The sequence below is a fragment of the Cibotium barometz genome, chromosome 42 (genome assembly GCF_041138505.1).
Source record: "Cibotium barometz isolate CiBa-2024 chromosome 42, ASM4113850v1, whole genome shotgun sequence".
Taxonomy (NCBI): Eukaryota; Viridiplantae; Streptophyta; class Polypodiopsida; order Cyatheales; family Cibotiaceae; genus Cibotium; species Cibotium barometz.
This window is the reverse complement of record NC_141087.1, coordinates 12,967,488-13,111,666: the sequence shown is the minus strand read 5'-3', so window position 1 is coordinate 13,111,666 and position 144,179 is coordinate 12,967,488. Positions and strand designations below refer to the sequence as shown.

The 144,179-nt window shown below is 41.9% G+C and overlaps 3 protein-coding genes across 6 annotated transcripts; 1 reads left to right on the top strand and 2 right to left on the bottom strand.

The window, feature by feature from the left end:
* Positions 1–42,162: 42,162 nt before the first annotated feature.
* LOC147614181 (uncharacterized) lies at positions 42,163–46,393 on the bottom strand. 3 transcript variants are annotated; one of them, XM_086780718.1, is made up of 5 exons: positions 45,731–46,393; positions 45,327–45,574; positions 44,316–44,663; positions 44,023–44,099; positions 42,163–43,329 (listed from the first exon to the last, which is right to left on the bottom strand). In XM_086780718.1, exons 2-5 carry the CDS (start codon positions 45,391–45,393, stop codon positions 42,445–42,447), a joined length of 1,377 nt encoding a protein of 458 aa, XP_086636844.1. In that variant the 5' UTR covers positions 45,394–45,574; positions 45,731–46,393; the 3' UTR covers positions 42,163–42,444. The 3 variants fall into 3 exon arrangements, with proteins under 3 accessions (XP_086636844.1, XP_086636843.1, XP_086636845.1); XM_086780717.1 differs by having other exon boundaries at positions 45,327–45,479; positions 45,731–46,368; XM_086780719.1 differs by lacking the exon at positions 45,327–45,574 and having other exon boundaries at positions 45,731–46,368.
* A 27,144-nt stretch (positions 46,394–73,537) lies between these two features.
* Positions 73,538–134,467, top strand: LOC147614179 (glycoprotein 3-alpha-L-fucosyltransferase FUT11-like). 2 transcript variants are annotated; one of them, XM_086780716.1, is made up of 7 exons: positions 73,538–74,222; positions 131,226–131,398; positions 131,490–131,731; positions 132,898–133,002; positions 133,091–133,247; positions 133,357–133,575; positions 133,692–134,467. In XM_086780716.1, exons 1-7 carry the CDS (start codon positions 73,926–73,928, stop codon positions 133,945–133,947), a joined length of 1,449 nt encoding a protein of 482 aa, XP_086636842.1. In that variant the 5' UTR covers positions 73,538–73,925; the 3' UTR covers positions 133,948–134,467. The 2 variants fall into 2 exon arrangements, with proteins under 2 accessions (XP_086636842.1, XP_086636841.1); XM_086780715.1 differs by having other exon boundaries at positions 73,702–74,222; positions 132,895–133,002.
* On the bottom strand, positions 105,545–110,057 carry LOC147614180 (uncharacterized). The gene is made up of 2 exons (XM_086780337.1): positions 108,955–110,057; positions 105,545–105,677 (listed from the first exon to the last, which is right to left on the bottom strand). The coding sequence occupies exons 1-2, from the start codon at positions 109,551–109,553 to the stop codon at positions 105,545–105,547; spliced, it is 732 nt and encodes a 243-aa protein (XP_086636463.1). The 5' UTR covers positions 109,554–110,057.
* Positions 134,468–144,179: the final 9,712 nt, after the last annotated feature.

The following is a 144,179-nucleotide window of genomic DNA, read 5'->3' as shown; positions in this document are numbered from 1 at the left end:
CCGTAAGCTTCTTTAATGAAGAAATTTTAATCAAAAAAAATTGTTTTTATAGATGGAAGTTCCCCATTTATCTGGTATTCCCGACCTCACCCAGTCTCAAGATATGATTGCATTTGCCTTCGAGCATCTCATCTCTTCCGCTTCAACTCGAATAAGCCGAAGAAGACTCGCACGCCATTTCGAGGATTTATATTTTCCTAACCCAACGGAGAGAATTCAGCATAAGTGGTTTGCAGGGCAATATGTCCACGCCTCTTGCGACCGCCGTGCAATGCTGTTGGAGAACCTCTCATTGGCTATGATTTTGTTAAAGCTGAAAATCGTACGTGGCGTCATTTTATATCATTCAACGCCTCGAAATTTCAGGCTTGCATGCCAAGTCTACAGACTTCTTAGTTGTTTTATTCCTAAATGGAATATAATAGCTCCCTTGTCAGTAAGTGGACGTTTGTATCAGGGCATGGCTATGGCCCAATACCGTCGTCTCATAGGCGTTTCCCAAGGAGATTTTGAGTTCTGGAACCGAACTGCTCCATGTACATAATGCAACTTTTATATAAATAAAAAAATGTTTTCCGGAGAAAAATTTTCTGTTGTATAAATGATTGTTTACGGCGGACGATCTGCTGATAAAGAAAAATCTATTTATCAGACTTAAGTCATAGATCTCTAATAAGATCAACTGAGGAGCAAATTATGTCAAAAGTTTATCAAGACGCACAAAAAGGTTGTAATTGTTTGATATAATTCATACAAATTGTTAATTCAAATTGGAATTCGTAAATTAGTAATTGGGTCTTCAATTGGAAGTACCACAATTGTATGGAACCCTAACTTGCTTGAGACCTAGACATGATGGTATTTACCTTATAGTTTCGAGTATCATGACTATCCGTATATACCGAGGGTATAACTGCAGCTCTTTACCGACAGTATATACGAGTAAATCTAAGACTTGAAATTATAAGCGTTAATGCTATCCAGATGATGATTTTGAATGTGGTTGATATGATTTTTAATTCTGTTTGGGAACTGATGAATTGAATTGGATTCCGATTGAAAAATGATGATCTTTGAAAATGGGTTGAAATGTAATAAGCTGAGCGAAACCACAATGTGGATGATTGGGACGAGTCCCTGTAATGATAAATGATGAAAATGATTCAGCAAATCACTATGAGATTAGTGGATTATGTTGTCAAATAGCTACTGCTAATACTTGAGACGGTAGATCAAGTTAAGGGATGACAAATTGAGAACTTGCTTAACTTAAATTCCGTCGAGGAATGTTCAGAAGGAAATTTTCAGTCTAATGGACCATTATCGTGTTAAAGATATGAATGATATGATTTGAATGAATTGTTATTTAATGATGAATTCTATATAAGGGATATTTATCCCCATATTCTGTTGGGTTGACCGGAATATAAGGAACCCCAGAATAAATTGGATCTTAAGCAAAAAAGTTGTCCTCTACTTGCGAGATGAGGACATCTTGCACCTTTTAAGTGGGGTAGAATGTAAGATTCCTCCCCCAACCTTAGAGGTATACAGGAGTAAGAATCTCCCTTTCTGATCTTATAATTATTCTCTCTCTAAAATAAAAGAAAGATTCTGTCTAAAAAAGGAAGAACCTTTTTCCTGAATACTTCTCAAGAGTCCCACCTGTTTTAAGGATTCAGAACAACGAGTTCAAAAGTGAGAATCGATGTTTTGGATATCAAGGTTTTGGTCTCGAGTACGGCCCAAAAGAAGTTCTTTATCTCTTGGGAAGTATAAGAAGTTATCTCCCAGATATTGTGGACCAAAGAAAGTAGGTGATTTAGCTTACGAACTTCTTTTATCTCCTCATCTCAAAGTTCTGAATATCTTCTATAGAAAAATGTGCCAAACCCAAATCATGGAAAGACGGTAAAACTTCAGTGGCAAGTTACCGTTGGCTTCTAAGTTACGCCAGCTCCTTCCTTTATATAAGTCGTAACTTTTACTTGTCGTTCACAGTAATCTTACTTCCATCGATCTTCTTTCTTTCTTAATCTCCTTCATGGCTTGGCAACAAGAATTAGTTTTATCCATGATGATTTCTCACCTTCAAGATGCAAGGGACTCTGTGAAGAAAGATTTTATAGAGCAGTATGAGCGCTCACTTTTCCCTCACTTGGGAACTTCTGTAGCGCAGACAAAATGGCGGACCTATCAAGACATAACTAGGGTAACACCCTGGGGTCAGCAGCACTTTCGTAACAATGTCCGCTTGGCCATGGTTATTGAAGCTTTGGGTTTGGGTCCCCGATACTACTGCATCATGAGATCAAGGCATCCTGGGTTTTCTGAGCGGGTCTTCTTACTGGCGTGTTTTCTTCCTCATGAGAAGATATGTCTTTACTCCGTTTTTGGCTTGCCTCTCAGAGGTCCTTTTGTTAGATCACCTCATACCACTGAGATAGGTGTGGCAATAACCAACAGAATTATTCCCATAGATGAGTTATCTTATACTTGTGCAGCTTGTGAGTGCTGCTTTTGTGATCATATGATGGACGGGCTTATGGAAGTGTAAAGAGTTCTTCTATCTTTACTGTATAAGTTCTGAGAATGAATAAAGTTTAAATCTTGTTCTTATCTTGAATCTTGCTCTCTTGAGACTTTTTTTTAATTGGTGGTTAATCTTAATTAAAAAATTTTCTCTCAGTCTCATACTTGTACATCTTGCCAAATTACCCCCAGTTTGCGAGATGAGGGCATCTCGCGTTTTTCAAGTGGGAGAGAATGTAAGATTCCTCCCCAGCCTCTCAAAATGTCCAGCATCTTCCCCTGTAATCAATCCCTCTTCAGAAATATAAAAGACTTGTTTCTAACTGTTTTAACCTAGAGAGAGAAAATATTCTAGAGAGAGAATATTCAGATTTTGAATATTTTTGGATAGAAAAATATCTCTTATAATTCAGATGAGTTCCCCTGAAATAGAAATTCAAAAAGAATTTTCCAATGTGCAATTGGAATTAATTGGAAATAGGTATAAAGAACCTTAGTCTAAGGGTCTAGATTTTCAGAAATCTTTAGACTATGGTCCAATTAAGGTTCCTATGGGCCAATAGCATCAATCCATGTGTAGGGAAGAGATAAATCCAAATTTGTAAAAAGAAGATATCAAAAAATGAGTAAATGCTCACATAAGGTGAAGAGTTGAAAATGTACAAGGTTTATTAGTAAAAAACTATGAGCAATATTAAAAATATGAGATATTTTGGGTATCCAAAAATGAGTAAATGCTCACATAAGATGAAGAGTTGAAAATGTACAAGGTTTATTAGTAAAAAACTATGAGCAATATTAAAATGATTCCATTATGACACATATGTAAGGAAGGGGAATTCTTTAAAGGAGGTGCATATTTCACATAAGATGAAGAGTTGAAAATGTACAAGGTTTATTAGTAAAAAACTATGAGCAATATTAAAATGATTCCATTATGACACATATGTAAGGAAGGGGAATTCTTTAAAGGAGGTGCATATTTCACATAAGATGAAGAGTTGAAAATGTACAAGGTTTATTAGTAAAAAAACTATGAGCAATATTAAAATGATTCCATTATGACACATATGTAAGGAAGGGGAGTTCTTTAAAGGAGGTGCATATTTCACATGCTTGAATGAGTTTTAAACTCATAAAAATTGAGATATTTCATCTCTCCTCTCTCCTCATTCAAGTCTAGTTCCAAAAAGTTAGCTTAACTGACCTAAAAATGATCAAATATTGACCAAACTGATTTAGAAAATTCTAGAATCAGTTTGTTTGGTTAGGAGCTCAATTTTTCCTATAAATAGAAGCCTCCCCCTTGTTGAAAAATAGATAGTGTTTATGCATCGTTACTCTACTCCACCTAAGCCAAGAACTGTGAATTCATTTAATAATTCACTAGTTTTTGGAGCTTCCCTCTTTCTTCAATCCCCATTAGTGGCTCCATCAACATACTTAACCAATTGATTGGTTGGGATCCTCTACCGTGAACAAAGAATCAAGCAAGTTGTAAGGTAATTAGTGAATATTGATCTTTCTATAATTTCTCAATGTTTCTCTCTTCTCAACCCCTCTCAAGCTTGAGAAGTTTAATTGGTATGGTTTTTTAAATGCTATTGAAGTTTGAATAGTAGTGAAGAGTTACATAATTTAATAAATGCTATTGAAGTTAATTTTCATTTATGTTTAAATTCTAATGATTTTTATGTAAATTCTCTCTCTCACTCAAGAAATGGTCATACTCATGACCCGTTCTCAATCCAAATCAAGCTTTTCATAAAGCTGTTCCTTAACCCAAGATTAAGCTATGCTTGAGGCCAAATTAATGGCTTTTTTCTATGCTTTTAGTTTATGTATATTGATGATTCAATCCATTATGGATTAATAATCCAATTAGAGATCATTTTAATTATTTCCTTAATGATAAGCATTATCCCTTAGAAAAATTGAGATTTATCAGTCATAGCAGCGGAGCTATGGCAAAATTTTTATAAAAATTATGCATAAAATAATCTCATTCAAAGCATAAAAAGAGGACTTCCTACCATATTCTAGGAATTATCATCCTAGATTAATTGAAAGAATTTCATTACAATCATGGAGAAATTGAATTTTAATATCATGCATAAAGGATAAGTTTTTATATCAAAAGTGTTATTTTTACCATTTTTATTTCATGCATAGAAGTATGCATAATGGGTAAACTTTTATATCGAAAGTGTTATTTTTACCATTTTTATTTCATGCATAGAAGTATGCATAATGGGTAAATTTTTATATTAAAAGTGTTATTTTACCATTTTTATTTCATGCATAGAAGTATGCATAATGGATAAATTTTTATATCAAAAGTGTTATTTTTACCATTTTTATTTCATGCATAGAAGTATGCATAGTGGATAAATTTTTATATCAAAAGTGTTATTTTTATCATTTTTAATTTTCATGCATAGAAGTATGCAAAAAGGAAATTTTTTTTATATCAAGAGTGTTACTTTTATCATTTTTAATTTTCATGCATAGAAGTATGCATAAAGGAAAAAATTTTATATCAAAAGTGTTACTTTTATCATTTTTAATTTTCATGCATAGAAGTATGCATAAAGGAAAAATTTTTATATCAAAAGTGTTACTTTTATCATTTTTAATTTTCATGCATAGAAGTATGCATAAAAGAAAATTTTTATATCAAAAGTGTTACTTTTATCATTTTTAATTTTCATGCATAGAAGTATGCATAAAAGAAAATTTTTATATCAAAAGTGTTACTTTTATCATTTTTAATTTTCATGCATAGAAGTATGCATAAAAGAAAATTTTTATATCAAAAGTGTTACTTTTATCATTTTTAATTTTCATGCATAGAAGTATGCATAAAAGAAAATTTGTTTATATCAAAAGTGTTACTTTTATCATTTTTAATTTTCATGCATAAAAGTATGCATAAAAGAAAATTTTTATATCAAAAGTGTTACTTTTATCATTTTTGATTTTCATGCATAGAAGTATGCATAAAGGAAAATTTTTTATATCAAAAGTGTTACTTTTATCATTTTTAATTTTCATGCATAGAAGTATGCATAAAGAAAAAAATTTTATATTAAAAGTGTTACTTTTATCCTATTGGATTTCATGCGTATAGGTATGCATAAAAGATATTCTTTTTATACTAAAAGTGTGATTTTCCTCATAAATGGATTTTATGCTTAACTTAGATGCATAAGAGAAATTCTTTTATTCTAAAAGTGTAATTCCCTACCAAATTGAAATTATGCATAAGAAGATGCATAAAAGATTGATTTTAATTTCGAAAGTGTTAGTCTCCTTAAATGGAATTTATGTATAAATAAATATGTAGAGAAATCTTATATCAAATATAAGAATTCTCTTTTTAAAAAAAAGATATGAAATGTGATAAGATGTGATAAGAGGTGTATGAGATGTGATAAGAATTGATAAGATGCGTATGGAAAGTGATAGGATGTGATAAGAGGTGTATGAGATGTGATAAGAATTGATAAGATGCGTATGGAAAGTGATAGGATGTGATAAGAGGTGTATGAGATGTGATAAGAATTGATAAGATGCGTATGGAAAGTGATAGGATGTGATAAGAGGTGTATGAGATGTAAAAAGATGTGATAAGATGTGTATGAGATGTGATAAGATTTTATAAGATGCGTATGGAAAGTGATAGGATGTGATAAGAGGTGTATGAGATGTAAAAAGATGTGATAAGATGTGTATGAGATGTGATAGAATGTGTTAAGATGAGTTAGGATGTGTTAAGATGTATATGGGATGTGTTAGGACGAGAATGGATGTAATATGGTTGTATGAATGTGATGTGGATGTATACATGTAGATGTATATGTATGAATGTGAATGTTGATGTGGATGTGGATGTATGGATGTAGATACGGATGTGTATGTATGTATGTGGATGTGTATGTATGAATGAGGATGTAAAAATGGACGTATGTATATAGATGTGGATGTATGGATGTATGTATGTAGATGTGGATGTATGTATGTAGATGTGGATGTATGGATGTGATTGTGAATGAAGAGGTGGATGTGAATGTATGGATGTAGATACAGATGTGGATGTATGTATGTAGATGTGGATGTATGGATGTGATTGTGAATGAAGAGGTGGATGTGAATGTATGGATGTAGATACGGATGTGGATGTATGTATGTGAATGTGGATGTATGAATGAGGATGTGAAAATGGATGTATGCATGTGAATGTGGATGTATGAATATGAATGTGGATGTGTGGATGTGGAAATGGAGGTATGGATGTATGAATGTAGATGTGGATGTATGCATGTAGATGCGTATGTATGAATGTGAAATTGGATGTATGATGTGGACGTACGAACATGGATATGTATGTAGAATAATGAATATGAAGATGTATGTGAGATAATGTAGTCTATATGAGTGAATGGATGAGAACGAGTACACACTAAATGGAATGTGGAATAAGTAATGTGGTCCGAGAGTGGATAATATGGAAAGACAAGAGTTCGTTATAGAAACTTTATTTGTGACTCTTTGTAAATGACTGTTTTATGTCAAGAATGCTGGAGAAGCATTTTGACCGTCTTGAGGATTAAGGTCATGAAGACTGAACTGATAAAGTTGCAACTGCTGACGGAGAGTCAATGGAGGATGTCTCGCGTAGCAAGGTCAATCGAGGTCTTGACCAGCCTCGGATCGATTTAAATGGTGAGCTTCCGGTACGGTGGATGAGGGACCAAGGAAGCGGCCTATGAGTGAAGCGCTAGGTCACCTGCGAAGGATCCTAGAGGGTGCTGACCATACGGTGCTCGGGCTCTGGGTCGCCGAAGATACCCACATGTGCGTCATGGAAGATATTGGAACAAGGAGTAAGAGTTGTTTTCTGAAACCGGGCATGGATCTGGTTGATTGACCTTGCTGGTCCTCAACAGATGAGTCCATGGCTCTTTTATATGGATCTGTGGGTTGATCTTGCTGATCTTCCACGGAGATTCCATTCTATTATATGAATATATTGCCGGTTACTATGAGCTAGGAACTATGGAAAAGGCCCCTGAGAGAACAGGTGGTGAGCGTTCTGGTTGCCAATGATGCCATAAGTATACCGATGAAAGAATGACTGGAAATAAGGATTCAACTAGAGACTTTGAGGATTGTCATCAGTGACATAATGGTTTTATTAAAGGATTGTTTTAAAGCTAGTTGATGCTAAGAAAAAGGCAATTTCATATTGGGTGTGTAAGTGGTATGACTAGTTTTATGTTTGCATGAACTTCCGGCTAGGGGGCCTTGGAACTCTTTTCCTTGGTACCCGGGACAAAACCTAACCAAATTCCAAATTGGATCCCATCACTACAGTGGTTGGGCGGTTGGCTAACCCATGGGATCGGATGGGGTTAGGCTGGACTGATGGATCCGTAAATCGAGATTTAATTTCTATTATTACGATAGATGAAGTAAATCCCGGATAGAAATTGTTCTATGGATAGGAATCAACGGCTGTGCCTCTTGATGGGGAAAAAAGCATTGATCCCAATGATCCAAGTGCAAGTTCTTCCTTGATTTGACCAAGTACCGTTAAAGGTGCAGTCAGATCAGTTTGATCAGTAATGATCTTGACTACGTTAGAGTAAAGAGTTATCCTGGTGGAATCGCCCGTGCTTTCCGGGTAAAGGAAGTTTTTTCGATTTCGGTTTTGGACAAACCGACGGATTAGTCTCTTGTCCGGATATCCGTGGGCGAGGCCCCAAGTGTGGGACCCCTGTCCCGCGCGAGAAGTGCTACTTCCGCTGCTAGTACCCCGAATCCGTTGCTCGGTGGGAACAGGGACCTCACATTAGTTTTGATTTTCTTTTGAATACAATGAGTATATCTTAATTCCATATCCCAAGACTTCTAGATCACAGGTCTGGATTCCCAAGCAGAAATCCTTGAATTCTGTAATCTTGATCCTCATATCAAAATCAAAGGTCTCAATTTAATTTCAGATTCGGTGGGTGATTTGATTGAATTTTCTTGAACTGGTCACATCGTCTTTTCTTGAAACTGACGAAGGAGATTAAGTCGTGGTCATAGTCTGATTCAGGGTTCGAGTCTGGAAAGGTTCTCCCTAAACTATCTTTCTCGAAGGGTAATATTTCAATTACTACTTTACTGAGTTTCATTCATTGAGTATTTTGCTTAACTGAATTCAAAACTAAACACGTATTCCTATGAGGAATAAATTAATTATTTATCTAAAATTTCGACTTCGATAGATCTTTTGAATTTTCTCATTACCATCCTAGAGAATATGAAACTTTAGAATTTTCTTTCATAGAGTATTTACTTATTCATTTACCAATACTCATGGGATTTAAACAATGATTAAAGAGAACTCTCATTTTGATATTAAAAAAATTTTGTATGCATCTATTTATGCATAAAATCCAACTTCTATGGAAATAAAACTTTTATATAAAAAAATTCTTTTATGCATCTATCTATACATAAAAATCAATTTTGATGAAACTAACACTTTTATAATAAAAAAATTCTTTTATGCATCTATTTATGCATAAAAAACCATTTTTATGAAAGTAAAACTTTTATAATTAAAAAATTTCTTTTATGCATAAAAAACAATATTGATGAAAGTAACACTTTTATAATAATAAAGATTCTTTTATGCATCTATTTATGCATAAAAATCAATATTGATGAAAGTAACACTTTTATAATTAAAAAAAATTCTTTTATGCATCTATTTATGAATAAAAATCAATATTGATGAAAATAACACTTTTATAATTAAAAAAATTCTTTTATGCATCTATTTATGCATAAAAATCAATATTGGTGAAAGTAACACTTTTATATTTAAAAAAAATATCCAATATGCATCTTTCTATACATAGAATTTAAATCTAATGAATTTAAATCTAATGAAAATCACTCTTTTATAATAATAAAAAATAACCAATATGCATCTTTCTATGCATAGAATTTAATTTTAATGAAAATAACACTTTTATAATAAAAATATTTCTACTATGCATTTTTCTATGCCTAGAATGAAAATAACACTTTTAGAATACACAAACGGTGGGGATTACTTTTTTTGAATAATAAAAGATAAAACTTATTTCAAAAATTTAAGAAAATTTTGCCATAACCTCCTTTGTATGGCTGACCACCATCCAAAAATATCTAAAATCTTAATAACCTCTCTCTAGAACATTTTCTCTCTCTAGGCAAAAACAGGTAGAAACAAGATCTTTTATATTTTTGAAGAAAGATTTGATTATAGGGGAAGATACTGGACATCTTTAGGGGATGGGAGGAATCTTACATTCTCTCTCACTTGAAAAACGCGAGATGTCCTCATCTCGCAAAACTGGGGGTAATCCCGCAATAGGTTGGCTTCTTTCTCCTAGGTGGCATCTTCAAAAGGATAGAACTTCCATTTGACCAACAATTCTCTTAGAATTCTGTTCCTAAGAACCTTTTCTCGAACATCAAGGATTTCAGGTTGGAGTTCCATCTGTTCTTGGGTTGAAGAAGTTAAGATTTCATCCATCAAGCACATGATTCGGGCTTGGTATATACTTTTTAAGAAGGTTGACATGAAATACATTATGTACTTTGAGATGAGGAGGCAGAAGAAGCTCGTAGGCTAAGTCACCTACTTTCTTTGTGATCAGATATGGTCCACAATATCTGGGGGATAACTTCTTGTACTTCTCAAGAGATAGAGAACTTCTTTTGGGGCATACTCGAATGAAGACCATATCTGCTTCTTTGAATTTTCTATCTGTCCTCTTCTTATCTGTATACTGCTTCTGTCTATCCTGGGTAACTTTTATATCTTTGCGAATTGACTACATCTGCTGCTCCATGTCCTCAAGCATCTGTCTGGACATCTTGACCCTAATCAATGGGTCGGACCAAGTTAATGGAGTTAAGCAATCTTGTCCATATAGAGCTTTGAAAGGGCTCATCCTAATACTTCGGTGTGATAAGAAGCATTGTAGGCGAATTCGACTAGGTGCAGATAGCTTAGCCACTTCTTGGGTTTCCCACAGCATGACCGAAGTATATCTTCAATTACTTGGTTCACCCTTTCAGTTTTACCATTGGTCTCGGGGTGGTAAGCTATGCTGAGATCCAAGAAGGTTCCTACTGCTTTGAAAAATGCAGTATCTTGATGTGAACTTGGAATCTTGATCACTTACTATTCTCCTGGGTAGGCCATATAATCTGAAGATTTCCTTAAGGAACACTCTGGCCACATCCACTGCAATGTAGGTTTCTTTTACTGAAATCAGATGGGCAACTTTAGTTAGTCTATAAACTACCATGAAGATGGAGTTGTAACCTGATTGCACTGAAGGTAATCCAGTAATAAAATCCATACTGATACATTCCCACTTCATCTGGGGAATGTCTAATGGATGTAACTTCCCACGCATTTTTACTCTCTCGGCCTTGACTTTCTGACAGGTCAGACATTGACGTACATGATTAAGTACATCCTTTTTAGACCAAGCCAAAAGAAGCTTTTCTTCACCACAGACATGTAGGTTTTGATGAAACCTAGATGTCCTCTGCAATAAGGCTGTCATGGGCTTCATTCAGAATTTGACCCTTAGTTCCCTCATCATTGGGAATGCATAGCCTGCAATTATAATACATAATTCCATCATCCAGGCTGCTGTACCCTTGAACTCAATTCAACTCCTGGAGTTTTGCTTTCTTGCATAAGTAGGGTAGCAATAGGGCCAAAGAATCTATCCTGCATGATCTTCTCTCTTGATTCAATAATCAAGGGATTTGACACTACAGTAATTGCAAGCAAGGAGGCTTTTCTGCTGAGGGCATCTGCTACCACATTTTCTTTGCCTGGGCAGTACTTGATTTCAAAATCAAATTCCTGCAGGGTCTTCTTTGGCGCATGTTGAGATCCTTCTGAGTGAAGATCCACTTTTAGCTCTGATGATCTGTCATCAAAGTGAATCTTTGACCCAATAGGTAATGTCTCCACAACTTCAGGGCATATACTACTGAAAGTAGTTCCAGGTCGTGGGATAGCATAATTTCTCTCATGCGTTCTGAGTTTTCGGGATTCATAGGCCACTGCATGAGTGCACCTCCCAGGGCAAAACCACTGGCATCAGTTTACTACCTCAAAGGGTAGAGAGAAATCTGGCAACTTCAAAACGGGATTGGTTACCAAGGCGGTCTTCAGCTTATCAAAAGCACTCTGGCACCTAGCAGACCATTGAAACGGGATATTCTTCTTAAGAGGATTAGTCAGGGGGGGAAGCTATGAGAGCATACTTTGGTATAAAAATTCTATACCAACCAGTCAATCCCAAGAATCCTCTGACTTCTTTCACTGACTTTGGTTCAGGCCAATCTATGACTGCTTGGACTTTTGCCAAATTTGAAGAAATTCCATCTTTGGATACCAAAAAGCCCAAGTATTCAACATGGTCAGCAAAGAAAGTGTATTTGCTCTTTTTTGCAAAGAGTTGGTGCTTCCTTAGAATCTCAAGAACTTTTCTGACATGAGCTTCATGGTCAGCTGCATTCTTTGAGTAAATCAGAATATCATCAAAGAAAACAAGAACAAAATCATCCAAGTATTCTCTGAGAATGTCTTGCATTAAGCGATTGAATGTAGCTAGGGCATTCAGGCTGATCTATGACTGCTTGGACTTTTGCAGAATCTAGAGAAATTCCATCTTTGGATACCAGAAAGCCCAAGTATTCAACATGGTCGGCAGAGAAAGTGCATTTTCTCTTTTTTGCAAAGAGTTGGTGCTTCCTTAGAATCTCAAGAACTTTTCTGGCATGAGCTTCATGGTCAGCTGCATTCTTTGAGTAAATCAGAATATCATCAAAGAAAATAAGAACAAAATCATCCAAGTATTCTATGAGAATGTCATGCATTAAGCGATTGAATGTAGCTAGGGCATTGAGGCCAATCTATGATTGCTTGGACTTTTGCGGAATCTAGAGAAATTCCATCTTTGGATACCAGAAAGCCCAAGTATTCAACATGGTCAGCAGAGAAAGTTCATTTTCTCTTTTTTACAAAGAGTTGGTGCTTCCTTAGAATCTCAAGAAATTTTCTGACATGAGCTTCATGGTCAGCTGTATTCTTTGAGTAAATCAGAATATCATCAAAGAAAACAAGAACAAAATCATCCAAGTATTCTCTGAGAATGTCCTACATTAAGCGATTGAATGTAGCTAGGGCATTAGTCAATCCAAACGGCATGACAGTGAATTCATAATTCCCATACCGAGTATTGATGCTGTCTTTGAGATATCTTTCTCATTAATATCCTGATCTGATAATACCCTGATTTGAGATCTATCTTTGTGAAGATCTAGGCTCCACTTAGCCTGTCCAGAAGCTCATCAATTCTGGGGATAGGATACCTATTCTTAACTGTCGCTAATTGAGACCTCTGTATTCCACACAGAGTCTTAGCGTTCCATCTTTCTTTTTTTGAAAGAGAAGTGGCGCACCCCAAGGTGAAACACTGGGTCTTACAAACCCTAGCTGTCTAAGCTGTTCCTTGAGTTTGATGGCTTCAGGAAGTGGAATTTTGTACGTGCGCAGGGCTACTAGGGCTGAGCGCCGAGGATCAATTCTATCACATGATCTACTTCTTCCTGAATTGGAGGCATCTCTGATAATTTTGCTTGGAATAAATCATCATATTCATTTAACCATTCAGGTTCTTTAGCTTTTAACTTTGTGTCTACTGGATTCATTTTGACAACATAAATGAGCTGCTTCTTTCTAAGTCCTTTTAGTAACTTAGAAGCCTTTACTAATTGCAAACTTAGGGATCTTGAAATTTCGGTTCCTTGAACTTTATTTCCGTGAAGGTCACGGAAGAAAATGGTTCCATTATGACACTGAATGCCAGCTTCATTTTTGTGGAGCCAATCCATTCCAAGGATCCCATCGAAAACTCCCAAAGGTATAACTCTGAATTGACAGTCAGCTAAATTCCCATCTAGATTGAAATGAATACAATATGTCTCAAGGTGAGTGAAAAGAATCTTTCCACTAGCCAATTCAACTTGCATAGGGGTCCCTGATTTCTGTTCTAAGACTAGCTTATGCAAGCATCCTAGGAAAATGAAAGAATGTGTACTGCCTGAATCAATCAAAAGCTTAAAAGGCTTATCCTGATACTCAGCTGGAGTATGGATGACGGAGAATTGGCAATTTGGCCCTTGGTTTTCAATTACTGCATAAATCTGTCCTCTTTCCTCTTCCACTACTTCTGCTATTGTGACTGCTCTGGCTGTTGCAGTCTGAGGCGGAACTCTTTCTCTTTGGTTGTCCCAGTTCTGGGAAGGAGTTCTAAGGCTGTTGAGAAAACGTGGTGCTCATGCTAGATCAAGTGTGGAGGAAAAGAGCTCACAAAATACAAGAACAATCTCTTGCTTATTAAGTTGTTTATGAATACAACTAGGCCTTGCTCAATATAAAATGCCTCATAGCTCCACCTTTAAATAGGTGAGCAAGTGGACCTTAAGTCCATTCACACTCACACCCTTCTCTCACCCTTCTACATAACCTTAGTCCCTTAATACCCCCCCTCAATACCAACTATGAAAGGATGGAATAGGTGGTACTGGACATAGGATGCCTTTATAACATTAGGCGTACAAGGTTGGGAATATAGGTGTGATTACATCATTGAGAATTAAAACAATTTCTCATCCATTCTCGCATTCACTGATGCAAGTTGAGCCATAAGACCCTTCAAGTGAGAGATGAAAGCTCCAATGCCATCTCCCTCTTTAAGTTCCAAGCTGAAAAATTCAATTTTGAGTGAGATCTTGGAATTCTTAACACGAGCTTCATACAGCTTATCAAGCTCATCCCATTTCTCCTTTGCAGTCGGAAGCTGGTCCACATGGTGGATGAGTGCCTCCAGATGAAGCATGATGCTGGCTTGTGCCCTCTCATCATCTTCAATATCTTCAGCCTTTGTTCGATCCATAACCTTGGTGCCAGAGATGAATGGCCAAAAGCCTTTGGACATCATCTTATACTTGACAAGGACTTGCCAAGTGTGGAAGCCCTCTCCCGAGAACTTGATTTGAGTGTCCTTTGACATTGGGTATTGAAAGAGATTATGAGAGAGTAATGGGCTGATTGAAAAAACCAGAAATTTATGATATTTAGGTTTAATTAGTAAGAGAGAGGCTTATGAGAGTGCAACAACCCTAATCAAGTTGAGAATGTTGCATAAATAGGAGATTAAAATAGTAATTTTTATGGTTTAACACTTAGGGTTTGTGCTTAATTACTAATTTTGATGAGGATTGGCTTCATTAGTGTTAAAGAACACTTTGGTTGGTGATTAAGATCACCATTAGTGTGTATAAAACATAATTAGTGCTAAAAAGCACATTTTTAGTGTCAAATGACACTTATTTTGGTGATTAGTTCACCATTAGTGTTTAATAACACTATTAGTGTTTAAGAACACTTTCCCTTTGCTGGATTAATAGCTTAATTAGTGTTAAATAACACAATTAGTGCTTAAAAGCACACTTTGAAGGCTTGAAAGTTGATGTTGATGATGAAGCTTGATGGGAATGAGGTTTATGGATACCTCATGTGGATGGCCACTCTTCAAAATCAAGAGAAAGCTTAGCAACAAACATTCACAACACCACTTGAGTGATTACAGCAAGGGAGGAGATGATTTGAGCAAGAAAAAACACCAAGTTGAAGCTTTAATGGAAAGCTTGAAGGAGAAGAAAAGGGGCGCCTGGTTTTTTGTCTGCTGTGTAGCCGGCGCGTCCGTGGATGGAATGAGCTCAAAACTGAGCTGTAGACTCCTCATTGAGTGGGCTACCAAAGCCCTCAAGCCTCATCCCTTATGGTGGCCTACAGCCAGTGTATGGCTGTATGGCCAGCGTTGCAGCAGAAAATGGTGCCTTTTTTACTCAGTGAGCAATGCCACCGCGTGGAAGAGAGAAATCAACTAGTTAGCCATACGTTTGCATTCACCCCGTCCTGCTCTTCATCTCCCATGAAGAAAGCTTTGAGAGATATGCCCTCTACAAGCTGCTGGAAGGCCTCCAATGGCTGGGGGTTGAGCTCCACACAAGGGAAGATAAGAAAAAGTGAAGATTTTTGACCTATTCTACACCACAAGGGGTTCTAATCAACCAAGCTCTAGATACCATGTTGAGAAAACGTGGTGCTCATGCTAGATCAAGTGTGTGGAGGAAAAGAGCTCACAAAATACAAGAATAATCTCTTGCTTATTAAGTTGTTTATGAATACAACTAGGCCTTGCTCAATACAAAATGCCTCATAGCTCCACCTTTAAATAGGTGAGCAAGTGGACCTTAAGTCCATTCACACTCACACCCTTCTCTCACCCTTCTACGTAACCTTAGTCCCTTAATAGAGGCTACTTTGGATAGAGGCAAATGGCTGAGCTGGAGTTCTCCTGGGATTGCCCTGATTTTGACGAGATTTGACTGATAGGAAGGGGCTGGTCTCTACACTCTCGGTCCTTGACTTCCCTGTCCCCTTGACATGGCAGGAGTTGGGCAATCTTTTAGCTGGTGACCAAAACCCTGACATCCAAAACACCGATTCTCACTTCTGAGCTCATCCCTCTGAATCCTTGAAAGAGGTGGGGCTCCTGAGAAAGTGTTCTATGGGAAGGGTGTTTCTTCACTTTTGAATCTCCCAGTATCCTGATTCTGATTTGGGCCTTGCTATCTCTTTGGGGAGGAAAGTTTGAAGTACTTCCTGGGGTTTGGAATCTTTTAAAATTAGATGGTGCAGGCTTCGGCGGGACCTTAACTACAAAGGATTTGGCAAAGTCCTTTGCCATACTTACTACTTTGGCCATTGAGACAGGTTTGGCATTCTTCACTAAGGTGTCCAATGGCTCGTTCATTCCTCGAATGAATCTGGCCACCATCAGCTGCTCTTCATCCAATTGCGGGGAATATTTAAGGAGAAGGGCAAAAGCCTAATGGTACTCTTCAATTGTCCGGCTATCCTGCTTGAGTTCCAAGAACTCATTCATTTTAGTTTCTAGGAAGCCCGGAGGACAAAACCTCTTTCTGAGTTAAGCTTTAAGATCGGTCCAGGCCCGGGCACTCCGGTCGAGACAGTTAGTCTCGCAGTGATTCCTCCAAGCAACCCTAGCCGTTTCCACAATCTTTAGCCTGGTGAGAGCCATCTTGCTTCTCTCATTGTAGCCAGTTACATCAAAGTATTCTTCCATAGCCTCAATCCACTTCTCCACTACTTCACCTAATTGCTCCCCTTCACCCTTGAAGGGACCAGGTTGGGATCTGCGCAGGGCTTTTCGAACATCCGGATCTAACTCTTCGTCATCGATTAGAGGATCTGGTTGCCTTGCACGGGCCGCGTGCCTCATGACTCTGACAAAACGAGATTTTTGTCAACTTAACTTTGATAACAGATTTATGATTATTTAATTTTTATAATTTATTCTTTAAACAGATAATTATTTCATTATACTTTATGAAACAAGACTTACTCTGATAATTTTATTGTTGAAATTTGAGCAAAATGATGAGCTATGGTGGATCAAACACTAGAATCAACATAATTAACAAAGTGATTAGCAAGTGATTAAGACGTAATTAGTGAATAATTAGTACATAGATTAATGTAGGCATGGATACTCAAAAACCAGCAAATTCTCATTAGGGCTATGCCTCAATTTATAGAGTTTACATCAAGCATCAAATCCCATTAATTTCTCCATGATTCACTCCCAGAATATCTCCACCTTTTGCCTGATTCTCTCCACCTCTTCTCTTTTCCCTGAATATCTCCCAGAATATCTCCACACTCCTAAATTCCCTCATGCTACCCATTATTCTCTCCCAGTAGATTCTTCTAACCTTTTCACAGGTTCTTTCACAATTACATCTTCTCTTTTACAGCCTCTATCCAAGAGCTTGTTCCCACACACACCCTATTCACTTGTATTTTTCAACACCTCCCCTCAAGTGAATAATCCTAGCACACCTAGACCCTATACCAAGTTTGCCTCCCCTTCCTTGATAGTCCGCGACCAGTGTCTACTCCTCCCCTCAAGTTATCTCAGCACACCTGGACCCTGTATCAAGTTTCTTTCTTACTTGACAGTCCGCGACCAGTGCCTCAAGTCCCTAAACTCCATAGTCCTTGACACTCTCTCTCTCTCTCTCTCTCTGTCCAAGGCTACTATAAGTGCCCGCGACCTTGACTAAAGTGCTCACACATACATCTACCACTTGGCCTACATCATCGGTGGCTCAGAGGTGGTTTTACTTTATTGGGGTAGGTTACATTGGGTTGTGGGGTCTCTCTCTCTCTCTCTCTCTCTCTCTCTCTTAGAGATTTTCACATGGCTCCTCACTCTTTGGAGCCTCACATCTTCTCTTGTCTTCAGTCTTCTTCTCGTGGCAGCATCTCTCCACGCGTCCGTCTCTTCTTTCAGTCTTCTTGGGGCAGCTTCTCTTCTCGGGGCAGCTTCTCTTCTTGTGGCAGCTTCTCTTCTCGTGTCCATGTCTTCCTTCAGATCTTCTTCTCAGTGTGGATCCTCTTCTTGGGAAGAGATATTCTTCTTCTTTCATGGCTGGGGCCATGAGCTCGTCCGTCAGGTCATTTTGCTCCATGTGAGCAACATGTTTCAATGTTTTGCTGACAGTTTCTTTGGGCTTTTTATGTTTATCTTGTATCATTATGCAATGCAAACCCAAATTTATGCGGGAGGTCTTACCTCTTGCCTTAATCTGGACAAGGGCAGTGTCTGTTCCCATTTTTACACTGATGCAATGTGCCCAATACATAATGCGTATAGCATTCATTCTCATGCACATTCCAAATGCAATTCTGGCTGTGAATAATCTTGTATTTGAGTGAGATTTACAGGCATTAACCAAGGGTTAAATGCAAAATGATGATTTTCACAAATTTATCAGCACAATTTTACCAGAAATTACATTAAATCAAGGGTAACCAATTTGTACGGGATGGTTGGAGTATCAAACCAACTCCGATTTGCAATTTGAAGTTATAGGGATCTGTATCAGATACCTAATGGTTAATTTGAACCCTCAATTGCACCAAAATACAGTGATTAGCACTGATTAATCACTGATTAGCAAATTAATGCTCTGGTTTGTGTGCTGAAAATAGAGTATGCAGGGAGTCCAGATCTGGTGCCTTCCACTTCAAATGAGCTCAAATTCTTTCAAAGGCATCAATAGCAATGAGTGTAGTAGAGGATTAAGCCAAGAAACACAAGATTTGACCAAATAATGAAAGCTTAATCTCTGTTTTACCAAAGTCACCTGCATATTTGATGAAGAGCTTTGATCTCAATGTAGACTTGATGAACTTGATTTCTGTCTTCACCAACTTGTAGAGCATGCTTGATTACCCCTTGGGCTAGGAGGAATTGAAGCAATTTGACTTGATGAAGTAGCAATGGCAAAATCTGCAGAGAAAAAAGGCGCCGGCGAAAAACGCGAAATCTCCTGAATCCTTCGGCGGTTTGCTGCGCCGTTTCGATGGGCTTGAAGCTAGATGTGTAGGCTAGCTTGTGTTAAAAGGGCAAGACCTAATGTTGACTGTGCATGGAGAATGGAGTCCTCCACTGGCTGGGGGTGAAGGGGAAGATGAAAAACTCACTAAAAAACTTGATTTTTTTGCTAATTACCTACTAATCTTGATTAATCAACTAATGGGGTCATAAACCTGGTTGATTCTAGGCATGGCTCTGATACCATGTTGAAATTTGAGCAAAATGATGAGCTATGGTGGATCAAACACTAGAATCAACATAATTAACAAAGTGATTAGCAAGTAATTAAGACGTAATTAGTGAATAATTAGTACATAGATTAATGTAGGCATGGATACTCAAAAACTAGCAAATTCTCATTAGGGCTATGCCTCAATTTATAGAGTTTACATCAAGCATCAAATCCCATTGATTTCTCCATGATTCACTCCCAGAATATCTCCACCTTTTGCCTGATTCTCTCCACCTCTTCTCTTTTCCCTGAATATCTCCCAGAATATCTCCACACTCCTAAATTCCCTCATGCTACCCATTATTCTCTCCCAGTAGATTCTTCTAACCTTTTCATAGGTTCTTTCACAATTACATCTTCTCTTTTACAGCCTCTATCCAAGAGCTTGTTCCCACACACACCCTATTCACTTGTATTTTTCAACATTTATTAACCATTCACAATCATGAAAATAATTTGGAATGTTTTTGTAAAACATCGTTTATTATCAAAAGTTTTCGATATATACATAGAGCATCACGGCTCCCAAAATCACTGCCTCAATCGTATATGCATAAAGAAGCGAAACTGCGAAGAAGACATGCCATGGTATGCATGATTCATTACAGAAAGAGGTGCAGTAAATCTACTTCTAGGGATAAAGCGGCTAAGAAGCCTAAAAATTTGGCATGAAATTTTGAAGTTCCTAGGTGAATGATCAAAGAGTTGCACATGCTGAACAAGCCCTAGCCTTATCAGAATCATGGCTAAGGAAATATTTTGCCTGAGCCTTTGACGCTGATTAGTACTGACATTAATACATCGTCCTCCACAGAACCACATATACCAACGTTGCTCAAGAGGATCAGGAAAGTAAAGACTCTCAAAATGACATGCAAGTCTCACTCTACTTACTCGGATCATAGTAGAGTTGATGAGGTGCTCGAATGCAAAGGCTATCATATCCTGACTCTGGGAGAGGTCAGGAATGCCAGATAGATTTGGGGTATCCATCTATAAATTTCCAATTCAATTTAAGTGTTTTTAATTTTTGAAGTTCATTCAACATAATATTAACAAGTGAAAACATTATTTTCCAGATTTACTTTAAAAATTTAAGCAATTTCTGCGGCTGTTACGTAAATTTACAACAGGGCTCTAATACCAACTGTGAGATCCCACTGCCCCCTCTGCGCACGGATTCCCAGATGGTAGCAGCGGAAGTAGCTTCCTCTTGCGCGGGGCAGCAGGGTTTCTCACTCGGGGCCTCGCCCTTGAATGTCTGGGCACGAGACTAAGCTGGTGGTCATTCCCGAAAATCGAAACCGAGAAAATTTCCCCTGCCCGAAAAACGGGGACGATTCCACTATTTTTATTTTCTTAACAAATATCTCTAACGAGGTTAAGATACTGAACTAACCTTCTATCTGATTAAATCAAATAGAAGGGAAACTATTACAGACTTAACTTGAAGGAATCAACGCTTTTTTCCTAATTGATTCAGGCACAGCCTTTGATCTATTCATCAGAGAAGTCTTCAGGCTTTTAATTAACTACTCGAGTTCTAAGAGTATTCCTATTGATCAATTTTATTATTAAAACTCTACTCATTCTAGCCTAACCCCATCTGGCCCATGGGTTAGCCACCGCCCAACCACTGGAATTGGTAGAACCAGACAAGTACTCACCCACCCATAATTGAATGCCTTTCTTAGCTTTTGCTTTAGAATACAGATACGCACACACTCCTCTTTAAACTTTAACTTTTAAAACAATCCATTGATGACAAACAATTATTGGTTACAGATATCATAACTCAAAAATCCATTCAATCCTTGTTTCTCACAAAATAGTATCACTCTGGACTCTCCGTTGAGACCAGCACGTCAGCAACGAGATCCAGTAATAGATTACAATAATTTTCTTGTCATCATACATATATATATCTTCCATGGCATACGCATGGGTGTCCTAAGCACCGTGAGCTTGTGCATCGCCTAGTCAGAACCCTCTAGGATCCTCCTTAGGTGTCCTAGCACTTCACTCAAGGACCGCTCGTTGACCCTCGCCCATCGTACCAGAAGCACACCATTTTTCACCATAGTCAAGACCTGGGCAGGTTTTTGCCACGTGAGCCGTCCTTTGAACACTCCCCACCGCCAGCTCTTCCAACCGAACTTCCCTTAGAAAAACACATATACCAAATGCTTCCTCCAGCATTCTGGCGTAAGACAGTCCTTTAAGAAAATAGGGTTTCTATGCAAGTTTTCAGTTTTGATTTTCTTTTGAATACAATGAGTATATCTTAATTTTGTATCCCAAGACTTCTAGATCACAGGTCTGGATTCCCAAGCAGAATTCCTCGAATTCTGTAATCTTGATCCTCAGATCAAAATCAAAGGTCTCAATTTAATTTCAGATTCGGTGGGTGATTTGATTGAATTTTCCTGAACTGGTCACATCGTCTTTTCTTGAAACTGACGAAGGAGATTAAGTCGTGGTCATAGTCTGATTCAAGGTTCGAGTCTGGAGGAAAGGTTCTTCTTGAACTATCTTTCTCAAAGGGTAATATTTCAATTACTACTTTACTGAACTTCATTCATTGAGTATTTTGCTTAACTGAATTCAAAACTACACATATTCGTATAAGGAATAAATTAATCATTTATCTAAAATTTTGACTTCGATAGATCTTCTGAATTTTCTCATTTTACCATCCTAGAGAATATGAAACAGTAGAATTTTCTTTCACAGAGTATTTACCTATTCATTTACCAATATTCATGGGATTTAAACAATGATTAAAGAGAACTCACATTTTGATATATAAAAAAATTGGTATGCATCTATTTATGCATAAAATTTATGAAAATAACACTTTTATATAAAAGAAAATCCTTTTATGCATCTATTTACGCATAAAAATCCATTTTGATGAAACTAACACTTTTATAATAAAAAAAATCTTTTATGCATAAAAATCCATTTTGATGAAAGTAACACTTTTATAATAATAAAAATTCTTTTATGCATAAAAATCAATATTGATGAAAGTAATACTTTTATAATAATAAAAATTCTTTTATGCATCTATTTATGCATAAAAATCAATATTGATGAAAGTAACACTTTTATAATTAAAAAAAATCTTTTGTGCATCTATTTGTGCATAAAAATCAATATTGGTGAAAGTAACACTTTTATAATTAAAAAAAAATATCCAATATGCATCTTTCTATGCATAGAATTTAAAGCTAATGAAAATCACTCTTTTATAATAATAAAAAATAACCAATATGCATCTTTCTATGCATAGAATTTAATTTTAATGAAAATAATACTTTTATAATAAAAATATTTCTACTATGCATTTTTCTATGCCTAGAATGAAAATAACACTTTTAGAATACACAAACGGTGGGGATTACTCTTTTTGAATAATAAAAGATAAAACTTATCTCACAAAATTTAAGAAAATTTTGCCATAACCTCCCTTTGTATGGCTGACCATTTTTCAAATTTTCCTATCCTTAAGTCACTTAGAAATTATCTCCAAATGGTTTAAAGCATTCTAAACTAATCAAATTTCCCTTTTAAAAGAGAAATAATATGAAAACTTTAATTCCAACAATTAGATTACTTATCTAGGATAAAGAAAGGTTGAATTTAAGAATGAGAGAGGGGGAAAGCCTTTCCAACAAGGCATAGCATCATTTTACATTTCAAGAAAACAAAAATTAGGAAACCAAAAAAAAAAAGAATAAAGAAAAAGTAGGATTTCTAGCTTACATGAATTTCTAAGAGCTTTCCTTTGGCTTGATGGTTTGAGGGATCTACTCTTGTTTGCAACAAGAGTGGCCACCAATTCTTTAGAAGAGGGAATGGTCAAAAACTAATGAATTATTAAGAAATTCACAGTTTTTGGCTCTAGGGAGGAGTAGAGTAACAGTGCATAAAACACTATTAAGTTTCTACAAAGGGGGAGGCTTCTATTTATAGGAAAAAGTGAGCTTCTAACCAAGCAAATTGATTCTAGAATTTTCCAGATCAGTTTGGTCAATTTTTTACCATTTTTGGGTCAGTTTAGCTTACTTTTTGAAACTAGACTTGAATTAAGAGAAAGGAAAGATGAAATATCTCAATATTTGAGAATTTAAAATTCTACCACACATGTGAAAATAGGCGCCTCCTTCATGAGGGGGAATCCTCACTCTGAGGTGTCAAAAATTTATTTTTTTAGTATTTTCTTTGGTCCTTAGTCCACTCTTCATCTTATGTGAGTATTTACTCATTTTTGGAGAGATTTTCTTTATTTCTTCTATTTATCTCCTCCCTACATTTGGATGAATCTGATTGGCCCCTCAGAACCTTAATTTAAATTTTTTTAAAAATCTTGACCTTTTGAACAGATTATAATTGATTTCTAATGCACCTTCTAAAAATCTTTTTGAACTTCTGTTTCGGGGGAATTTATTTTAATAAGAAGAGATATTTTTTCATCCAAAAATATCTAAAATTTGAATAATCTCTCTCTAAAATATTTTCTCTCTCTAGGTAAAAACAGGTAGAAACAAGATCTTTTATATTTCTGAAGAGAGATTTGATTACAGGGGAAGATACTGGACATCTTGAGGGGCTGGGGAGGAATCTTACACTTCTGCTGCTAGCACCCGTGAATTTGTTGCACGGTGTTGACAGGGATCTTTCAGCTGGTATCAAAGCGAATTTGGCTAATGTGGATCAACCGAGAAGCCAAAAATGTCAAAATTTATGAAGTATCAGTAAAAGGTTGTAATTGTGTGATGAAATTCATATAAATTGATATTCAGACTGAAATTCATAAATTAGTAATTGGGTCTTCAGATGGAAGTACTGCAATTGCATGGAATCCCTGACTTGCTTGAGACGTAGACATGATGGTATTTACCTTATAATTCCAAGGACTCTGACTACTTGTATATACCGAGGGTATAACTACATCTCTTTACTGACAGTATATACGAGTAAATCTAAGACTTGAAATTATAAGCAAAAATGCTATCAAGATGATGAATTCAAATGTGGTTGATATGATTTTAAAAGCTCTCATTGAGAACTGATGTGTTGATTTGGATTCTGATTGAAAAATGAAGATTCTTGAATTTTGGTTGAAATGTAATAAACTAAGCAAAACCACAATGAGGTTGAATGGGACGAGTCCTTGTGATGATGTTCGTAACTGAAATGATGATAATGACTTCAGCAAATCACTATGAGATTAGTGGATTGTGCTGATAGATTGCTATTGTTAACACGACCCAGTGGATCAAGTTAAGGGATGTCAAATTAAAAATCTGTATAATTGAAAATTCCCATGGAGGACTGTTCAGATGGAAATTTTGGTCTAATGGACCATTATTTAGATAAGGATTTGAATGATATGATCTGAGTGAATTGTTATCTGATGATGAGTTCTATATAAGGGATCTTTATCCCAGGATTCTGTTGGGTTCACTAGACTATAAGGAACCCCAAAATCAGTTGGATCTTAAGGAAAAGAGTTGTTCTCTAGTTACGAGATGAGGACATCTCGCGTTTTTTAAGTGGGGTAGAATGTAAGAATCCTCCCTCCAGTTTTTGAGGTGTGCAAGTATAAGAACCTCCCCTTCTGATCTTATAATTATTCCCCTCTCCGAAATAAAAGAAAGATCTTGTTTTACCCTGTTTTGGCCTAGAGAGAGAAAATGTCTAGAGGGAGGTAATTCAAAATTGAGATATTTTTGGATATAAAAATCCTCCTACTAGTGTCTAAAATGGTTTCCCCTAAAATAGAAATTCAAAAAGTATTTTCCAATGTGCAATCGGAATTAATTAAAAATAGGTATAAAGGACCTTAGCCTAAGGGTCCAGATTTTCAAAAAATTTTGAATTATGCTCCAATTAAGGTTCCTATGAACCAATAAGATTAATCCAAATGTAGGGAGAAGATAAATTGAAGAATAAAAGAAAATCTCCCAAAAATGAGTAAATGCTCACATAAGATGAAGAGTTGACTAAGGACAAGGTTTATTAGTTAAAAAAGAAGAGATATTTAGAGAAAATGATGCATTTTTGACACCTTAGTGTGAGGATCTCACCTCATGAAGGAGGCGCCTATTTCACATGTACGAAGGAGTTTTAAACTCAAAAATAATGAGATATTTTCATCTCTCCTCTCTCCTATTTCAACTAGATCCAAAAAGTAAGCTAAACTGACCCAAAAATGGTCAAAAATTGACCAAACTAATTTGGAAAATTCTAGAATCAGTTTGCTTGGTTAGAGGCTCACTTTTTCCTATGAATAGAAGCCTCCCTCTTTGTAAAAGGTTAATGGTGTTTATGCACTATTACTCTACTCCTACCCAGAGCCATTTACATTGAATTTTCTTGATAATTATTTTTGGCTTAATTTTCTTGATAATTCAATTGGTGGCCACTCTTGTTTCAAACAAGTGTAGAACCCTCAATCCCTCAAGCCAAAGGAAAGCTTACAACTCCATGTAAGCTAAATTTTTCTTACTTTTTATTTTAAATCTATGGTTTTCTTGATTTTCTTGTTTCATAGTTGATTGAAGAAAATTCTAATGCTATGCCTTGATGAAAAGGCCACCCCCTTCTCTTCTTTACAATTTAGCCCTTCTTTATCTTAGAATTATTAACAAAAAGATTAATTAAACTTTTCTTATTGTTTACTCTCTTGGAAATTGAAAATTGTGTAGATTAGAGTCCTTTACATCTACTTGGGGTTAATTTAAGTTGAAAATAGAATGATAAAAATGAGAAATGGTCAGCCATACAAAGGAGGTTATGGCAAAAAATTTTAGAATTTTGTGGAAAAGAAAGTTTATTTCTATGCTATTGCAAAAGAGTAATTCTCGCCATTTGTGCATTCTAAAAGAAATATTCTAAGTTACTCCATGTACATATTCACCTATGAATATGCATGGATATCACTGATATTAATTATTAAACTTAATTTCTATGCATAAAAAGATGCATAATGGAAATGTTTTTATTATAAAAGTGTTGTTTTTCATTGAATTTAATTTATATGCATAGAAAGATGCATAATGGAAATTTTTTTATTATAAAAGTGTTGTTTTCAATGAATTTAATTTCTATGCATAGAAAGATACATAATGGAAAATTTTTATTATAAAAGTGTTGTTTTCATTGAGTTAAATTTTATGCATAGAAAGATGCATAAAATTTATTTTAAAAGTGTTACTCTCATTAAAAGTGTTACTCTCATTAAAATTTATTTTTATTTTAAAAGTGTTACTCTCATTAAATTTTATTTTATGCATAGAAAGATGCATAAAGGATTTATTTTTATTTCAAAAGTGTTACTCTCATTAAAATTTATTTTAAAAGTGTTACTCTCATTAAAATTTATTTTTATTTTAAAAGTGTTACTCTCATTAAAATTTATTTTATGCATAGAAAGATGCATAAAGGATTTATTTTTATTTCAAAAGTGTTATTCTCATTAAAATTGAATTTATGAATAGAAAGAAGCATAAAGGATTTATTTTTATTTTCAAAGTGTTATTCTCATTAAAAATTATTTTATGCATAGAAAGAAACATAAAGGATTTATTTTTATTTCAAAAGTGTTATTCTCATTAAAATTGATTTTATGCTGCATAGAAAGATGCATAAAGGATTTATTTTTATTTCAAAAGTGGCATTCTCATTAAAAATTATTTTATGCATAGGAAGATGCATAAAGGATTTATTTTTATTTCAAAAGTGTTATTCTCATTAAAACTGATTTTATGCATAGAAAGAAACATAAAGGATTTATTTTTATTTCAAAAGTCTTATTCTCATTAAAATTGATTTTATGCTGCATAGAAAGATGCAGAAAGGATTTATTTTTATTTCAAAAGTGTCATTCTCATTAAAAATTATTTTATGCATAGAAAGATGCATAAAGGATTTATTTTTATTTCAAAAGTGTTTCTCTCATTAAAGCTGATTTTATGCATAGAAAGAAACATAAAGGATTTATTTTTATTTCAAAAGTCTTATTCTCATTAAAATTGATTTTATGCATAGAAAGAAGCATAAAGGATTTATTTTTATTTCAAAAGTGTTATTCTCATTAAGATTGATTTTATGCATAGAAAGATGCATAAAGGATTTATTCTTATTTCAAAAGTGTTATTCTCATTAAGATTGATTTTATACATAGAAAGATGCATAAAGGATTTATTTTTATTTCAAAAGTGTTATTCTTATTAAAAATGATTTTATGCATAGAAAGATGCATAAAGGATTTATTTTTATTTCAAAAGTGTTATTCTCATTAAAATTGATTTTAGGCATAGAAAGAAGCATAAAGGATTTATTTTTATTTCAAAAGTGTTATTCTCATTAAAATTGATTTTAGGCATAGAAATAGGCATAAAGGATTTATTTTTATTTCAAAAGTGTTATTCTTATTAAAATTGATTTTATGCATAGAAAGAAGCATAAAGGATTTATTTTTATTTCAAAAGTGTTATTCTCATTAAAATTGATTTTATGCATAGAAAGATGCATAAAGGATTTTTTTTATTTCAAAAGTGTTATTCTCATTAAAGTTGATTTTTATGCATAAATAGATGCATAAAAGGATTTTTATAAAAGTGTTATTCCCATTGAAGTTGACTTTAAAGCATAATTAGATGCGTAAAGAATCTTTATATCAAAATTAGAATTCTCTTAAATTCTATGTTTAAATTCTATGAATAGATGTGATGAGATGTGATGTGAATCAGATGGGTGTGAATGAATGGATGGATGTGATGTGAATAGAGGTGATGAGATGTGAGGTGAATAGATGTGATGAGAATCAGATGGGTGTGAATGAATGGATGGATGGATGTGATGTGAATAGTTGGTGATGAGATGTGAGGTGAATAGATGTGATGAGATGTGATAAGAATCAGATGGGTGTGAATGAATGGATGAATGGATGTGATAAGAATCAGATGGGTGTGAATGAATGGATGAATGGATGTGATGTGAATAGAGGTGATGAGATTTGAGGTGAATAGATGTGATGAGATGAAATGAGAATCAGATGGGTGTGAATGAATGGATAGATGGATGTGATGTGAATAGAGGTGATGAGATCTGAGGTGAATAGATGTGATGAGATGTAATGTGAATAGATGTGATGAGATGTGATGTGAATCAGATAGGTGTGAATGAATGGATGGATGGATGTGATGTGAATAGAGGTGATGAGATGTGAGGTGAATAGATGTGATGAGATGTTATGTGAATCAGATGGATGTGAATGAATGAATGGATGAGATGTCATGTCATGTGAATGAATGAATGGATGAGATGTGATGTGATGTCACGTGAATCAGGATTTAAATGAATGATATGGGATATGAGTGGACAATATGTGATGAAAATGGATGTGGTTATATAAGTGAAGAATGGATAATATGTGATGAAAATGGATGTGGTTATATAAGTGAAGAATGGATATGAATGTATAAGTGAAGAATGGATGTCAATGTATATGTGAAGAATGGATGTGAATGTATATGTGAAGAATAGATGCAAATGTGTATGTGAAAGAATGGATGTGGTTATGTATGTGAAGAATGGATGTGAATGTATATATGAAGAATAGATGCGAATGTGTATGTGAAAGAATGTGGTTATATATGTGAAGAATGGATGCGAATGTATATGTGAAGAATGGATGCGAATGTGTATGTGAAAGAATGGATGTGGTTATGTATGTGAAGAATGGATGTGAATGTATATGTGAAGAATGGATGCGAATGTGTATGTGAAAGAATGGATGTGGTTGTGTATGTGTATGTGAAAGAATGTGATGTGGATGTGTATGTGAAAGAAGGTGATGTTATAAAAAGAGATGGATGTGACATAAATATATGTGGGTGTGAAGTGATAGATATAGATGTATGAATAGATGTGGGTAGTCGTACATGTGAATGGTTGAATGGATGTGTATAAATGAGATATGATGTGGGTAGATGTGATGTGATAATATGTATGTGATAGGATGGTGATGAGAGTGAATGTGATAGGAATTGGGATGTGAATGGATGAGATGTGAATGAATGTGATGTGATAAGATGTGGAGATGGGTAGATGCGAGTGGATGATATCTGATAAGGATAAATGAGGAAAGATGTGATGAGATAAAAATGATGTGATTGGATGAGAATGGGAATACATATGAAAATGATGTGATTGGAAGAGAATGGGAATACATATGAAATGGATGTGATTTAAATAATGTGGATTGATGTGGAACAATGTGGAAAGACGAGAGTTCGTTATAGAAAGTGTATTTATGACCTGTTTTTAAATGACTGTTTTATGTCAAGAATGCTGGGGAAGCATTTTGGCCGTCTTGTGAATGAGGTCGTGGGAACCTAATCTGATAAGTTGCAATAGCTAACGGAGAGTCAATGGAGGACGTCTCGCGTAGCAAAGTCGGCCCAGGTCTTGACCAGCCTTGGTTTGATTAAAATGGTGAGCTTCCGGTACAGTGGATGAGGGACAGTGGAAGCAGCCTATGAGTGAAGCGCTAGGTCACCTGCAAAGGATCCTAGAGGGTGCTGACCATACGGTGCTTGGGCTCTGGGTCGTCGAAGATACCCACACGTGCGTCGTGTGGAAGATATTGGAACAAGGAGTAAGTTGTTTTCTAAATTCAGGCATGGATCTAGTTGATTGACCTTGCTGGTCCTCAACGGATTAGTCCATGGTTCTTTTATATGGATCTGTTGGTTGATCTTGCTGATCTTCAACGAAGATTCCATTTTGCTATGTGAATATATTGCCGAGTACTATGAGCTAGGAACCATCGAAAAGGCCCCTGTGAGTGGACAGGTGGTGAGCGTTCTGGTTTGTCAATGATGCCATAGGTACACCGATGAAAGAATGATTGGAAATAAGGATTCAACCGGAGATTTTGAGGATTATTATCAGTGACACTATGATTTCATTAAATGATTGTTTTAAAGACAGCTGAATCTGTGAAAAAGGCAATTTCATATTAGGTGTGTAAGTGGTGTGACTAGTTTTAAGTTTGCATGAATATCCGCCTAGGGGGCTGGGAACTCTTTTCCTTTGTACCCGGGACAAAACCTAACCAAATTCCTAATTGGATCCCATCACTACAGTGGTTGGGCGGTGGGCAGTTGGCTAACCCACGAGACTGGATGGGGTTAAGCTGGATTGATGGATCCCTAAATTGAGACTCAATTCTCTTATGGTACGATAGATGAAGTAAATCCCAGATAAAAAATGTTCTATGGAAAAGAATCAACGGCTGTGCCTCTCAATGAGGAAAAAAGCGTTGGTCTCTATGATCTAAGTACAATCTTTTCCTTGATCTGACTATGGGACTTAAGAGTTCGGTCAGATCAGTTCAGTTAGTTAAGGCTTTTGACTTCGTTAGAGTAAAATTATCCTAGAGGAATCGCCCGTGCTTTCCGAGCAAGGGAAGTTTTTTCGAGTTCGGTTTTGGAAGAACCGATGGATTAGCCTCTTGTCCGAATATCTGTGGTGGCGAGGCCCCGAGTGAGGGACCCTACCCCACGCAAGAAGTGCTACTTCCGCTCTCCTGCTAGCACCCCTGAATTCATTGCGCGGTGGAGACAGGGATCTTTCAGTGTTGTAGATTATGGATTATGGCTTTATGCATTGTGTGAGAAGGGAGATGGCTTCCCTCTATGGTTAGGGTTTGCTTAATACATTAGGGTTTGCTCATGTGTGTGTGTCTCCTCTCCCTCTACCTGTTTTTCATCATGGTATCAGAGCCTGGTGCTCTCTATTGGGGTTTATGAGTGAGTGAGAGAAGAGGGAGAAGAAGCTGTGAAGCTTGCCATTGGAGCTGTTAAGCTTGGAGCACACCGATTTTCATCAAATCTGAGAGCTTGGCCTACCGAGTAAGGACTACTAAACATCCTTGAGCAGATTGCAAGTGAAAAAACACAAACAAATGGGAATGTATTGGCAACTCATGTATTTGTCAGATATGCATCACATCTTTGTCAGATTGCAAATCTAACAAAGAATCATGTATCTGGCAAATGGGAATGTATTGGCAACTCATGTGCAAGCCCTACATTGAATTTGGAGCAAGTTTGATGCATATTAGTGAGTGGAAATTCACTATTTTGAAGCCCTCACCTGGTGGTCACTCCGAAAACCGAAACCAGGAAAATTTCCCATGCTCGGAAAGCGGGGACGATTCCACCTTTTTGAATTTTTCTTACAAGTTTTCTAACGAGATCAAAATCTAAACTATCCTTCACTTAAATAAACCAGATAGAAGGAAACTATCACTGATATAATTTGATTATCTGAGCAATTCAACACTTTTTTCCTAATCAAGATTAGGCACAGCCGTTGATCCACTCAATCGAGAAATTTATCAGGGCATTAACTATCTACTCGAAGCCTAGCGTAATCCTAAGATTTTTCAATTTGATTATTAAAACTCCATGATTCCAGCCTAACCCCATCCGGCCCATGGGTTAGCCACCACCCTACCACTGGAATCGGTGGAACCAAACAAGTACTCACCCACCCATAATTGAAATGCCTTTCTTAACTTTAGCTTTAGAAAACAGATACGCACACACTCCTCTTTAAAACTTTAATAAAAACAATCCATTAACAAACAATTTACTGGTTACACATGTCATACTTCAAAATTTCCATTGAGTCTTTGTTTCTCACAAAACAGTATCACTCTGGACTCTCTGTTGAGACCAGCGAGTCAACAACGAGATCCAGTGATAGATTACAATAACAGTGGTCTGTCATACTATATCTTCCTCGACATACGCATCGGTGTCCTCGGCACCGCGAGCCCATGCATCGCCTGGTCAGAACCCTCCAGGATCCTCCTTAGGTGTTCTGGCACTTCACTCAGGGACCGCTTTGTCGACCCTCGCCTATCGTACCGGAAGCGTACCATTTTAACCATACCGAGGCTGGTCAAGACCTCGGCAGGCTTTGCCGCGTGAGCTGTCCCTCGAACACTCCCCACCAGCTGTTGCAACCGAACTTCCCTTAGATAAACATATATACCAAATGCTCCCTCCATCATTCTGGCGTAAGACAGTCCTTTAAGAAAACAGGGTTTCTATGCAAGTTTTCAGTTTTGATTTTTGTTTGAAAACCATGAATAATCTTAAATCCGTATCTCAATACTTCTAGATCCAGGTCTAAATTCCAAACAGAATTCCTCGAATTCTGTCAACTTGATCCTCAGATCAAAATCAAAAGTCTTAACTTAGTTTCAGATTCGGTGGGTGTTTTGAGTGCATTTTTCTTGAATTGAGCACATCTCGTCATTGACGAAGGAATTAGGTCTTGGTCAATAGTCAGAATCAGAGTTTGGGTCTGGAAAGGTTCTTCCTAAACTATCTTTCTCGAAAGGTACTATTTCAATTTCTCTTTTTCTAAATTTCGTTCGACGAATATTTGGTTACAGATTTCTAAAACATGAATTTCTTATGAGGAATAAAATAATCATTTATCTCAATCTCCGACTTCGATAGTTTAAATGAATTTTCTCATTACCATCTTAGTGAATATGAAACGATACAGATTATCTACTTATTCATTTTTTCAATTTTTATGAAAATTAAATAGAGGATTAAGGAGAACCCTTATTTAATTATAAAGATTCTATATGCATCTAATTATGCATAAAATCCGATTCTGATGAAAGTCACACTTTTATCATCATAGAAAAAAATCATTTATGATGAAAATCACTCTTTTAATTTAAAAAATATCTTTTATGCACCCATTTATGCATAAAAACCATTTATGATGAAAATCACACTTTTAATATAAAAATATCTTTTATGCACCCATTTATGCATAAAAACCATTTATGATGAAAGTAATACTTTTTTAATAAAAAAATAATCTTTTATGCATACTTTTATGCATAAAAATCAAATATGATAAAAGTAACACTTTTATAATAAAAAAATAATCTTTTATACATAATTCTATGCATGAAAATCAAATATGATAAAAGTAACACTTTTATAATAATAAAAATAATCTTTTATGCATACTTTTATGCATAAAAATCAAATATGATAAAAGTAACACTTTTATAATAAAAAATAATCTTTTATGCATACTTCTATGCATAAAAATCAAATATGATAAAAGTAACACTTTTATAATAAAATAATAATAATCTTTTATGCATACTTCTATGCATGAAAATCAAATATGATAAAAGTAACACTTTTATAATAAAAAAATAATCTTTTATGCATACTTCTATGCATGAAAATCAAATATGATAAAAGTAATACTTTTATAATAAAAAATAATCTTTTATGCATACTTTTATGCATAAAAATCAAATATGATAAAAGTAACACTTTTATAATAAAAAAATAATCTTTTATGCATACTTTTATGCATAAAAATCAAAAATGATAAAAATAACACTTTTATAATTAAAAAAAATCTTTTATGCATACTTTTATGCATAAAAATCAAATATAATGAAAGTAATAATTTTATAATAATACTAATTTTCTTTTATACAAATAATCAAAATGCATCTTCTATGCATAAAAATGATACTTTAGAATATAGAAACCATAAGGATTACTCTTTTAGAATAATAAAAGATGAAATTTATTTCACTAATTTCCAAAAATTTCGCCATATAATCTCCTTTGTATGGCTGACTATTTTTCAATTTTTAAGTCTCTATAAGATTAATTAAAGAGTATTGAAATTATTCTAAAGTAAACATTTTTCTACTTATTTAAGACAAACATTATAAAAAACTTGACTTTAATCATTAATCATTCACCTAGGATAGAGAATGGTTGGATTTACTAGAGAAGAGAGGGGAATGCCTTTTGCAATGAGGCATAACATCACTTGCAATTTTTGAGAAGACAAAAAGCATAAAAAACCATAAAAACCATAAAATAAATGGAAAAGAGAAGAATCTCCAACTTACTAATGAATTTTGAGAGCTTTCCTTTGGCTTGATGGTTTGAGGGTTCAACTCTTGTTTGAGACAAGAGTGGCCACCAATCTTTTGGAAGAGGGAAGGTCAAAAACTAGTGAATTATGAGTAAAATTCACAGTCTTTGGCACTTGGGGGAGGCACGGTAACAGTGCAAAAACACTATTGAGTTTCAACAAAGGGGGAGGCTTCTATTTATAGGAAAAAGTGAGCTTCTAACCAAGCCCATTGATTCTAGAATTTTCCAGATCAGTTTGGTCAATTGTTGACCATTTTTAGGTCAGTTTTGCTCACTTTTTGGATCTAGTTGAAACAGGAGAGAGGAGAGATAAAAATATCCCATTATTTGGGAGTTTAAAACTCATTCAAGCATGTGAAATAGGCGCCTCCTTCATGAGGGGAATTCCCCCATGCAGAGGTGTTAAAAATGCATCATTTCACCTAAATATCTCTCTTTTTTAACTATTAACCTTGTCCTTAGTCAACTCTTCATCTTATGTGAGTATTTACTCATTTTTGGGAGATTTTTCTTTTATTTCTTCATTTATCTCCTCCCTACATTTGGATGAATCTTATTGGTCCATAGGAACCTTAGCGTTGTGGATGTCTTTGGCAATGGTTTAACATGTCCCCATTCTTAATGCAGATTCTATCCTCAAAAGATGATGATGAAGCTAAGCCAATGATGCTGCATGAGGAAAGCAACTTGAAGCTTGGAATTATTTACATAGGTACAAAAATAACAAGTAAGGTGTTCTTGGGGAAACAAACTGTTGAAATTCGTGGTGCTTATGCTAGATCAAGATGAGTGGAGGAGAGAGACCCAACAAATACAAGAACAAATCTTGTTTATTAAGTTGCTTATGCATACAACTTGGCCTTTGCACACTACATAATGCCTTCTAGCTTCACCTTAAATAGGTGAGCTAGCGGACCATAAGTCCATTCACACACACACCCTTCTCCTACCCTTTTACATGACCTTAGTCTTTTAATACCCTCACTCAATACCAACTATGAAAGAGTTGGAATAGGTGGTATTGGACATAGGTTGCCTTTATAACATTAGGCGTACAAGGTTAGGAATATAGGTGTTGTTACATTGAGATTTAAAACAAGTGCTCAGAGGAGTAAGAGGTTGATACAAAGTTAGCCCTCTGACTCTTTGTTAGGACATTTAGAAGTGATATGTCCCGTTTGTTTACACTTGTTATATTTCATCTTATTGGGATATTTGATCCAACAATTATTTGCAAAATGACCTACCTTTTTGCAATGGGTACACCTTACTTTGCTCACTTGATGTGACAAAGCTTGTTCGATATTCAATGGAGTGGATGCACTTGAAGATTCAGCTCCTCCCTTTGGCCTCTTTTCTTCATCAAGACAAGATTGAATGACTCCTTCAAGGGTGGGATTAGGTATGTTCTTGAGGGTGGTGACTAAGGTGGTGACTAAGGTGGGGTACACCTTCTTGATTGCTTTTAACAAAATAGCCACTGCATCATCTTCATCCATTCTCGCATTCACTGAGACAAGTTGAGCCATGAGGCCCTTCAAATGAGAGATAAAGGCTCCAATGCCGTCTACCTCTTTGAGCTCCAAGCTGAAAAATTCAATTTTAAGGGAGATCTTGGAATTCTTACCATGAGCTCCACAGAGCTTGTCAAGCTCATCCCATTTCTCCTTTGCAGTTGGAAGCTAGTTCCACATGGTGAACAAGAGCCTCATCAAGATGGAGCATGATGATGGCTTGTGCCCTCTCATCATCTTCAATATCTTCAGCCTTAGTTCGATCAATAACCTTAGTGGTGCCAGAGATGAATGGCCAAAAACCTTTGGACATCATCTTATACTTGACAAGAACTTGCCAAGTGTGGAAGCCCTCTCCTGAGAACTTCTTAATTTGGGTGTTTTCCTTTGACATTGGGTATTGAAGGGAGATTACAAGAGTGTTAATGGGCTGATTTATGAAGAAGAAAACCAAAAAATTTGTGATCTTTTGGCTTAAGTAGAAAGAGAGTGGCTTATGAGAGTGCAACAACCCTTAAGCAAGCCAAGGATGTTGCATAAAAAGAGATTAAGTTGATGAAGCTTATGGTTTAGCACTTAAGGTTTGTGGCCAACCATTAATTATGATAGAGATGAGCTTCATTAGTGTCAAAGAACACTTTCTTTGGTAATTAAGATCACCATTAGTGTTTAGCAACACTATTAGTGCTTAAGAGCACATTTTTTAGTGTCAAATGACACTTGCATTGGTGATTAGATGCACCATTAGTGTTTAATGTCAAGAGGCTTCCCTTTGCTGATGGCTGCATCCACCAATGGTGTTTAGCAATACCTTTAGTGCTTATAAGCACACTTTGGAATGTTGAACACTTGATGAAGCTTGATGACAATGAGACTTATCAACACCTCATTGTGTATGCCAACCACTTCAGAGGATTTGGAGCAAAAGCACTTTCAAGAAGCACTTAAGTGATTAAGATTAATTGATCAAAGATTAGTGTAAAAAAACACTATTTTGAAGCTTTTATTAAAGCTTCCATGGCTTCCTCACAGGGCTGCCTTAGTTTTATGCTTCTTGCGCGCGCATCGAGGAAGAATTGGAGCTCATCTCTTGACTGGAGCACCTTAAGACTATGGGCTTCAAAAGCCCTAAGCTTGTGTGGCTTAAGCTTACCCACAGAAGGCGTAATGCTGTATGAAATCAGCGTTGCAGAGAAATAGGCGCTAGCCTGTCAATGACGCGGCTCAGAGAGATGTAATCTAGCAATTGGCTGTACAAACCTGAGCACCCGGAGGTATTCTTCATCTTCCTAGTTGAAGGCACGCCAAGATATGGCCTCCACAAGCAGCTGGAAGGCCTCGTGTCTAAAAGGCACAGTGCATTTAAGAGGGGGTTCAAGTGGGATCGACGACTAAGGGGGCCCAATTTTGGGCAAGGGCGATCCGGGCCGTCAGATCCTTGAAAGTAAACTAGGGCCCCAAAGTAAACTAAGGTGCCCCGCATAACAAAAGCATATATTAATATGGGCCAGATACACTAGCTAGTAGAAATTATAGCCTAATGGTAAGACTATGGCCTCCCTAGCGGCACGTCGTGGGTTCAAATCCTTTCTTTTGCATTTTGAGACTTAGGCAAAAAAATTTCTAAGTCCAAACTCGGGAGCTGGAGTAAACTAGTCAATATGGCAAGCCCGACTTTACTACGGGTGGCCCTAGTTTACTTTGGGGCCGTAGATCTTTTGTAAACTAGAGGAGACAAAGCACGACATCTCAGAAAAAAATTGCTCTGTGAAGTAAACTAGGATCCCTAGTTTACTTCACAGGCCGAGTTTTTTTCAGCCCTAGTTTCCTTTTGGTGATCCAATGGCCCAAATCGCCCCCACCCAAAATCGGGCCCCTTAGCTGTAGATCCCATGCTGCCTGGCCCTCAAACCACTACAAACTTGAAGGGATATCACCTCATAGGCTCTCTACTGCCAATAGTTACAAGCCCACAGCTAACTCTGAATGACTTTCCTCTCGAGGATGACTAACTTTGACCTAGCTAAAGTAGAATCTCTCTTTTCTGAGTCAACTAGCACTTCTAGTTGCTCACACCACTCAAACCACACAAAATCCCATCACAATGGATACTCAACTGACAACACCTGAATCACTGCTGCCACACAGAGCACTCAGAACACAAAACCTTCCTATTGCTAATAGCTGATAGCTCTGACTGTCAGACGAGGCCTGGAAACACTTCTTACACACTCAGACAAGTCAGCTCATGATCCTCTTACTCCCAGACGATGGTTTTGACTTACACAAAACTAACTCTATATACTTTCTCTTTTAATTCTAACTCAGAATCAGTTCTGACACAAAAGACACTTGATTTGCCCTCTCAGAGATCCCTCCTCCATCATCTCACTCAACTCAACACAGATAAAGCATCAAGGCACAAAAACTACCAAACTACAAAAAACACAAGCTCAAAACACTCTACCCTTCATTTAAACCAAACAAACAATCTGGAACAAGCCTGAGACCTTGGTCTTCAAAGAAAATTGAAGAAAGCACAAGAAACTTTTAGGATCTACCACAAATATTCAAACTTCACATCATCATCATCTTCATCCTCTACTACCAGCTTTCAACTAACAAACAGGTGTAGTCAAAGAAGTTATAATCTGGATCATGTTTGTAACAGAAGTTTTGCTTAGAGAATCCAGGAAACACCTTGGCCAATCCTTCACTCACCATAGATGGTGTAGCATTTTTCACATGGGATGGGTCTTCCTTGTTTCAGTGTCCTACACTCTTGAGCCTTTACGACTATGTTTTCTCGAGGATGTAGACTATGCTGACTCAGATTCAGATGACCATGATGATGTATCATGCACACATACACATGATGATATTGATTTATCGCACAAACATACACTGATGATATTGATGTATGGTACACACATACAAATGATGATTGATACGCGTGCACATAATGCCACTGACACATATGCACATGATGATGATTCATGTGATAGTGATAGCAAGAGTGATGTGTGTGAGTTAGATCATGTGGGCATGATCTTGATGGGAGGGATGGCAATGAACATTCTGAGCATTATGATTGATGATACGCCTATGTCTACCTACTTTCCAGTCGATCATAGTGATGCATTAGACTATCATGTGGATCAGTTTTTTATTAGTGATGCATCCATTAGCATGCTTGAGATTGGGAATGATGATACTTTACATGTTGATGAGCATACGATAGTGCATGAGGAGCATAGACCTAAGTTCCTAGTGCTAGATGAGTCAAGCTACTCTTTTAGGGCTTCTATTCACGGGGATATCTATGATTCTATCTCTACTCCTAGCTCTCATAGCATACCTGGTAGCATTCACTTAGGTTTAGTGCATATGTTCGGGTAGTCAGGCACTGCACATGAGCATAGCCATGATTTTGTTGAGGTGAGACCTCGTATAGGAGAAAGGATTATGCATATGGATCTAGAGAGATTTTCATTTGATCTAGATATGTACCTAGATCCATTTTTATTGGAGATAGATCTATCTTCGGATCTAGGCCATATAGGGGCATCATGGATTGGTATATATCATTCTTATAGGGGTGACCTTAGTGATCTTGGATATTCTGAGGTTTATAAGCGTGCATTCACGGCATTAGGAACATGTGTGGTGCAGTATGATTGTGAACATGCATCCCGAGATATGAACATGTGTGGTTGGATACCTGCAAACTTATGAACATGCATTCAGTAGTGAGAACGTGCATTTCTAGTTTTGGCATGTTGTGAGGGGAAATCTGAGCCTCTCACAAACATGATGTATGTATATATAGAGTGTGTGTATGATAGTGTTGTGCGAATCCAAGGTAGCCAAAGATGTGTGGTAGGCAAAGGAAAAATGCAAATGTGCTAAACCAAAATAGAAGCAATACGGGTGATCATGGAAGCCAGGCAGCATAATCTTCTAGAAGAGAACAAAGGCAGCGACGACAGGGCAACCCCGACTTTACTACAGCGCGGCCCTAGTTTAGTTTGGGGCCCTAGATCTTTTGTAAACTAGGGGAGGCGAAGCACGATATCTCAAAAAAAACTTGGCTTGTGAAGTAAACTAGGATCCCTAGTTTACTTCACAGGCCGAGTGCGGACATCACAAAAAAAACTTGGCCTGTGAAGTAAACTAGGATCCTTAGTTTACTTTTGGCGATCCAATGGCCCAAATCGCCCCTACCCAAAATTGGGCCCCTTAGCCGTAGATCCCACGTCCTTTTCCTCTGTGTCCGTAGACTCTATCGCCTGACCCTCAAACCACTCCAAACTTGAAGGGATATCACCTCAGATGCTCTTTGCTGCCAACAGTTTTACAAGCCCACAGCTAACTCCGAATGACTTGATTTGTAATGACCAGCCGCTTAATTAGAAGCAATTTGTGATCTGTAAGGTTAGTTAATGCAGTGTGGCCTTTGGACATTAAATGCGCATGGTGAACCTCGTATCTACTAAAAGGCACAGTGCATTTAAGAGGGGGTTCCAATGGGATCGACGGTTGAGGGGGGCCCAAATTTGGGCGGGGGCGATCCGGACCATTGGATCCCCGAAAGTAAACTAGGGCCGCCCGACAGTAAACTAAGGCCCCAAAGTAAACTAGGACTGTCCCCGCATAACAAAAGCATATATTAATATGGGCCGCTTACACTAGCTAGTAGAAATTAGCCTACTGGTAAGACTATGGCCTCCATAGCGGCACGTTGTGGGTTCAAATCCTTTCTTTTGCATTTTGCTACTTAGGCAAAATAATTCTAAGTCCAAACTCGGAAGCTGGAGTAAACTATGCAATATGAAAATGGTGATAACAGTAAGGTTGAAGAGACCATCAAGAAAAAACTGCAGTTGTGTGGGCTTTTGCAAGTCTCATTGTAGCACGCTAGAGATGCCTACATGTATTTCTAGGTCTACAAAGAAGAGTCAGATGCAATGAGGGAGGAGTGTTTGGATCAAAGCACAAGGAGGTAGCCGAGTGAAGGATTGGCCAAGGTGTTTCCTAGATTCTCTAAGCAAAACCTCTATTACAAACATGATCTAGATTAGAACTTCTTTGACTATACCTGTTTTCTAGTTGAAAGCTGGTTAGTCGAGGATGAAGATGATGATGATGTGAAGTTTGAAGTTGCGGGTATCTGTGGGGCAGATCCTGAAAGTTTCTTGTACTTTCTTCAATTTTCTTTGAAGCCCAAGGTCTCACGCTTGTTCGGATTGTTTGTTTGGTTTGAATGAAGGGTAGAGTGTTTTGAGCTTGTGTTTTTTGTAGTTTGGTGAGTTTTTGTGCCTTGATGCTTTATTTGTGTTGAGTTAAATGCGATGATGGAGGGATCTCTAAGAGGGTAAATCAAGTGTCTTTTGTGTCAAAACTGATTTTGAGTTAGAATGAGAAGAGAAAGTATATAGAGTTAGTTCTGTGTAAGAAGAACATCAAAACCATTATCTGGGAGTAAGAGGATCTTGAGCTGACTTGTCTAAGTGTGTAAGAAGTGTTTCTGGGCCTCGTCTCACAATTAGAGCTGTCATCTATTAGTAATAGGAAGGTTTTGTGTTCTGACCGCTTTTTGTGTGGTGGCATCAATGATTCACGTGCTGTCAGTTGAGTATCCATTGTGATGGGATTTTGTGTGGTTTGAGTGGTGTAAGCAACTAGAAGTGCTAGTTGACTCAGAAAAGAGAGATTCTACTTCAGCTAGGTCAGAGTTAGTCATCCTCAAGAGGAAAATGATTAGCAACGACTTTAACACCCACTTGTATGGTTATTTGGTATTAAGCCATTTCAGGTTGGTACCACTACTCGGAAAAAAGGGTTTTTTTTGCAACCCTTCAAATTAAAGGCAATGGTTAGGTTTAATCCGGATTTAGACTTAAAAATCACTAAAAATCTAACAAATGTCGGGTTTATGACTAAAATATTAATCCTTATTACAAAAAGCAACTTCGGAGATTTTTAAATTTCAGCCTAGTAAATTACACTCCAAATTAGGATTTCCAAATTTCAGCCAAGAAAATTACACTACAAAACCGGGTTATGTAAGCACTAGTTGGTACAAACCTCAATAATTATTTGAGCTGCTCTTGATAATCCTACCTATTTGACCTTCCCTATTATGGTGGATAATAACATTAGCTTATTAAAAAACACTTCACAATGAAGCTAAAAACCATGTACGTGAATACCCAATCAGGAAAAAAAACACTTAAAAAAAACATAGCTGATAATAAGGCTTGAGGGCATCCCAATATTAGTAAATAATAATTTGAGCTTATTAAAAAAAACACTACAAACTGAGGCTCCCAATTGGTTTGGTTGAATACCCAATTGGGAAAAAAAACCCTCCAAATGCATACTTCCGATGGTTTTGAGGCCAACCCAACTAGGAAAAGCCTTCTAAAAATGACTGATACAGCTCTAATTAAGGCTGAGGAAAACCAAGTGGATTACTGATCAGAAGCTGGTATCATCAAGGCTACCCAATTGAGCAAAAAAACAATCTTTTAATCCAGCTGAAGATACTCATCGACATCAAGCTGCAGCTCAGAAGTGTTTTGCTGCAGCAGATGGTGATCAGCATGGGATATGATGCCCAGGTCAGGCTTGCTCCCTTCATTGGTAGCAGAAGGCGTCACCTCGTCTTTGCATTCGATTGCATCCTCAGGAAGACCTTGCATGTTAACCTGGCCTGCATCACCATGCTTAAGGTCACCGTCCTGAAAACTTGAGCTGCCACCATAGTCAAGCTTTAGTCTATGGACCTCATCATTGATGTCAGAATTGATCTTGCTGAGCTGCTTGTCACCCCTTGCATTGATGTTTGAATGTGCAATGGGACCTTCCCTAACACCTTGCCTTCTTAAATCATACATATTTTTGCCTGTCATGGTTCCAGGCATCACCATGTCATCCTCCAGCTTGACACTCCTGCTGAAATTGCATGTAGCAAGGTCATCCACTGTATCAACACACTCTACTCCATGAGAAGGAGCTTCTTCTTGCTGCTGTGCGTACAAGAGGAAACCCAAATCTAGAGAAGCCATCCTTAGCAATCCACCTCCGGAAGAGGCCATGGTACCCGCGGGGTCTCCTGGCCCAATAGCTCTCAGCACTTGAGCTCTGTTAGCAGCTTGCTTCTGCTGAAGGATCTTGTACTGGGACAGGGATTTCATGGTGCCAGCATCAACCTTTCGGGCTTTCCCAGCTCCTGATCCCAGTCCAGCTCCCAAGTTGAGCCCCTTCAAACTGGGCACTGGTCCTGATCCCTTCCTTCCTGGTTTTATGAGCATAGTACCTCCTGGTGTTCCATCATCCGAAGCCTGGAACGAAGCAACTGGACAGGGCTCAGGCATGACAACACTCAGCCGTTTCAGATATAGCCTGTATTTCTGCAAGTGACACCATGGGTTTCACAATCAGGGGACTAACTCCATGAAAATGGGGCCTTGATTATATATGCATCTTCATTACCACTCAAGATACATGAACATGCATATGAGACGTATCATGTATGCATGTACATACATACATACGTACATAATTGAAATGCAAGCATACATATATGAATGCATACAGACATGCGTGCATACCCTCATACATACATATGTGCATGAAAATGGGGGACTATCTCCATGAAAATGGGGCCTTGATTAAATATGCATCTTCATTACCACTCAAGATACATGAACATGCATATAAGAGGTACAATTATGTTACATGTATAGATGTATGTATACAAACACACATACGTACATATCTAAATCCTTACATACATGCAGGCATACATATATGCATGCATACAGACATGCACGCATACCCCCATAGATGTATGTATACAAACACACATACGTACATATCTAAATCCTTACATACATGCAGGCATACATATATGCATGCATACAGACATGCACGCATACCCCCATACATACGTATGTGCATACACACATGCATACATACATACAGACATACATGCATGCATGTATGCATACATACATGTATACTTATTTAGATATATATATGCATCCTTCCATCTAGATCTGCATCAGCTATCAATATAAATCAAAGAAGAGCTGTGGTTGCACCTGTAAATGGCTGGCAACATTCTCTCGGGTAAGACCCTGAACATTCATTAAGTCCAGTATCTTCTTAGGCACAGCTTCTGCAACGCACACATAGATAATGTCAAAGATTTTGAGGATGACCTACTCCCATAACACCAACTCGCTCTGTACATGCATCTGCTACTATGTCCCAGACCCTTGGCAAGTGAATGGTTAACTATAGAGACATTATCCTGACTTGATAGCTGGCGGACTAGAAGGATAAAGTTGTCTGCATGAGAGGAGCAAGACAGACAAGGAAGACAGTGCCTTACTCTCAACACCGAGCTGGTTCACGGCATTCACGAATTGCTGGTGTAAGTGCACAGACCAATTCACTCTTGCCTTCTTCGGACTGCTGCTGATATCTTCCACATTGAAGTCGGGCAATTCAAGCAGCTCCTTCCTTTTCCTAAGAGACTCCTCTTGAGACTCGACTGCTCTTGCACCCACATCACACTCTCCCTGCAAGTCTGACCTACGGAAATCCTTCCCCTTCCTTCGAATCACATGCTGCCAAATGTTCCTCAGCTCTTCGATTCTAGCAGGCTTGATCAAGTAATCACAAGCACCATGTATTATACCTTTCATAACTACACTAGTGTCCCCATTTGCAGAAACCACTGCACATAAAAAACAAGTTTAGCATGACTGATCATCCCAATCAGATGTCAGGAAACTTTAAGAGAAACAAGTAACCTGCTCAAGTACATCACTTGTACATAGGCTGCCCAAAAACAGTTGTATACACTCGTGCAGAAAGCTTACATAAAATGAATACTTCACTCATATAGAATGCCAATGGCATACAACCCTTGTGCACATCTTCATAGAATGCCATGTAATTCTTGAATGGTACACTTGAATAAAATGCCACATAAGCTATGTACATGAAACTTGTACAAATCACATAACCCTTGTAAAAACATGTATAGGAAGCCATATCATCTAATAGAGTTCACTCACCCTTATACACACTTGTATAGACTGCCAGATAATCCTTGAACATACTTGACACAACCCAAGTACATCACTTGTAACAAAAAATAACCCTATTATGCACTTGTATAGAATGCTATACTGGTATATAATGCTACATAACCGAAATGCATGCACAGAGAAAGCTCAACATTCAACCAAGCTGACATTATGATAAACTCAACCAGACTTTAAGGATACTTGTGTGTAATGCCTTCATAACCTTGAAGGTGAAACTGTTGAATTCAAGGCATCGTGATAACTAATTCCCAATTGTAACATAAGAGGCTCAAGGTGGAAATGCTTACTGATAACTGGCAAATCCAACTCGAGTCCGATAACCTCTAGAAGCTTGAAGCCATCTTCATCAGGCATGTAGACATCACTAATGACGAGATCAAAATCGTCGTCATTTACTCTTAGTAGCTCCAGTGCAAGGCTGACTCGATTACATGTGGTTACTGGCCATCACAAGTTCCAACACACTCTCTATAATCAGGGGTGACTGTACATGGAAACAAACCTCTAGCACCATGAACACACTCAAGGTCTTGCACTGAAAACAAGTTGTATTGATAGCATCAAAAGCTAAATGGATAGCATTCAAGATTCATAAATCATTCAAGATCTAATAAATCATTCAAGATCTAATAACAGCAAGCCAGTACATACAACAAGATAATGAATTATAACAGGATTAATATAGGCTTACCTTTGTAATGGCACTGCCTTAACATTCTCTCAAGCACCATCAAGCAAAGTGGATTATCATCAACCACCAACACATGCAATCCTGGTGGTGATTAATTGTCCAGGATGTATTTCCTGGTTCTTGGAGTATAGAGTGGTCCAGCTCCAGGATACATTTTTTGGTCCTGGTTTTGAATTAGCCCAAATCACCTTGCTATACACTCATCACAAACATAAACTCCTTTTGGAGAAGGCTATGTGTTATTGGGTGTATCTCCACCGCCCACGTGCAAGAACGAGACTTCTCATTCTGTGTACATGGTGATTTCCGAAGCCTTTGGTGCTGATGGGTTTTGCTCACGTCAAAGAACTGATGCAGGTTATAGTGAGAGGGGAAAAACCCATTAAGCGGCAGGCTTCGGGGGTTCTCAAGGTCAAGGTTGTGAGCTCTTAATTGAAGGTACAAAACTGTACAAGGCATACCACAGAAGGGAGGACTAAAGGATGGGCGGCTTGTGTGTGTGTGTGTGTGTTGAGGGCGGGAGAGAGAGAGAGAGAGGGGGGGGAGGCGCTGTAGACTCTGTAGAGAGAGTGCAGCAAAAGCTAAGCGCCTAACGGAGGCATGACCATTGACAGTGGGAGAGGTGATGGACAGGAGGGGTGCTGCGTGTGCAAAACCTATGTGAAAGGGCCCTAAAAAAACGAATAAATAAATAAATAAAACCCTAGTACTCCGACAAGTACCGATGATCTTTGATAAGTGAATTATTTGTCAAAGCATTTTTGGATTTAGCCAAAGTCTCGTGCATTTCAGTCACAAATGAACTCTTAAATTTTCAACAATTTGATTCCTTAAATTTAAGGCTATGCAAAATTGCAACCGTTCATTTCTCAATTGGCTCCTAAAAACTACACTAAAGGACGTTTTTTTTAACTAGAGACTCACTCATTTTGACTTTCCACCTCATCATCCTAATCGTCATTAATGTCACATCATCTTGCCATCTTTGCATGCCACCTCACACTTATAGAATGCCATGTCATACACCTTTCCATATCATCCCTCCACATGCCAACCCATGTAGATATGAGGAGTAGCCACATTAGCCATAGTGGTGCCACGTGGTAGAGCGAGTGCCACATGGCATGCACGCCTCCCACGTGACACCTCTCCCTCCTTTTTATTAAATTTTTAAAATACAAAAATTTATTTTTAAATTTTATCTTTTAAATTAATTTAATGTATACTCTTCTTTTAAAGATTATATAATTATACATATTTTAAAAATAAATAATTAATTAATTTCAAAGGATTATATTTTTAATTATAAAATTGGTTTCTTTGAAGTTCATGTTATTTCATTTCTCTTTCATTTCAAAAAGTTGATTTTTTAAATTTATTTTTTTATGAAAATATTATCTTGTCTAAAGAAGAACCTTTGACTAAAATTTGAAAAAACACCTTAAAGAAAATGTAGTTATATTATCAAAGAAAACGTAGTTATATTATCAAATAAAAGATAAAATATTATTTTAAAAAATTATATTTAGATATGATAAATATATATTTTAATAATAGCTTTTTTATGTAAATATTAACCACTCCGGTTAACATGACATTCGTGCGGCTACTACGCCTTTTGTAACTCATCTTTTTGTAACCGTGCAATGCGCTAATTATAAATGAGACATGGGATGACCGAGCTTACAGTATGTGCAACGCCGATCATGAAGATTTGATGTACATAGAGCTAGTAAAACTAGGAAGACTAGTTTTGGGCTCGCACTTGTAATTGGGCGGCCGAACATTGTAAATATGAGCTCATGTATATAAGACATTTGATGAAATATGAAAAGGGACAATCCCATTTGTCTCAATTGAGTTTTGCCTTCTCTCTTCCTCTATCTCATTTGAGTTTATGGTTGCTTGCTTGCTTGCTTTGATTGTTGGTGTATGTGAGTAAGAATGGCAATGCTCTCCTTTCTCTCTTTCTCTACCCTCTTCTTGCTATCTACTATGTCTTATTTGCATACGTATGGCATGAGGTAGAGGTTGAGCTCTCCATAGCTCCTTCCCTCTTGCTCACTACCTAGCTTGGATCTTTCTTTGGGTGACACAAGGAGAGTTTGTAGTGAGCCCCTAGCTGCTTCACATCGAAGAGTTAACCCTCATAGGGTTGGCTAAGTGCCATTCATTGGATTTGACTCTTGCATGGATCTTTCTCTTGTGTGTGTAAGGTAGTATGTTATCCATTCACATTTTTGGCACCGCTGCCAGGGAAGGCATTTAGCTTAGGATCCTTCACTTGATTCATTAGCTAGAGTCTTTGATTTAGCTCTGTTGGAGTGCAAATCCACCGGTAGGTTGATTAACCTTGCTTTGCTTTGTGTTTTGATGATGATTACCCAGAGTTTGGATTGTTGATTGAGCATCGGAGCATTTGAGTCTTCACCGTTGGGTCTTCACCGCATTAGGAAAAATGGAAGCTCATTTTGGGGCCCTGTAAGAAATTCACTATTTTCTCTTTTCTCTCTCTACAAAAGCAAGAAAATATGGATACTTGCGTCAGAAATGTCATTGTGAAAAGGAATAAATATATTCTTTCACATGCTTTACATTCAATGTTCATATAAGAGCAACACTTTTCTATGCAGAATTTGGTGATTCTGACACCGGAGACGCGTCCGGAACGGCCCAAAACCCCAAAAATGGCACTCGAAACGCTGGAATCGAACATCCGGAGGCCCGAAAACCAAAAGTGGATTTGCTGAAAAACGCGATTTGATACCTTCTTCCCACTGAAAACGCTGGAATCGGACATCCAGAGGCTCGAAAACGGCCAAAAAAGGCCCCAAAAAGTGGATTTGCTGAAAAACGCGATTTGGTACCTTCTTCCCGGCCAAAAAAGGCCCCAAAAGTGGATTTGCTGAAAAACGCGATTTGGTACCTTCTTCCCGGAAGGCCCCAAAAGTGGATTTGCTGAAAAACGCGATTTGGTACCTTCTTCCCCGAGGAAGAAGGTACCAAATCGCGTTTTTCAGCAAATCCACTTTTGGGGCCTTTTTCAGCCGTTTTCGGGCCTCCGGATGTCCGATTCCAGCGTTTCTAGTGCCGTTTTTGGGGTTTTGGGCCGTTCCGGTCTCCGGGAAGAAGGTACCAAATCGCGTTTTTCAGCAAATCCACTTTTGGGGCCTTTTTGGCCGTTTTCGGGCCTCCGGATGTCCGATTCCAACGTTTCCACTGTCGTTTTTGGGGTTTTAGGCCATTTCGGACGCGTTTGCGATGTCAGAATCACCAAATTCTGCACAGAAAATAATTTTTTAAAAGATTCAAATTGGATCACCTTTTTAATGTGACACGTTTCTACGAACATACAGTACTATTTCTTTTTCTTATTTTCATCTTCTTTTGTTGAATTTTCAACGTAACGTTGGCCCACTCCTGATTGGTTGAGAGCCTATTTTCTCTCTTCTAAAAGGCCCCAAAATGAGCTCCCTTTTTTCCTAATGAGAGTGGGAGAAGCATGTGAGTGCCCTTACCTTGCCCTTAACATTCAAGCAATTTTTAATTTTCTATATTTTATCTTCATGTTTGCATTCTTGCTTAATTATCTAATTAGTTTCAATTCATTAGCTTAAACCATGCATTATAGGCATCAATAAGTAGCTAGAGACTAGCTCTAGCTCCTTATAAAAACAAAAACATCAAAAAACCCTGGGAAGATACCTGAATCAGCTGTTGATTGAAGAAAATCCCAAGTGAAATTACATTCTTCCAAGCAACTCTGAGAAGGATACGTTCATTCGCTCATCAGGCCACACCCGTGGTGGCAAGTTTGCCATGTCCGTTCCATCTCCTTGCAGTCCATATCTGGCAAGATCTGTTGCCTAAATTTGGCAAAGGCATTAAAACTAGATTAAGTGCATTTAATTGGGTATGAAGTGCATTGAATCTAGGGGAATATTGAACTATTAGAGGATATCCAGGGTGGCTGTCAGACTTGCAGCCATAAAGCCCACTCAATTTTGGAAAATTTCCAGTTTGACAGTGCTACACCCATTTTCTCCCAAGCAAACGTCCGTTCCAAACCTTGCCACGCCCGTTCACTTCTCATCCTGGAGCGAATGCCTGTTCTAGAGTACATTTGCACTTGCCACGTCCGCATCTTCTCTTATATTTGAACGCCAAGCGAACGTCCATTCCCTTTCCCTTTGAAGTGAACGCCCATTTTGCCCCTTATCCGAAGTGAATGCTCGTGGCATCACATTGCCACGCTCGTTGCACTCAGCACACAACCTAGAATGTCCATTCCTTCTCCTTGAGGAGCGAATGCCCGTTCCATCTTGTCAACACTGAAGCGCACGCTCGTGCCAATCTGACAGCGAACGTCCGTTCCTTCTCCCCCTGAGAAGCGAACGCCCATTCCCATCCCTTTCTGCATGCATACGCCCGTTCTCTCACAAGCGTATGGCTGTTCCTTTTGCGAAAAAAAAAAAACTTATTTTCTCAGAGGGCTCTGCACAACACTCCCATACTTCCGTGCACCTCCGCTTGTGTAGGTTGGTGCAAAACAACCCTATTTTCGACGAAGTGAGATCGGACCCATTAGTAAATACCGCGTGGAGTTGACAGTACCAGTGAGAGTGAAGACCTCCCCAATAGTGGATGAGGGACCCCAGATCCCGAGGTATGAGATCCTAAACCACAATGTATGGACAGACCATATGTCTAGGAACGAGCTCTCCGATCTATCCAACACATTCCCAGCAAGGCTTTGTAATTTTATCTTGGGGAAACACACAGTCCAAAGATCCGCAACCCAGGGTGAGAGATATGCATCAATCCCAAGAACGTGGGCATGTTCCACCTTTAGATCCTAGTGTGGAAGTCGCCTAGCGAGAGCCATCAGCCAGTTACCAGTCTTCTGGAGAGCCATACTCGTTTCAGTGTGGCTGGTTCATCGAGGGCTCCAGAAACCTTATCGGACCAACAACCACGTCCATCTTTCCAGGCTTGAGACATCATACCAAAGCGGGTGGATCTACCCAGGCCCATCGCCCTCCCAACGACCAGGCCCGCCTGTCTATCAGTCGTACCTAGCTCAAGTGGCACACACAGTCTACCAAACAGGACCACGTGAGCCATAACCTAGTCCTCCCAGAGGGCAAAGACCTCCAATAGTCTATTATCCACCCGGACCCACTCCTCCACAACCCATTCCCAACTAGCTCCACCAGCTCCTACCATGACAACGCTGACACCTGATATGTTAAGATTAGCCATGGAAATAGGGAGGGGAGTAGTTGCAGGCATCGCTCCACCTGCACTTGCTCAACCTAGACAGGAACGAACCAAACCAGCAAACATCTCTAAATTGATCACAAAATTCGATGGTAAAGGTGACCCCATTACTCACCTAGAGATGTTTAACCAGATTTGTGAAGCATTTGGCGACATAGATGACCAAACTAAGATAAGTGCATTAGACCTTACCTTGGATAGCAAAGTTGGACAATGGTTCAGATCTTTGAAGACGGAAGATAAATCTTCCTTCGAAGCTTTAAAAGAAGCTTTCAAGGTTGGGTATTCTCGTCAAGGTACCCGATGGAGCCCCGTTGAACAACTGAATAACGTCAAGCAAAATGAGGGTGAAACCATCAGGGATACATTCATAGAGTCAAATATCTCCACTCATGCTGGAGTGCCGGCGGAGATAAGTTCTCTGATGAGAGATTAATTGGGAGATTTTTTGGACGGACTCGAAGATATTCCTCTGCATAAGTTCTCCTTGCTTAGACCATACCTCCTTTGAACAATATTGCAGGAGTGCTTTGAAGTTTGAGGACAACTTTAAGGATACATGTTTGCAAACAACTTCACGAAGGCACGTTAGAAGCCTCCTTGAAGACCACTAGCACAAAGCCTAATGAAAAGATAAAAGAGTCTATGTCTGGACAAAGTGTAGAGCAATTCTTGGCAGACCCTTTATGAGAGAATCAAAGATGATCCATGAGTGGGACACTAACCACATTTACATTCGAAAGAAAGATCTTACCTTCAAGATCAATATATGCATGTGAAAGGTACACCCCATGAGTGGCAGACCATTTGAAGAGGACTCGGTCACAACAACACAAACTACTGCCATGAAACATTGGAACATGAAAGGGAGAGTGAGGATTGCCCACCGCTCCCAAAGCAGAAAAACTCTGAGAAATGGATGCATATCCTTGCCACCCTAGATATCTTACCTCGACACACTGGTACAAGGTTTGCCACAGCAGATGAGCAAGAGCTTACGTCATTATACATGCTTAGTTCAGCATATCTGCCCAATGTAGCCACCCAAGAGCTTGAACAGGTTGTTAGAACAAAGCCATCAAGGAGTACACACTCCCATAGAACTCACAGGCCAAAGGGATTCCTTGGGCCGGAAAGGTATATCTTCCCAGACAACTCAGAAACCCATTGGTTGAAATATGTGGGTGCTATGGAAGCACATGAGCATTTCAATGAAATGTAGCAAAAAGAGTTGGCAAACAGCTCTCTTCTGGTCCACACTATTGTCCCACAGGCAGTTGAACCCATTCAACCCAAACCAGCAGTCCTCAAAAATATTTGCCGCTCTGCTCATAAGGCATGCAACAAAAAGTTAGCACTCGCTAGAAAAGAATCTAAGAAGCTAATTGATGAGAAAAGTGTTAATGCAGATGAGGTAAGACATGTACCTAAGCACTTTAAGACCTTCCAAATGGCCGATCGATTTGTCCAATATGATTTGGCTCAGAGGTATGATAATGGGTAACCTAGGACCTCATATGATGGTCCAGTTGAGGTCAAGGAAGTAAACTTAGCAGGCATGGGTGAAGACCCGAGGCCAGTATTTATTGCAGAATACCTTTCAAAGGAAGAAGAGACTGAGCTCATCGCTCTATTGACTGAGTTCCAGGATTGGTTTGCTTGGAAGTACACAGACATAAAAGGTGTATCCCCAAAAGTAGTTCAGCATACCATTCCCATGGTTGATGGAGCCACGCCAGTCAAACAACAAGCTTATCCTATGAACCCAAAGTACTCCAAGATGGTCTGCAAAGAGATTGAAAGACTTATCAATGCCAGATTCATCCACGAAATTGAGCATGCGGAGTGGCTATCACCAATCATGATAGTACCCAAAAATAATGGAAAAGTCAGAGCGTGTGTTGACCTCAAAAAGGTGAATGCCACCACCATTAGGGACCACTGTCCCTATCGTTCACCGAACACGTGCTACAAAGAGTAGCACATGTCATGAAAGGAAGCTTATAACGTCCTCAACAGATTTTCAAGATACAACCAAGTGCTGATTGATCCCAAGGATCAGCCAAAAACGGCCTTTGTCATTGAGTGGGATACATTGCCTACTGTGTCATGCCCTTCGGGTTGACCAATGCCCCAGGAACCTTCCAATGCATACATCTTTATCATAGGTGTTAATCAAAGAAACCACATACTTATGATCACTTGGACATTCAAACAACTTTAATTTCTTGACTAAAGTATAGTTCAAGAAATTGTGTGTGGTACTATCATCAATCATAACTCGTACCTTGTGACCTTTAATGTAACCATACATTTGAACCAACTTATGTGTTCCAAATGTTGGTACCCATATCGATGATGTGACATAACATGCATGAGTAGAATCAGTATGATAAACTTGAACCTCTTTAAACTTACGAGAAGTCTCTAGAGGGAGCACTTGAATAGTGTGCACTTGCTTTTCTTTACTTTGATCACACTGATTCTTCTCATTTTCTTTTAGCTTAGGACACTGTAGTTTACTATGACCCTTTTCCATGCAGTGAAAACATAAATTTTCTTTTTTAGCTCTTTCAAAATCTTCATGTTTCAGAAATTTTTGTGGTCCTTTAGACCTCTTAGATTGGTCATTCTTTTGGTTAGGTCCCTTTCTTTTATTTTAACCTTGATGCTTGGAACCCTCGGCGGATACACTAGATGTGCGTTGTGCAGTGTGTCATGCTTTTTCTTTCGGACAGTGTCGTCGAAAATCTGAGCAAACTTAACTACTTCTTCTAAAGTTTTCAGCTCATTTTGCTTAACTTGATTCTTAAAGTCTGAGTCTAATCCCCGAATAAATCCATGAATTTTTTAAAATTCATCCATTTGTTTCAACTTGAGAATGATTTCTCTATAGTTGGAGATATATTGAGTCAATGTGAGATTTCTCATCTCACAATTGTCCCACACTTCCCAATTACAATCCATCTCATTCTCAACAAGAAATTCCTTCATGGACGCACTTTCAAATTCAACCCATGTAGTAGGCCAATTTTCAGACTCCAAGCTCATCCACCACTTGTATGCTTTACCTCCTAGAGTTAAGCTCGCTTCAAGTGCACGTATCTCCTCTGGAGTTTGACGCAATCGATACAAATCTTGCTACTTTTGTAAAAAAGTGTTAAACACATCTTTATTGTGTTCTTTCTCCTCCCCATTAAAAGTCGGAGGTTTCAGATCTTTTAGAATAGCAGTGGCATCTCTAGAGTGAGATGTACCAACATTCATGTTGCCCCCTTGGACGGAAGGCACTGGCATCCCTCCCACTGAAGCACTTACGGTGGTAGAAGGTTGCATATTATCCTTTAACTCCTGAAGAAAGAGGAGTATCTTATTGTACTTGGCCTCAATGTCCAAAGTACGGGACTCTAGAGCCTTAAACTATTTAACGTTGACCAAATTATGATCAAGAAGATTGTTCTCAATCATCATGACATCAAGATCGGCCACTGTCTTTTTCGTGTCCGATAAAAAATTGGAATCTCCATTTACAGACTCGTTAGGGTTATTAGATTCCATATGGACCCCAAAAATGTGATATGCAAGAGAATAAACACAAGAACCAACCTCAAGTCCAAGCTCTAGGAAATCAACCGGATTGTTAGCTCGAAGTGAAATTGTCGATGGATATGAAAATCTGAGAATTGTTGTTGCGAAGCTCCTCCCGATCTTCGCAAGAAAGCTCGAAATTTTCGCTTGAATAGTCCACCGTGGGAATAGCCTCTTGGGTACAATGTGATTTATTTCTTCTTTTTTTTAAAGAATAAAGCGTGGAAACGCCTGCAACATGGCTACTTGCAAGTCCTGCAACTCAGCGATGATGAAGGCGCCGAGTCGAATGAGCCGGACGTTTTTTTGGTGTGGCTGGCGGTGGCTCTCAGGGGCGACGCAATTCTCGCCAAAGCCAGCAGACTGGCTGTTTTGTTTGTGTAGCCGCGATGCGAGTGTCCGCGCTGGCTCTTGTGCCGGCCAATCTCTTTGGTGGCGATTGTGGACACCGTAGGCTGGCTAGCTTGCCTACCCACCAACTGTAGTAGTCGTCCCTCCTGCGATGCTACTTTGTGATGGTGGGCTTAGCAACGATGGTGGGCGAATCCAGCTTGTTTATGCGCAGACAGGCTGGCGGACTCTTCCACGATTTACAACATTCAACGTTTTAAACGCTCTGATACCAATATAAGGGCAGCCACAGCTGCACGATCATCTTCCCCAAGCAAGGGATGCTGAGAGCTCACGTTTTCTTCACCCATCCTTAGCCAAAAACTACACCACCCTCTAAGATTGGACCCTACTCTTTTATTACCTAGATGCTCTTCATATGTGCCTAGCCACTCTCACTACTGTCCGATGACTCTTGAGTCCATAACTGGTCATTTTGTCTCCCCTAAACCCCGCCCATGCCTTTTCCATGAGCGGTCGAAGCTCTTTAGGCTCCTAGTAATTCCATTGTCTCATGACAATGGAGCAACACATTTCAAGGAACAAGCACACAAGAAGGCTAATGCCAATAATGAGAACACCATAGGTGTGCAATGTTGAAATTTGAGCATAATGATGAGCTAGGGTGGATCATACACTAGAATCAACATGATTAACAAAGTGATTAGCAAGTGATTAAGATGTAATTAGTGAATAATTAGCAAATAAATTAATGTAGGCATGGATACTCAAAAACCAGCAAATTCTCATTAGGGCTATGCCTCAATTTATAGTGTTTACATCAAGCATCAAATCCCCTTGATTTCTCCATGATTCACTCCCTGAATATCTCCACCTCTTGCCTGATTCTCTCCACCTCTTTTCTTTTCCCTGATTATCTCCCAGAATAACTCCACACTCCTAAATTCCCTCATGCTACCCATTATTCTCTCCCAGTAGATTCTCCTAACCTTTTCACAGGTTCTTTCACAATTACATCTCCTCTTTTACAGCCTCTATCCAAGAGCTTGTTCCCACACACACCCTATTCACTTGTATATTTCAACACCTCCCCTCAAGTGAATACTCCTAGTACACCTAGACCCTATACCAAGTTTGCCTCCCCTTACTTGGCAGTCCGCGACCAGTGTCTACTCCTCCCCTCAAGTTATCTCAGCACACCTGGACCCTATATCAAGTTTCTCTCTTACTTGACAGCCTGCGACCAGTGCCTCAGATCCCTAAACCCATAGTCCTTGACACTCTCTCTCTCTATGTGTCCAAGGCTTACTATAGTTGCCCGCGACCTTGACTAAAGTGCTCACACATACATCTCTCTACCACGTGGCCTACATCATCGGTGGCTCAGAGGTGGTTTTACTATATTGGGGCAGGTTACATTGGGTTGTGGGCTCTCTCTCTCTTTCTCTCTCTCTCAGAGATTTTCACATGGCTCCTCACTCTTTGGAGCCTCACATCTTCTCTTGTCTTCAGTCTTCTTGTCGTGGCAGCATCTCTCCACGCGTCCGTCTCTTCTTTCAGTCTTCTCGGGGCAGCTTCTCTTCTTGTGGCAGCTTCTCTTCTCATGTCCATGTCTTCCTTCAGATCTTCTTCTCGGTGTGGATCCTCTTCTTGGGAAGAGATATTCTTCTTCTTCCATGGCTGGGGCCATGAGCTCGTCCGTCAGGTCATTTTGCTCCATGTGAGCAACATGTTTCAATGTTTTCCTGACAGTTCCTTTGGGCTTTTTATGTTTATTTTGTATCATTATGCAATGCAAACCCAAATTTATGCGGGAGGTCTTACCTCTTGCCTTAATCTGGACAAGGGCAGTGTCTGTTCCCATTTTTACACTGATAAAATGTGCCAAATACATAATGCGTATAGCATTCATTCTCATGCACATTCCAAATGCAATTCTGGCTGTGAATAATCTTGAATTTGAGTGAGATTTACAGGCATTAACCAAGGGTTGAATGCAAAATGATGATTTTCACAATTTTATCAGCACAATTTTACCAGAAATTACATTAAATTAAGGGTAACCAATTTGTACGGGATGGTTGGAGTATCAAACCAACTCTGATTTGCAATCTGAAGTTATAGGGATCTGTATCAGATACCTAATGGTTAATTTGAACCCTCAATTGCACCAAAATATAGTGATTAGCACTGATTAATCACTGATTAGCAAATTAATGCTCTGGTTTGTGTGCAAAAAACAGAGTATGCGGGGAGCCCAGATCTGGTGCCTTCCACTTCAAATGAGCTCAAATGCTTTCAAAGGCATCAATAGCAATGAGTCTAGTAGAGGATTAAGCCAAGAAACATAAGATTTGACCAAATAATGAAAGATTAATCTCTGTTTTACCAAAGTCACCTGCAGATTTGATGAAGAGCTTGGATCTCTCTGTAGACTTGATGAAATTGATTTCTGTCTTCACCAGCTTGTAGAGCATGCTTGATTACCCCTTGGGCTAAGAGGAATTAGAAACATTTGAACTGTGCTTGAAGAAATCTCTATTTTGCTTCAGAAAAACGGCGCCTGCAAAAATGACAAATTCTCCCAAACGCGCTGGCGGTTTGCTGCGTTTTTTGCATAGGATTGAAGAGCTTAGGGTTGGCTAATATGTGCTAGAAGGGCTTGCCCTAATTTTGAGTGTGCTAGATGCTAGAGACCCTCCACTGGCTGGGGGTGAAGGGGAAGATGAAAAACTCACTAAAAACTGATTTTTTTGCTAATTACCTACTAATCCTGATTAATTCACTAATGGGCTCATAAATCTGGTTGATTCTAGGCATGGCTCTGATACCATGTTGAAATTTGAGCATAATGATGAGCTAGGGTGGATCATACACTAGAATCAACATGATTAACAAAGTGATTAGCAAGTGATTAAGACGTAATTAGTAAATAATTAGCAAATAGATTAATGTAGGCATGATACTCAAAAACCAGCAAATTCTCACTAGGGCTATGCCTCAATTTATAGTGTTTACATCAAGCATCAAATCCCCTTGATTTCTCCATGATTCACTCCCTGAATATCTCCACCTCTTGCCTGATTCTCTCCACCTCTTCTCTTTTCCCTGATTATCTCCCAAAATAACTCCACACTCCTAAATTAACTCATGCTACCCATTATTCTCTCCCAGTAGATTCTCCTAACCTTTTCACAGGTTCTTTCACAATTACATCTCCTCTTTTACAGCCTCTATCCAAGAGCTTGTTCCCACACACACCCTATTCACTTGTATATTTCAACATGCAACACAAATTCAACACATCTAGGAATGGATTACTTGTGTTTTTGTATAGAACTTTTCCTTCATAGCTAGTAAACCTTCAGAGTTTATCAATAAATGGAAAGTTTCATCATTACGATTCAAAATCAATTACACCATCACAGGTCGGAGTCCGAACCAACACCAAGACATGTGTATCAAGATTGAAACATATCATAACAAAAGAGAACACAATAAAGCATGCGACACTTTTTAAACTTCCTTAATAACATCGCAAGTGGAAACTTTCCAAAAATGCATCAACTCTAGTAGATTACAAAAACATAATATGGACAGGAAGGCATAGCCCACCTAAATATAGCATGAAGATTAGTATTGCCTACATGTGCTCTCTAAGAGTAATAATACAACTGCATTACAATAGAGTAAAATAGAGTACATATGATGATCAAACTCTATGATTTGCATGAGAGTGATAACACCATTCTTTTAGTACTACACCACTAGATATATGGGTTAAGCCTCTATACAAAACCTACTAGGATAAGAGCCTAAAACAGCCCCTCCAAACCTAAGATCAAACACTACAAGAGAATCATTGTTTTTCGACGCTTAGTTTTTACGCCTGGTCGCGTCGTCGATATGTGCGTCGAAATATGCGTGGAACTTTGCAAGCATATGTGTCTCACAGAGAGAGAGAGAGAGAGAGAGAGAGAGAGAGAGAGAGAGAGAGAGAGAGAGAGAGAGAGATGATCAGAGAGAAAGAGATAGATAAAGAGAGAGAGAGAGAGAGAGAGAGAGAGAGAGGGGGGGGGGGGAGAAGCCGAGGGAGAGAGGAGGGTATAACTTTCATCACGCTCTTTGAAGGAGAAAAAATGCTAACTCCTCCTCCTCATCACACTGAGGTGCAATTAAGAAAGTGCTCTATTTTACAATGAAATTAAAGTTCATCATCAACTTGCTCGTCCTCAGTGAGATCCATGGCTCCAAATAAATCTATTTCTAGAAATACTCCATCATTGTTGTGAATTGGTGGAACCAGTTGTCTTGTAGTAGTAGAAGGTAATTCATCCATGTCGTCATCCTCTTCTAGCTCTAGAATGAGAGTTGTCGATGCATCATGATCATACTCAGCCTGAATCTCTTCTTCTTCTAGATTATCTCTAGTGTTCGTTTCTCATTCAAGATGTATTTGCTCAATGAGTACACCTTCATCCGATCCTAATCCCGTGTGAGCCTCACCTACTTCCTCAACTAGTATGTCTTCTTCTTATTCTTCTTGTTGTTCAATAGGTGCTAGTGGTGTATGCTCAACCATCACAAGATCTAGGGGGGAATTCCTCAGCATCTGGCAAACAGTCAACTGCTATTTTCACCTCTTCAAATATTTGTTTTCCAGGTGGATTTATTTGGATCACAAACAACCATTTATGATCTATCGGGTGTGCCTGTTTTTCCACTCAGCAACTCCATTTTGCTACGAAGTGTATCTACATTAAATTGTCTCTGAATGCCATTCTTTCACAAGAATTCAGAACTCATTAGAGAAGTATTCTCCCCCTCCATCTGACCTTAGGCATTTCACATGCTTTCCTGTTTGTTTTTCAGCCATCACTCTAAAATTTTGAAAATGAGTGAACAGTTCACTCTTCTCCTTCATGAAATACAACCACACGTTCCTCATGTGGTCATCATCAATGAATGTTACGTAGTACCTGCAGACACCCATAGACATAGTCTACGCAGGACCACCCTATACATATGAATGCACAACATCTAGTACATTCCTGCACATTTTTGCCATGTGGAAATACAGGCTTTGTTTGCTTCCAAATTGACATACTTCACATACTTTCTGCATACCTTCAACCTTAAACTTAGGTAGCCCTATCACAATTTCTTTAGTCTGCATTGACTTCATTCTTTGCACATTTACATTCTCTTATGCCAGATGTCTATATCTGCAACAACTCCTGAACCATTTGCAAACATTGCAGCACTCCCTTCAGGCATATTTACATTCATATTTACATTCAATGTAAACATTATGCCCACTCTATTGCCTTTTGCAACCAACCTGCACCTATCTTAAAGTCTTCTACATAACAACCATCAGGGTTAAACCAGACTTGCAAACCCTGCTCAATCATATGGCCAACAGAAACCAGATTCTTTGTAATATTCGGAACATGAAGTACATCTGCAAGGTACTTCACCTTACCATCCTGCATAGACAATGGCACATCTCCAACATGGGCAATCGGATCAATGTCATCCCTTGTTTCAACAAAACTTGGTCTTTCAAGACTCTTCATTTCCTTGAATCACTCACCATGACTTGTCATCTGGTTCGAAGCACCTAAATCAACATACAATACATCATCCTTACATGCTACTACATCATTTCCAGACACATCATTAACTACATGTTGCATAACAAACAACCTCTCATTATCCTCATTATTTTTGCTAGAGGACGCATAATTGTTTTGCTATACTTTTCCATTTCGCATGTCACTCTATTTCTTATAGCAATCTGCCCATAGTAAAAAAAGCCTCATGTATCATTATGTTGCCTTTGCCAATTACCATGACCTTATTCGCCCCCTGCCTCTAAATTGGCCTCTTCTACCTGTGTGTTATTATTGTGAATCTTGGGACTGTTTCAACCACCACCTTGGCCACGTCCACAACCGCTACCTCGTCCTCTACCTGTACTTGTGTAGAAGGCCTACTACTCTGAACTGTTTTTGTTTTTTGAAGACTGTTGATCTCCACCCAAATTCTTCTCATCATTAATGATCAGAATTGACACCAAATTTTTGAAGTTGAGAATGTTCTCCCGAGTCTAAATAGATGTCTTGAATGCCTTGTATTGTGGCACAAGACCACGTAGACACACTTCCACCTTATCATCATCATCAACAGAAACACCAATTGATGCAAGGGATTCCACAATGCCCTTGATATTCAAGGCATAATCATTCACATACATGTTTTTCTTCTCCACAGTATGAAGCTCATTCTTGAACTGAATCTTTCGTGCCTTGGTGTTAGTTTCATACAGCTTCACCAAGGTGTCCCATGCCTCCTTAGGTGACTTGGCATCCTGTATATGCCCAATCGTAGTGTACTGTATGCTGATAGAAAGCCAATACATGACTTTCCTTGCTCCTTGATTCCAATCCTTGAATTCTTCTACATCTGCAGCAGTTAGATTAATCTCCGGTATCTCTGGTGCCTCCAAATGTTCACCTTCAGTCCCAGTAACCTTTTCCCAACCATCAGGAAAATTGTCAATCTAAACCTCCAAGCATGGAAGTTGTTCTTGTCAAGCTTCTCTGCAGCAATCTAGTTTATTCCATCATTTGACATCTTGTCCAGAACACAAATTTACCAAAAACAGCACTCTTGTTTGACCTGCACAAACTGCTTTAACGGTACTATACTGCACCCAAACTATCACAACCAGTGACCTCAATTTACATACATACACCCAATGGCAACTTTAAGACCTCTTTGCAGTATACACAGTGTCTGCACAACCAATCACCCTTCTTACAGTACCAAAAATAGAGTTCTGCAGAGAATCGAAACTTACCCACAATGCCCGTGAACGCCTGCGAACTGAAAAAAGGAGGTTCAGACGCACCCGAGATACGCTTTTAGACTGAAAATTTTGTCCAACAGACAATATAGTTGCCCTGTAGCTCTACTCTCGCGAAAGATCCTCAATTGGAGTTCATTTGCTGGTGCCTCCTGAAGAGCTCCCGACAAGGGTGTAGTAGCCAACACAAAGGGGGAAGAGTAAATGAAGCTCTTACCCTCATACCGCTTCGTGTGCTTCTCTTACTTTCCGCTCAACCCTTAGCATGAACCAAGCTCTAATACCATGAAAAGATGTAGGGGAGAAGAGAGCTTGAGCTCTTCCAAGCACACACACACTCACAAAAACCCTAGAAGAGAACACACAAGGTGAGAGGCTGAAAATTCTTCTTCTTCTTCACACAACAAAAGAGGTTTACGAAGAAGATAAAGTGACTAACACACATAATAGAGTATATACAAGTGGTCCATAAAGTGAACATGGTAAGTGGAGTGGGTAGGTGTGGACTAGTCAGTGTATTCCAGTTATAGAATCTCTGGCGTATCGGTGCCAACTATTCCAATAAAATGATACAGCCCAATCAAAAGCAAAATAAAATTATTCTAATAAAATGATACCCCAGATTATTCTTGCATATCCCATACATCTCTGAAGTTAAACTTTGAACATGAGTTATCCACTAAACCAATTCAGGGTTCTTTGTGTGTAGACATTTGATTACCTCCCTTTCTGTCAAAATTGGTTGGTGGACGAACATATTTTCATTTTGGCTCAATCCCATGACTCTCATGTACACAAAGTATAAGTGTTTACATGCTAAGTAGGGTTTTTGTTTTATGACCCTTCTCAAGAAATCTGGAAATGAGCAGGATGGATATATTTTTATGTGCATATCATACCTTCCCACATGAGAACCTTCTCTAAACATCTCAATGGTGAAAGCCTCATCTTTGGAAGCTTGAAACACTTGTACTTGTGTAACTTGTTCATTCATATCCTCTTCATATCTAGTGCTTTCTTGATCCTTTTTGTAGCTTCTTCTAAAATGCATGTTCTATATCTTGTGCGATGGCCATCTCGTAGCATATCATTTTTTAATATGTTTTCCTCTTCCTTGGGATTTTTTGGTTGACTTGAGCTCATAGAAGTTTGTTGATCCCTTCCCAATGTCTTACTTTATAAGTTAAAGCCTAAAGCACCAATGCATTGACCTCCTCAACAATCAAATTAGCGCCTTCAACCACTCTCCATATAGTAGGCACGCTGTGTGGGGGATGGTCAATGTTCTTATTCACAGCCCATGTATGTATGATGTCATTATTACAAAACCGCATCATTTGACTGGTCTTCCCAGTAGCATGGGACCTTGTTTTAAAAAAATGATGGTGCTTGGAGTGTGCCCATTTGCCCTCTCAGAGAGCTTTTCAAGACTTGGATGCTTGCCCATCATGTATAAATTTTACTTTACACTGCAATAACGCATTAGCCATGTCTGATACACATGCATTGTAGAGTGTTATTTTTTGTTTGAAACCCTCCTAGGAAAACTAGCATGTTTAGCCTCTAACAAGTTTGTTAGTGGCACACATGACTAATCACCACTCTTATCCACCTACTCAAAAGTTTGAGACATATTAGAAACATCATTAAAGATACTGTTTTTTAAGACAACAGTTCTTATACGTACTAAAATCCTTATATTGCCCCAATGTGCAATGCGCATTTCCCACTAGCTAGCCAAGTTCCATGGCAGGTATATCTGAATCTCCTACATTTCCACTATGCCACCATTGTCGGGATAAGACGACCTTAAGCTAGTGCAGCCTTTTTTGTTGGCTTAGTCTGCCACTTCCCACATATGCTCTTATGTACACCTTGGAAAGCCTTTTATAACATACTTTGTGGTATGTATATTTAGGCTTTATGCCCAATTAAAAAAACAAGAGCATTCCCGAACTTTCATTTCTTGTCCTTCAGTGTAGCCTTCTCTAATGGTATTCCAATTTGCTTGGGCTTCATCTGCCATGATAGATCTTAATGTATTGTAAGTAAAGGCAGCAAGATAAGTGTTGAGAAGACAGTGTTTACGAGCACATATCCTTGTTGATTACAACATTTTAAAACATTTTCATCAAGAAATGTATAGCATGTTGTTCTATTAAAGATCTAAGCATCAGTATTATACATAGAGCATGTTGATGAATAGTTGATATAAAAGTGCACAAGCTTTACAATTTCAAGTGTAGAAATTCAAAAAGTTTGTTGATTAATACTATGTTTGCAAGTATGGCCCTACTAGGAATTGAACCCAGTCCACTGGTGTGAGCCAGTGTGCCCCATACACCACAAGGTTCTACTAACTTGCATACAAGATTTCTTGAGTGTGAAGATCTTGAAGATTATTACAGATCTTCGATCTACAAATTTGGTGTACAAGCAATAGTGCAGAGATTCAATGAGAAGACAAACACTTGGTAACTTGGATCTTGGCATCATAGAGCCGTAAGTGGCCAACTCTACAGAACATCATCGTGCACAAGAATGAGCAGTCTACTCAACACCAACATGTATCATTGAGTTAATTGAGCTGTTGGCAATAGCATCAAAAAGTTCTCACATAGTCTATTCATTGAGCTATAACAACTCTCAGACAGTGGTTTGCAACATGCAACAAGGGCAAGCACCATAGCCTCATGGGGCTCAGCAAAACAAGCAAGAGATGCTCAAAAGTATAGTTAATGGCAAACATGGCATGCAACTAGAATAACCATGTATGCTTGCAAAAGATTAATGATGAAAGGAAAACAATTGGTAGCACATGTGTTCTAGAGCAAACAAAAGTCCGTTATTTGGAATTTGTAGATGAAGACTCAAAAACAAATTTATGTCAAGAAAATGTATAGAAGCTTGGTGCAGTTTCAAGAAGTGTGTAGAATACACTTTACTATGTAGATTCAAGAACAGATTTGAAGATTATAGTGCACAGTACAATTCTGTTTAGATCTATAGTGTAGAATAAAGCAGTTTACATATTATGCAAAGTTTATTGTGCTGAAATCAAATCTTGACGCAGAACAGAACAGTAGGTAATTCTTGATCAAATCTTGTCAATTTCTTGCAAAGAAGTTGGACAAAGATTATAAATATGTTGTAGTAGTACAAATCTACATAGATTAGTATAGATCTTAATGTATTGTAAGTAAAGGCAGCAAGATAAGTGTTGAGAAGACAGTGTTTACGAGCACATATCCTTGATTACAACATTTTAAAACATTTTCATCAAGAAATGTATAGCATGTTGTTCTATTACTACAGATCTAAGCATTAGTATTATACATAGAGCATGTTGATGAATAGTTGATACAAAAGTGCACAAGCTTTACAATTTCAAGTGTAGAAATCCAAAAAGTTTGTTGATTAATACTATGTTTGCAAGTATGGCCCTGCTAGGAATTGAACCCAGTCCATGGTGTGAGCCAGTGTGCCCCATACACCACAAGGTTCTACTAACTTGCATACAAGATTTCTTGAGTGTGAAGATCTTGAAGATTATTACAGATCTTCGATCTACAAATTTGGTGTACAAGCAATAGTGCAAAGATTCAATGAGAAGACAAACAGTTGGCAACTTGGATCTTGGCATCATAGAGCCTTAAGTGGCCAACTTTGCAGAACATCATCGTGCACAAGAATGAGCAGTCTACTCAAACCAACATGCATCATTGAGTTAATTGAGCTCTTGGCAATAGCATCAAAAAGTTCTCACATAGTCTCTTCATTGAGCTATAACAACTCTCAGACAGTGGTTTTGCAGCACCATTGGAGTGCAACATGGGCAAGCACCATAGCCTCATGGGGCTCAGCAAACAAGCAAGAGATGATAAAAAGAATAGTTAATGGCAAACATGGCATGTTGGTAGCACATGTATTCTAGAGCAAACAAAAGTCCGTTATCTGGAATTTGTACACGAAGACTCCAAAACAAATTTATGTCCTTCATTGTCTCACAAGATAGCTTGGTGCAGCTTCAAGAAAGTGTGCAGTTTCAAGAAAGTGTACAGGAGCTTGGTGCAGTTTCAAGAAGTGTGTAGAATACACTTTACTATGCAGATTCAAGAACAGATTTGAAGATTATAGTGCAAAGTACAATTCTGTTCAGATCTATAGTGTAGAATAAGTAGTTTACAGATTATGCAAAGTTTATTGTGCTGAAATCAAATCTTGATGCAGAACAAAACAATAGGTAATTCTTGATCAAATCTTGTCAATTTCTTACAAAGAAGTTGGACAAAGATTATAAATATGTTGTAGTAGTACAAATCTACATATATTAGTATAGATCTTAATGTATTGTAAGTAAAGGCAGCAAGATAAGTGTTGAGAAGACAGTGTTTGAGAGCACATATCCTTGATTACAACATTTTAAAACATTTTCATCAAGAAATGTATAGCATGTTGTTCTATTACAAATCTAAGCATCAGTATTATACATAGAGCATGTTGATGAATAGTTGATACAAAATGAAATCCCCATAGCCAGAAACCTCACAGGATTTTCTCAGAAATCAGAAAGCTTCAAGCACTAGCAAATCTATAATGGACGGAGCATGTTTATCTGTGGAAAAGCCATAAAAAAAATCACAAAAACCATGAGGAAAATAGGCACAACGCGGCAGCCTGCCGGTGCAAATCGTCATTTGGGTTTGATTTAAAAAAAATTATACACAGCCTTAATCTCCATAAGCTTAATCAACCCTTAATCTAATCCTACTTTTCCCAAGCCCCATGCAAGTCACATCACCTTTTTGAGCTTTTACTCCTATTTTCAAATTTGAAGAGAAATTCAAAAAGGTTTCCTATTTTGAAATTTTTGGGTGCAGAGGAGAAATTCAAAAAGGTTTCCTATTTTGAAATTTCTGGGTGCAAAAAAGTGATTTACAGGTTTTAAAAGGCTTAAAAATTGCCTAGAAAAGACCATAAAATTCCAAAATCATTTGTGAAAAATTCTAAAAAATTTCAAAAAATATTACAGAGATTGGGCAAGGTTTACAAGACTGTTTTAGCAAGTTTCAAAGTGCAAAAAATTATTTCATCAATAATTCGACTAGCCCAAGTCTCGTAAATCACGCGGAATCGCTCAGGATTTGTTTGAAGCGATGAGGATTCAATTCAATCATTGAACAACGTCTTTGTTCAGATTCAACCAAGATTAAATTATGGGAGAAAAACAAGATAAGTACATACATTTGTTTTATTTATTTACATCAAATAAAATAAAATTTTATTTATCTACATCATTTGCACAAGCACTATGGCAGATTTTCCTATCTCAATTCAAGAGCAACTCCTTTCTTTACAACATCAAATTGTAGAAGAGAGTGAGAAGCGTATTGAATTGGAGAGACAGCTCACGAGTCGTAGACGCAAGCGTGACTCTTCATTATCTTTTGATGACGAAGATGACACTATCCAAAGGGCTGTAAATGCTACATTGCAAGCACAAAGGTCACAAAAAGAATCCAAGATTAGTCAGAAAGCTTTCACATTTCAAAATTATGACGGAAAGAAGGATGCTAGGGTCATTCTAGCTTGGCTTAGTCAACTAGATGACTATTTTTCAGGAGAAAAATTTTCAGAGAGTGATAAGATTAAATGTGCAGTCAATCATTTGGTAGACAGCGCAGCTTTATGGTGGAGTGTAATAAAGCAAGGTTGTGACAAGCCAGATTCCTAGAAAAGATTTCAACGACTGGTTAAAAAGCACTTTTTACCCTCACAATTCAAGTCTAAAGTTAGGCACCAATGGGACACTTTGCATCAACTTGAAAAGGAAACTATGTCACACTATGTAGAAAAGTTCTGGAATACTTTATTACAGGTGGTGCAGGTTGTGGAGAGAGTCAGCGAGAAGGACCAAAAGAGGAAATTCATTTTGGGCCTTAGATCTACCATTAGGGCCGATGTGAATATGTTTTGACCTCATTCACTATCTACTGCAATATCTTTGGCAACTAATTCCGAACGCAAAAATGGTTTTCCTAAAGAGATTAAAGCACATGAGGGTACTTCTTCTAAACCATTTACTAAATCTTTTTATGCTTCAAAGAAGATGTATAAACCAGGTTATGACAAAGGCAAGGAGGACGTTAAAGGCAACAAAGAAAGTCAATGGTGGAAAACCGAAGGCACCTCCTATCAAATGTTCAAATGCCACAAAGAAGGTCACATAGCACCGAATTGTCCGGAGCGTATCAAGAGTTTAACACCAGCAGCAGCAGCAACAACCGCTCGAGTCAATATGATTGAAGAAGACGACAATGAAGAAGAATCATTCAAGCAAGAGGGTAATTCCGATCCAGACTACTCAGAACAAAAAGGTAAACCTCATGTTCATTCTTTGCTTAAAATAAAAGGAACAATAAATGGACATGAAGTTGTTATTTTGCATGATGATGATAGTACACATGATTTCATTTCTGAAAAGGCACTTAGAGCATTAAATCTTTATTCTTCACCTACACACTATAAAGTCAAAGCAGCATTTATTGGAACAAAGTATAATTGCATGCAAGAGGTGAAAGGTTTGGATGCATCAAGCCTTTAATAGAAAAGAGGGATTTCTTAGTTGCACCTTTACAAGGGGTAGATATAATTTTGGGTATGCCTTGGAGACACATATACAACCCTATTATAGACTATGACACTCATAGCATTTGTCTAAGGAAGGACAATGAAAATATTTTTCTCCAGTGTCTAGTCAAAGGAGAAATGAGTCCTTTGTTGAGTCACACTCAAGCAAAGAGAGCTCTAAGAAAAAGAGACAAGACTTATGTGGTATGGGTTAACCAGCTTGATGCTGAGTCTGACACATCTAAAAGTCCAAAGTTTGATCTTTTTATCTCCAAATTTTAGTGACTGTTTTATGGAAGATCTACCTCCAGGATTACCTAAGTCTAGGCCTGAGGATCATAGTATTGACTCATTGCCTGCCTGGAAATTCTCCACCTTGTAAAGCTCCCTATAGAGTCAACAATTTAGAGCAAAAAGAAATCCAAAACCAAATCGAAGACTTGCTAGAGAGAGGCCTTATTCGACCTAGTAGTTCACCTTTTGGAGCTCCAGTCCTTCTTGTTAAGAAGAAGAATGGAACTTTCCGAATGTGTGTAGACTACCGTGCATTGAATAAGATTACTGTCAAGAACAGATATCCTATTCCTAGGGTAGATGATCTTCTTGACAAGCTTAGAGGATCAAAGGTCTTTAGCAAGATTGACCTAAAGTCTGGGTATCATCAAGTTCGCATGACTGAATCTGACATTTTCAAGACGGCTTTTAGAACACAAACTGGTCACTATGAGTTTTTGGTTATGCCATTTGGTTTGACCAATGCTCCAGCTACTTTCAACTGTATGATGAATCGCATATTCCTTAAGTTTCAAAGTTTTGTTATAGTGTTCTTTGATGACATTCTTGTTTTCAGCAAGGATCGACAAGAGCATGAACAACACTTGGAACAAGTGTTCAACCTTTTGAGAGAAAATGAATTGTATGTCAATCCTAAAAAGAGTTCTTTCTTTCAAAAAGAGATTGAATACTTAGGTCATATAGTGTCAGCTGAAGGGATTCGTGTAGATCTTAAGAAAATTGAGTGTATAGCTTCTTGGCCTAAGCCTAGGAATATACATGATCTTAGATCTTTTCTTGGCCTATGTAGTTATTATAGAAAGTTCGTCAAGAATTTTGCTTGTATTGCTCATCCTTTGACTGAACTCCTTAAGAAAGCTACAAATTTCAATTGGACTGAAAAGCAAGATAAATCTTTTGCAACACTCAAGAATGCTTCAACACAAGCACCAGTTCTAACACTACCTGATTTTCAAAGACCATTCTTTATAGTAGTGACTGATGCTAGTGGCAAAGGATTTGGAGCTATTCTTATGCAAGACAACCATCCTATTGCTTATCAGAGTAGAAAGCTTAAGCCTGTAGAGCAAAATTATAGCACATATGACAAGGAATTAGCAACAGTAGTGCATGCTTTGAAAATTTGGAAGCATTACCTAATGGGTTCTGAATTTCTTATCAAGATGGATCAACAAAGCATTAGGCATTTGCTTTCGCAACCCCTTATTTCAGATAGGCACATCAAATGGGCATCTTTCATTCAAAGTTTCCAACCTATGATTCAATACTAATGTGGAAAAGAAAATGTTGTTGCCGATGCTTTGAGTCGAAGACCAAATATCAACAACATTTCCATTATTGAAAGTGAACCATTTGTACTTATAAAAGAAACTTGTGAAGTTGATCCAGATTTTTCTAAAATATGGATCAAATTGCGTGAAAACAATTGGACACCTCAAGGAAGTTATTCTCATAATGATGGCTATCTTTTCTTTGAGAAAAGATTTTGTGTTACTCAACCTTATAGACAACTTGTTTTGGAAGAGATGCACCAACCACCATTTGTGGGACATAGAGGAGTTTCCGCAACACTTCAAGTAGTTTCTCGAGAATTCTTTTGGCCTCATTTGAAGAATGATATAGCTAAATTTGTAGCTGAATGTAACATTTGCCAAGCAATTAAAAGTTACAAAGGCAAAGCTTTAGGATTGCTTATGCCTCTACCCATTCCAGATAGACCATGGGAACAAGTGTCTATGGACTTCATTACTGGTTTTCCTACTACTTCCAGTCATCATGACATGATTTGGACAATAGTGGACAGGTTTAGTAAGCAAGCCTATTTCATTCCATGTAAAAAGACACTAACTTCTCAGCAAGCCGCGAACATATTTGTCAAGCAAATCTTTGTTCATCATGGACTACCCAAAGTGATAGTTTCTGATAGAGATTCTGAATTTTGTAGTCACTTTTGGGTTGCTCTTTTCTCAAACTTAGGCACTAAGTTAGATTTTTCCACGGCTCCGGAATCGAATGGACAGACCGAAGTCACAAATAGCACTATCCTAGATATGCTTAGAGCCTATGTTTCCCAGCAACCTAGTGCATGGGATAAGTACATACACCTACTCCAATTTGCTTATAATAATACTCCTCATTCTGCTACTGGTCGAGCACCATTTGAGATTATCTATGGTAGAGATTTGCCTATTCCGGCTACTAGACTCTCCCATAAGATTGAAGCTGCCGACCAATATGTTAGAGACTTTGATCGCATTTTATCTGAAGTGCGTGATTGTATTGCAAGAGCTCAAGAGAAGTATACATCTCAAGCAAATAGGAAGCGTAAAAATTTTTCATTTCAAGAAGGTGATTATGTACTTTTGAGAACTGAAAAACAGCGATTAAAGAGTGTGGAAAAATTCCCTGGGATATAGGTCATATATGGATTCCATTGATGGGTATAGACCATGATCATGATGATGATTTTAGAGATTATCAGGATGACGTGGTCAGTGATTTGATGGATGATGATCATATCCATAGTAGATCATATGGTATAGATCTTGAGAGATTTACATTTGATCTAGACATCTGCTTAGATCCTATATTGTTGGAGATAGATTTATCATGGGATATAGGTCATATAGGGGCATCATTGATAGAGATAGACTATGTTTATGAGCATGACCTTAAAGGCCTCGGGATGCCATAGATGATGATTTAGGAGATGATACTATTTATCTTTCATGTTTATGAGCATGACCTTAAAGGCCTCGGGATGCCATAGATGATGATTTAGGAGATGATACTATTTATCTTTCATGTGAGGATACCTCTTCATTTTTCAGTGATGATTATGATGATGCTGATGAGTATATTGATATCTTAGATCATCATACACACATAGAGGGTTTTGCACATGAGGAGGTAGTGCATGGTTTGGCTCATGCCCATATACCTATTAATGTAGGGGATCATTTCTTTGACATTTTGAGTGATACTACGTGGGATGACTGCATTGGTTCACTCTTACTCTCACATGATGCCGACCTTGAGATATGTTCTTTTGGCTTCTACGGATGTCGACACGAGCCTATGTTCTTTGGAGCCTTGACATTTTGAGTGATACTACATGGGATGACTGCATTGGTTCACTCTTACTCTCACATGATGTCGACCTTGAGATATGTTCTTTTGGCTCCTACGAATGTCGACACGAGCCTATGTTCTTTGGAGCCTTGACATTTTCCTTTGGATGCATTCTTTTCCACTTAAGGAGCATAGTTTTTGGATATGTGGCTCGACATTTAGATGCGCCTACGACATATGTCAATCTTGGCCTACACGATGGTTCTTTTTCGCCCCAGGACCATTTGGCATTCTGGCTAGGAGTTTTGAGCCTTTTCAATGGATACCTTTTGTGCCAGATTCACACTACGGTCGTGAGGATGGGATTTTGAGTTTTTCTTTTGACCCTGGAGCTACTATTTCTTTGTAGTCGACCTTTCCTTTTGATCCAAGAGCTACCATTACTTCGGCTTTGGAGTTGAGCTTTCCTTTCGACCCAGGAGCTACTACCATTTTATCTTCGACGGTTTGGAATGTAAACCATACATAGATCTGTTTGATCCTGGAGGATACTTGACTAGCTTCGTCATCACAGTGGTTCCTTATCCTTTTCCACTTGCACGAGATTATCGAGGGACCATTGCCTTGGATTTTCTTTCGATCCAAGCAGTTACATAGATAGCCTCATCATCCCGTCATCCTTTAAATTTGACCCTGGGGGTCATATGATTCATGTATGGGTCTTTTGTTACATCGACATTCCAACATGGATGTGATTTTTGGCTTTTGTACATAGCCACTTGTACATGTCTTTTCTTTGGGGCGTGACCACCCTTTGATTTCGGAGGATAAAATCATTATAAGAGGGGATGGTTTGTAATGAAGCAATACCTTTAGTTTGGATCTAGGACCTTGGTCATGGGCTCAAGTATAAAAGGGGGCTCATAGACTATCATTGTACCTTTTAACCTTTTAACCTTTTGACATCTTCGCTTCTTTCTTGGAGATGACCTTTCATGGTCTAAGGCTCATGGTAAGCTTGATAGCCATCCTCATGGTGAGAAGTTAAATCACTTAGGCCTTATGCACATACCTTCTTTGCTACATGTGCATGTGGATTTCTTCTCTTTTCATCATAATCACATGGATTTCTCATATGTGTTTGATGCTCATCAAATGGATGTTAGATTTGGACTTTATGTGTTGATTTCTTTGATATTTGGTCTAGATCCATTTCATTAGCTCCTCACTCTTCCTCACATCTAATGAATAGCATGAGAGAGAGAGAGAGAGAGAGAGAGAGAGAGAGAGAGAGAGAGAGAGAGATGCGCTCGCACATGCGTGCACACACACACACACATGCATCTACATGCACTTATGCATATACATAAACGCACATGCATGCACACTCATGCATATATGTAAACACACATGCATGCACACTTATGCATATAGATGTCATCTCAAAGATAGTCAAGTCTTTATCTCTTGCGCTAGCTCTTCAAAATTATTGCTCCTCATCACTTTCATAACATAGACCAATGAAAGAGTAATGCAAGCATGTTGAGTGTTTCTTAAAGACCTTATAATAACCCTTTAATAAGTTGGGGTGTTGATATGACATATAATCTGCATTCTCATTTATCATTAAGTCCTTCCTCCTCCTCCTCCTTTCTTTCTTTCCAATATAATATATAATTTGTTTTTTTAGACTTATCATCATTTAGTTCTATATGGCCTATACTCTTTGTCTCTCTTCTCAGAGTCTCTCCCCCCTCCCCTCTCTCTCTCTCTCTCACACACACACACTCTCTCTCTCTCTCTCTCTCTCACACACACACACACACACAAGTACTCTCTCTCTCTCACACACACAAGTACTTTCATTTTCTCTTCATTTTTTGCATTTTCTCTTTGACAAGTTCTCTGTATTTTCTCCCGTCATTTAAGACTGGTTAGCACGGTGTGGAAATTGTCGTGGCGACCACGCTCTTTGTAGGAGGCACTGAAGAAAGCCCTCCGGCCCATCAAATCACAGAAAACTCAAGAGGGGAGAGAGAGAAGAAATCGGCGGCCCTTTATCCTCCTTCTTCTTCTCCTCCTCGCAGGCCCATCAATGCAGTTTACAGCATGAGAGGGCCTGGCGGATTTAGGCTCTCAGCCAGGAGGAAGTGCATCATTAGGTGGGCGCCATGGCTGCTTCTTCTTCTCCTGCTGTTCTTTTTTCAAGCGGATCTGCTGGCTCGCTCCAAATCTTACTCTTTCGTCGGCGTCCCCCGCCTCTCTCTTGCCCTTGAGTTTTTTGGCAGCAAATGGGATCCGCAGGTACCGTCCTCTTGCGAAAAATGGCTCGAAGAGAATGACAGAGTTGAATACGCCCGGGACTTCACCACTCACCCCATCCTCGTTGGCTATGGGGAGACTGCGGTCAGTCTCTTTTCCTACAGAATTTGTTTGTTTGTTTGAGAGAGAGGAGTAGTTGTAACGTTATAATCAAGCCGGTGGACCCTGTATGATCCATATGGTGGCTTTGAAGTGCGGGGATGGGACTTGAACCTGGGATCTCTTGATTGGGAGCCACACAGAGAGAGACCTGGGATCTCTTGATTGTGGGGGCTGGGGGCTGGGGGGGGGGGGGGGGGGGACACAATTTGGGCCCATGAGACCCAAAGTTAGACTCTGTAGCCCCTTTTCCCAATAGTCCGCAAAGTGTAAATGGGTGGCCATGATTGTAAATCCATGTGTTTGTCCGTGGGGAGAAGCCATGCCCATCATTAGATGCTCTGACAGCCAGGACAGGAGGCAGCCAACATATGTGAGGGCCTGAAGGCAAAAAAAAAAGGGAACCCTAGAATTACGAAAGTCTTCTGTGAGATGAGGGATTCCATCCTCCATCAAAGACTGCTAATTATATGGTCATTTGGCAATCTTCTCTAGAGACCAATGTAACATGCAACTGGTATGATCGTGTCATGTGCACCCTACGTTGGGGTACACAGTGACACATTGGCATGATCATTACAGCATTTGTACAAAAGCAGCACCTTTTTTTAGGAATATTTGTCGTACGCCGTGACCCCATTGTGAGCCCGCAGGGGACAGTCAGGCACGAGCTACGTAGGTTAGTCTCTGAGCCTTAGAGGTCAGCTAAGTGTCAGTCCTCTTAACCCACTTGGAGAATTCATCATACAGGTACATTTAGATGTCAGCCATAGCCATAGGAATCAGGATGCATGATTAGGCATTTAGGCTCATTGCATGTAGAAGGGGCCAGCCCCAAGGTAGCCGCTAGCCTTGCAAGGGGTAGCGAACCCCTAGCCATACACTTGGGTAACAGTCGGCCAGGCCAGACAGCCAATTGGCCAGCAGCCCGACCAGCCCAACAGTCCGACCAGCAGTCGACAGAGATACAGTTGATTGGCATTTAATGCCAGTCGTGGGAATTTCCTGCAGGGCGACAGCCACCTCAGGCAGTCGACCAGCACTCTGAAGCCATATATATACATGTGCTGTAGTCCCACATCAAATATTCGGGTATTCAGCAAATTTCAGAAGCAGACTAGGAAGCTCCTCTTCATATTTAGCCAGCAGATGTAGAGTCCTACATCTATTTGGACTTGCATCAGTAGAGCCTCGGATTTGGTGGATACTCTGCTGACGTATTGTTTTCCTTGTCCTTGGGTTGGGCATCTATATCGCTTTACTCAAGCATTGTAAATGATTCTCCAAAGAATAATATAAGCAAATACTCCTGCTTGCAGGGGGGGCCCTTTAGTGGGTATTTGGGACCCAATACTGTGTCGTCTTCTTCATTCTCATTTTCTTCTCTCTCTCTCTAATATGCGGAAGCTTCGGAGAAGGATCGGTACTTCAAAACTCAGAAATCAGCACTCTTTTTGAGACGGAATTAACGCACAAAGTGAAAGACGATGTGCAGAAAAATAGAGAGAGAAGGGGGAGATGGAGAGGACACAGTATTGGGTCCCAATTACCCTCTGTAGGGCCCCCACCACGGATGGTGTATTTGCTTTATTAGAATGATGTAAATCTGAAAACAAATACAAAGTACTTGACCTTTTCTTGGCTGGAAAACCTGCCCTTGACCTTCAGTCCTTCACCCCTTTGCTTTAGCAAGTTCTTGGCTGTCCTGGCCCTTGTTTGCTTGGAGCACTTGGTGAATTATGAGATGAGATCAACGATTAATGGCTGGAGTATTTATACTCCACTTAGCATCTAGTCGGCCAGCTAATAAAAGCCCCACGACTAGTTTCCATCCAATAAAATGCTTTCACACTTTATTAAATGCTGTCCAGCCTGCGCATGCTTTCTGGGACAGCTCCTGGTTGCTGGGCATGCTGCGCAGAGGTGTGGGACTGCCCCTACACCTGGCCTGACCTGCTGGGTAGGGTTTCAAACCCTGTCGGCTGCCTGTCCAGCAGCCCTAGGGCTGGCCGACAGCCTTTCCAGCCCATGCCTTGGCTGGTGGGCACAGCCTGGGCCCTCCTGGCCCCTTGGGGGTGGTTCTACACCTCCCCCATGCCCACACTACAAGTGCAAGTGCAAATCTTCGCACTGGGGTAGCCCGATGGGCTGGCCCCATCTCTACATGCAAACCTACATGCCTATAGAGACCTGGTATCCAGTCGCAAACCAGATACACAGAACATCTGACATCATTCCGGAGGGAGACTCACAGCGCGGACTGGCACTGCTTCATGTGCAGAACAGTGCACACCTGACCTTGGACTCATGTGCAGGACAATGCACACTTGACCTCGGACGACTGAGATGGATCCCTGGCTGACTCGTCCCGGACTAGGCTCACATGGGACCAGTTCACCATCCCAGGTCCTGCACCTTCTGTACAGAAATGTCTACGTGGCATCCAAGTGCGGGATGCACGTGACATCCACTTCTGCTTAACTTGACGGAAGCTGCATAGCCTCCAAATAATCCGTCAATAATGCCAGATAGTCTTCGAAAAATTCTTTGTCGAGCCATACCGCTTCATGAGTTCCTCGGTCCTGAAACTTCGTGAGAAACTGTCGTAGTCTTTGGCCTGAGCCATGCTTGAAACGGTGCAGAAGGATCTGTTCTGGAACCATTACTTCTGCTTCATCAATGATGTCTGGTTCCGCTTCGTCTTTGACCTCTGAAGGGGGTGGACCTGCATATGGTTTTAACCAACTGACATGAAATACATCGTGCATAGTCCAACTCGGAGGTAGCTTTAACTGCATAGACACCTCATTAATCTTTTTCCGGATGGGAAATGGTCCGAAGCTCCTGAAAGACAACTTTGGGCATCGCTTGTCCACCTGCTTCAATCTTTGCTTCATAATCCGAAGATACACCCAATCCCCTTCCGAAAACTTCATGTCCCTTCGGTCTTTATTGGCCTGTCGAGTGTAGGCCTCTTGCGCTTTAGCCAATCTGTCTTTAACGGACTCTAGGATCTCCTGGTAAGACTCCGTCACTCTGTTCGCCTCAGGTACTGAAGACGAATTCCTGGTTAGCAACGATTGGAAAGGCCTTCCAAACGCTGCCTCATATGGAGTCCTGCCAATAGCTGAAGAAAAAGAGTCATTCAAAACAGCTTGAACTAAAGGCAAAAACGATTCCCACTTACCTTGCTGATCGTGGACATAACACTTCAGCACATCAAAGGCCAACTGGTTGTATATCTCTGTCTGGCCATCTGTCTGTGGGTGGAATGCACTGGAAAAATTCAACTTAGTACCAAAATTATCAAACAATGCCCTCCAAAAATGACTGGTAAACTTGGCATCTCGGTCTGACACTATGGTCCTAGGAATCCCACCAATCGGGTACCAATGCCGAATGAAAAGCTGGGCAACATCTTCGGCGGTCACATTGGCCCTGCAAGGAATAAGCATAACAAATTTGCTGAACCTATCAACAATAGTTAAACACTGCGTATTACGCTTACTCGGACTGGGAGGCAGATTTGTAACAAAGTCCATTGAAATGTCCTGGAAAGGACCCTCAAGAATTGGCAAAGGCTGTAACAACCCTATCTTCTTTCCACGAGGAGCTTTCACCTTTTGACAAATGTCACAGCGTTGTACATATGTAAACACATCACGCCTCATCTTTGGCCAATAGTATTGCCGTTCTAATTTCTCTAGAGTCGAATTCATGCCCCTATGACCACCTGTAATGGCGTCATGGGCATCATGGAGAAGAGCTGCCCGGAATGATTTCATGACACATAGTCGGCCTTTGTAGAAAAGCCAACCATCGCGTATCAGAAAATGGCATGGTCCTGTGGCATCCAATGCCTGTTCCCACTGTGTACCGAATTCCTCGGAATCCGCGTACGTGTGCTTCATGTCTTCTAGTCCAGTACCAACAAGGTCAAGTCTAGTGGTCTGAATCGCAGATACTTGTCCCTTCCTGCTCAAAGCATCGGCCACTGGATTGGCCTTTCCTGGAGGGTACTCAATCATGCCACCGAACTGCTGGAATATCTGACTCCAGTGGTGTTGTCGATCACTCCACTGTGCACTTGGCATCGTCTGAATCCAGCGCAATGCCTGATGGTCAGTGCGAATCTCAAAGTCACGGCCATACAGGAAATGTTTCCAATGTTTCAAGGCCTGTATAACTGCTAGGAGTTCACGATCGTAGACTGAGTAGTTCTTTTCGGCGGGCAGTAACTTACGAGACATGTAAGCTACTGGATGACCATTCTGTTGCAATACACCTCCAATTGCGATGTTCTTTTCGGCGGGCAGTAACTTACGAGACATGTAAGCTACTGGATGACCATTCTGTTGCAATACACCTCCAATTGCGATGTTACTCGCATCGGTGATCACCTGAAATGGTTCGTCCCATGAGGCAAGGGCTAAACAAGGCGCTGCTGACAAAGCCACCTTGAGGTTCTGGAATGCCTCCAACGCTCGTGGAGTCATTCGAATCTTTTGCCTCCTTGTTTTCACTCCCTTTAGCAGATCGGTGAGGTCTGTCGAGAGATCAGAAAACTTGTCAATGTGGGTGGAATATGCCTGGCATATACCCACAAATGATCTAATGTCATAAGCGGTCTGCGGTACTTCCCAGTTAACAATCTCGGCCACTTTAGCCGGATCAAGTCGAATGCCTTCAGCACTAATTATATATCCCAAGTAATGTACCTGGAACAGATAAAATTCTGACTTCTTTTCATTGACATAGAGCTCGTTGCTTTCCAGCAACTTAAGGACTTTCTCCACATCAATGTCATGTTGCTCAACTGTAGCTGAAAATATGAGTATGTCGTCCAGAAATATGAACACACACACTCCAATCAACTCCCGGAAAATACGCATCATCATGCGGTTAAATGTAGCTGGGGCGTTCGTCAATCCAAATGGCATAACCACAAATTCATAGTGGGCCCGTTCTGTACGGAAGGCTGTCTTGGGGATGTCCCCCTCTACAATCCGTACCTGGTGGTACCCACTCTTTAAATCTAGTTTGGAGAACACCTTAGCTCCATTCAGCCTCTCGAGAATATAGTCAATTCGAGGCATTGGGAATCTGCTCTTGATAGTGAGCTTGTTGAGTGCACGATAATCGACACACAACCGAGAAGACCCATCTTTCTTCTTGACAAACAAGATCGGTGCTGCAAATGGCGACACGCTGGGGCGGATGAAGCCAGCTTGCAACAATTCTTGGAGTTGGCGGTCCAACTCCGATTCCATTGCCTTAGAAAGGCGATACGGAAACTTGCTCGGGGGTTCCGAGCCTGGGAGGAGGTCAATCTTGTGATCCTCCGGTCTGGACGGGGGAAGCTAGGGAGGGAGACTGTCCCGAAGAAAAATCTTCTGGAACTTTTCATGGAGAACCGAGTACTTCTCGAAAGCATTGGCCACCGTCTGGGCTGTCTGGATGTAAATCATCGCACACTGTGCGCCTTTCCTGATTGCTCGCTTAGCCTGCAAGTGGCTTATGAGCGGAAAGTTTGGAATACCTGGTTCACACTTAATGGTCACCGGGGTGTTTGACACATTCCGATTGATCTGGAACGTGTGCTTGTTCCACTTGACATCAGGAAGAAACTTGTGAAACCACTGGATACCCAAAATTATGTCTGCTCCTACAAGAGGGGCAACCATAAAGTCACGCACAAACTCTATGCCCTGAATCACTAACTTAGCACCTAGAGCTTCATACTTGACGCTTGTTGTCATACCTGTGCTAAAACCCTCAACTTGTTTGTCCACCGGAGTTAGCTCGAAACGGGCACGCCTAGCGGCCTCTTCCGTGATCACATTCTCCGTGTTGCCGCTGTCAAACAAGACAACGACTCTCTGGCCACCTATGTAGCCAAAGGACTTGAGCAATTCGTTGCGCTCATACTCCTGGTCATGGGCGCCCTTCTGCTTATCTTCGAGCTCCCGGCTAATAATTGCTCCAATTGAAGCACCGGGGGTTGAAGAACTAGGGGTAGCCGCTGGGGTCTGTGTGGGAGCTGTGCTCACCACCGAAGCTGTGGAGGCGGCGGCGGCCTTTGGAGGCTTCTTCGGACAATCCCGAGAAGTATGTCCTTTTGTGTGACAAAAGTAACATCTACCCTCCTTCCTGTACTGAGAAAGCTCCTCAGCACTCAACTTGCCACGTGTCTTGCCTGCCTCCGCTTTTTGTTCTGGAGTAAGCTTAGACGCATTGTTCGAGTTCTTGGAGCCAGAGGCTCTTGGGCTCTGTCCTGGGAAAGACCCCGTCTGGTTCTGGCTTTTGCCCCCCGGGGCGTTAACCTTGGGAGAAGCCGGCTGGGAAATCTTGGGCTTGCCACCATTGTGTTTCATTTCTGCACTCTGCGCAAGCGAGAGTGCGTCCTCAAAGGTGGCTGGCCTAAACATACGCACCTCCCATTGGATTTGCGTGTCCAGGCCATCTTCCTCCAGTGTTATAAAAGAGTCCAAGATCCTTAGTACCCTGGAGATATCGCAAGATCCGCAATCCTGCATCCCAATGAGTCTTCAAAGGTGTCTGCATAAATGAGCTCAACAGTACTACTGGAAAACTCAAGTCCAATCTGGTATTCAGTAATCAAATCAATGAACCGACAAGCTTCCGATACAAGGAGACATCTGAAACCGGCCTTCAGCAACTTGACAGGCGGTGAACACACTTAATCACACTTTAATCGCTTTACGAACTGGAATAATAAATTTGGATGAAGAAGAAAATAAAATAAGTGGAGCTAGAGTGCTCCTCACAAAAGACCAATTGGTCCCAAAGCGTGGCGTCCCCGCAAGTATTTATTTATAACTCAAGGTCGGCATAGCCCTTGTACAATTCCCGAGAAGATGCCTCCTTGATCCACGGGGAGGAGATCTCCTACTAGCTTTCACCTAAGATGTGTTGTGGGATACAAGAGCCTTGGTCCCTTATTTATACAAGTTTGGGGGAAAAAGCTATGCATTTTCTCCTTGGAAAAATCTATTACAAAGGCTTTTTTTTCCAAAAACTATCGAATAGCTTTTCTCCTCTTTAAAAAATAAAAATAAAAAAAATACATGGCGCTTAAGCATTTTCGGGAAAAAAAAAGAAATCCCACGTTGATTTTATTTTATTTTTCGCTTTCGGGTTGCCTAGTGCTTTTCCTTCGCATTTGCTTTCCTTCGCGTTTTGCTGCCCGGCGCCCATGCTTTGTTGTTGCCTGCCTTGCGCTTGCTGCATGGCGCCCATGCTTCGTTGCTGCCCACGCTGCTGCTTGCGCTTGGCTGCACTGTGCTTCGCTTGGTGCTTGTGCTTGGCTGCACTGCAGCGTCGTCGCCTGGTGCCTGCTTATGTGGCAGCCGGTTGCCTGCCCACGTGGGAGTACCTGCACACGTGCAGTCCAGCCTGCCACGTTAGCCAGCCGTCATCCCCTGCTATAGCCAGCTGTCTACAAAGCATGTCTGCAGCTCCACGTCACCTGTCCGGACTCCCTGTGCCACGTGGCAGTGCCACAATAGCTGTTGGCTGGACTGACCGTTGACCCACAGGATGCCTCAGCTGCTGCACCTGCATCAAGGTAAGAGAAACACACATATACATGCACTTGAACAAACATATGAGCATGCACACATGTACACACACACCAAACATGTATCTGAATCCACACACATGTACAGACTTTTTTTTTTTCCGAGAAAAGATCCTTTCATTAGTTATGTAAAAAACGCCCGTAGGGCTACAAAAGAGATCTCTCCTGCTCCTAACAAAGAGAAGAGCAGTGAATACATCATGGCAGCCCGGGAGACTCTCCCTAGGTGCTGCAAAATACAAGCATCAGTCTAAAGGACTGAGCGGCTAAATCATACAATGGGGGGGGGGAAGAGCCAAACAGGTGGCCTGTAGTGCCAACGGGGGGATCCCGTGTGTAGGGTGTAGAACGGGCCGCAGCGCCAAGTGGTATGAAAGGCCTGGCGCCGTAAAATCGCCTCATCCGAGTCTCCCCGGATGCGGTCGTACTGTCCTCGCAGGGTGTGGATCAACTCCTGCCAAATCCCCCGAACAGTCTCTGCTGGTGGCTCTAATCTCCCCTCAAAGGCCGTGAAGCACCGGGCCCTCCAGGTGAACCAGATGGTGAGGCTGCTGAGGAGCTCCCATCGTAAATCCCTCTCCTGTGTCCAGCTGGCGGACGAGAAATCCGGTGCCGGAACCAGGCGAGGCTGGCCCCTAATAAATTTGATGGCCTGACTGCCCTGCTCCATCTCATAGCCCATAGCAGGCCCTGACGAAGTCGACCAAGCAGCGGCACCCCACGTAAACATACCCTCTGGAGAGAGGGGGGCTAGAATACGCAGCATCCGCAGCCAAATCTGCTGTGCCTGAGGGCAGTCCCAAAGGCAATGTCTCTGTGTCTCCATAGGGTGGCCGCATCGGACGCAGGCCGCCGGAAGACCGCTATAAACAAGCCAAGTGCCAACTGCTGAGCCCCTGTGGGCGACCAGCCACTGAAAAGCCGAGATCCTGCGGGCCTGCCGACTAGCCCAGAGTCGAGCCCAGAAATCCTCCAGGAACTCCTGTGATAGTCCCTGCAATCGCCAATGCCCCGCTGCCGCTGGAGAAACCGTCCTCCTCGCCGTCAAAATATGCCGTCCCAGCCGAACCGTATACTGGAAAAATGTGATCTCTGTGGCCTCAAGGGATGCATAAGGATCATGCCACTCGTACTCTCCGGGGTCCCACTGTAGCCGGGCCAAGGGGCGCGCTGCATATGCCCATATACGCCAATCCGGGAGCACGTCAGCAGGGTCGGGGTCAATATGCCACTTCCGAGAAGCGGCAGCCACTACCCGAATCCTCTGAAAGGTGCACTCTGCAACCAAAGGCGACTCCACCTCCACTCTCTGGAGTCGGCCCTCATCCTGAATCTCATAATAGAGGCATCTGCCATCCTCAGTGCTAGCTCTGACAGCAATCAGGATCTCCAACTGTGTGAAGGCTCCCATCCACCGTGGGGCCACTGGCTCGAGAGGTGTGAACCACTCCTCTGTAAGTGCCTCCTGAATATCATCCCTCATAATCAACCCCCCTCTGAAGTGGCTCAGCCTCTCCACCTGGGTCTCCTCTGGTAGACTGCAGAAAGCCTGCCAGTCTCCAAAACTACGAGCTGGGCCTGCCGCTAAAGGTCCCCAGGCTAGACGAGGCCGAGAACCCAGCATATGACCCTGCTCTGTACGAACCGCTGGGCTCCAGATGAGCGGCTGCCTGGCCCGCTCCTCAACACAAGACGGAGGCCGCTGAGAGAGCCCCGGTCTCAGCAGCTCCCAAGCTCTCAGGATACTCAAAGCAAATCTGTCCTCCCATCCTCTACTGAGGCCTGTCCTCCTCATCTCTATGAATATCCAGCGAATCTCTGGTGCCCAAGTACCCCCTGCAGGAGGCGCCCGGGCCTGCAATCGCTGCAAGAGGAGCTCTTTCCAAGGCTCAGTGCCTGGAAGCAACCCCCGAACAATAAGCTTCCCCAATAAGGCTCTACTCTGATCGACTGGATCTATAATGCCCAAACCGCCCTGAGCCAGCGGAAGTGTAATAACTGCCCATGCAACCTTTGCCCGAGCTGGCTGACCGTCCCGCCCAGACCACAAAAAGTTCCTGATCAGCCTCTGTACCTGGCTGATGCAAGAGCTCGAGAAAATCCAGCAAGACGTAATGTACCACATAGTCGCTAACAGCACCTGATTTGCCACCACCACCCTCCCAGCCAAGGATAGTCGAGCTGTACTCCAATACAATAGCTTCTTCCGAATGCTCAGAAGAAGCGGGGCAATCTGCTGCTCAGGTGACAAATCGAGGCCAATCTGGCATCCCAAATACCGCACTGCTGTGCCGGGAGGAATCCATCTAAAACCGGGGTCCGGACTCCATGCCGGAGTGGGAGCACTACTGATCCAAAAGGCCACTGTCTTGCGCCAATTGATCAATGCTCCCGAAGCTGCACTAAAAACCTGGAGCGACTGCTCTGCCCGAATAAGATTGGCCTCTTGGCCATGCAAAAATAAGCCCGTGTCGTCTGCAAACTCAGCATCAAGCAAATCCTCCCCCCGGACTGGGAGCTGAAGTCCTCTCAAACCAACCTCCTCTGCCGTCAAATACATACTCATAGCCTCCGCAAAGAAGAGAAAAAGGAAAGGGGCGAGAGGACACCCCTGACGGACTGATCTGGTCAGCTCAAAACTCGGCCCCCGACCTCCTGCAATCAGCACCTGGCTGCGAGCTGTGGAATACAAAGCTGCCACCCCTCTGATCCATCCTGGCTCAAAGCCCAGGCGTAGCATAGTGCCCTCTAAGAATCCCCAATCAACTCTATCGTATGCCTTCTCAAAATCGAGAAGCATCACGACCAAGTCCTCGCCAAGAAACCTAGCTCGGGCCGTCGCCTCCCAGAAAGTAAAGATGTTGTCAAGGATACTGCGCTCCTTGACAAATCCTGTCTGAGTAGCATGAATCAACTCCCCCAGGAAGGGCTGGATCCTCAAACTCAAGGCCTTTGCCAAGACCTTGTATACAGTATTGAGGATCGTAATAGGCCTCCAATGCCGAATGTCATCCGATACTCCCTCCCCCTTGGGGATAAGATAGATCAAGCCCTCTGAAAAGCTCTGCGGCATCACCCCAGTGTCCAAAACATGCTGAAAGCCCCTGCGGAGGCCTGGCCCCAAAAGGTCCCAATAGCGCATAAAAAAGGCCGGCGTCAGTCCGTCCTCCCCTGGGCAATTATGTCGCGGCAGGACCCTCAAGGCCTCGGCAAGCTCAATCTCTGACAGAGGCGCACCTAGAACTGTGCGCATATGGTCTGTGACTCTCCTCTGCACATGGGCCCACACAGTCTGTCTGCATACATCTCGATCCTCAGTGGCTGGCTCCGCTGAAAGCAAGTCACGATAAAAAGCAGTGGCAATGGCTCTGATCTCCCCGAGCTCAGTAGCTATCGATCCATCCGGTCTAGCAAGCTGGCGAACCCCTGCTCGCGCATGACGGGGTCCAGTGATCTCAAAAAACTCCCCAGTCACTCTATCACCAAGCTGCGTCCACTGAGAGGCCTGACGACGATAGTAAAACTCATGTCTCTGCTCCTCTGCCTCTCTAACCTCCTGGCGTGCCTGGCTCAGCTGGGACGCCACCCACTCACATGCAGGCTGCTGCTCCTGAAGGCGCTGTAGCGAAGCAAGGCTGCGTCTCAGCCGTTGCTCCCGCTCGCGAATCTCTCCCAGTCGTGTCAAAGCTGCAGCGTGTAGAAAAGAGCTAAGATCAATGAGTCCCTGGGCACACTGGCCCGCTGCATCCTGGTCAGAGCACTGACTATCATGCCAGATCCTCTCAATGTCCTCAGCGAGACTGGGGTCTGCAAGTACCCTCTCTGGGATCCTCAACTGCAAGCTGGGCTCCCGTGTCCCCTCCTCCAAAGTCAGTATAACTGGCGCATGATCTGAAAATGAGGTGCCAGCAAGAATGCCGACGGAGCCCCCTCGCTCCCCCAACCAATTGCCCACATAAAAGCGATCAATCCGAGATAGATTAGTCCCTCCCTGCCGGCGACCCGACCGAGAGAAACTAAGACTGTCCTGAGACCGGGAGAAAGCCCCATGCTGCCATGCATCAGTGATCCTCAGTGTCATACTAAACCGGTCCCAAGCTGCAAGCTCCGTGCCGTGCACTGTAACATGACTGCCTCCCACCCTATCTGCCGGGTCCTCAAGCATGTTGAAGTCTCCCCCAACACACCAATGTGCGGCCTCTGGCAATGCATCTGTAACCTGAGTCCAGAACTCTGCTCTGGCACTAGCATGATTGGGCGCATAGATGTTGAGCACACCCAATAGCTCATCATGCATCCTCAGAATGACATACTGTGCTCTACCAGGCACAATGATCCCTCGGTCCACAATGGCCTGCCGCCATGCATCTGCAATAACCATGCATACTCCTCCCTGTCCACCCAACGGACCAAACCCTGCAGACCAGAAAGTGTCCCATCTACCAGGCATCACCGAACCATATCTCCGTATCCTGCTCTCACCCAAGTGGTGCTCCTGCATCATCAGAATGTCAATGCTGCCACCAACCAGACATCTCTGTAGCTCCTGCCTCAAGCAGCCTCGATAGCGTATAAAGTGTGCTCCGCCAAGGCCCTGTACATTCCATGAGATGATCCTCATGGATGTCCTACTGAGGTGGATGCTGTCTCAGCCGTACGGCGGGCCTTCGCAAGCGGCTTGGATGGAGAGTAGTCCCCATCCGAACGGCTGCGAGTCTGCCCACCCGGTGTACTGCAAGAATCCCGGATCAGGCGCCAGTGGCTGTGACCCATGGCGACTGCCTCCTGCTCTGACATAGTAACCTCGTGAATGCTCACATATCCTGGGTCGCGCGCCAAATCTGCAACTATGCGCACGACCAAATGCCGAATCCCGGATGTATCCACACCCCCGGGATCCAAGACAAAATGAGCCAACTCCCAAAGTCGGCCTAGCACATCTGTAACCTCTAAATCGCTCATGTGATGAGAAAACTCAACTGCCTGAGTCTTCAACGTGCTGAGAGCGAGCTCTAGAGTCCACTCCCGGTCACAAGGTCCACATAGAGGGAACGAGAAGGCCACTGCTGAGTCTAGTGCCTCCTCCCCGCGGGCCGGAGGTATCACTACATGCACTCGGATGGGTGCTGGCTCATGGGGGCCCTCTGCTCCAAAAAGCCGTGTGAAGGTATAATCAAACGCCGCCGAGCGCTGTCGAATGCCTAGGCGACTCAGCCGACTACGAATAGATGAAATCCGTGAGGCCCTAATCGGCATAGGTCTCCTCTGTGATGCTCGAGCGAGGTCAGTGCTCAACGCCCTCCGGACTGCAGGTGAGCGCCAGGGAGCTGCCAGGACCTCCCGGGAAGGCGAGGCGGGCGGAGGGGGAGGAGGGGGAGGCGAGGGAGGAGGAGAGGGAGCCGCTGCCGAGACCGGAGCGGGGGCGGGAGGAGGCGATGGTGGAAGCGAGGCGGTGGGAGGGGATGGGTGTGGGGGAGGTGAAGGAGGGGGAGCTGGCATCTCCTGGTCCTCGGTCGCTGCAGGGGTCTCCTCCTGAAGGGGAGCAAATCTGTTCCTCACGGGAACCCAGTGAGGCTGAGACTGTGGCTGCTGCTGCAGCGGTACCTGGGCGTGCTGCTGTGGCTGTCTCCCTCGACGGCGCCCCTGTCCAGGCTGCCACTCCGAGGTCTCTGTGGCCTGAGCAGGTGTCCCTGAGGCAGCCTGCCGAGCCGAATCTGTGGGCGGGCCATCCGTGGCCTGCTGCTGTGGTGAGGGCCGAGGTCTCCTGCGAGGGCAGGCCTTGGCCAAATGACCGACCTGCCTGCAAATGAAGCACTGGTTCGGGAGCCCCGAGAACTCCACTCTCTGATCTATCCACCCCCCCCCTATCCTAGGTAGCTGAATGACCTTAGGAAGGGAGGAGATGTCAGATACCAACACTCTGACCGAAGGTAGCCCAGCTGCTCTGGCCACCACTGAAGCTGCTGAGGGGCCCGTCTCAAGAACCGAGCCCACCAGTGCTCCGAGCCTGGAGAGGAGCGGAAGATACTCCCGGCGGAGACCAGGGAAACAAACTGTAATATGGAAGAGGCGCTCTCCCTGCTCCGCCGCCGCTGGGTCAAATCCATGCTGCCAAGGCCTGAAGAAAGCCCGAGCACCCCTGATATCCAGAGGACTCATGGCAAGGACCTTGGCAACGCTCTGGGCGGCCTCGAACTCGATCTGATAATGTCCCCGGCCCAAGAGCTGTACATCAAGGATCTTGCCCACATCTGCAAGAAGGCGAGCCTGAAGTAGATCCCTGATCTCCCCTCTGCTGGGGCGAGTGCCGACTATACGGCAGATGGTGGAGTGAGCCTGAAGGCGTTCCACCTCTGCGGTGAGGCTCGCTTCCTCTTCCGGCGAAAGAGAAAGCCTGATGGGGATGACCTCGGTGGCGGGCGAGGGGGCTGCGGAAGAGTCCCTCTGAGACGAGGCGGGAGGAGTCTCCATCAGAGTCTGAAGCTCAAGCGAAGGCGAGGCGAAAGCGGAAAACCTGCAAGAAGCGGGTTGCACACCAAGTGGCGGAAGGACGGAAGACGAAGAGGGGAAAAAAACAAAAACCCCCAAGGGGTGAAAAGCAGCACGACAGAGGAGGGAAGGGGGGGGCGGCGAAAAAAGGGGAGGAGAGGCCCAGAGGGGGGGGGGGCGGCGACAACGCGAGGAGGAGGGAGGCGGGGCGCTGCTGAGTGGAGGCGGCGAGAGGAGGCGAAGAGGCGGGGGGGCGACCAGGCGGCAGCAGGGGGGGGTGACGAAAAGGCGGCAGCGGGGGGGAAGGCGAACAGGCGGCAGCGGGGGGGAACAGGCGGCAGCGGGGGGGGGATGGCGAACAGGCGGCAGCGGGGGGGGGTGGCGAATTGGCGAAGAGGGGGGCGCAGCGGCGAGGAAGGAAGGGGGGGCGGCGCAGCAGCGAGGAAGGAGAGGGGGGGCGCAGCGGCGAGCAGAGGGAAGCAAGCGGGGGGCGGAAGGAAAACAGGCGCGAGGAGGGGGGGGGAGCGAGGGTGCGCAGAGCAGGGTGGAGGCGGGAGCTTCAGCGAGCGGGAAACCTTGGTGATCTCTTTCCCTTGGAATCACACACATGTACAGACTTACACATGCATTTATTGGATTAAACATGATTAGTGAATGCTTAAACATGCTTAAAACATAATTACAATGCTTATAAACATGCTTAAAACATAATTACAATGCTTAAGACAAAGAGGTAAAATACTCAGTCTTGTAACATACCCCCCTCTTAAAACAAAGCAATCGTCCTCGATTGTTCGTTCAAAGGATTTGCCAACTGAAACAGAACCTAAGAGAGCAACGAGAAAGCTATGTCCTGCCAACTGAAACAGAACATCGGAATACATAAATCGAGAGCATCCACTTCGTGAATAATCATGTCCCCCTGGATGCTTTACCTGCTCTGCTCATGGCCATCCCACAGGACCCACGATCAGCAGTACGTCATGAACAAAATAAACACTAATGCATATCAAACGAAAGTCTAGAATAGGCGTCCCCATTCTCTGAAGATATTCGTATATCCATGAATCAAACCATGTGACTAGTACACATATATCATAGAAATCCCATAGGCAGATATACTGTCAGTTTAGTATCTTAGGTGTGCTGATAAGAACACCAAGCAACTTCCAGATCTCATCCGAATGAACTCTGTGACAAAGGAGCGGAGTCACTCCCCTCTTGAGTAACAGGTAGTACTCCAGAATCCACAGCTGAACCTATTGAAGCACTTTTTTAAGGTAGGCTCCAAACCAAAAGCCTCGAGGTAAAGTTGTAGTATCCTCGGTGAATTTGCCAAGTCACCCTCCTCCATCCACTTCGAATCCATAGGTGAATAGTTCACAAACTTCACCAGATATCGACGTGAAACTTTCCCCTGACTTTTCTTTCTTTATGTGCCGAAATCTGTTCCGGTTGAAGAATCTCATCAAGTTCTTCTACCTCTGGTTGCGGCTCATCAACCAAATCTGAAGGCACCACACCTCTGAAAGGTCTAAGAAGACTCGCATGGAATGCATTATGAATCTTCCAAGGATTCGGTAACTGAAGACGATAGGAAACATCACTCATCTTCTCAATTACCTGAAAAGGCCCATAGTACCACATACTCAATTTAGGATATAAGCTCTGTTTACCCTTCATTTTCCTGAGTCTAGCCTTCTTAAATCTCAAAAGCACCCAATCACCCAAATCAAAAACCAATGATCGACGGTGAAGGTTTGCTGCTTTCCTCTGTTTCTCTTGAGTCCTTTGAAGAGCCACCTTGACCTTTTTTGTAAGTCTCATCCATATTCTCCACAAAACGATCTGCCTCGAAGATCTTATCTTTTGTATGCAAGATCGGAGGTACTTTCTTCCCGCCTTCCACAATCTCAAAAGGTGCCTTTCTTGTCGAAGTGTGAATGGTGTTGTTGCAAGCAAACTCCACCAAAGGAAGATACTTTTCCCACTGTTCCTTATGATCCGAAACATAACACTTTAGAAGATCCAATACAACTGAGTTGGCAATTTCCGATTGCCCATCTGTTCGTGGATGAAAAGACGATGAGAACTTCAACGAAGTCTTCATGTTCTTGAACAATGCTCTCCAAAATAAACTCGTCATAATGGTACTTGAAGATATTTGTCAAAAATATCCTCACCATTTGCTCTGCATTAATCTTCTTTGAGCCTGCTTGCTGAAACGATCCACGATAGTCCAGATGCCATCATTCCCACTCGTTGTCCTAGGAAGATCAAAGATAAAAACCATAGCAATACTCTCCCACGGTCTATCTGGAATAGGCAAGGGATGAAGTAACCCAGGTGTCTTTTGACGGTCATACTTCACCTTCTGACAAATGATACAATCACGAACAAAAGCATTAGCATCCTTGCGCAGAGTAGGCCAATAAAAGAATGCCTCCAAAGCCTTCACTGTAGCCTCAATACCACGATGGCCTGCATAAGGCGGAGCATGGCATTCTGTCAAAACCTTCTGCCTCAACTGAGATGTGACACAATTTGCCATGCATCATAAAAAATCCTTCCTTGAGAGAATAATGATCAACTCGCTCTCCTTCGGTCAAACGATAAAAAATCCGCTCAAAATCTGAGTCATGAGCATACTATTCTCGCATATCATCAAGTTCATGTTGAAAGATAATGGAGACGGCAGCCACATGTGGTTTCCTAGACAAGGCATCTGCTACCACATTCTTTTTGCCATCCACATGAACAATTTGAAAGTGAAACATGGACAAAAAGTTTGCCCATCTCATATGCTTCTTTGAAAGCTTCGTTTGGATAAGGAAATAGCGAAGAGTCTGATGATCACTCTGAACAATGAAATCAGCCCCAAGAAGGTAATGCTTCCAAGTAGAAAGAGCATGAATAATCGTGCCACGTGCATCCCGCACTTGGATGCCACGTAGACATATCTGTACAGAAGGTGCAGGACCTGGGATGGTGAACTGGTCCCATGTGAGCCCAGTCCGGGACAAGTTAGCCCTTTGGAATGATGTCCGCGCTGTGAGTCTCCCTCTGGAATGATGTCAGTGATTCTGTGTATCTGTTATGGTACCGGATGCCAGATCACTGAGTAGTTAGTTAGGGTTTGTGTTTAGAACAAGGGGCCAGTCCATAGGGCTATCCCGGGTCTTTGTGTGGGCATGGGGATAGTGTGGAACCACCCCCATGAGGGCCAGGAAGGCTCTGGCTGAACCCACCAGCCATGGAGGGGCTATAGGACAGCCTAGGGGCAGGCTAAAGGCAGACATGCAGGAGATGCAGTGAAACCGGCCTCTGGTAGAAACCAAAGTGCGGTAGACTAGCAGTCACCCTTCCAATTGTAGTCCAAATAAACAACAAAATTAACTGGAGCTAGAATGCTCCAAAACCGAAAGGAAATCGACACCTGTTGGTCCCAAAGCTTGGCGCCCCTTTCGGTATTTCTTTATTCAAATTCAATGAAATGTATAACTGAGTACAACAAAGCCAGTCCAAGAAAGTAAACCTGTATGTCCAATCTAGCAGCCCTCAAAACCTCTTAGCACAGAGGATTCACACACAGATCTGTGTCCCACAAAAGCAACACACTATGCTTCCCTCTGATCAACCAAGTCAATTCAACAGGGCAGCCTTGTGCATACATCTGGCATATTCCATGAACATGATTTCACAACTCAGTTCAAATACACATCCACTGTCCAGTCTCTGTTTCCACCCTTCAAACTGCCATACCTGTAATGTAACTTGGTTGAACACAATGCTAATCAATACACTAAGATTTAAAGGACACTTGCTCATATACAAGAAGTAAATTGCTGAATTGACAAGAGACACACAATGAGCCGGAACGGTCGACCCCTCCCTTGAGTAAATTGTATTACTATTGGAGAAATTCAATACATAGCTTCACGAGCATCCATTGCCAAATCCTCCATGCCAATGCATATGAAATTCAGCATTTAGAAAACAATGGTATGTCGATGTAGATCACCAAGGAACTGCCTTGATGCTCGGCTCGACTTCAGTGCCCATATTCTCTACCATTGGCTCTATGTTCTACCAAGCAAGGTAGCAACATCTTCAAGAGCACATAGGACAAGAGAAATACTACACAGGGCGGCTAAACAAGGAGTCCTACCCTTCTACTGAATAAGTAATGACAACACATTGTCCAATTAGCTTACTAGTCTTCATAGAAGTTGTTGCAAGCGGAAGCCTTCGCGTTGGAAGCTTTAGAAGTGTTGATATCTTCGATTTGCCCATGTCTTTATTGAAGTTGGAAGTTTACTGTAATTTAACTAAAAACTTTACGTAGAATCTTATTCCGGTGTTCATTTTGAGTGTTGTAAAGTTCTAAATTAGGGTAAAATCATGCATAGATTTCAAATTTGGACTCATAATTTTAAGATTCCGAGTAGAAATAGTTGAATTATTAAAATGATGATTTTTACACTATAAAAAGAACCATAATTTCATATATTAAATGGGCATGTATATCATTACTGAAGATGGGCATGTTACATCCTTTCCCCCTGAAAGAAATTGAGATGTCCTCATCTCATCATGAATTCGGGGTAATACCTTAAGAGTGTAGCTTCATCTTCCCAAGATGAGAGCTGTTTTGCTGAATTTCAGTCATTGGGAGTGAGTAGTAGAGTGATTAGCACTTGGAAACACTCTTGGAAGCTTGGAAAACACCCTAGCAAGTTGGGTATGGCTATGGAGAGCTTGGAAATGGAGAAAAATGGTGGAAAAACAGAGTTTTCAGCCTCCAAAAATCCTCATGAAGAGAAAACATGAATTTTCTCTTAATAAGTAAGTGAATTGGGGTCCAATCAGGTGAGGGGACATGGGGAGATGCCCATTTATGAGTAAAAAGGGAGGATCAGGTCCTGGACATTGAGTCTTGTCCGCCCCGGGACTTCAATGAGTGTGAACTTGGAAGCCGTCATAATTTATAAGTGACTTTTGGGTGCCCAAACTTTAATGAAGTGGGAATGCACTCACTTATAAATATTGGCTAAGTCCTAAGGGCTATTCGAGCCTAGATTGGGTAATACTTACAACCTGTTCACATGCCACACAACCATGTCAGCAGACGGTTTCACACGCACGGTTCACGGCGGGCGTCCCCTTACCCGAAACTACACATTGGTCAAGCAAGCATGAAAACAGCATGCAATTTCAATTGCAAGCAAGCACATAAAGATGCTATGCAATGCTGCATTGGCATAAGCAATTTCTGTTCATGAAACCATATAAGAACGGGATCTCATAAATTCAGCAAACTCCTCACTTTGAGTGAGCTGCATAAACACATCCATTACACTTGCCAAACGATTTTTAAACTGAGCATCATCTTCCTCTTTACTAGGCATATCTTCTGGCTGTGTTACATCCTCATATTGTGCATCATCTGCAGCCTGTTCTCCTGCAAGAATATCCTCAGATTCATTTCTCTCAAGAGAGCTCTGTCTGTACAGTACTGTCTGTACTGTTTCTGTCGCCTGTACCTGCTAGACAGGGTTGTCCTTGTCAGCCTGCTCTGTACGGCCTGCAATCACCAGCTCTGTACAGCCTGCAGCCACGTGGTCTGTACGGCCAGTTCTGTACGGCCTGCTCTGTACGCAGCAAAAACCAGCAGCCCACTTCTATGCAGCCAGTCGACAGAGATTCTCTTCTCCTCCACGCAGGTAACTTGCACGATCTCCCAAAAGCAAGAGAGAGAGAGAGAGATGAGAGAGGCGTGTAACTCCCAAAGTGGAGTTGCCCCTTTCTCCAAAAATATCTTAGTGCCCCTTTCTAAAGTTTGTCAACTTCCTAAGGGTCACTTATGCCTAGGGGCCACCCAAGGTTAAAACATTAAAAATATTAATGTCTTTGGTCCCCCTTCACATTTGAAGATGTCCACCATATTTCTATTTGTCCAAGAACCCAAATGTGAATTATTAAATATTTATCTTGCTCACCAACCACCATGCCCACACTTGTGCTATTCCACTTTCATAGGGTCATGACATGCAGCCTTTGTATCGCTGTAGGGCAGGCATGGGGCAGCCCATACAGGCTGCCCAGCCCTCAAGATGTTTGCAAAAGCATTCTCCAGCCATGTAGAAGCATGCGCATAATGCCTAGCCATTTAGGGAAAAAGCGCAGCAATTTATGTGATTTTTTCAGCATTAAATGCTGAAAACGTCAGTCGTGGGACATTTAATGCTGGCCGCCTGGACTTCAGCTAGCCGATTGCTCTAGGTGGAGTAGTATAAATAGGAGAGTCCATAATCCCATTATTTCATCTTAGATTTCACCAAGAGCTCAAGCATAAAGGGGCTAGACAAGCCAAGAAGGTGCTAAGCAAAGGGGTGAAGGGTTGCAGGTCAAGGGCAGGGAATTCCCAGCCAAGAAAGGTCAAGGTTTTCTGTATTTTCTTTTCAGATTCACATCATTCTAATAAAGCAAATACACCATCTGTGGTGGGGGCCCTACAGAGGGTATTTGGGACCCAATACTGTGTCCTCTCTATCTCTCCCTTTCTCTCTCTATTTTTTGCACATATTCATTTAGTTTATGCGTTAATTCCGTCGCAAAAAGAGCGCTGATTTTTGAGCATTGAAGTTACCGATCTTCTCCGAAGCTTCCGCATGTTACAGTGGTATCAGAGCCTACTTCAAGTGCAAAGATTCAGCAAAGAAACCAGAATTTTTTCTCGCTCGTGTGGTTGGTTTTCAGACGCAAGTGGACTATCCCTTTCGGAGTGACTCGTGTCCCTCGAAGGACGGTTGGTTTTCAGCCTCCGGACTCGGTCATCTCCCACACAGATAGTGGATGGTCAGATTGTGTTCCGGAAAGGAACTGCTATGGCGAGCTTCGATGACGAGAGAGACCAAGAACCATGGGACCAGAGTGCACTAGGCAGCCCAGCTAGGGCACCAGGCTTGAGTGTTACAGACATGTTCCAACAGATGATGCGAGCAATCACAGAACAGACAACCAAGTTGGATGAGCAGAAGGCGCAAATCTTGGCTCTGGAAGAGCGCACCCCTTCTCCAGCGTCGCGTTTTCCATCTCGTCCTCTCTCCCCTTCCGTATCCCAGATTCCAGATCCTTGACACAGGGACCCTTTTGCGGGGTCACAACCGCAGCCGAGCTCTTTGCTTGAGTTGCAGATGCGTGCATTGGAGATCCGACAACGAGAACGCGTGGAACACGAGCGTTACCTCAAAGCTTTGGACGCCATATTGACACTGGCGGCGCCGTCGAATCATTTTTCCTAGAAAATGAACTTCAGTAAGTATAATGGTAAACTCGATCCCACAACTCTCTATTCATGGTTGCATCAGTTTGAAGCTTACTTTGCCGCAGTTAGAAAAACAGATAATGACAAAGTGATCTTAGCCAGTTGGTACTTGGAAGGTGAGGCTATTCCTTGGTGGACTCAGTGGGCTCATGCCCACACCAGAGTAGGTATGGCAGCTTATGCTTGGGACGAGTTTGTTCGTGACCTTAAGCAACGGTTTCTACCACCCCACTACCTTGAGCGACTCGAAGACGAGTTCAGGGGAGCGCGTCAGAACGTGCAACTAGTCCTTCAGTTTGCCCCAATAGAATTTCGACTTATGTTTGCAATTAGGCTTATCTGATACGGACAAGAAAGGGCAGTTTTTGTATGGCCTTGACACGCAAATCCAATGGGAGGTGCGTATGTTTCGGCCAGCCACCTTTGAAGACGCACTCTCGCTTGCACAGAGTGCATAAATGAAACATAATGGTGGCAAGCCCAAGACTTCCCAGCCGGCTTCTCCTAGGGCTACCGCCTCGGGGGGGCAAAGGCCAGAATCAGACGGGGTCTTCCCCAGGACAGAGTCCGGGAGCCTCTGGCTCCAAGAACTCGAACAATGCGTCTAAGCTTACTCCAGACCAGAAAGCTGAGGCAGGCAAGACAGGTGGCAAATTGAGTGTTGAGGAGCTTTCTCAGTACAAGGAGGAGGGTAGATGTTTCTTTTGTCATAGAAAAGGACATACTTCTCGGGATTGTCCGAAGAAGCCTCCAAAGCCCGCCACCACCGCCGTCGCCGCCTCCACAGCTTCCGTGGTGAGCTCAGCTCCCACACAGACCCTAGCGGCTACCCCTAGTTCTTTAAACCCCGGTGCTTTAGTTGGAGCAATTATTAGCTGGGAGCTTGAAGATAAGCAGCAGGACGCTTGAGCGCAACGAATTGCTCAAGTCCTTTGGCTACATACGTGGCCAGAGATTTGTCTTGTTTGACAGCGGCAACACGGAGGATGTGGTCATGGAACAGGTCGCTAGGTGTGCCCGGTTCGATCTAACTTCGATGGACAAACATGTTGAGGGTTTTAGCACAGGCATGACAACGAGCGTCAAGTATGAAGCTCTAGGTGCTAAGTTAGTTATTCAGGGCATCGAATTTGTGCATGATTTTACGGTTGCCCCTCTGGTAGGAGCAGATATAATTTTGGGTATTCAGTGGTTTCACAAGTTTCTTCCAGATGTCAAGTGGGACAAGCACACGTTCCAGATATCGGAATGTGTCAAATGCCCTAGTGACCATTAAGTGTGAGCCAGGAATTCCGAACTTTCCGCTCATAAGCCACTTGCAGGCTAAGCGAGCAGTCAGGAAAGGCGCACAGTGTGCGATGATTTACATCCAGACAGCCCAGACGGTGGCTAGTGCTTCCGAGAAGTACTCGGTTCTCCATGAAAAGTTCTAGAAGATTTTTCTTCGGGACAGCCTCCCTCCCTAGCTCCCCTTTTCCAGATCGGAGGACCACAAGATTGACCTCCTCCTAGGCTCGGAACCCCCGAGCAAGTTTCTGTATCGCCTTTCCAAGGCAATGGAATCGGAGTTGGACCGCCAACTCCAAGAATTGTTGCAATCTGGCTTCATATGCCCCAGCGTGTCGCCATTTGCAACACTGATCTTATTTGTCAAGAAGAAAGATGGGTCTTCCCGTTTGTGTGTCCATTATTGTGCACTCAACAAGCTGACTATCAAGAGTAGATTCCCGATGCCTCGAATTGACTATATTCTCGAGAGGCTGAATGGAGCAAAGGTGTTCTCGAAACTTGATTTAAAGAGTGGATACCACCAGGTGCGGATTGTGGAGGGAGACATCCCCAAGACAGCCTTCCGTACGGAATGAGCCCACTATGAATTTTTGGTCATGCCATTTGGCTTGACGAACGCCCCAGCTACATTTAACCGCATGATGATGCGTGTTTTTCGGGATTTGATTGGAAAGTGTGTGTTCATATTTCTGGGACATACTGGTATTTTTAGCTACGGTTGAGCTGCATGACATTGATGTGGAGAGAGTTCTTAAGTTGCTGGAAAGCAACGAGCTCTACGTCAATGAGAAGAAGTCAGAATTTTATCTGTTCCAGGAGCATTACTTGGTATACATAATTAGTGCCGAAGGCATTCGACTTGATCTGGCTAAAGTGGCCGAGATTGTCAACTGGGAAGTACCTCAGACAGCCTATGACATCAGATCCTTTGTAGGTATATGCTAGGTATACTCCACCCACATAGAAAGTTTTCCGATCTCTCGGCGGATCTCACCGATGTGCTAAAGGGTGTGAAGACAAGAAGGAATGACTCCACGAGCGTTGGAGGCATTCAAGAACCTCAAGGTGGCTTTATCAGAGGCGCCTTGTTTAGCACTTGCCTCGTGGGACGAGCCATTTCAGGTGATCACCGATGCGAGTAACATCGCAATTGGAGGTGTATTGCAACAGAATGGTCATCCAGTAGCTTACATGTCTCGTAAGTTATTGCCCGCAGAGAAAAACTACTCAGTCTATGATCGTGAACTCCTAGCAGTTATACAGGCCTTGAAACATTGGAAACATTTTCTGTATGGCCGTGACTTTGAGATCCGCATTGACCATCAGGCATTACGCTGGATTCATACAATGCCAAGTGCACAATGGAGTGATCGACAACACCGCTGGAGTCGGATATTCTAGCAAGTTGGTGTTATGATTGAGTACCTTCCAGGAAAGGCCAATCCAGTGGCCGATGCTTTGAGCAGGAAGGGACAAGTGACTACGATTCAAACCACTAGGCTCGATCTTGTTGGTACAGGACTCGATGACATGAAGCACACGTATGCGGATTCCGAGGAATTCGATACACAGTGGGAACAGGCATTGGATGCCACAGGACCATGCCACTTTCTGATACGCGATGGTTGGCTTTTCTACAAAGGTAAACTGTGTGTCATGAAGTCGTTCAAGGCAGCTCTTCTCCATGATGCCCATGACGCCATTACTAGTGGTCATAGGGGCATGAATTCGACTCTGGAGAAATTAGAACACCAATATTATTGGCCAAAGATGAGGCGAGATGTGTTTACATATGTACAACGCTGTGATATTTGTCAAAAGGTGAAAGCTCCTCGTGGAAAGAAGATAGGGTTGTTACTGTCAAAATACGCAGCGGAGTTGATAACAAAATCTGAGATCACAAGAGCAAGTAGAGTGCAGAAAATAGACAACACAAGAGAAGGAGAGAGATAGGCGTGTAATTCTTCTCTATACACAAGATCCCGCAATGAAAACAAGATACAATAGATGGGGGGGCCATGGGGCCATTTTATATGGCCCCAGGAGTGCAGTTGGCCAGTAGAGAAGGACAGCCGACAGGACATAAAATGCCCATGACTAGTGAAAACCATCAGTCGGCCAACATCTCAGGGTCGGCCCGCACACGTGTGGAGTCGGCCAGCAGCAGAGAGCAACTGGGACTGCCTGTGACCAGTTGGCCAGCATCTGGTACAGCCGACAGGTCCTACACTACCTCCCATACCCTGGAAAAATAGGGAAAAATGGGAAAAAAATACGGGGAGTGAGGAAAAATGATAAAACACCTACAAAGGGCGGGCACACCCACAACAGAGGCCCTGGTGTCCGATAAATACAGGAGATGACTTCTAACACCCCCTCTTAGCTCCTGGCTGTGAAATCAACCCTAGGGAGTTGGAGTGCCGCCTAAGCGTAGCCTGAGGTAGAGACTTCGTGAAGAGGTCCGCCGCATTGTCCTCCGTCGAACAATAAAGTAGCCAGATGTCACCAGCCAAGATCTTCTCACGTACAAAGTGATACTGTATCTCTATGTGCTTGGTCCGGGCATGGAAGACCAGGTTCTGAGCAATAGCTATACAACTCTGGTTATCACACTGGATGACTGTGGGCGCCTTCTGTGGAAACCCAATCTCGCCTAGCAGCCTCCGCAGCCACACAACCTCGCAAGCAACACCACAAGCAGCCCGGTACTCTGCCTCTGTCGAAGATAGGGCAATAGTTGGCTGCCTCTTACTGCTGCAAGAAATTTCTCCTAAGCCGAGGGTAAAACTGTAACTTGAAGTGGATCTCCTTGTGTCTTGATCTCCTCCCCAATCTGAGTCATTCCAACCTTGGAGTCTGACTCCATTCCCTCCTGTGTGAAAGAGTCCTAGATCCTTCGTACTCTGCAGATACCGCAAGATCTGCAATCCTGCGTCCCAATGAGACTTCAATGGCGTCTGCATAAAAGAGCTCAATAGCCCCACGGAGAAGCTCAAGTCCAATCTGGTGTTCAGCAAACAGATCAATGAACCAACCAACTTCCGATACTGCGAGGCATCTACTGGCTCACAAGGATCATTAACAGTTAACTTTGTGTTTGGGTCCATCGGCGAAGTAATAGGCTTGCAGTTCTCCAACCCAAAGGCCTCAAGCAACTCATGAACATACCGCTGCTGAGAGACAAAAAACCCCCTCTGGGTCTGCGAGAGCTCCAACCCCAAAAAGAAGTGGAGTAAGCCTAGGTCGGTCATCTCAAACTCCTTTGACAAGGCAGCCTTCGTCATGCCAATGTGCTCCACATGATCGCCGGCGGTGAGGATGAGATCATCCACATAAAGGATGATAATCGTAACCATGCTGCGGTCTCGAAAGAGATACAGGTTGGGATCTACAACCGATCTCTGAAAACCAGTCCGAACAAAGAAGGAATCAATCTTCTGATTCCAAGCCCTGGGAGCCTGCTTAAGACCATACAAGGCCTTACGTAACTTGTAAACCATCCCTTCTGATCCTGGAATAACAAAGCCTGGAGGCTGCTCAACATACACCTCCTCCTGCAGGTCACCATTAAGGAACGCAGATTTTACATCCATTTGATACACTGGCCACCTCTGATGAGAAGCAAGGGCAAGAACGGTCCGAATCGTGGTCATCCGTGCTGTCGGTGCAAAGGTATCCTCGTAGTCGATGCTTGGCCGCTGAGCATAACCTTTAGCCACAAGTCTGGCTTTGTGTTTGTCCACCGACCCATCTAACGCATATTTGGTCTTAAAGATCCATTTGACACCAATGACTGACCGTTTCGACGGCCTCGGTACCAACTCCCATGTTTTGTTCTTCTCGATGGCATCAAGTTTCACCTGCATGGCTTTCCTCCAAGTATCCTGTGAAAGGGCTTCCTTAATGGAAGTGGGCTCCTTGTCCCGCATAATACGAGACATCAAAGCATAGTTTACCTGAAGAAGCTCCGCTGTATTGCTTTTGTCACGGACTCTGTGCGATCTTCAAGGGCCGTCCCCTGTGGTCCACTCGGAGGGTAACTCCGTGACACCTGACTCCCGAAGGGTGTCCAACAACCACCTGGGTACTCGAACAGATCGTGGAGCCTCCTGCCGTTGCGGGGGCTCTACTCCAGCTTTGGGCTCAACCTCCTATACTGACTGAGGTGGATCAACTGGAACAATGGTCGGGGAATCATCATCAGACTCTTCTGGATCTCCAAGAAGTGGCGGCTCCTCGACAGTGGATACTGGAACATGCTCATCAAAGACCACATCTCAGCTGACAACAATCTCATTCCTATCTGGATCATACAATCTGTATCCTTCGGAAAGAGAATTATACCCCACAAATATAAGCTTGCGGGATTTGGAGTCAAGCTTCCCCCTCTGCTTCTTCGGAATATGTACATACGCATCACTCCCAAAAACACGGAAGTGCGAGACATCAAGTTTCCTGCCAAAGTATGCCTCGAATGGAGTCATATTAGGTACTGAAGTCGTTGGAGACCGGTTGAGGGTATGGACAGCCGTTGCCACAGCCTCTCCCCAAAGTGGACGAGGAAGATCACGATGCTCCAGCATGGTCCTCGCCATCTCCACCACAGTCCTGTTTTTGCGTTCTACAACTCCATTCTCTGAAGGTGATCCATGCAGGAGTATTTGCAGCTAAGGCTGAAGAATCAACACTCTTCCCAGTCCGCTTAGGACCCTTCCTCCAGTAGTGGCCTTTCTCGCCACAATCATTGCAGGACCGCTCGGCCTTCAGTTTCTCTCGTTCTGTTTCAGGCTTCTTCTCAGAAGACTTCTCCGGTGAAGCCTTCCCTTTGCCCTTGTTATTCCGGCCTTTCGGCCGTTGGCCAATTAAGGCCTCCGAACCTCCGCTGTGAGGAGGGTTCGTGAAATGTATCTCCTGGTCTAAGACCATGAGCACAAGCTCCTCCCAGGTAATGGTGCTGAGCCTGCCACTAGTAATCAAAGAGTAGTAGAAAGCGGAATACTGAGCAGGCAAGTGGGACAACAAAGTAATGGCCATATCTTCTGATGATATCTCCTTTCGAGCTTGGAGGACTTCCTACTGAAGGGCCTGCAGCTTGTTAATGTGCTCCCGCATCGTCGACGACTTTGCAGGGTTCATAACCCGCATTTGCACTTCCAAGGAAATCCTCTTCAAGGGCGATACCTTGTTATAAAGAGAAGCCAAGTGTTGCCATATGCCTCTGGCCAGCGTCATATGCTTTACGTGATTGATTACGTGTGGTGTGCAGTTGAGGAAGATAAATGACCGAACCCTGGCGTTGACCGATCCCACATATGTGCCTGTGCCTCGCGGTCCTTCTTCATTGACAGTAACTCCCCTTCCTCTGCTTTTGGCCGTGGAACCCTGATAACAATGAAATCAGCAAGGTCATATGACTCCAGTACAGACTCCACCTTCCAGATGCTGTAATTGTTCCCGTCCAACTGACGGTCCACTGGGAATGTGGGGAGAGTTGGGATCTTCACATGCTTCTCAGCCATCTCTAATAAATCTGCCATCGCGGGGATGTAACTGAAAAGGGTGGGTGGGTGGGAAAAAAAACTTTAAACCTGCAACAAGTGGCTGTCCAGCAACTTAGCCCGCCTTCCTCTTGCTACTTCTCTTCCCGAACAGTCCCTAACTGTCCACCAATCAGCAATGTAACAATCCCCCTCTTGCTCAAAAAACTCCCAAGATCTTTCAAGAGCCTAGGGCTCTGATACCATGTCAAAATACATAGCGGAGATGATAACAAAATCTGAGATCACAAGAGCAAGTCGAGTGCAGAAAATAGACAGCACAAGAGAAGGAGAGAGATAGGCGTGTAACTCTTCTCTATACACAAGATCCCGCAATGAAAACAAGATACAATAGGTGGGGAGCCATGGGGCCATTTTATATGGCCCCATGAGTGCAGTCGGCCAGTAGAAGGACAGCCGACAGGACATAAAATGCCCACGACCAGTGAAAACCATTAGTCGGCCAGCATCTTAGGGTCGACCCTCACACGTGTGGAGTCGGCCAGCAGAGCAGAGAGCAACTTGGACTGCCTGTGACTAGTCGGCTAGCATCTGGTACAGCCGATAGGTCCTACACTACCTCCCATACCCTGGAAAAATAGGAAAAAATGGGGAAAAAATACGGGGAGTGAGGAAAAATGATAAAACACCTACAAAGGGCGGGCACACCCACAACAGAGGCTCTGGTGTTTGATAAAGACAGGAGATGACTTCTAATAGTTACAGCCCTTGCCAATTCCTAAGGGTCCTTTCCAAGATATTTCGATGGACTTTGTTATGAATCTGTCTCCCAGTCCAAGTAAGCGTAATACGTAGTGTTTAACTATTGTTGATAGATTTAGCAAATTTGTTATGTTTATTCCTTGCAGGGCCAATGTGACCGCCGAGGATGTTACCCAGTTGTTCATTCGGCATTGGTACTTGATTGGCAGGATTCCTAGGACCATAGTGTCGGACTACCAAGTTTACCAGTCATTTTTGGAGGGCATTGTTTGATAACTTTGGTAGTAAATTGAATTTTTCCAGTGCATTCCACCCACAGACGGACGGCCAGATAGAGATATACAATCAGTTGGCCTTTGATGTGCTGAAGTGTTATGTCCACGATCAGCAAGGTAAGTGGGAATCATATTTGCCTTTAGTTCAAGCTGTTTTGAATGATTCTTTTTCTTCAGCTATTGGCAGGACTCCATATGAGGCAGCATTTGGAAGACCTTTCCAGTCATTGTTGACCAGGACCTTGTCTTCAGTACCTGAAGCGAACAGAGTGACGGAGTCTTACCAGGAGATTTTAGAGTTAGTAAAAGACAGATTGGCTAAAGCGCAAGAGGCCTACACTCGACAGGCCAATAAAGACCGAAGGGATATGAAGTTTTTGGAAGGGGATTGGGTTTATCTTCGGATTATGAAGCAAAGGTTGAAACAGGTGGGCAAGCGATGCCCAAAGTTGTTTTTCAGGAGCTTCAGACCTTTTCCCATTAGGAAAAAGATTAATGAGGTGTCTATGCAATTAAAGCTACCTCCGAGTTGGACTATGCATGATGTGTTTCACGTCGGTTGGTTAAAGCCATATGCAGGTCCAATCCCTTCAGAAGTCAAAGACGAAGCAGAACCAGACATTGTTGATGAAGCAGAAGTTATGGTTCCAGAAGAGATCCTTCTGCACCGTTCCAAGCATGGCTCAGGTCGAAGACTAAGACAATTCCTTACGAAGTTTCAGGACCGAGGGACCCATGAAGCGGTATGGCTCGATAAAGAGTTTTTTGAAGACTATCCGGCGTTATTGACGGATTATTTGGAGGCTATGCAGCTTCCGTCAAGTTAAGCAGAAGGGGATGTCACGTGCATCCCCCACTTGGATGCCACCTAGACATATCTGTATAGAAGGTGCAGGACCTGGGATGGTGAATTGGTCCCATGTGAGCCCAGCCAGGGATCCATCTCAGTCGTCCGAGGTCAGGTGTGCATTGTCCTGCACATGAGTCCAAGGTCAGGTGTGCACTGTCCTGCACACGAAAACAGTGCCAGTCCGCGCTGTGAGTCTCCCTCTGGAATGATGTCAGTGATTCTGTGTATCTGGTATGGTACCGGATGCCAGATCACTGAGTAGTTAGTTAGGGTTTGCGTTTAGAACAAGGGGCCAGCCCATAGGGCTACCCCGGGTCTTTGTGTGGGCATGGGGATAGTGTGGAACCACCCCCATGAGGGCCAGGAAGGCCCTGGCTGAACCGATCAGCCATGGAGGGGCTGTAGGACAACCTAGGGGCAGGCTAAAGGCAGACATGCAAGAGATGCAGCCTTTGTATGGCTGTAGGGCAGGTATGGGGCAGCCCATACAGGCTGCCCAGCCCTCAAGATGTTTGCAAAAGCATTGTCCAGCCATGTAGAAGCATGCGCATAATGCCCAGCCATTTAGGGAAAAAAGCGCAGCAATTTATGTGTTTTTTTTCAGCATTAAATGCTGAAAACCTCAGTCGTGGTGGGACATTTAATGCTGGCCGCCTGGACTTCAGCTGACTGACTGCTCTAGGTGAAGTAGTATAAATAGGAGAGTCCATAATCCCATTTTTCATCTCAGATTTCACCAAGAGCTCAAGAATAAAGGGGCTAGACAAGCCAAGAAGGTGCTAAGCAAAGGGGTGAAGGGTTGTAGGTCAAGGGCAGGGAATTCCCAGCCAAGAAAGGTCAAGGTTTTCTGTATTTTCTTTTCAGATTCACATCATTCTAATAAAGCAAATACACCATCTGTGGTGGTGTCACGTGCACACCAGTCAGGTGTACAGTGACATGGCATCATCATATGGCATCATTAGCATCATAGATATTATCAGGCATTTAATTAGCATTTTACAGGCATTTTTAGGCATTTATGAGGCAGCCGACTGGTTATATTGGTATTTTATGGAGACATGAACTGGCCGACTACAGCATCTGGCCGACCAGCAGTCTCTCACCCATATAAATACAGGTGCCTCTCCATTCAGTAGGGCAAGCCCATCCATTCAGTCATCAGCAAGCTCAGTAGTGAAGCGCATCATCCTTTGGATCATCTGGCGTTTCAGCATCAGCAGCAGCACAGTAACGCATCATCAGCATCAGCCCTCATCTCAGCATCATCTACAGTTAACGCATCATCCCCAGCAGTTGTAGTCAGCAAACGCATCTCCCTCAGCATCATATTCAGCAAACGCAGCAGCCTACAGTCCAGAATCAGCCATTCAGGTCTGCGTTTCATCATTCATCAGTATTCAGCCTCTGTTCCCAAAGCTCCCTTCAGCGTTTCCTTCCCAGGAGACAAGGGAAAGAGTGGACAGCAGTTCAGCCCGCATTTACAGCATATAGGCAGCATATTCAGCATTACAGATCCAATTGGATCATCATTGTAACATCTTTCATTCATCTAATATAGCTGCATTGCATTGACACATATCTGTTTGTCTCTTAAACATCATTAAGTGCAGTTAAGTCAGAATAAGGTTGTGATTACTACGGTCTAACCTCTCACATGTCACAAGTGGGGGCCCTACAGAGGGTATTTGGGACCCAATACTGTGTCCTCTCCATCTCTCCCTTTCTCTCTCTATTTTCTGCATATATTCATTTAGTTTGTGCGTTAATTTTGTCGTGAAAGGAGTGCTGATTTTTGAGCATTGAAGTTACCGATCTTCTCTGAAGCTTTCACATGTTACAAATCGCAAGAAGCTCCTTCTCATATACTTGTAGATTCCTTTCCTTTGGTGACAGAGTTCTACTCTCATAAGCAATAACATGTCCATCTTGCATAAGAACAGCTCCAATGCAATTCTTGCATGCATCACACTGTACCACAAAAGGTTTATGAAGATCCGGTAAAACCAAAACTGGACCAGTGGTTAGCTTTTCCTTAAGCTTGTTGAAAACTTCTACTTCCTTTATTGTCCATCGGAATTTTACATCCTTCTTGGTCAGGTGATGTAAAGGTGAAGCAATTTCTGCAAAGAATCGGATAAACCTCATGTAATATGAACAAAGTCCTAAGAAACTTCTCACATCATGTATGGTTTGCAAATCCGGCCAATTCTTTATCGCTTCAACTTTTGCTGGATCCATCCTGACACCATCCTTAGACACATGTGCCCAAGAAAGTGAATCTCTTGCATGGTTAGTTAGTACGAAAGGTACGATACGGTACGGTACGATAAAATACGGTACTAATTGGTACCTTAAAATTTTTTGAGGTACGGTACGATATTAGTACGTTTTTTTTTTAAAAATACTTCCTAAACTTAAAAATTGTAGACAAGAAGTTACAAAATAGTAGAACCATGAACATAATGTCATCATGCCATTAGAGTACAAAATTGCTACAAAAGGATAGGCCAAAAACTCATGGCATGGGCGACCGCCAACATGCGTACATACATGATACTACATACTACAATACATCATCGATGGGCTAGAAGGAGATAGATGCCCAATGCCTAGAGAGCTATAACATATCAAAAGTCTACATCATCACCAACATCTGCATGATCACTACTAGAGTGTCCATCAAGAGAGTTCTCTGAAGAGGACTCTTCGAAGGTGGACGAGACACTCTGGGGATCATTCTCGCTAAGTAGGTTGCCATCATCATCAAACAAGGGCTCTCTAGGCAGTGGGGTATCATCATGAGGGGGCAATGGAATATCATCATGAAGGCGGGGATTGGAGCTCGAGGATCCCCGCCTCACATATGTGAGGAGGCCACCCTTTGCCGATGTCGAAGGCGGAGGCCTATGAACTCGAACTGCTCGGCCCCGTCCATGCTGACTCCTGGTGCTGCGAGTATCTGCTGCCACAAGCTCACTATAGAGCTCCATGAAGATTGCCTCCTCCTCCTCATCAGGTTGTTGATTGACACTTGCAAAGTTTTCACTCGTCAAGGTGAAAGTGTCAACATTGACCTACACATTAAGGCACAAAAGTTAGAGTCTGTACAGTGTACACAAAACTTAAAAGTTATGAGTCATGACAAGTTAGAGTCTAGACTTGTCACTTACTTGCTTGGGACTACCCATACTAAGAATGCCCTGCATCATGCGCAAGTTAGTGCGGCAGTAGACCAACCGCTCCAACTGTCGTGTGCTCAGTCGATTGCGTATCCTCGTGTGTATGAGAGAATAGGAACTCCAGTTCCTCTCACATGCACCCGAAGAACAATCCTGGGCTAGGACCCTTAAGGCTATGGGTTGGAGATGCTCTAGTCCATACCCAAAATTGTCCCACCAAAAAAGGGGCTTCACAAGTGACTCCCTCCTCCAGCAAGTGGGAGACGAAAAGGAGGTTTGACCTCTCTGATCAACATAGCAGCCCAACTCCTCTAGAAAGGCATTGTGCTCATCAACTGGCACAGCTCGAAGCATATATGCATCCCGATCTTGTCGAAGCTCCCTATCGGTGCAAACTACTGGAGACTTGTAGGCTGGATGTACCAATGCTGCAAACCCGTGGATTGGTTTGTGCATCCACCTCCATCTCTTCTGTGCAATCTCCATGATTTGTGCTCGCTCCTCAGATGTAATGTCTGTGCAAGCCTCCAACTCCACAAGGGCAGCTCTAAAGAAGTGGACAAGAAGGCCCATGGTGGACCCCTCGCAATCTGTCATCCGCAAGAGCCTATAGAATGGAGTCATAGCAATGACAATTGCTCGGACTCTAGCCCAAAATCTCTCCTCTAGGCAAACGCGTTGCATGGCTTTGGCCTCTTCAGTGACGTGCTCATCCCAATCGTTCCACATGGTGGAAACAACTGTCTGGCGAAGGGCGGGCCTCACATCGTATAGACGCTCCAAAACCAGCCACATGTAGGCAAAGCGGGTGGCCGATGGCTTCTTCAAGTCAAGCTTGCTATGCTCACGAAACATAGCAAGCACCTTCACCTTTAGCATGAAGAAGTTGACAATAGATGTAGCTTGTTGCACAATCCTCTTCACCCAGCCGAGCTTCGCCACATCCTCCATGAGTAAGTCAATGCAATGACTCGCACATGGAGTCCACACAATGGTGGGGAATTCCTCCTCAAGCAAGTGGCCCATGCGTCGACAATTTGATGCATTGTCGGTGATGACTTGCACCACGTTTTGAGCCCCAACCTACATGGTAGATAAATCATATGAGTTGAGGGCTTTGCACAAATGACAAAATCAGCCACACTTAAGTAAAATAATGCTTACCTCTATGATCGCTTGCCTAATATGGCGGTAGATGAAACTCCCGGTTGTCTTTCTCCCCCTTCTCCCGGTGTCAACCGCACGCAAGAAGTATGTGCCAAGCGGGCAAGACACAAGGATGTTGATAATGCCACGCTTCCTTTGATCACTCCATCCATCTGTGAGAATAGAACATCCATACTTCGTCCATGCGGCTCGAATCGGGTCAAGGGCTCGATCAATTCTCTCCTTCTCTTCATCAATCTTCCTTGTGCGCATAGCCGTGTAAGAGACCCCTGTCCACCCCTCACATGGGCCCACATTTGCAATCGCCGTCACCATCTTCTTCCATTGCTCCTTTTGGAGTACATTGAAGGCAAGATTGCATTCAATAATGGTGCGAGCAATCTCTATCTCCGCAAGGCGTTGCCGCTCCTTAAGGAATGCAACCGAACCTCTCACACTACCCGTGACTTGGTGGAGAGAGGGTTGCACCCCTTCACGCTCCACCACCCTTTGCCTTTTGCCCGGTGCGGAGGCGGACCGTGCATCCGTGGAAGTGGCAGTGGAGGATACACCAATGAAAGAGCCGGTGGCCGCTTCATCATGTGCCGATGGTGGTGCCGGTGGTGGTGCCGGTGCGCGTGTTGATGATGCTCCTCTACTTGAATTTGAGCCGCGGCTCATCTTCCACGAAATGTCATCGGCAATGCTTTGCGGAATCTCCTTGCATGGGGCAACTTGTCCCCCAATCTTCGAAAGGTGTTGGAGAAGCCTTGTTGTTCCACTAGTGTATGACTTGCCGCAATATCGGCATGTCCAATGATGGGAGTTGGACTTCTTGGTGTCCTTCTCCACATTGAGGCAATGCAAATCAAAAGCCTCATGCTTCTCCCGAGGCATGATGGATAAGAGAAGGGCTGAAGTGGAGTAGAGGAGAGAGCGTAGAGAAGATGAAGTATGGGAAGAGCTTGGAGGAAGAGAACTTGGAGTAGAGGCTCAAGTGGGTTGGAAGGAGCTTGGAGGAGGGTGGAGGAGAGGCTTGGAGTAGGGCTTGGTGCTTGAAGCTTGCTTGGAGTAGATGGAGGAGAGGCTTGGTCCTTGAGGCTTTTATAGAAGGACTCAAGAGAGATGAAGGCAAACAACCAAAAAAAACGGGCAGAAAACGGCTAGAAAAACGGGCAGAAAACGGGCAGAAAACGGCTACTTCCAACGGACAGAAACGGCTACTTCCAACGGGCAGAAACAGGCGATTTTCGTACCTAATCGTACGGATACGTACGGTACCGTACGGTACGATTCGTACGTACGAATCTGTCCGTACGACGTACGGAACTAAGCCTGATCTCTTGCATGAAAAAATCCCTCTTCTTTCCATTGACAACCAATCTATGCTTTCTGAGTTCCTTAAAGACTTTGGTCAAATGCTCCCGATGCTCCTTCTCTGAGTGAGAAAACACAATCATATCATCAAAGAAAGTATCCACAAAAGCACGGTGGGGTCGAAAAATCCGATCCATCATCCTGTTAAAAGTCACAAAGTCGCTGGAGCATTCGTAAGACCAAAGGCATGACCAAAAACTCAGAGTCCAAAAGTTGTCCTAAAAGCTATCTTGTGCACATCTTTTGGCTTGATGTGAATTTGATGATATCCACTCTTCAGATCAATGCGACTGAAGTAAGCTGCTCCCTGTAACCGATCCAAAATATCATCGATTCGAGGTATAGGGAATCTGTTCTTGATGGTAATCTTATTCAGTGCCCTGTAATCAATGCACATCCGCCAAGAACCATCTTTCTTTTGTACCAAAAGCAGTGGTGAACAATAGGGCGAAGAGCTCGGCTGAATCAACCCTTTCTCCAACAGATCACGCACTTGGCTCATAATCTCTTCTTGTTGGGCTGCACTCACCCTATAGGGTGGCTTATTCGGTGGTGAACTTCCAGGAATCAAATCAATCCCATGATCCTCAGCCCTAGCAGGCGGCAATTCCCCTGGCAAAGCCTCTAAAAAACAATCTTGAAAACTTTTGAGAAATTGCAATCTTTCCTTATCCAACTAAAACATATTAGAATATGTGGTATCCCGATTCTCTTTAACAAACAGTAAGTAAACAGAAAGATGTTTCTTTATTAAACGAGAAATGGCCGAGGCCGATACAACAGGAATAGATTCCCCTTTAAGCTTTACATCAAGAGTGTGTTCCTTATTCTTATTAGTGAGAGATTTTCCTGTTGAAAGTATCTACTACCGTTTTAACCTTATGGCAACAAGGCATACCCAACAAAACATCACAACCCTCCAAAGGCATTATGAAGAAATTATCCTCTCTGCCCGTGTAAGTTTGCACACTGAGACACAGTTTCCCAATGATCGGTGTAACCTCAACCGAATGTCTAGGACAAGCCAAAGTAGCCTCATGCAACACACCCATCTCCTCTGGTTTGATGCTCAACTTTGCTGCAAGCTTGGGGGTGATGAAGTTTGCACGAGCCCCAGGATTGAAAAAGATCAAAACCTCCTGATCTCGAAGTCTTCCCCATGCTCTGCATAACTCTGAAGATGCATCCCCTTGCTTCAATCCTATCAAGTCAGGTACTAGTCCAGCAGACGGTTTCTGTTTCTTTGCTTTAGGCTCTTCCTGTGAATCATCTGCGTTTTTAGGTGCTCTCTTCGGACACCTATAGTATCGATGCCCCGCTTCTCCACAAGAGAAACATTTGTTGCCAGCTATAAGCTCTTTCCTTTCTTCATCTGTCCTTTGAGGTAAGGGCTGAAATTTTCTCTTCTTGGATTGCCCCTTCTCTCGTGGTTCAATATTTTTGGTCTCCTTTGACTCCTTTGATGCTTTCTTGGAGAAGAGACGTTGATCCTTGAATCCTGACATCTGACCAGTAAGCATGGTGTATCCAGTCTGAGTATTTTCTATCATCTGGGTCATATTAATGACCTTTGTTTTGATGCAATAATCTCGAAGCTCCTTGGGTAACCCACAGCAATAAGTCTCTATCTGCTCAACTAGTGACACGGGCCTAAAGGATGTGACCGGTAGCAGAGCATTCCAAAATTTCTTGTTATATTCTTCCAGAATGTTACAATCTCTGGAATCTAATCGATGCCAAGTTGTCATAACATCCACCTCAAAAGTCGGTGTCAACCATAAGAAAGAGAAGATTTGCTTGAACTCCACCCAAGTGCTAGGTGCTATTCCTTGATGAAGAAGTGTCGACCACCATTGAAGAGCATTACCCTTTAGGAAAGAAGCTGCCTTTCGTACCTTAGATGCCTTTGTGAAGTTACAGAAAATGCCGCATCAAATTGTTGAATGAAGGTGAGAGCCTTCAAACAATCCTTTGCACCACTAGAAGTATCAAACTTTACTGCAGCACCACCCTCTTTATAATCTTTTGGTTTCTTGCCCTGAACAAGATTATCATAGGGATGTCGTTTGAGAAAAGAATTGCTCACAGCATTAGATCCCATGCCCATCATACCACCTCCCATACTAGGCATACCAAAAGCACTTCCACCACCACCATAAGTTCCATACATCCCTCCTGGCATACCTCCATACATACCTCCATGCATACCTGGTTGCATACCATAGCTCCCAGTCATGCGCATGTTGGGTACACTCGTCATGGAATGAAAGACAGAGCCTCTGTCAAAGTAACCAGGATGAGAAGTATTGAAAGGGTTTCCATGGATAGGTGGGGAAAAAGAAGAAGAAGAATCGGGGCATGGCTGAAAATTTGGGTGGATGGGAGCCGAATGGGAGCCGAATGCTAAGGCTTAACTTTCTTCTCAGACCCATGCTTCCGTGGTTTAGAATCAGCTTTGAAGTTTTGTGAAAAAGGTGAGTCCTTCGCGAGTTCCATTAATCCCTCCATCAAACTCTGCATCTTTGCTTCATAGGTGGCATCATCATCTTCAAGTTTTGGCATATCGGAAGGTATTTCTTGCTCGCTTTCCTCGTCTTCATTGAAGTAGTCGTCGTCCTCTTCTGAAGATAAATCCTTCATCTCCGCACTAGTTCCAGCCATAGAATTAAATGTGTCGACCACAGGCTCGCTCTCTTGAAAAAGTTGACGATGAGTCCCGGCAACAGAACCTTGAAACCGGCCTTCAGCAACTTGACGGGCGGTGAACACATTTAATCACACTTTAATCACTTTACTAAATGGAATAATAAATTTGGAAGAAGAACTCAAGGTTGGCGTAGCCCTTGTACAATTCCCGAGAAGATGCCTCCTTGATCCACGGGGAGGAGATCTCCTACTAGCTTTCACCCAAGATGTATTGTGGGATACAAGAGCCTTGGCCCCTTATTTATACAAGTTTGGGGGAAAAAGCTATGCTTTTCCCCCTTGGAAAAATCTATTACAAAGGCTTTTTTCCCCCAAAAACTATCAAATAGCTTTTCTCTTTTCTTTAAAAAAAAAAAAAACATGGCGCTTAAGCGTTTTTGAAAAAAAAAGAAACCCCACGTCGCTTTTATTTTTTTTCGCTTTTGGACTGCCTCCACGTCACCTGCCCATGTGCCACGTGGCAGTGCCACATCAGCTGTTGATTGGGCTGACTGTTGACCCACAGGACGCCTCAGCCTGTTGCTCCTGCATCAAGGTAAGAGAAACACACATATACATGCACATGAACAAACATATGAGCATGCACGCATGTACACACACACACCAAACATGTATATATGAATCCACACACATGTATAGACTTACACATGCGTTTACTGGATTAAACACGATTAGTGAATGCTTAAACATGCTTAAAACATAATTACGATGCTTATAAACATGCTTAAAACATAATTACAATGCTTAAGACAAAGAGGTAAAATACTCAGTCCTGTAACAGCATCAACTTGCTCACAAGGAGCATGTACAGTAAGTCTGGTATTTGGGTCCATTGGAGATGAAATAGGCTTGTAGTTCTCCATCCCAAAGGCCTCTAGCAACTCATGAACATACCGTTGTTGAGAAACAAAGAACCTCCTTTAGGTCTACCAAATTTTCAATCCCAAAAAGAAATGAAGTATGCCTAAATCCGTCATCTCAAACCCTCTGACAAGGCTGCCTTCGTCATAGGTATGTGCTCCACATGACCGCCAGGAGAATAAGATCATCCACATAGGGATAATGAAGGTGACCATACCACGTTCTCGAAAGAGATACAAGTTTGGATCTGCAACTGATCTCTGGAAACCCTTTCTCAGAAAGAAAGAATCAATCTTTTGGTTCCAAGCCCTGGGAGCCTGTTTAAGACCATACAAGGCCTTTCGTAACCTGTAAACCATACCTTTTGATCCCGGAACCTCAAAGCTTGGAGGTTGCTCAACATACACCTCCTCTTGCAAGTCACCATTCAGGAACACAGATCTTACATCCATTTGATACACCAACCATTGGTGAGAAGAGGCAAGGGCAAGAATTGTCTGAATCGTGGTCATCCTAGTTGTCGGTGCAAAAGTGTCCTCATAGTCGATGCCAGGCCGTTGAGCATAGCCCTTAGCCACAAGTCTGGCCTTGTGCTTGTCCACGGACCCATCAGATGTATACTTGGTCTTGTAGACCCACTTGACACCAATGGCTGACCGTTTGGACGGCCTCGGAACCAACTCCCAAGTTCTATTCTTCTCGATGGCTTCAAGTTTCACTTGCATGGCTTTCCTCCAAGTCTCCTGGGAAAGAGCTTCCTTAACTGAAGAAGGCTCTTTGTCCCGAATGATACGAGACATCAGTGCATAGTTTACTTGTAAAAGCTCCTCTGATTGACGTTTATCACGAACTCTGTGTGATCTTCGAGGTTCATCCTCCGTGGTCCACTCGGAGGAATACTCCGTAACACCTGACTCCCGAATGGTATCCAACAACCACTTAGGTACCCGAACAGAACGCGGAGCCTCTTGCTGCTACTGCTGTGGCACATCTCCAATCTCGGGCTCAACCCCGACAACTGATTGAGGTTGGCTAGCTGGAATAATAGCCCGGGAATCGTCCTCATACTTATCTAGTTCTCCAAGAAGTGGTGGCTTGTCAAGAGTGGAAGTTGGAACGTGCTCATCAAAGACAACATCTCTGCTGACAACAACCTCATTCTGCTCTGGGTTCACAGAGCGGCCAATTGGAGGAGAAGCATCTCTTCCCCTTATGATCACTTGTTTCCCGCCCTTATATGAGGCGAGTTTGTATCTAGCCCGTTGTGGTTGTACTTAGTCCTTTGTGGTGGTTTTTTCTTTAACTAATTGAAGGACCTTTTTCCTGGAAAAAAAAAAACTTATAACAAGCTTCTGGGACTATGAGTCAAGCTTCCCCCTCTGCTTCTTTGGTATGTGAACATAGACATCACTCCCAAAAACACGGAAATGGGAGGTATTTGGTTTCTTGCCAAAATAAGCCTCAAATGGAGTCATCTTAGGCATTGAAGTCGTCAGAGATTGGTTGAGGATACGGACAGCCGTAGCCACAACCTCTCCCCAAAGTGGACGAGAAAGATCACGATGCTCCAACATCGTCCTCGCCATCTCGACCACAGTTTTGTTCTTACGCTCAACCACTCCATTCTTTGAAGGCGATCTTGTATTGGCCAGCTCTCGCTTGATGCCATGCTCCACAAAAAAGCATTAGAAAAAAACTCCTCTCCTTTGTCAGCCCGAATAGTCTCCACCTACAATCCAAACTCCTTTTCCACCATAACATACCAATCCTTGAACCGAGCAAAGGCTTTGTCCTTCTGTGAAAGAAAAGACACCCAGGTGAATTTGCTACAATCATCCACAAAAGCATGAAATATAAGGATCCTTCCAAAGATGGGTTTGCATAGGTCCACACAAGTCAATGTGTACCAACTCTAGTGGTTTTGAAGCCCGCCTAGTAGCTTGCTTCGGAGAAGACTCCCTATGCTGCTTCCCACGAATGGAAGAACTGTGCTTGTTGCCAAGATCTGGCAAGCCATCCACCATGTGGTCCTGGAAAGCCCACCGCAACACATCCACATTCAAGTGGCCAAAATGGAAATGCCACAAATCATCGAGCTGAGTACCTATAAGAGAAGAGAGTGCTAAGAGTCTGTAAATCCCATTCTCCACTTCGCCTTCCCAAACAACTTGGCCTATTGCTTTGTCTCGGATAGCAACAAAATGCTCATCAAACTCCACCCGCATGCCAGTCTTGCAAACCTCATGCACTGGCAAAAGATGAAAGCCAAGAGATGGATACACGTGTGTCCAATCACAAAACTAGGATGCTCCTCAACATAACTTCCTCTAAATTTCCATTCAAAAAAGCGGATTTTACATCCATCTGGAACATGGTGATGGGCCATCTGAAGTATGCAGCCAGAGCCAAAACAATCTTGATGGTGGTATACTTGGCTGTAGGAGCAAATGTCTCATCAAAGTCTTTGTCAAATCCCCACGGATCCCCTCGTGATCGATCTTGGTTCGAAACTCGAATCCTGCAACAAACGAACAAACAAACAAGCAAGGGGGTGCAGGCCTGACTCACCTCCCAACCATGACAGCCGTGGGCAAGCCCACAGTCTTGGCTGTCCCCACCGAGCCACGAGCTGAGCTAACTAGGTTGACGTACCGACCAATCTCCTCCTCGCGACGTCCCATACCGCCACGAAGCTTGTCATGTGCACAGTGGGTATCTACCGTGCGCTATACGCATGCAAGACTAGTTTCAAGGCTTGGGGAAGCTTGGAACTAGGCAGGCTGATTGACGAGTTGAGTTAGGGAAATACTAACGGGCGGGCACCCAAGTATGGACGGGCGGGCGGCCAAGTGTGGACGCCCGATGACCGGCCAAGAGCCTATAAAAGGGTGGCCAAGGTTAGTTATTGGATATAGAGAGTCTCGTGAGTTTGTGAGAGCTCTATGGTCTTGGAGCCTGGATCTAGTGCAGACGTGCACCTGCTTTATGCAGCCGAGGCCGGCAGCAGTCTCGAGGCCCGCGAGGGTAGCTTCGTGGCGGTATGGGACGTCGCGAGGAGGAGATTGGTCGGTACGTCATCCTAGTTAGCTCAGCTTGTGGCTCGGTGGGGACAGCCAAGACTGTGGGCTTGCCCACGGCTGTCATGGTTGGGAGGTGAGTTTGCAGGATTCGAGTTTCGAACCAAGATTGTTTGTTGTTCGGTTGTTTGCAGGATTCGAGTTTCGAACCAAGATTGATCACGAGGGGATCCGTGGGGATTTGACAGTGGTATCAGAGCATACCTCGTGAACGAGCAAGTCGGTAGGTAGAGAAGAAGAGGTCGAAGAACGGTATGTGTTAAAAAGCTTGCTGTTTTTTCTGTGCATACTGCAGTTTTCAGATTTTGTATGTGTTTTTTCTTCATCAAAGAACCCCATGTTGATGGGAGATGGTAGTGTAATAGGGTTGATTGCTTTTGCAAAGAAGAAGCATGTTTGTGTGTGCAGTCGCATAAACTGCAGGGGGAGAAAACAGAAAAAAGAGAGCGAAAAAGCATGTTGCTTTCGTTGAACGCATGAGAGAGAGAGAGAGCGAAAGAAGTGCTGGCGAGTGGGTTGCTAGCCGAGTTGTGTTGATGTGGCAAGCGGGCAGGTACCTTGCAGGCGGGCGGTTGCGTAGCCAGGTGGCCAGGCAGCGCCTACGCCAGGCCAGGCCCAGTACTACCGGCGCCCAGACCACGTGGCTGTGTGGCCAGGCTTGCGCAGCCAGCCCAAGCAGCGCCTAGGCCAAGCGAGCGCCCACTTAGTCCACGCACGGTAGGCTACGCTGCCACAGACCACGTGCGAGTTGACGGAAGGCAAGCACAAGCTGGCGCACAATCTGTCGAAGGTGCTGGCGATGGTGGCCACTTCAGGTGACGTCAGCATCCGCCAGGAAGAAAGCGTGCGCCGGCAGCTTCAGTCGCCTGCAACCAGCCGGCGGGTTAATTCTGGAGGAGAAGAAAAAAAAAAACAAGGAAAGCTTACGTTTACGTTTTTAGCTTTCGTTTTTTAAAGAGTTTATTTTTTTTTAAAAGTTTAAAAGACCCTCCTCCAAAGTTTAAAGGTGTTTAATTTTTTTTAAAAGAAAAAAGAATATATATATCCATATATATATATATATATATATATATATATATATATATTCAAAAAAAAAAAAAACACAAAAGCTAAAGCAAAAGCTAAGCATAGCTTTTCGAGATTTTTTTTTTTGGCTTTTGGGAAACCTTTATAAACCCCTCACGTGGGCTTCTTGCCACACATCTCTCGAGTTCTCAAGTTCTCAAGTTTTCAAGCTCTCAAGCTCTCGAGTTCGCTCGCACTTTCATTGTGCAAAGATCGAATTTTCTCTTCACGTACCCTCTTCACGATGTCGACCCAAGAATCAGAGTTGGAGCCCCTCGTGGAACGCGAAGGCTTGCCGGCTACGGAAGGCACTGATGCCGATCTTTTTGACGAGTTTGTGTCAAAATCAGAGTTCCAAGAGTTCAAAGTAGCTCTCGAAGCTTCTTCGATGGAACGTCAGGCACAAATCGTAGCCCAGATGCAGGCTTTGTAGAACTCCATCGCTCTATTGACCACTACCCTCTCTACTTTCTCGGGAATGGATACCTTGGCTTTTGCTTTAGGCCCCAATATTACTTTGGAACCGTTTGGGGGCGAGCAAAAGGAGCTAACCAAGGAGATTGTGGACACGTGGCTACACAAGTGGCAAGTTCACTTTCAGCTTCATCCATATGATGATGGAAAGAAGATACAGTTAGCAGCAGGTTTCCTGTCCGGCAAAGCTTTGCTTTGGTGGAAGGAACTGAACCCAAAGCCAACGACTTGAGCACAATTTGAAGACGTCTTCAAGAAAGAATTCCTCAAGAAAGAGGATGATTATGATGTTGTTGCCCGGTTTTCAGCTTTGACCATGACCTCGCAGCACCTCACTTATGAGGTCTACCTCCAGAAATCTCGTGACTTGCAGATGAAAGCTACAAAGATAGATCCCACTACTCTGTTGAGGTTTTTCGTAGCTGGTTTACTAGACTCGTACCGATTACAGGTTAAAAATAACAAATGTAAAACTTTGGACGAGGCCATTCATTTAGCTCGTATCTATGATGATACGATGGTCTCTTCCAAGTCGAAACCCGTTACCGAGTAGGGGAACAAGCATAAAAGAAAGTTCTCCGCACCTATGGCTAACACGACTGAAGGCAAGTCTTCGGACCAACCTTCGAAGAATACAAGTTCGACACCAGCCAAGAAGAAACGACTCCTTAGGGCTTTAAAGCTCAAGAAAGAAGGACGTTGTTTTATCTGCGAAGAAAAAGGACACATGCGTAATGAGTGCCCGAAGAAAAAGGGCACCAAGTCAAACGCAGGACCCAAGCCAAAGGCAGCTAACCAGTTGTCTTTGACAGGTACGTCAATTATTGTACTTTGACAAAATTTGTGTACCACAGATCCCGGACATTAGGTCCAAGATTCTGAGGGAGTGTCACGACGCCCCTTCTGCTGGACACCCTGGGGTACACAGGACACTATCATTAGTGAAACACACTTTTTATTGGCCGAAGATGAAAGGGTATGTAGAAGATTATGTTCTCAAGTGTCAGATTTGTCAGGCAAATAAAGCTGAACGCTTTAGACAGGCTGGGTTGTCGCATCCTTTGCAAATCCGAGGTAATAAGTGGGAAAGTATTTCCATGGATTTTATTACCGGATTGCCAAGAATACATCAAGGCCACGATTCTATTTGGGTTGTGGTAGATCGCTTGACAAAAATGGCTAGATTTTTACCGACCCGGAAGAATATTACAGCTCGCAATTAGCTCGGCAGTTTATCGAGCAATTGTTTAGACTGTACGGGTTACCGCAGGACATAGTCAGTGATAGGGACTCTTAAGTTTACGAGTGATTTTTGGAAACTTGTTTTCGAGAAGTTGGAAACAACTTTGAATCTGAGTTCCTCTGATCATCCTCAATCTGATGGCCAGACTGAAAGAGTGAATCAGATTTTGGAAGATATGCTTCGAGCATATGTATCCAAAAGACGGAGTTCATGGGAGGACTATCTTCCTATGTTAGAATTTGCATATAACAGTACTAAGCATACGAGTACAGGGTTTAGTCCTTTCATGCTTATGTATGGTTTTCAACCTAGATTACCTGTTACAGTAGGATTCTCAGGACTTCAGCATGATGTAGCACGTAATTTTTTGCAAGATATGCAGGAAATGTTACAAGTTGCAAAGGAATCTATTAGAAGTGCTCAAGACCGAGACAGATTTTATTCTAATAGACATCGTTCACCTAGAGAGTTCTCTGAAGGAACGATGGTATATTTGCGAGTTCCGAAAGATTTCGAGACTTTATGAACAGGTAGATCTCCGAAATTATCCCCTAGATACTGTGGACCATTTCGTGTTACACGACGGATTGGTTCAGTTGCATATGAATTGGATTTGCCTTCTCATGTGAAAGTTTATCCTGTATTTCATGTCAGTAGACTTAAGGAAGTACTGGGTGGAGCAGATCAGTTAGTTACTCCTCAAGAAATTATAGATGTCCAGGACATGACATTTGTTCCGCACGAACTTGAAAAGATTCTTGGATGTCGTGAACGAAGATTGCATCATACACTTATCACGGAATATAAGATCAAGTGGAAGGATCGTGTTGAGGAGGACGCTACATGGGAGACATTGACTGCTCTTCAGAGAGATTACCCTGGCTTTTTAGTGAGCTCAGGAGTGAGCTCTTAGAGGAAGGGGAGTATGTCATGTGCACAGTGGGTATCTACCGTGTGCTATACGCATGCAAGACTAGTTTCGAGGCTTGGGGAAGCTTGGAACTAGGCAGGCTGATTGACGAGCTGAGTTAGGGAAATACTAACGGGCGGGCACTTAAGTATGGACGGGCGGGCGGCCAAGTGTGGACACCCGATGACCAGCCAAGAGCCTATAAAAGGGTGGCCAAGGTTAGTTATTGGATATAGAGAGTCTCGTGAGTTTGTGAGAGCTCTATGGTCTTGGAGCCTGGATCTAGTGCAGACGTGCACCTGCTTTATGCAGCCGAATGCCAAGCTCCTCATCAACGCTTTGGTTAGAGCCACTAGAGTCATCATCCACATATGAGTGACCTGCTGACAGATCATGCACAAAAGGTTGATCTACCTTTTCCTTCCCTTTCTGTGATACATGTGTACCTGCATCATTTCTCAACCTGCCTGACCATGGGCTAACATTGGATCCACTGATCAAGGACTCCCCAGGTCTACTCAGCACCAGTGATTGCTGCCCTACATGTGGTGCAACATCAGCACTTCTTACATCTGCATCTTCTATTGCCTTTACTAATGCATCATTTTATGCATAAAAATCAATATTGGTGAAAGCAACACTTTTGCAATAAAAAAAATTCTTTTATGCACTACCTGTCCGTAAAGTCTCGTAATCTTTCGGAACTCGCAAATACACCATCGTTCCTTCAGAGAACTCTCTAGGTGAACGATGTCTATTAGAATAAAACCTGTCTCGGTCTTGAGCATTTCTAATAGATTCCTTCGCAACTTGTAACATTTCTTGCATATCTTGCAAAAAATTACGAGCTGCATCATGCTGAAGCCCTGAGAATCCTACTGTAACAGGTGATCTTGGTTGAAAACCATACATAAGCATGAAAGGACTAAACCCTGTACTCGTATGCTTAGTACTGTTATATGCAAATTCTAACATAGGAAGATAATCCTCCCATGAACTCTGTCTTTTGGATACATACGCTCGAAGCATATCCTCCAAAATCTGATTCACTCTTTCAGTCTGGCCATCAGATTGAGGATGATCTGAGGAACTCAAATTCAAAGTTGTTTCCAACTTTTCAAAAACAAGTTTCCAAAAATCACTCGTAAACTTAGAGTCCCTATCACTGACTATGTCCTGAGGTAACCCATACAGTCTAAACAATTGCTCGATAAACTGCCGAGCTAATTGCGTAGCTGTAATAGTCTTCCGGGTCGGTAAAAATCTAGCCATTTTTGTCAAGCGATCTACCACAACCCAAATAGAATCGTGGCCTTGATGTGTTCTTGGCAATCCAGTAATAAAATCCATGGAAATACTTTCCCATTTATTACCTGGGATTTGCAAAGGATGCAACAACCCAGCCTGTCTAAAGCGTTCAGCTTTATTTGCCTGACAAATTTGACACTTGAGAACATAATCTTCTACATATCCTTTCATCTTCGGCCAATAAAAAGTGTGTTTCACTAATGATAGCGTCCTATGTACCCCAGGGTGTCCAGCAGAAGGGGCGTCGTGACACTCCCTCAGAATCTTGGACCTAATGTCCGGGATCTGTGGTACACAAATTTTGTCATTACGGAATAGTAAACCATTCCGAATCATCCACTGACCTCCTGCAGCCTGAATGGTAGACTGCGCAGTCACCGAGTCTTGGTTAATCAATGAGCTCCCGTCCAAAATGGACCAAAATAACTATCAGTCCTGCAAAGCTCTCTCAATGACTGAAATAAGTCAGTAGAAATCTCGGTGAACGACAAAGTATTCACCTCTCTAATCCGACTAAGCGCATCTGCAATATTATTCATGGACCCTTTCCGATAACGGATCTCAAAATCAAAATCTTGCATTAACTCTGCCCATCGAGCTTTCCTTCCTCTCAAATCATCCGTATCACACACATACTTGATTGACTGATGATCAGTCAATACCACAAACTTGGAGCCATATAAATAATGTCTCCAAACCTTGAGAGCATGAATCACAGCATAAAGCTCCTTCTCAAGGGTTGGCCAACGAGATTGAGTGTCGTCTAGCTTTTTACTTTCAAAAGCAACCGGTCTACCATCTTGAAATAAAGCAGCCCCGATAGCATAGTCACTGGCATCAGTTTCAAGAACATAAGGCCGACTAGGATCAGGTAGTGCTAAGATAGGTGCTTCCTTGACTTTATCTTTCAAAAGCCTGAAGGCCATATCCAAATCGTTATTCCAAGTGATAGGCTGATTGGACTTACGTCCACGACCTTTCAATAAGTCGGTCATCTGGGTAGTGTGAGCTGAGAGTACTTCCGTACAGATTTCCGAAGAAAAACTACAAAACCGAGAAAAGAACGAAGTTGTTTCACTGTTCGCGGTATAGACCAGTCCAAAACCTTCTGAACTCGGTCATCTCAATCTATCTCTAGTGATCTTGTGTCCCAAGTAAATGATGTCGGTCATAAAGAACTCACATTTACTCAATTTAGCATATAGTCGATTATGTCTTAAAATAGATAAGACAATCGTGAGGTGTCTGACATGATCCTCAAGAGTACGACTATAAATCAAAATATCATCTAGAAACACCACCACAAATTTCCCCAAATGTTCACGAAAAAGATCGTTCATCATTTGCTGGAAAGTGGCTGGAGCATTGGTTAACCCAAAAGGTAATACGAGAAACTCGTAATGGCCATACCTAGTCCGAAAGGCGGTTCTTTCGACATGCCTTTCATGAATACGTGTCTGGTGGTAGCCAGTACGCAAATCTATCTTCGTGAAATATTTCGCTCCTGCTAACCGGTCAATTAGGTCATCTGATCTAGGGAGAGGATAACGGTTCTTAATAGTCAGCTTGTTTAATCTTTTGTAATCTATACACATTCTCCAAGTATTGTCCTTCTTTCTCCTAAGCAACACAGGTGCAACCCAAGGTGATTTACTTGGACGGATCTGGCCCATCCTCAAATAATCTTCGAGTTGTTTAGCCAACTCATCTTCCTCAGCTTGGCTCATCCTATAAGGTGGAATACTCACAGGATGAGCACCAGGGATCAAGTCAATACGATGATCTACTGCCCGTTCAGGTGGTAAACCCGATGGCAATTCCTTAGGAAATACGTCTTGAAATGAATCAAGTATCTTCTGTAATTCTTTGCTTTCAAACACACTTACTTCATTCACATCCAAGGAAGGGATGAGAAAAGAAGAAAGCGGAATCAAGACACAATGGAAAGCGGTGTACAAAGAAGAATCCATTATATTTCCAAAATCAATAGTATTTACAAGAGGTCCCTGAGAGGGATGGATACAATCACCTAAAATACTATACTTGGTGTCCCTATGCTGAAAAGAAAAAATATGACTAGACCAATCTATCAAGACGTCAAGAGTCTTAAACCACTCAATCCCTAATAACAAGTCTACATTTTCCAGATGCATAACATAGCATTTCAGAGTGTCTTTGTAGTCCTGAATCTGGATTGGAAGCATCTCCACCTTGCAATCCCAAACTTGTCTGCCCGCAGGTAGACGTACCTCATAGGTATGGTCGCTGAGGGTCGTGTCAAGACTCAATTTCTGCACAAGTTTGTAGTTAACAAAGTTATGCGAACTGCCAGGGTCTAACAGAATGTGAATTTTATGGCCATTCGCTTCTCCAAGTACTAGGGCGAGAAAGTACAGTAATTGACTTACCTGTCAAAGACAACTGGTTAGCTGCCTTTGGCTTGGGTCCTGCGTTTGACTTGGTACCCTTTTGCTTCGGGCACTCATTACGCATGTGTCCTTTTTCTTCGCAGATAAAACAACGTCCTTCCTTCTTGAGCTTCAAAGCCCTAAGGAGTCGTTTCTTCTTTGCTGGTGTCAAACTTGTATTCTTCGAAGGTTGGTCCGAAGACTTGCCTTCAGTCGTGTTAGCCTTAGGTGCGGAGAACTTTCTTTTATGCTTGTTCCCCTGCTCGGTAACGGGTTTTGACTTGGAAGAGACCATCGTATCATCATAGATACGAGCTGAATGAATGGCCTCGTCCAATGTTTTGCATTTGTTATTTTTAACCTGTAATCGGTACGAGTCGGGTAAACCAGCTACAAAAAACCCCAAAAGAGTAGTGGGATCCATCTTTGTAGCTTTCATCTGCAAGTCACGAAACTTCTGGAGGTAGACCTCATAAGTGAGGTGCTGCGAGGTCATGGTCAAGGCTGAAAACCGGGCAACAACATTGTAATCATCCTCTTTCTTGAGGAATTCTTTCTTGAAAATGTCTTCAAATTGTGCCCAAGTCGTTAGCTTAGGGTTAAGTTTCTTCCACCAAAGCAAAGCTTTGCCGGACAGGAAACCTACTGCTAACTGTATCTTCTTTCCATCATCATATGGATGAAACTGAAAGTGAACTTGCCACTTATGTAGCCAAGTGTCCACGATCTCCTTTGTTCTCTGCTTTTGCTCGCCCCCGAACGGTTCCGGAGTAATATTGGGGCCTAAAGCTGAAGCCAAGGTATCCATTCCCGAGAAAGTAGAGAGGGTAGTGGTCAAGAGAGCGATGGAGTTCTGCAAAGCCTGCATCTGGGCTGCGATTTGTGCCTGACGTTCCGACGAAGAAGCTTCGAGAGCTACTTTGAACTCTTGGAAATCTGATTTTGACACCAAATCGTCAAAAAGATCGGCATCGGTACCTTCCGTAGCCGGCAAGCCTTCGCGTTCCACAAGGGGCTCCAACTCTGATTCTTGGGTCGACATCCTGAAGAGGGTGCGTGGAGAGAAAATTCGATCTTTGCACAACAAAAGTGCACGGGAACTTGAGAGCTTGAGAGCTTGAAAACTTGAGAACTTGAGAACTCGAGAGATGTGTGGCAAGAAGCCCACTAGAGGGGTTTATAAAGGTTTCCCAAAAGCCAAAAATCTGCAAAAGCTAGGCTTAGCTTTTGCTTTAGCTTTTGTATTTTTTTTGAATAAATAAATAAATAAATAAATAAATAAATATATATATATATATATATATATATATGGATATATATATTCTCTTTTCTAAAAAAAAATAAACATCTTCGAAACCTTAGAGAGGGGGGGTTCTTTTAAAATTTAAAAATTTTAACCTCCCCTAAAAAAAACAAAAACGAAAGCATTAAAAAAAAACGTAATGCTTTACTTGTTTTTTTTTTTTCGCTTCCCTCCTGGATTAGCCCGACGGGCTACCATCGTGGACTGCTAATGTCAAGACCACCGGCTGCTTTCTTGCCGTCGCCTGCACGCCTGCCGTCGGATGATGAAACCGGCATCTTCTGCGCCTGCGACAGCCTATGCAAGCACGGCTATATGGCCACGTGGGCCTGGGTGCTGCCTGGGTTGGCTACGCAGGCCTGGCCTGGGCGCAGGCCTGGCTTGGGCACCAGCCCGCTTGGCCTAGGCGCCGCCTGGGCTGGCTGCGCTAGCCTGACCAACTAGCTGCGCAGGCCTAAGGTGCCTGCAGCAGCAGCCGCCTGTAGCCCAACGCGAGCAACACCTCCAGCGTGCAAATCCGCCAACATGCCACCTTCTCACAATCGCATGCGCGCTCTCTCTCTCTTGCGCTAAAAAGCAACGAAAATCAACATGCTTTTTTTTTCTCTGATTTCTCTCATGCGACTGCACAAAACTCTCTCTCTTCCTTGCAAAGCAAGCAACCCTACTACACTACCATCTCCCATCAACAACATGGGTTTCTTTGATGAAGGAAAACACATACTAAACTGAAAACTGCAGTATGTACAGAAAAAAAACAGCAAGTTTTTTAACACATACCGTACTTCGACCTCTTCTTCTCTACCTACCGACTTGCTCGTTCACGAGGTATGCTCTGATACCACTGTCAAATCCCCACGGATCCCCTCGTGATCGATCTTGGTTCGAAACTCGAATCCTGCAACAAACGAACAAACAAACAAGCAAGGGGGTGCAAGCCTGACTCACCTCCTAACCATGACAGCCGTGGACAAGCCCACAGTCTTGGCTGTCCCCACCGAGCCACGAGCTGAGCTAACTAGATTGACGTACCGACCAATCTCCTCCTCGCGACGTCCCATACCGCCACGAAGCTGCCCTCGCGGGTCTCGAGATTGCTGCCGGCCTCGGCTGCACAAAGCAGGTGTACGTCTGCACTAGATCCAGGCTCCAAGACCATAGAGCTCTCACAAACTCGCGAGACTCTCTATAATACAATAACTAACCTTGGCCACCCTTTTATAGGCTCTTGGCCGGTCATCGGGCGTCCACACTTGGGTGCCCGCCCGTCCATACTTGGGTGCCCGCCCGTTAGTATATCCCTCACTCAGCTCGTCAATTAGCCTGCCTAGTTCCAAGCTTCACCAAGCCGCGAAACCATTTTTGCATCTAAATGAAATATTCTAATTACTCCATGTACATATTCACCTATGAATATGCATGGATATCACTGATATTAATTATTACATTTGATTTTTATGCATAGAAAGATGCATAAAGAAATTTTTTTATTACAAAAGTGTTATTCTCATTAAATTTGTTTTTTATGCATAGAAAGATGCATAAAGGAACTTTTTTAATTACAAAAGTGTTATTCTCATTAAATTTGATTTTTATGCATAGAAAGATGCATAAATGAACTTTTTTAATTACAAAAGTGTTATTCTCATTAAAATTGATTTCTATGCATAGAAAGATGCATAAAGGAATTTTTCTTATTACAAAAGTGTTATTCTCATTAAAATTGATTTTTATGCATAGAAATATGCATAAATGAACTTTTTTATTACAAAAGTGTTATTCTCATTAAAATTGATTTTTTTGCATAGAAAGATTCTTAAAGGAAATTTTTTTATTACAAAAGTGTTATTCTCATTAAAATTGATTTTTATGCATAGAAAGATGCATAAAGGAAAATTTTTAACTACAAAAGTGTTATTCTCATTAAATTTGATTTTTATGCATAGAAAGATGCATAAAGGAATTTTTTTATTACAAAAGTGTTATTTTTATAAAAAAAATATTTTTATGCATAAATGCATGCGTATAGCACACGGTAGATAGGCACTGTGCACATGACAGTCTTCACTTGCCTTCTGAGCATATCCTCCAGCAACACGGTGGGCTTTGTATTTGTCCAAAGTACCATCTGCATGAAACTTGACTTTGAAAATCCATTTCACACCAATCACATGACGATGTAAAGGCCATGGCACCAAAGGCCAAGTGTGATTTCTCTCAATAGTGGACAATGGACATCTTTGCTTCCATGGCGTGTCGCCCACTGCGGCTATGTAAGAGCCTCCTCTGGACTCTCAGGCTCATTGATCTCCTGGAGAGAGCTCATGAGAGCATAAACATAGAGACGACAAAGCTAATGACAAAAGCGTTTCTCTGTTCAAGTCTTAGAACGAGCTTGCTCGCTTCTCATCCGGGGTCGAAAAACAAAAACATGATTCACCGTGTGATGAGATGTGGAAGCCCGAGATGAATAGCGAGGTCCAAGGATGGTGGTAGAGATTTGGTTATGGAGCTGTGCATCAGTGAGACCAGAATCTCTAAAGAGCCGCTGAACCCACCGAGGTAGGCTAGCCCTCCTCTCAAAGCGTGAAGAAGAAGAAGATCCAACTGCAGTAGAGGACTCATCCGATGTTGCTGGGAGAGGTGATGAAGTAAACATTGGTGGGAGTAATCTCGGAGTCAAAGCAAGACTTGTAGAGGGACTCGGAGATGCAGAAGCTGGTGCAATAGGGACTGGTGGTGGTTGTGAAGTAGCAGCTGACATTGGAGTTGTAGCAGCAGCAGGAGGAGGAGCTGGACGTGTGAGAGGTATAAGATCACTAACATCTGCCGAGAATGGATCATCCAAAAAATCTGGAGATGCATCAGGTGGAGAGGAGTCGATGCAAAACAAGCTCTCATCAAATTGAGCATCACGGGAAATGATGATGTCATCAATCTCCGGATCCCAAAAGCGGTACCCTGCCAAACAAGCTCTCATCAAGTTGAGCATCACAGGAAATGATGATGTCATCAATCTCCGGATCCCAAAAGCGGTACCCTGCCAAACAAGCTCTCATCAAGTTGAGCATCACGGGATATGATGATGTCATCAATCTCCGGATCCCAAAAGCGGTACGCTTTGGATCTCAAACTATAGCCTGTGAAGATCATCCTCTTTGACTTTGGTGTGCGTGTGGTCCTCTTCTGATCTTGGACATGCACATAAGCAACACAACCGAAAACATGTAGGTGAGAAACAGAAGGCTTGTGTCTTGTAAAAGCCTCCTCTGGAGTCATCCTCTCAACCGCTTTTGTGAGAGAGTGGTTAATGAGATATAGTGAGGTAGCCACAACTTCAACCCAGAAAGCAGGAGGGAGACCTACATGATCATGATGCAACAAAGCACGAGCCATCTCTTTTACAGCTCGGTTCTTCTCTGTTCCACAAATCCATTCTGTTGAGGAGTGTAAGGTACTATGGTCTGTCGATGAATGCCAGAATGCCCTTCGACACAAGCAAGTCATCAAACGGTACAAACTAGCCACCGTTATCAGTCTGGAGAAATGAAACTGTACCCTAGACTGATTTTCCACCATCGTGATCCAGGTCTGAAAACTGGCAAGAGCATCTGACTTGTGATTGCGATGTATGCTACTTTGGTAGATCCCTCCTCTGGAACTTTTTCCTTGCCCTTGTCTTTGGTGTTGTCCTTGTCAGATGCTTTGGAAGCATCCTGGGCTTTATACTTGGCTTTGGCTGCTCGAGAGCTATCGTGATGAGCAAAGCAGCAAGCCTCACTATGACCTGTCCTGCCACAGTAATCACATTCATTGCTTTTGTCCTTGGACTCCTTTGAATCCTGTTTACCCTTGCCTTTGCCTTTGTTTTTGTTGTTGTTGTTGGAGTTTCCTTTTTCGCCTTTGCCTTTGCCCTTGTCCCAGGCAACAAAAGAAGATTCTGACTTGCCTTTTCCGCGAAGCCCAAGTATGATAGTTGGTTGCTGTAAGCTTCATGGAGTCACTGAAGCAGTAGAGAAATCTCCTGAAGCCATGTCCTTTGGCAAGAAACCTTCACTGAAGCAAGAGGGCTGTAAAAAAGAAACAGCAAATAACCTCCTCTCAAGCTGTGCACAGCAAGAGGAGAGAGAAGAAAGGGAGGGAGGGTGGGAAACAGAAAGAGAGAAAGCAAATCTCTCAGGAACCTGTCCTCAGCACCTAGAAGAGGGACTCAAGGCTCAGCCTCCAACAGCAAAAACGCAGCAATCCCAGGTATCAGATGCAGAAAAATGCAGCACTCTTGAGGAAGCCTCTGCTCCCTAAAGAAAACGCAGCACTTTCCTGCCTGTAGGTCAGCTTTGTGCTCTAATATCATGAAAGAAAGTAAAACACAGGTGTAGGCCCAGGTACAAGACCTGCAGTATGCTAGAAACTGTTGTTTGATGCTGAAAATTAGCACGAGGGAAGCCCGTAGGTGCGTTACAAGATAAGAAGCAGAAGCATCTGCTAATGACCTTAGGTGAGAGCCCAAAAATGAGATGGAAAATAATGGAAGAGGTGTGATGCTATATATATAGCATCATGATGCCCTAGTTGGCCTGTCTGCAGCAGGCCGACAGCATATCATGGGCAATAAATCCATAAAACACCTCAAATAAATGCCTAAAAATACCCAAAAATAGGCTTTACATATGGATGCATTTGACATTAGTGCATGAGTATGAGCCCATAACGTTTCTGGATGTCAAGAAGAACCAACGCTCTGAGGCAGAGACCTTGCACCAGCCACAGAATCAGAAGACTCAGCCTTGTAGAAAGGATGCAAAAGCATAGACCGGACTCTTATTTCTAGAAGAAGTTGAAGCTCAGAAGAGGGAGAACAGATGTTTGAGTTGCCATGAAGTGGTACAATCAATCAAAGTATTGCCTCAAACTCCAGGTTTTCACTCCAGGCACACCACCAACAACTAATATTTCAGGCACAAATGGGCTGGTTTGATCCAGGCAGTACGGAGGACTTGATTTCTCTGAGTATTGTTGGCGGCAAAGTTGTCCGTAACACCTAGGGGAGTTCACAGTTTATCTTGTGCTTTCCTGGGTTGTGTATGTTACACAGATTCAGCACAGAATATGGAGCTTAAGATGCATGGTTGGAGATAGAGGAACGTTCACAGTAGCTTGTGTATCCCACCCATTGAGTTAAAGGAGACGGTGAGGGCAGTGGGTGTAAGCCCTTTACAAGGGGGAAATTAAGGTAAAAAGGTCTTAATAAGGCCCATTACTGCGGGTTGGCCCGGCTGATCAATGGTAGGGGGAGGGAAAAGCCCACAAACAGCCCTGCCCCTAGCTCCCATTCCTCATTTCACTCTTCATCTTCCACAGCAGCGGTACGGAGCTCCTTTGTATCCTAAAGTGCCTCCAGCAGCCCAGAAATCAGCAATAAGCAAGTTGCCTGGGCAGAATACCTGATAGGATGGAAGGTGACGGAATCTGAAAGGGTTCCTGGTTTGTTGATGCAGCACAAGTGAGGTAACATAGTGTTTCAGCAATAGAGGTGGAGCTGGCTGCTGTTGTTTTTTCTCCTGGAATTTGACCAGCCCAAAAAATAGGGGTCTCTTTTTTTTGCTTTGGCTTCTTGTATTCCTTAATGCATTGATGTAAGTGTCATGTTTAAGTGAATGGTTTATGACACTCACCATGGAAGGTTAACTGCCCATTTTCCATAGGTGCTGTCCCCATTTTGCCAGGGCTTATGTGTTGTCAATATAGAAAGGGTTATTTAGTTAAGATTGACATCGATAGGTGGATTGCTGCATTGTAAAGATGGAAAAGGAGTGCTAATGTTTCTGGTTATGCAGGTATGGAAGACTTGTGCAATAGGTTGTGAGTTTCGAGGTTCTGTCGCTCTTGAAGGTGCAAGTAAAGCTGACGCTATTTTCGGGTTAATAAACGAGCCTGGCATAGAGTTTGTGGTGCGCTCCATGGAGTCTGCTCAGTATTATCCTGAGAACGATATAGCAAACGCACGAGGGTACACAGGATTTTACTTCAATTTTTTGGATTCTCAAGCTCAAAGGTAAAACCTAACTGTTTAAACACTTATCTGCTTCGACTGTCTCCAGGAAAGGCTACACGGTAGTGATGACCACAAGTCTTGCATCCGATGTGCCTGTGGGATACTTCTCCTGGGCGGAGTATGATTTGATGGCTCCTCCAAAGAACAAAACTCAAAAGGCTGTTGCAGCAGCTTTCATTTCCAATTGTGGGGGTCATAACTTCCGGCTTGAGGCACTCACAAAGTTAAGAGAGTTTGGTGTTCCTGTTGATTCCTATGGAGCTTGCCTTCGGAATCAAGATGGTCGTGGTGAGTGTTAACTGCCTTACTCTCTTGTATGTATGATGGGGCGTGCAAGCAGGTAGACATTGATTTTGCATCTAGTAGTCCTGCCACATTGAGGCTGGTTGTAGCAGAGGTAATTTGAGTAAATGCACCTTCATAGACAACCTTTGCAGCTCCATGCTTCATCTTCTGTATATTTTTGCATCAAACAGTTGCATTCTCAAAACACGGAAAGGAAAAGACGTGTGTGGCCTCATGGTCCGCATGTTTCTACCTGTTCTCGACAATGAGAGTCTTCCATCTGTATATTATGCTTAGTCAATTTGGTCCCTTTCTGTGTGCACTTCTCTGAGGCATTCTTGTTTATATTCAATTTGCATTGTTGTGAGGTCTTTCTGCGTGTGTGTATGGAGTGTGCATGTGCGCGCGCGCGCACACGCACACACACACACACACACACACAGCTATATCAAGTCTTCAAAGATCCAATGGGTCTATGAGACCAAAAGTAGTACAACAATCCATGAAATACTGAGCCATGGAAAATACTAAAAAAGACTCAAAAGAGACTAACTATCTGTCTATCTCAGCATCATAGTAGTGGATACATGTGAGAATACAAAACAAGGTAGAGCTCATGTCCATAGCTTGTGGAGGGGCATCCCTGTGTCACTGAGGTATCTCCCTGATCTGAAGTTGCTGCATGGAGGGCTGCTGTGGAGCAGGGGACTGTTGTTGGATGTGTTGCAGTTGGGAGGCTCTGTCCAGGGTGATTCTAGGGGGCTGTGATGGGCCCTGTATCAGCTCAGTATGGCGTTGGCATGTGCAAATGTAATGCTGCTCTGTCTTGACCTCTGTAGAGTAAAGTCTACCGATCCTGTTCTCCCTGTTGATACTCTTTGCTTTCACTGTCTCCACTACTCTAAAGGCGATGAGATAAGATTTGAATCTGGCCAATCATGAGCCGCATGGCATGTGACATGTGTCTGTGCAGATACCCCGGCCGTTGGATGAATCCATCCGCTGTGGTCTGCAGAAGGTGATCTCGGTAGAACTGCATCTTCGATTGCAACTCCTATACGTGCGCGCGCGCGTGTGTGTGTGTGTGTGAGAGAGAGAGAGAGAGAGAGAGAGAGAGAGAGAGAGAGAGAGAGAATTTGGCTGATTAGCCTACTTTTTGAGAGTAGCAGTTAATAAACTGGAGACTCTACGCGATTACAAGTTTAGCTTGGCTTTTGAGAACTCAAATGAGGATGACTATGTTACAGAGAAATTTTGGCAGTCCCTTGTGGCAGGTAATCTAAAGCTATGTGTTTTTGTAAGTACACACACATTGTTTATTCTGTGTGGGTTTCTGTTAATATTTGTCTTCTAACTCTTCAGGTTCAGTACCGGTTGTGATTGGAGCACCCAACATCTATGATTTTGCACCCTCCTCTAAGTCGATCTTGTACATCAAGAGTGTCAATGACATTGAGCATGTGGCAAAGCAGATGAAGCACCTTGCAACTCATGACGATGCTTACAATGCCACACTAAGGTGACCTATGGCAAATAGATTTTTGATAGGATATGATGCAGCAGAATTTTTTTTTGAGCTTAGATAGGCTTTGATATTGTGCAGTTGATCTTACATGGAGGATGTGCAGTTGGAAATATGAAGGCCCCTCGGATGCATTCAAAGCTTTGGTTGACATGGCAGTGGTGCACTCTTCATGCCGTCTTTGCATTCACCTAGGGACCAAATTGAGGCTGGAAGAAGAGAAGCAGCAGAAGAGACCTTGTCAATGCAAAGATGCTTCTGTCACCACATACCATCTCTATGTAAGGGAGAGAGGAAAATTCGAGATGGAGTCGGTCTTTTTGAGGCAAGATTCTTAACCCTGGATGGTGCTTCTGTCTTCATTGCTTAGGTTTGCTTTGTTTATCTTTTAATCAAAAGGTAACATGGTTTTGCTCAGGTGTTGGGTGTATTTGTTTCCAGGTCCAACAACATGACTTTGGCTGCTCTTCATCATGCCATAGTTTCAAAATTCACATCCATGAATTATATGCCCATTTTTAAGTCCGGCCGGCCCAAAGTGATCCAAGGAGATGATGCATTAAGGATCCACAGGGTCTATCCTGTTGGCATGACTCAACGCCAGGCATTGTATACATGGAGATTTCAAAACAATGAAGATCTCCAAACTTACATGGCGGAGAACCCCTGTGCGAATCTCGAAGTGATATTTGTATAACTTTCTACCTTGTATACAGCAGCAGATTCTTTGCTAGAGCTGATTAGGCTCAAGCTGTGATTGGGCATAGCTGTATCATCATAGCAAATATGCAAGTTAGCATTCAGGAGGTTATATGCAGGGGAGACCTAGATTTTCCTAAGCTTGTAACAACTGTTATGAAGGCTGGAGCTGATCTGATGTCTGCTCTGCCATGACACACCAGCTTAACACTGTGTTGAACACTTGCAGCTTTTCATGGGTGGTCAACCACTCGACGGTTTCTTTCGTGGGTGGCTGAAGCTTGCAATTCCACGTGTCTGCTTAGGCCGGCACACCACACGTGTGCTGAGAATCCGTCTTGTTTACTCCCTGTTGGCATGGGATAGCAAGAGCCCTTGGCATTTCTAGTTTTTGGATATACCAGGGGATTTTTGTCGAATCCCATTTTCTGGCTATTCGTACAAACTAAGTTTCCAGATTTTGACAATAAATGAATTCAGTGCAGGCCATATATGTGATGTCAGTTGCTCTGTAAAAAGCATGTCCTGTATTGAAGCTGATGGTGACGTAAAAAGAGAACTTGAGATCTCTCGGGGGCATCCCTTGAATGAAATGACCTTGAACCTAGCAGATGATAGAAAACCACTGACATCTACTAAACCTAGCAGAAGCTTAAACTTGATCTTGGTTTTGGAAATATGCCCTTGTGCCAAACCTGCAAGCCCGCCCCCGCTTGCAAAAGATTGCAAGTTGTACAAAAGGAGGTTTCCAGAGTGCGGACAGGGTAGTGTTAGCAGAGACTGTGAGTGAGGCCTTTATTAAGAGCAGGGTCTTTATTGGTCCTTTCCTTGGAGCTATAGTAGAAACAGGCCACCGATTTCTTTAGCACTGATAAAATTGTGAGTGAGGCCTTTATTAAGAGCAGGGTCTTTATTGGTCCTTTCCTTGGAGCTATAGTAGAAACAGGCCACCGATTTCTTTAGCACTGATAAAATTATCCTGCCATTGTCTCATCTTTGTTATGTCTTGTTTTATGAGCTGGGGTTGTAAGTGGCACAAAATGTGCCCAGTAAACCCGAAGGAGAACGCTTTTGTCACTCCGTTGTCTCATCTCAAGAACCAAAAGGCCTAGATATCTCGGACCTCTGTATTGGTTTATTGTGACAGGATCCAAAACGCTCTGTAAAAGGGCAAGGGTATCTCTGTTGAATCTCATAGTAGACATGGCACCTATCAAGTCAATGCCCCTAGAAAATACTATGAGCAACCCTCAACATTGGTTCTCCTACCAAACATGTTTTGTGTCCTAGGCAATATGAGTGACCTTTGATTTGGCCAATAGCATGTGACGTACTGCCAGTATCTTAGTGCCTAAATGAAGCCTTCACCAGTGATGCAAAAAAAATCTTAGGTTGGCTATATTAAGAACACCCAAATAAAATCAGCAAAATTCCATCAACAATGGTCCATTTTTGTACAAGTTAGTTTCCATTATGACTGTTGCACATCTAATGCACCCAAAGCTGCTTTGAACATTTTTAAGTCTTTGTTTTCTTTAAAAGCCACTGATATAAACCAAAATTTTGCTGTACTTGGTGAATCAATAGAAGCCACATCCATGCTTACCAGGTTTAGGTGGATGGGAGTGATCTGTGTTTGGACATAGAGAGTCTAGCATAGAGATTGGTTGATCATAGGGGGACTTGGATTATGCGTGATATAGGTTTTGTGGCTCATTTGAGGGAGAGTTCTTTGGTGAGACTCTTAACATTGGGAGAGAGGGTCCTCCCAATAGGGATGTGTGGTATGGGACATGCATGCCTTTTGAGTGTGATCTATGCTAAGGTTGCATTGGTCTCTAGCTCAAAGGTGGCTTATTGTTATATTTGGTTTGGAGTGTATATAGTTGGGTAGTGAGTGCTAGCTGAACCGACCTATGTTGTCATGGATGTATATGTTGTTTATGTGTAGATGCTTGGATGAGCTTTATGGTATGTTTATGCACGTATCGATCTTGGGCACACAAAGGTAAGTGGACTTCTTACTTGGGGTGTGTGTGTGTGAGAGGGAGAGAGAGGGGGAGAGTAGTAACACAATGTGTAATCGTGCACGGTGTTGCTAGTGTGTTTGAAGGGGCACCTACGTATACTTGTGCATTATCTCATCATGTGAAAACTTATTATGTTACATCCAATAGGGGGAAAAAGTTTGTAAAAAATTTATCAAAATTGATTAATTAGCGAATGAGATGCTTTTTTGTTCAAAGGTGCTTGTAAGGTTTTTTGCATTACTTCTTTGCCAGCACGTACAAATTGATCTTGCGCTTTACCAAACTAGCTAGGGACATTCTACCACTAATCTTTATGTAATGGCATGTAAACATATTTTTGTTGGTAAAAGGAGTTGTAGATTTGTGGGTGGTTGTTGGAGCTAATTTGGGTTGAAGATCAAGGATGCCATATGAGGTTTCTATAAAGACAACATCTAGAGCCTTTGAGAATCAATATGGGCATCTACATACCCTTCTTTTTGAGGAACTTATATGGTTGTACAAAGTCCACATGCATTTCCAATACTTACAATGTAGACTTTGGGGGTAGATTTAGTTAGGGGGGCATCATTGTGTGCCACTTCAATCAATGCTTCAAAAGTAGTGTTGTGTGCCCACTTCTATCAATGTTTCAAAAATGGTGTTGTGAGACACTTGTGCTTGTATTAGTGCTTATAATAGGCATTTGACAATTAATTTTCTCTTATTGATGCCATTGTGAGCACTACTTTAAAGGCCATGTGTTATTAGTTCTCTAATTCCTCATAATACATATTTATTTCAAGAGAAGGGCTTGATTTAAAGAAGGTCCAAAATCTTCAATACAAAAAGCTAATAATGAAACATGTGAAAAATCAGCTTAAGGACAAATTGCAAAACATAATTTCACATAATACGACTATTTAGATGGATAGTGGCTAGAGGATGAATAGTCACAATAAATGATCATATTACATAGCATGTTATGGGAAAAAATAAATTACTTTTATTAATTAATATCACCTTCCATTGGATTTTTTCAAAGACATTTAAGAAATACATGATGAGATGTGAGCCATCTGAACGTTGAATTCATGTATCAATAATACATGAAGATATTATTTTAATAATGTGATCAAGAAAATCTAAGTTTAATGAATATTATGTCAATGAAGAAATGCCTTGTAGTTCGAAAAACATCATTGGCCAAGAAAACAAATTCCTAATTATTATGGCATATGTTTGCATGATGTGTATAGGTCATTTGGTCTTTAAATACTGTGTGCATTATGTGTCATGTGCTATGGATTATTATTCTAATATATTAATCATCTCATGATTGTGTTTATGCTTTCCCTTATAAAACTGACAAAATCTTAAAATGAATCTTTGCTTCTATTCTATGAGGATACTATGTCCCAGGTGACTAGCTAGGTATGACATATTGCATTCAATATTCATCTTTTTTGGGTGTCAAAAGACTACTTTGTGTAGAAGTGCATAACAAACCATGCAAATTATATTGTACAAATGCCAAACCAACTAAATTGAGTTTTGACTAAGAATAAGACAAGAACAAGAACATAAGGAAATTATATCCCTACTATGTATATCGAACAAATATTAAAGCTACATCTAACAAAAATTAAAGCTACATCTGAGATTTTCCAATCTTGAAAGTAGCACCCCCCCCCAAAACACACACACACACACACACACACACACACACACACACACACACACACATGCACACCCACGCTTACGCAATTACGCATGCAGCCATGCATACGTGTGCCCATGCACAAAGAGAGAGAGAGAGAGAGAGAGAGAGAGAGAGAGAAAATCTAAGACAATTTCAAAGCTATTTATTGCATGATTTTGCATTGGATTTTAGTAAAACATCTATTTTGAATTTATCTAGATAGAAAACCTAATTGTATTTGAGTATAAACCTTGTGCACCTTGTCACCTTGTCTCTAGTTGCTAACAAACATAGCATGTCATACATAATGCATTTAATTTCAAAACTTGCCAAGAAGAGAATGTTAAGGGGAGCCTCTCAAAGCAAAAAAAAACAATCAATTAAAAAAAAACCAAAGGTAGGATTCTAGTATAATCATGAAAGTAATTCCCAACCCGTATTAAAAAAAAACTATACTTCTGTTGAGAAGTGCAGCAAATAAAGAAAAAACCTTAAAGTTTATAATAAATATAAAAGGCTACAAGGCCTTATGTAATCAACACTGGAAGTGATGGGAGCACATATGAATTGATGGAAAGAAGGTTGGAAGCATAAATAAATTGATTAAGAGAATGCTAAGTGTCGATGATGAGTTGAGTTGCAATTCGAAAGCAACCTCGATATTGACAGTTGAGTGAATAATTATAAAGGCCAGTTGAGTGAATAATTATAAAGGCATCCACAATAAGGCTGACAACATCTTTGAGCCAATCCTTCTTCAAAGGGGTGGTTCCTCCTTTCAAAAGGGAGGTCTTAGGTTGTCACGTATTACCTCAAAAAACAAGGTATGTTGCCCCATGGAAAACATATATTAGATCCTCTTATCAATATTCCACCATGACATCATGGCTTTTGGCCAATTGCTCAACCTCCTAGTAGAAAAAGCTACTTGTGCTCACATTCCTACTCCACTGCCAATTCATTATGGTTCTCAATACATCGGATAAGGAGTAATGATTGGAAAATAGGCTATGTGGGCACTACCTCTCACACAACACTACTTTTCTCACATACACTCAAAAGATAGAGAAGACAAAGAGATGCACTCTATCACCTACTAATCATTCAAGCAATCCCTCTAATTATATTAGTAAAGAGATGCACTCTATCACATACGAATCATTCAAGCAATTTGTCTCTTAATCATGCACATTACCAAACTAGAACACATGAGAGGCATCACAAAAGAAAATATAAGATAGAGAGAAGGGACTAGACTCAAGCTTGGGTAATAGGATTCCTTTCTCATCAATCTTAGAAGTGTATTATATACATGACTATTTTTCTACATGAGGCCTCCCAAAGGATTTGTGTCTAGGGTGCCTATGGTAAAGAATACTATTTACAAAAATGGTTTTGACTCATAGATATATGCTTTGGAGCTTGGATATCAGTTATCTCTTATTCATGATACACATAATGTACACACAATAATGTTAGTCTAGCAGAGAAGCGAGAATTCTCATTCCATGCAGAGTAGATAGGATGCTAAATTTTGTATTCCTTCCTTATTGGACCCAATCAGGGAAGAAAGGATGAGGGAAAATAGTACCCTCTAGAGAGAGGAAACACCTCTCAAAAGAACAAGGGTAACCACTCCCTCAGAGACTAGAGTACCAGCTCAAGGAGCTTGGGAACCCGAGAGACTACATAGCCATGAATAGGGAGTTATGAGCCTTCTAGTACTTAATGGATACTGGTAGTGGGATGCCCTATGACACATACGGCCAATAATGTGCTCCTAGAACACCTTACCCAAATCATCAGTTGGAGTACTAGCCTATGGGAATGCAGTGCCATCTTATGCACCAGTACCTCCCAAAGTCAAATAAAGATATGTAGGCCCAATGGCCCCGAAACCAATAGTTGACCCTACAAAACTTAGAGCGTAAATAAGAAGAATTCTAGATATTGTTCCTATGGTGGTGGTCAAACTGCCTAGAGGAATGAGGGGGGAAGAATATGATCATGGCCATCTAAGGATTAGAGCCTCACACATATCCAAGATAGTGTCCAAGTAAGAAGGATCAGATGATCCCTATAGCCACCTCACTACATTTAGACAAATCTGCATGGTTGAGAGGGTAATTGATCCTAGAACTTAGATAGATGCCTTCGGATTGACTCTAGAAGAAAATGAGTTGTTATGGTTCCAAATGCTAGAAGATTCATAAAAAGGGACCACGAAGGTTCTCAAACTAGCATTTTAACATGGGCTTCTTTAATTGTACCACTTTCAGCTTAGTTATATAATCGTACGAATTTCAGTAGCTTTTTAGCATGAGTATGTGAGAGATTGTATCAATCGCCACACGAGCTTTTTAGCATGAGTCTGTGAGGAAAAATCGAGCCAAACTACGATGATCTCATTGTTCTTAGAGGAATTAATTGAATAATGCATTGTATGCTAGAAGACATGTGGAGCATTGCCTAGATGTGATAATAGATTTTGACAATAAATTTACAGGTATCCCTTCTATGGAAAGTAGACACTAGCATTGCCTAGATGCGATAATAGATTTTGACAATAACTTTACAGGTATCCCTTCTATATGGAAAGTAGACACTAGTGAAGTGTTGGTGAAGTATTGCCTAGATGCCAATAGATTTTGATGATAACTTTATAGGCATACCTTCCATAGAAAGTAGAAGCCCAAACTCTTTGGTCAAAATAGAACCCAACGTCAAAATTCAAGACACTAGGAAATTTACGTTAACTATCTAGACTATTTCCCTAGAATCCCACCCATAAGTGAATATCATTTGGGATAACCAGGACCAATAATGTGACACACAAAAAATTGACTACCTTAATGTAAATAGCATCGGGAGCCTACAGACCATGGGACATTAATAGCCCAATGCAAGGTCCTCTTACTTGTTTTAGACGTCAAGGCACCCACAGTGGTTGAATTCCCCATAAAAACAAATCTCTAAGCGGTAACAAAAAAATTGCCACCCTTAGATAGATGGTGCATTAGGTGTGGCATCCATCACTTGATCAATGAGATTGCTCACATATGCCCATAACTTTAAATCCATCTACATTGCACCCTTAGATAGATGGTGCATTAGGTGTGGCATCCCCATCACTTGATCAATTTGCCTGCAAATTCAAGCATTACACCCTAGCCACCACCAGCAAGCTTTAGGATAGCTTTTGGATAGTGAGTGTCATAAGCCAACCTTCTTTAGAAGCTTTAGAAGAAGAACAAGAAGTACTAGCAAGTATTGTGGCTAGGGAACATGATCAACAAAAGGAATCCTCAGCCTACGATCCAAGCACCAGAAACTTCTAAAAGTGTCACAAAACAAGAAATGAGGTAAGGAATGTAGCAAGGGAAAATCTACATTTCCCCCTTCAAATGACTCAGATTTAGTGGGGGCAATTTGGACACCAATAATAGGGTATTGTTTTTCTCTTGGTTCGAGATGCATTTCTTGGATCAATAAGTAATAGCCCACTGTTGCACTCTCAACGTGTCCAAAGTTACATGCTTTTGCATCATGTGTGAGAAATTTCTAGCTAAGGAGGATTCTACATGATATGGGAGTGGTGCAGAAGTAGCCTATAATGCTACAATGTGACAACTAGAATTGCATGGCCATTGTTTGGAATCCTATGTATCATGCTCATATGAAACATATTGAGATTTATTATCACTTTGTGCGTAAGCTCATCATGTTCATGGAAAATAATATGGTCTACTGCGCCCAATTCTTCAATCATCTTCATGAAGGCTCTTTTTGTAGAGATCAGGTGGAGCAGTATCTTCATCGACGGACCACATAGGTAGTTCACCTTGGGGGAACATTGAGTGTGTAAAGTTGCATACTTTACATCTTGTGTGAGACATTATGGCTAAGGAGAATTCTACATAATATGGGAGTGGTGTAGAAGTAGCCTATACTGCTATAATGTGACAACTAGAGTTGCATGGCCATTTCTTGGAATCTTATGTATCATGCTCACATGAAACATATTGAGATTCATTTATCACTTTATACATGAGCTCATCATGTTTAGGAAAGTTAAGGTGTACTACCCAGTTTTGTAGTCCTCTTCATGAAGGCTCTTTTTATAGAGATTAGATAGTCTAAGAGCAGCATCTTCATTGATGCGGCATTGGAGGTAGTTCACATTTGGGTGGACATTGGAGGGGGGGTTAGATATCAGTGCTCCACCCTCATATCCTATTGTCTAGGCACTAGAGCTAGATCATGTTTGTACAACCTCCATTATCAAGAGTATGGTTGAGTAGCTCGGGAACTCTTGACATCCCTATACTTGCATTGGAAGGTAGGTCGAAGAGGCAAGATGGTTTAAAGACACCTTGGATTAGATTTGGCATACACTACCAAATGGGCTACATGCCACACACTGGATCGTCCTCATAATAATCTAGACATGAAGTAGGTATACTTTACTCTTGGACACCCTATCCTAACATTGTTGTGGGGCATGAATGAGGCCAAGATGAGCCTGAATGGCCATGGAAGATGGGATACATAGTAACTAGTACATCATTATGGGTCGAGCCTACACCATGTATGGTGGCACACTGACTATGACCACACACCTACGTGGTCATGTAATGGCCGCCTTGCGTAAGAAAGCCTATAAAGCTACACGTCCAGCCGCCTATCTACATAGTTTATCTGTCACTGTGGGTTTACTCTTCCCCCTAGCTCTACTAGCATACAACCTCTATCTTAGCAGATCCAGATTAAACGCATCGATCTCCCTTCTCACAAGGGCACATGGGAATGAGTCCATGGCTGCCATCCACAAAGCCTCAAACAATGGTCTGCTCGCAAACATCCCTCTTTTGCAAACCATCATAGAAGTTTGAAATTGCGTTTTCATTCAAGAAACACATATAAACTCAACCATGCAATAGAATCCGGTTACATAACACCATAGAAACAACAATGCAATTGAAACAAGGCATTAAAAGAGCAAGTCACATTACCTCTGTCATGCTGACCTCTTGTTCAATGTAACCGTATGCCAAGTGATGGAATACCACAATCTGTCGCTCACTAAATCTCCAAGTCATATACTCATGAGTAGCGCTCAACCCACCCTATGCTATCTCCTGCACACAAACCTCGTGTCTAAGTTGGATCCCACAACAAGTAATTGGAGAATAAAAAATTGATTTCAAGGACATCTCTAACCTGCCATGTAGGACACCACCACCAACCAACCACTATCAGAAAGATTAGAAGCCGCCAAAGATAGACCGTAAACACTCGTGGTTGCCTTTGAGGAGAGTAAACATAGCTTTTGTAGTCTTGTTTTCTTCAAAAAGTGAAAGCCATCACAACCTCACTGTAAGATTCCTACTCAGCCTGAATAATGAATAGGCTCTACTTCAATCCCTTGTAATCATTCCCTATTTTTGAATACAAGAAAATATTATTTTTCCTTGTTTTTGCCTAGAGAGTGGTAATTCAATATTGAGATATTTTTGGATAAACAAATTCTCCTAATATCAAAAATATGTTTCCCTGAAACAGAAAATTAAAATAATTTTTTTAAAGGTGTATTAGGAATCATTTAAAAATGATTTAAAAGACCTTAGCCGCCTAAGGGTCAAGATTTTCTAAAATTTTTGGATTATGGTCCAATTAAGGTTCCTATGGGTCAATAAGATTAATCCAAGTGTTGAGATGAGATCAATCCAATGATGAGTAAATGCCCACATAAGATGAAGAGTCGAATGAGTACAAGGTTTACTAGTTAAAAACTATGAGATATTACTAAAAAAAATGAGATATTTTAGAGTAATCATATAATTTGACACCTTGGTAAGGAAGGGGGGGAGACTTCAAGGAGGCACCTATTTCACACATGTGAATGAGTTTTAAATTCAAAAATATTAAGATATTTAAAAAGGGAGCTAAAGTGGTCCAAATCTTGTCCAAATTCAGCCAAACTGAAGCTGAAAAATTTTAGAACTTAGTTGGACTCAGTTAGTGGCCTCCCTCACCTATAAATAGACCCTCATTCTTTTGTATTCTCATCTGTGAAAACTAGACCATGCCAATATTACATTAGAATAAGCATATTTTCTATTATTCTCTTAAAATCCTTTACAATTTGGAGAGATTGGAGCTTTTCTCTCTCTTCAACCTTCATTGGAGCGTTCCTCTCAACATACTAACCAATTGATTGGTTGGGGGCCTCTTTTGAGAATAGAGAAGCAAGCAAAACAAGAGGTAAGATGTGACTTTATGGTTTTTTCTTTAATATTCTAAATGTTTTTCACTTCTTAACCCCTCTCAAGCTTGAAAAGTATTCAAATGAATGGTTTTTCAATGAAAATGAAGCTCTCTAATGAATTCTAATGATTAATCATAAAAAGTTTACATTTATGCTTAATTTAGGATGTTTTTAAGTATATCTCTCTCTCCCCCAAAGAATGGTCATTTCTATGACCAATTCTCTATTCAAATGATACTTCTCATGGAGCA

What these genes read in the sequence shown, in the direction of transcription:
- LOC147614181 (XM_086780717.1), bottom strand. Translation starts at nt 45,770, where the DNA reads ATGGTGCTTGAGAGAATGTTAAGGCAGTGCCATTACAAAG. An exon ending in GTTGGATTTGCCAGTTATCA is followed by an intron (nt 44,664 to 45,326) that starts GTAAGCATTTCC and finishes TTTTATGTGCAG; the next exon opens with TGGTTTCTGCAAATGGGGAC. An exon ending in GAACCAGCTCGGTGTTGAGA is followed by an intron (nt 44,100 to 44,315) that starts GTAAGGCACTGT and finishes TGTGCGTTGCAG; the next exon opens with AAGCTGTGCCTAAGAAGATA.
- LOC147614179 (XM_086780715.1), top strand. Translation starts at nt 73,926, where the DNA reads ATGAGAGGGCCTGGCGGATTTAGGCTCTCAGCCAGGAGGAAGTGCATC. An exon ending in TTGGCTATGGGGAGACTGCG is followed by an intron (nt 74,223 to 131,225) that starts GTCAGTCTCTTT and finishes CTGGTTATGCAG; the next exon opens with GTATGGAAGACTTGTGCAAT. An exon ending in GCTTACAATGCCACACTAAG is followed by an intron (nt 133,248 to 133,356) that starts GTGACCTATGGC and finishes GAGGATGTGCAG; the next exon opens with TTGGAAATATGAAGGCCCCT.
- LOC147614180 (XM_086780337.1), bottom strand. Translation starts at nt 109,553, where the DNA reads ATGCCTCGGGAGAAGCATGAGGCTTTTGATTTGCATTGCCTCAATGTG. An exon ending in AATGTGGGCCCATGTGAGGG is followed by an intron (nt 105,678 to 108,954) that starts GTGGACAGGGGT and finishes TCTGGACTGTAG; the next exon opens with GCTGCTGCGTTTGCTGAATA.